This window comes from Somniosus microcephalus, chromosome 3, assembly GCF_052327205.1.
Source record: "Somniosus microcephalus isolate GS21.2 chromosome 3, FLI_Smic_1.0, whole genome shotgun sequence".
NCBI classification, from domain to species: domain Eukaryota; kingdom Metazoa; phylum Chordata; class Chondrichthyes; order Squaliformes; family Somniosidae; genus Somniosus; species Somniosus microcephalus.
This window is the reverse complement of record NC_140989.1, coordinates 32175956-32320134: the sequence shown is the minus strand read 5'-3', so window position 1 is coordinate 32320134 and position 144179 is coordinate 32175956. Positions and strand designations below refer to the sequence as shown.

The 144179-nt window shown below is 47.9% G+C and overlaps 1 protein-coding gene across 1 annotated transcript; it reads left to right on the top strand.

Moving 5' to 3' along the window:
* Positions 1-55405: 55405 nt before the first annotated feature.
* Positions 55406-126209, top strand: LOC147120955 (3-oxo-5-alpha-steroid 4-dehydrogenase 2-like). The gene is made up of 5 exons (XM_085979807.1): positions 55406-55835; positions 104712-104875; positions 122047-122148; positions 124430-124580; positions 125198-126209. The coding sequence occupies exons 1-5, from the start codon at positions 55564-55566 to the stop codon at positions 125262-125264; spliced, it is 756 nt and encodes a 251-aa protein (XP_085835933.1). The 5' UTR covers positions 55406-55563; the 3' UTR covers positions 125265-126209.
* The last annotated feature ends 17970 nt before the right edge of the window (positions 126210-144179 follow it).

The window sequence follows — 144179 nt, the reverse complement described above, 5'->3', positions numbered from 1 at the left end:
GCCGATTACCCCTGTGGTAGCTTGTCCTGAGCTCTGTATTGATAAGCCAATTACCCCTGCGGTAGCTTGTCCTGAGCTCTGTATTGATAAGCCGATTACCCCTGTGGTAGCTTGTCTTGAGCTCTGTATTGATAAGCCGATTACCCCTGTGGTAGCTTGTCTTGAGTCTTATCTCAGCAAGCTGATTACCCCTGTGGTAGCTTGTCTCGAGCTCAGTCTGGACAAATGGGTTGCCTCATGGAAGCTTGCCCTGAGTTCCTATCTTGACTAGCCGTTTGATAGCTTGTCCTGAGCTCTATATTGATAAGCCGATTACCCCTGTGGTAGCTTGTCTTGAGCCTTATCTCAGCAAGCCGGTTGCCTAGGTGGTAGCTTGTCGCGAGCTCAGTCAGGACAAGTGGGTTTCCTCATGGAAGTTTGTCCTGAGTTCCTATCTTAACTAGCTGTTTGGTAGTTCGTCTTGCTCTCTTATGTTTGTTATTGTTTTCCTTGTGTGAATCTAGTTATGTGTGAATCTAGTAAAGTAATGTTTAAAGTTCAAATAAAGTACTGTTACTTATGACTGTATACCTGCTTCTTGTCTGTCTGCATTTGGGTCCAGAACCAGCCTCGCCCGGACAGCACGGCCCCGTGACTCCCACCCCGTGACAAGATGGTACATAGATTTCTGAGGTCTTGATTACACTGAAGCTATCGTCATTGGCCTCCCATCCTCCATAAGAACATAAGGATTAGGAGCAGGAGTGGCCCATACGGCCCTTCGAGCCTGCTCCACCATTCAATAAGATCATGGCTGATCTTCGACCTCAACTCCACTTTCCTGCACTATCTCCATATCCCTTAATTCCTCTGGAGTCCAAAAAACTATCAATCTCAGCCTTGAACATACTCAACGATGAAGCATCCACAGCGCTTTGGGGTAGAGAATTCCAAAGATTCACAACCCTCTGAGTGAAGAAATTCCTCCTCATCTCAGTCTTAAAAGGCTGACCCCTTATCCTGAGCTCTAGACTCTCCAGCCAGGGGAAACAATCTCTCAGCATCTACCCTGTCAATCCCCCTCAGAATCTTATATGTTTCCATGAGATCACTTCTCATTCTTCTAAACTCCAGAGTGTATAGGCCCAATCTACTCAATAAGACAGCCCTCTCATCCCAGGACAACCCTCTCATCCCAGGGATCGATCTAGTGATCCTATGTTGCACCGCCTCCAAGGCAAGTATATCCTTCCTCAGAGAAGGAGACCAAAACGGTGCACAGTACTCCAGGTACAGTCTCACCAAAACCCTGTACAATTGTAGCAAGACTTCTAGGGGGAAAAATTCAGTATCGTCCCGTTTGGGGCGCCATTATCGGCCGTGCGCAAAGTTTAGCACCTGGCGATAATTATCGCCTCCGACAGCAAACTTGGCTTTTATCGCCCTTGCAGGTGATTGGAGCGCTAAATCAGGTACTTCATACCTGCCTTAAGGCGCAAAGGCCGAGGAGCGAGGCGCTACCTCAGAGCGCTGGCGAAGCAAGGAAGGGCAAGTCAAAATAAACCTGCAAAGTGCTGCTCAGTACTCAAAACTCCTTCACACAGCATTGAATCTCTCCAGAAGTCTCTCTCTCAGAATGCGTGGTGCAAAAATGTCACAGACAAAAAAAGGCAGGAAGTGGTCGCTTTTAAATAGCGCTCCCCCAGTCCCTTTCTGACAGCATAGCGCTCCCCTCAACCTGTCGTTGCTAGCGGCAGGCGGTAAGGCAGGGGGCGCCACTCAATATCCGGTCCGGGGCGCTACCAGGGCGTTGCGCGCTCGACTGACGTCACAATCTGCCGGCGCAGGAGATCGTGGCGGTAGTGTTTAGCGCCACCGCAAAATGTCTAGTTAATTTCGCGAGCGGCGCAAACATCGCCGCGCCCGGGCGCTAGTTGCTTTGCGCCCCTCTTATACTCCCAACCCTCTAGCAATAAAGGCCAACATGCCATTTGCCTTCCTAATTGCTTGCTGTACCTGCAGGCTAACTCTGTGTTTCCTGAACAAGGACACCTAAATCTCTCTGAACACCAACATTTAATAGTTTCTCACCATTTAAAAAATATTCCGCTTTTCTATTCTTCCTACCAAAGTGAATAACCTCACATTTCCTCACATTATACTCCATCTGCCACCTTATTGTCCACTCACTTAACCTGTCTTTATCGCTTTGCAGGCTCTTTGCATCCTCCTCACATCTTACTTTTCCACCTAGCTTTGTATCATCAGCAAACTTGGATACATTGCACTCGGTCCCTTCATCGAAGTCATTAATATAGATTGTAAATAGCTGAGGCCCAAGCACTGATCCTTGTGGCACCCCACTAGTTACAACCCGCCAATCTGAAAATGACCCATTTATCCCTGTTTCCTGTCTGTTCACTAATCCGATGCTAACACCTTACACCCAAACCCCATGTTCCCTTATCTTGCTTAACAACCTTTTACGTGGCACTTTCTTGAATGCCTTTTGGAATTCCAAATAGACTACATCCACTGGTTCCCCTTTATCTACCCTGTTAGTTACATCCTCAAAAAACTCTAATAAATTTGTCAAACACGATTTACCTTTCATAAAACCATGTTGACACAGCCTATTCATATTATGATTTTCTAAGTATCCTATTACCACTTCCTTAATAATGGATTCCAGCATTTTCCCGATGACTAATGTCAGGCTAACAGGCCTGTAGATCCTGGTTTTCTCTCTCCCTCCTTTCTTGAATAGCGGGGTTACATTTGCTACCTTCCAATCCACTGGGATCTTTCCTGAATCTAGGGAATTTTGGAATATCACAACCAATGCATCCACTATCTCTGCAGCCACCTCTTTTAGAACCCTAGGATGTAGGCCATCAGGTCCCGGGGATTTGTTGGCTTTTAGTCCCATTAGTTTCTCAACTACTTTTTCTCTACTGATATTAATTACTTTAAGTTCCTCGCCCTCGTTAGCCCCTTGGTTCCCCACTATTTTTGGTGTACTTTTTGTGTCTTCTAATGTGAAGAGAGGTACAGAAGTGGGGTGCCACAAGGACCAGTGCTCAGGCCTCAGCTATTTACAATATATATTTATGACTTAGATGAAGGGACTGAGTGCAATGTACCTCTATGTGCTATGTCGGGGAACAAAGAGTCTAATGAGAGGGAGGAATTGAATGAAATCAGTATTTGTAGGGAAATGGTGTTAGGGAAATTGACAGGATTGAAGGCCGATAAATCCCCAGGGCCTGATAATCTACATCCTAGGGTACTTAAGGAAGTGGCCCTAGAAATAGTAGATGCATTGCTGGTCATCTTCCAAAATTCGATAGACTCTGGAACAGTTCCCATGGATTGGAGGGTAGCTAATGTAACCCCGCTATTTAAAAAAGGTGGTAGAGAGAAAACGGGGAATTACAGACCGGTAAGCCTGACATCGGTAGTGGGGAAAATGCTAGCGTCCATTATAAAAGATGTAATAGCAGAGCACTTGGAAAACAGTGACAGGATCGGACAAAGTCAACATGGATTTACAAAAGGTAAATCATGTTTGACTAATCTACTGGAATTTTTTGAGGATGTAACTGGTAGAATAGATAAGGGAGAACCAGTGGGTGTGGTGTAGTTGGACTTTCAGAAGGCTTTCGATAAGGTCCCGCATAAGAGATTAGCGTGAAAAGTTAAAGCACACGGGATTGGGGGTAAGGTACTGACTTGGATAGTTGGCAGACAGGAAGCAAAGAGTTGGAATAAACGGGTCTTTTTCCGAGTGGCAGGCAGTGACTAGTGGGGTACCGCAGGGATCGGTGCTAGGACCCCAGCTATTTACAATATATATAAATGATCTAGACGAGGGAACTAGATGTAATATCTCAAGGTTTGCAGATGACACAAAGCTGGGTGGGTGTGTGTGCTGTGAGGAGGATGCAGAGAAACTCCAGTTTGATTTGGACAGGTTGGGTGATTGGGCAGATGCATGGCAAATGCAGTATAATGTGGATAAATGCGAGGTTATCCACTTCGGTGGCAAAAACAGGAAGACAGATTATTATCTGAACGGCAATAGATTGGGAAAAGGGGAAGTGCAACGAGACCTGGGTGTCCTTGTTCACCAGTCGCTGAAGGTAAGCATGCGGTTAAGAAGGCAAATGGTATGTTGGCCTTCATAGCGAGAGGATTCGAGTACAGGAGCAATGATGTCTTGCTGCAGTTGTGCAGGGCCTTGGTGAGACCACACCTCGAGTATTGTGTGCAGTTTTGGTCACCTTATCTGAGGAAGGATGTTCTTGCTATGGAGAGAGTGCAGCGAAGATTCACCAGACTGATACCTGGGATGGCAGGATTGACGTATGAGGAGAGATTGGGTCGATTGGGCTTATATTCGCTAGAGTTTAGAAGAATAAGAGGGGATCTCATTGAAACTTATAAAATTCTAACAGGACTAGACAGGCTGGATGCAGGAAGGATGTTCCCGATGGCGGGGGAGTCCAGAACCAGGGGTCACAGTCTAAAGATAAGGGTTAAGCCATTTAGGACTGAGATGAGGAGGAATTTCTTCACCCAGAGAGTGGTGAACCTGTGGAATTTTCTACCACACAAGGCAGTTGAGGCCAATTCATTAAATATATTCAAGAAGGAGTTAGATATATTTCTTAAGGCTAAAGGGATCAAGGGATATGGAGAGAAAGCAGGGACAGGGTACTGAATTTGGATGATCAGCCATGATCTCATTAAAAGGTGGAACAGGCTCGAGGGGCCGAATGGCCTACTCCTGCTCCTATCTTCTATGTTTCTGTTTCTGAAATATTCATTTAAAGCCTCTGCCATTTCCTTGTTCCCCAATATAATTTCTCCTATCTCAGCCTCTGAACGTTACTCTCTTCCTTTTTACATACTTGTAGAAGTTCTTACAATCTCTTTTTATATTTCTTGCTAATTTACTCGTATATTCTATTTTCCCCTTTTTGGTCATCCTTTGCTAGTTTCTAAAGCTCTTCCAATCCTCAAGTTTACTACTATTCCATGCAACATTATGAAGCCTCTTCTTTTAATCTACTACTATCCTTAACTTCTTTAGTTAGCCACGGATGGTTCACTTTTCCCGTGGCGATTTTATTTCTCAATAGAACGTATATTCGTTGAGAATTTTGGCATATTTCTTTAAATGATTGCCACTGCTTATCTACTGTCATACTTTTTGATCTAATTTCCCAATCTACCTTAGCCAACTCACCCCCCATACCTCTGTAATTGGCTTTATTTAAGTTTAATACTCTAGTTTCGGACTTAAGAATGTCACTTTTCAATGTGAAATTCTATCATATTATGATCACTCTTTCCTAGAGGATCCTTTACTATAAGCTTACTAATTAACCCTGTCTCATTACACAAAACAAGATCTAAAATAGCCTGTTCCCTGGTTGGTTCAATTATGTATTGTTCTAGGAAACTGTCTTGAATACATTTCATGAACACCTCCTTCAGACTACCCTTGCCAATTTGATTTGCCCGATCTATATGCAGATTAAAGTCCCCCATGATTATTGCATTACCTTTGTTACAAGCTCCTATTATTTCTTGATTTAATACACTGTACAATGGTATAGCTACTGTTAGGGGGCCTATAAACTACTCCCACCACTGTTTTCTGCCCCTTTTTATTTCTTATACCCATACTGATTCTACTTCTTGATCATCAGAGCCAAGATCCTTTCTCACTACTGTCCTTATGTCATTCTTAATTATCAGGGCTACCCCCCGCCCTGTTCCAGTTTGCTGGTCTTTTCGATAAGTCAAGTACCATGGAATATTTTGTTCCCAACCCTGGTCACTTTGCAACCATGTTACTGTAATGGCTATTAGATCAAACCCATTTATCACTATTTGTGCCACTAATTTGTCTACCTTGTTACGAATGCTTCATGCATTCAGGTAAAGAGCCTTTCGTTTTAACCATTTACCATTATTCCCTGCTTTCATCTTATTTGCTGATGCACAATTACAACAACAACAACAACTTGTATTTATGTAGCGCCTTTAACATAGTAAAATGTCCCAAGGCGCTTCACAGGAGTATTATAAGACAAAAAATTTGATTCCGAGCCACAAAAGGAGAAATTCGTGCAGGTGACCAAAAGCTTGGTCAAAGAGGTAGGTTTTAAGGAGCGTCGTAGAGGAAAGAGAGGTACAGAGGTGGAGAGGTTTAGGCAGGGAATTCCAGAGCTTAGGTCCTAGGCAACTGAAGGCACAGCCACCAATGGTTGAGCGATTATAATCAGGGATGCTCAAATGGACAGAATTAGAGGAGCGCAGATATCTCGGGGGGTTGTGGGGCTGAAGGAGATTACAGAGATAGGGAGGGGCGAGGCCATGGAGGGATTTGAAAAGAAGGATGTGAATTTTGAAATTGAGTCGTTACTTAACTGGGAGCCAATGTAGGTCAGCGAACACAGGGGTGATGGGTAAACGTGACTTGGTGCGAGTTAGGACACGGGCAGCCGAGTTTTGGATAACCTCAAGTTTATGTAGGGTGGAATGTGGGAGGCCAGCCAAGAGTGCGTTGGAATAGTCAAGTCTAGAGGTAACAAAGGCATGGATAAGAGTTTCAGCAGCGGATTAGCTGAGGCAAGGGTGGATACGGGCAATGTTACGGAGGTGGAAATTGGCGGACTTGGCTATGCCGCGGATATGTGGTCGGAAGCTCACTTCAGGGTCAAATATGACACCAAGGTTGCGAATAGTCTGGTTCAGCCTCAGACAGATGTTAGGGCGAGGGAATAGAGTCAGTGGCTAGAGAACGGAGTTTGTGGCAGGGACCAAAAACAATGGCTTCGGTCTTCCCAATATTTAATTGGAGAAAATTTCTGCTCATCCAGAACTGGATGTCGGACAAGCAGTCTGACAATTTAGAGACTGTAGAGGGGTCAAGAGAAGTGGTGGTGAGGAAGAGCTGGGTGTCATCAGCGTACATGTGGAAACTGACGCTGTGTTTTTGGATGATGTCACCAAGGGGCAGCAAGTAGGTGAGAAATAGAAGGGGGCCAAGGATAGATCCTTGGGGGACACCAGAGCGGGAAGAGAAGCCGTTTCAGGTGATTCTCTGGCTATGATTAGATAGCTAAGAATGGAACCAGGCAAGTGCAGTCCCACCCAGCTGGACGACGGTGGAGAGGCGTTGGAGAAAGATGGAGTGGTCAACCATGTCAAAGGCTGCAGACAAGTCAAGAAGAACGAGGAGGGATAGTTTACCTTTGTCACAGTCAGAAAGGATGTCATTTGTGACTTTAATGAGAGTCATTTCGGTGCTGTGGCGGGGCAGAAACCTGATTGGAGGGATTCAAACATGGAGTTGCGGGAAAGATGGGCACGAATTCGGGAGGCGACAACATGTTTAAGGACTGGAGAGGAAAGGGAGGTTGGAGATGGGGCGGTAGTTTTCAAGGACGGTGGGGTCAAGGGTTTTTTTTTTGAGGAGAGGGGTGATGATGGCAGATTTGAGGGAGGGGGGACAGTCCCTGAGGAGAGAGAACCGTTAACAATGTCAGCTAACATGGGAGCCAGAAAAGGAAGTTAGGTGGTCAGCAGTTTGGTGGGAATAGGGTCGAGGGAGCAGGAAGTGGGTCTCATGGACAAGATGAGCGCAGAGAGGTCATGAGGGGAGATTGGACAGAAACTGGAGAAAGATGTGAGTTCAGGGCTAGGGCAGGAGGGAACCTTAGAGGAAGTTTGGCCCAGCGGGCAAGGGGAAGGAAGGGAAGTGGCAGAAGCAGCTGAACAGATGGTCTCAATCTTAGAGACAAAGAAGTCCATGAGCTCCTCACACTTGTTGTCGGAGGTGAGGGCGGAGGAGACAGGAGAGAGGGGTTTAAGAAGACGGCTAGTAGTGGAGAATAGAAGCTGGGGTTTTTCTTTGCATTCCAGAATGATTCTGGAATAGTGAGCAATTTTGGCAGACGAGAGCAGGACCCAATAATGCTTTATGTGGTCCAGCCAGATCTGGCAGTGAATGGCTAAACCCGTTGTCCACCATAGCCATTCAAGTCTGCGTCCCTTAGATTTAAGGGAGCAAAGATGAGGGCTATACCAGGGGGAATGACCAGGGTGAGAGAGAGTAATTGTTTTAATAAGGTCTAGGGCATCAAAGGTGGTGGTGAGGGTGTGGTTGAGCAGATCGGTAGCTGCAGAAACGTCATGGTGAATGGAGGGCCAACGGCTGGACAGTTGGGATTTCGTAAGTGCAGTTGTAAGAGAGTTAGGAGACAGTTTTTTCCAGGGGCAGACACAGAAGGAAGTAGGGTTGGGGGGTACGTGGAAGGGGAATGTGAGTGGAGAACGATATGAGGAAGTGATCAGAGATGGCCTTATCTGCGATTGATATGATGGGAGTAGCGAGGCCACGAGAGATGGCAAGGTCAAGGGGGCGGCCGTGAATATGGGTTGGGGCGTTTACATGGAGGGAGAGATTAAGGGAGGATAGGAGGCTAGTGAACTCAGAGGAGAGAGAGCATGATGAATTGAGATGGAGGTTGAAATCACCGAGGATGGGAAGTTGTTCGGTGCAGAGGCTGAGGGAGGAAAGCAGTGAAGATATCTCAGTAATAAAATTTTTATGGTATTTGGGTGGGCGGTAGAGAACGAGAATTTTAAATGAGAGGTGCGAGGGGTGGAATAAGGTGAGATGCTCAAAGGGAGGAGAAAGTGCCGGAGGAGTAGGGGGACAGACCAAGGTGTGATTTGATGCATCTTATTCGCATCTGATTCATCTTATTCGCTGATGCATGATTACCTTTAAACTCTCTGTCACTTCCTGTCACACACTGCTTATCTTTACCCAAATCGCGACACTGCTCCATTGCCCTGACTCTTTTCTCTTTAGATTTCTAAATTTCCCCTCACCTGACCCCTCCCCCCCGCCGCCACCCCACCTCCCCCCCCACCCCCCTGGCCCGGTTTTTAGTTTAAAGCCCAATCTACTGCCCTAGTTATTCAATTCACCAGGACACTGGTCCCAGCCCAGTTTAAGTGGAGACCGTCCCAACGGAACAGCTCCCTCTTTCCCCAGTACCGGTACCAGTGCCGCATGAATCAAAACCCCTTCCACCCAAACCACCCGCTGAGCCACGCATTTAACTCTCTGATCTGCTTGTCCCTATGCTAATTTGCACGTGGCTCAGGTAACAATCCAGAAATCATTACCTTTGAGGTTCTGCTTTTTAATTTGGACCCTAGCTCCTCAAACTCCCTCAGCAGATCCTCATTCCTAGTTCTACCTATATCGTTGGTTCCTACGTGGACCATGACAACTGGATTCTTCCCCTCCCACTCCAGATTCTTCTCTAGCCACAAGGAAATATCCTTAACCCTGGCACCGGGCAGGCAGCACAGCCTTTGGAACTCCCGATCGTGGCTGCAAAGAACAGTCCCTCTGACTATACTGTCCCCTACCACTGCAACCTTCCTTTTCACTCCCCCCACTTGAATGGCCTCCTGTACCATGTGCCGTGGTGAGTTTGCTCGTCCACCCTGCAGACTTTGCCCTCATCCACATAGTCAGCAAGAATCTCGTATGTGTTGGCTAAGGGCAAAGGCTGAGGCTCCTCCAGCATGACACTTGGGGTCCCCTTACCTGCCTGAGTTGCAGCCACACCCTCCTGTCCCTGACCACTAACCAGACCTGTACTACTACAGGAAACTCTTTTTTATCCGGAACCGACGGGACCAGTGTGGTGCTGGTTTATCAAAAAGTCCGGATTACAGAGAGGTATAGTTAAAAGGTACGAGAGCTCCGTACACAGCAACAAATCCAGGCTTCCCTGTTGCTTAGCAACAGGTGCAGGACTCCGGCCACAGACCAAGCATCCCTGTTGCTTAAGTGCAGGAACCCCGTTACACAGCCACAGATCCAGGAACGGCCACTAATATGAAGTAAAACTTACCTGAACCTACTCTTGCATTTTGCCGGTTAACAGAGGTTTCCGGTTATTTAGGTGCCGGTAAATCGAGAGTTTCCTGTACCTAACCTAAGGGGTGTGACTACCTCCTGGATCAAAGTTTCCAGATAACTCTCCCCCTCCCTGATTCACCTTGGACTCCAGCTTAACAACTCTGAGCTAAAGTTCCTTGAGTTGCAGACATTTACTGCAGATGTAGTCTCAATGCTCTCCACAAACTCCCACATGCTGCAGTTGCGGCACACCGCCTGCACTGCAATTCCTTTATAACCTTGTTTTAATTATGTAGTTAATTAAAGTTTATGTATTTAATTAACTTAACTTACAGTTTAGTTGTTAACTAATTGCCAGATCTAGTTTAAGTTCTAGGTAGATGAAATTAAATATTTACCTGTAACACAAAGCACTCCAAGTATTGGAGGCAAAAAGCAGCACCTCCTTCCCCCTCTGCTCCGAATTCCCACTCTCTTCAAATTCCCAAGTTTCAACACTCTGGGCTGGATTTTGTCAGCCCCGAGGAGGCGGGTATGGAGGCGGGACTGCTGGTAAAGTTGCCCTTTTGCCAGGAGGCGGTAGGCCCTCCTGCCCCGGGTCCCGTCTCCTCGAGGCGGGAAAGGAATTAAATTCTTTTAACTGCCTGTAAACATGTAGTCAACAGGCAGAAAAAAGGATTAGTCCTATTTTACCTTTTCAAGTGCAGGCTTCCCGACCTCGGAGAACCCCGCTGGGACGGAGGAGATGTGAAGGAGGTCTGCGGCGGTCGGAGGGGTCTGAAAGTGAGATGTAGAGGTGAGTGATGGGTGCAAGTGTGGAGTGGTAAGTATGTAAGGTGAGTGCTAAGTGTTATAATATGTTCACTTACCTTTGTTTCTGCCTATAGCCTTCAGCCGCGGTGGATCCGGAGTCCTGACATCTTCATTGTAAATTTCACAGACTGGCTGTTGGATCCTCCAAACCAACAGCCAGGTGATTACTGCAAAGTTGAAAGGTTTGATGAGTCCTGAACACAAGGGCTCATCAAACTACACAGAATGTCAGTGTTTGACAGCTTCACAGAGCTGTCAAATGCTGACATTTCTTCTTTTAAGAAATCTTGACAGATGGCACGTCAGACGTTAACGTGCCCTGTCAGTGACTTCCCCCTAATTGGCCTGCTGAGCCTGCTGGGCGGGCTTAACAAGGTCAATCAGGGGAAAATCCCGCTGGTTGGCCAGAGGCTGATGGAGGCGGGACATAGACCCGGCAAGCAGCAGTCCCACCTCCATCAAGAAAATCCAGCCCTCTGTTTAAGTGCACTCCATTTAAGACACACTGGCCTAGAAATTCAGTATAGCCACTTTTGGGGCGGTAAAGTCGGGCGGCCGCTAAAGTTTGCGCCCGGCGCAAAGTTGAGCCCCCTTCGCCGATATTCAGTTGCATCGCCCTAAGAGGTTGCTGCTGCGCTAAAACAGGCGATGCACGACTATCATTAGGCGCTAAGCCGGCAGGCCGGGGCGCTAACACCGGAAGTTGGGCGCAGGGCAGGTGCGGCGAGCTGTTGATTGCCGGCAGACACGAGCTCTTAAAGGGGGAGGGTGGATTTGTTTTTTTGACAGGCCGAGACTAGTGTATTTGTGTTTCTGGGGAGGGCTTCTCTCCATCACTTTCTCCTCCTTCCTCCTCCTCCTCCTCCTCCTCCTCCTCCTCCTCCTCCTCAAGAAGGAGTGTTGCAAAATGGCTGCCTTTTCTACTGCAGGAGTGCCCTTTAATTTGCGCTCCCCGCGGCCCGCCTCGGCTGTGTACCATTCCACTTCACAGTCGTTCGGGCCGCCCGGCGCACAATGGGGCGGCACGAGTGAAGTTCCGGTTCCGGGCGCACAAAGGGCGTTGCATGACGAAATGACGTCATGATCTGCGCGCGCAGATGAGCGCGCGCAATGACTTTGCGCCGGCGCTAAATGTCTACTGAAGTTGGGGCGAGGCACAGATCGCGCTGCGCCCGGGCGCTAAGCGCCTAGCGCTCGAGATCTACTCCTCCTAAGGCGCTAACGGCTGGCGCAGCCAACTGAATTTCTAGGCCACTGTGCTGACCAATCCATCCTCCACAAATTACAACCTGTGCATATCCCTGCCACACACATCCTGTCCCACACGGTGGAGGAGAAATTCATCTTGCCTTCACCTGTTTTCCAGGCATAAAATGGTCACTTGGCCTGCAAAATTAGGTTGACAACCTCCTGTGCCTGATCTGCGCTGCATGTAAGCAGGTCACTATTTTGGGAGCGGGCACCTTTCAGGTGTCCAGGATGCCCGCTTGAAACAGGTGCTTAGCACCTTGCATATACAAGTCGGGGTCCTAACACTAGTTGTAGGACCTCAATGCAAAATTCGAGTACAAGTGAGCCGCATTTGCGTCGTGCAAGCTCCACCTATTTCTACTGGGTCTTGAGCAGCCTAACCCGCGATCCTTAAAGAGACCGCTGGAGGCCGCTCAAAAATTGGCCACCAAATTTAGTAAATAATCCATTTCTGTGGATCCAGGAGGAGTAGGAGTGCAGATCCTGGCTTGCTTGTCCCCACCCCCCGCCCCGCCTCACATCCCTTCCCCTCCCCGAGGACTTATCCGTGAGCCACCTTGACGTTGGAAGCAGCAGAAATTCCTCAGGACCCAACCAGTGAGCTGCGGCAGGATGTCTGATTGGTGTCCACGGCTCGCCTGTTTCAGTACAAGTGAGACCTAATGCCGAATTTGGCTCCAACCTCTCGCCGCATCATTGGACATATGTTCGGAATTTCTCCCCTTACATCCTCATTGCCCACCACCCCCTCCTCACTGACATGCATTGGTTCCCTGTCCCCAGTGCATTCAATTTAAAATCCTCCGCCTCATCTTGCAATCCCTCCATAGCCTTGTCCCACCATTGTCCCCTTCAGCTTCTTCACATCTCTCGCCTCCATTAAGATCTTCCTTAAAACCTACCTCTTTGCCCAAGCTTTTGGTCACCTGTCTTAATGAAGGGATAATTACTAGTCCTAGCCCCTTTAGGGCTACCCCAGATCAGGCATATTCCTCAGACGTTCACTTTCAACTAAAGTTTGAGGTAGCCGAATCCTAAAGACGCTTAATTGGGTTTAAAGGTCCGGACTATCTCTCCCTAAAGGAAAGGAACCTGAAAATGTTACCGTCCTCCAGATAGCACTTTTAATAAGTTTAGCTAGACTGTAACTTCCGGATATTATGAGGGTCCGGAAAACTCCCCCTGAATTCTGCAACTCCTCACCAAAGAGTTTACAGCGATTGAGTTTGCGAGTTTGATACAGAAGTCTTATCACAGAATCACAGAATCACAGAAACCCCACAGATAGAGGCCATTTCGGCCCATCGAGCCTGCACCGACACATATCCCACCCAATCACCGTAACCCCTACACCAACACATATCCCACCCTATCCCCGTAACCCCACGTATTTAATCCCCCTAACACTAAGGGTCCATTTATCATAGCCAATCAACCTAACCCGCACATCTTTGGACTGTGGGAGGAAACCGGAGCACCCGGAGGAAACCCACGCAAACACGGGGAGAACGTGCAAACTCCACACAGACAGTCGCCCGAGGCCGGATTCGAACCCGGGTCCCTGGTGCTGTGAGGCAACAGTGCTAACCACTATGCCACCGTGTGAGACAATTTAAAAAATATATAGATTTATTAAAGAACCAACATATAATTTACAGTTAGTGAGTCAATTGCAACATTAACAATTCCAAAAAGAGAAAGCTTACAATTCTATTATCAGAGAACCTACTCTCAAATCTTAACTTCGCTACAGTTTTACAGTTCTTAGTGTTCTACAGGATATCCACCAAAATCCCTGAGGTACAAAGAGTTGGAAACTTACAGAGCCGCCTCTGAAGCTGAGAATCGCTTTGCCCGATTAAAGCGAGTCTACTATCCCATTTGAGAGTTCAATATTTATACCCTTTTCCAGTGGTATTTCCTTTAAGGTTTTCTGCTGATGCAAGCTCATTATCTCTAGTCATTTTTCTGCTGACCCCTGCAATTCTTACAGTCACCTCAGCTGGTAGCATTACACAATTATGTCTCCTCTCTAGGTGTTCTAAGTTTACCACAAAAAACGGTGTGACGGCAGGTGTGTTTTACTTGATGTCATCTTTACGAGGGCAGATGTTCCTTACTTTATGTGCTTCTTTACGAAGTGTAAATTAGAACACCTTATCCATGGTGAACCATTGTTTCGTTCTGAAAACTTCAGCCTGTCGGAGCCCTTAACCTTCTGCTTCAATAAGGTTATTTATTCAGGGTCAACAACTACCTTATCTCAATAGACAGAATTCTTTCACAGCTATTTCCTAGTTAGGTTTCTAGATTTCCAAACCCAGTTTGTCATGTTTTAATAAGGCCAGGATTCTTTCATAGGATAGTGTATTTTTCTGAATAGGTTATATGGCTTATTCCTTCACACTAATATCTCTTTGTGTGGCTCGGTATCAAATCTTTGTTTGAAAGTGCCCATTCCTGTGAAGTGCCTTGGGACATTTTACCGCATCAAAGGCACTACACAAATGCAATTTGTTGTTGATTGTGCCTCTGCGATGGGGTGTTTTTCTACATTAAAGATGCTATATTTCACAGAATTACTTAGAAATTACAGCACAGAAACAGGCCATTCAGCCCAACTGGTGTTTATGCACCACACGAGCCTCCTCCCCCTACAAATAGAATTTTTTAATTCATTTATTGCCCATCCCTAATTTCCCTGCAGAAGGTGGTGTTGAGCTGCCTTCTTGAACCTCTGCAGTCCATGTGGTGAAGGTTTTCCAAGCGGTTTGGTACAACCGAGTGGCTTGCTAGGTCAGTTCCGAGGGCAGTTAAGAGTCAACCACCTTGCTGTGGGTCTGGAGTCACATATAGGCTAAGGGTAGCAGAGTCCTTCCCTAAAAGGACATTAGTGAACCAGATGGGTTTTTACAACAATCTCATAGTTTCATGTTCACCATTACTGATGCTAGCTTTTTATTCCAGATTTATTTACATTAACTGAATTTAAATTCCCCAGGTGCCGTGGTGGGATTATGAACTCCTGTCTACCTGGGTCATTAGTCCAGGCCTCTCAGATTACTAGTCCAGTAACATAACCACTATGCTACTGTTCCTGGTAAATAAAAATACAGGAAGCAAATAACTTCAGTCACAACACTGTAAAAAGCAAAGCGTAATAAAGTAACATACAATTAGTAATAAGGAATGAGCAGAGTGAAGTAACAAAGTGGCAGAATCTAAAAGAAACACCATTTGTGCATGAGTAGTTCGCCAGCAAATCCTGAACTCTTAGTCCTGTATCATCTGCATAAAAATACAGATTCTTAGCCCGGGGATGTCAATCACCTGCTCTATTCATCATCCAACCCTATCTGTCCTGTTGCTGATGGTTACATTCTACACTCATCAACTTCCTTTACACTGCATCCCAGCTGCGTGCTCAACATTCATTCCTCACAAAGCGCTCAACGGGTGATTTTCACCATTCCCAAGTGAAGTCGGCATGGAACGAACATGAGATTTGATGGTTTACACTCACCTTTTGAATCGGCGGCCTTCAATTAGCGTGGGACCTATGTGCTGAGAGACGTAAGAAAACTACTAGGCACTTGGTCTGAGTATTAAACAAGGCTTTAGTCAACTGTTTTTCAACATGGAGATCTAGTTGTGTCCTTCACTAGTTCCTGTTAAAGAACGTCCTGAGCAAGCTGGCCCCATGCCTGAGTATTTATACTCTCCCTGGACAGCGCCACCAGCAGGCCACCCAGTATTATTTCATAAGTCATTTCCCATGAATGACAAGGTTCATGTCAATGAGTGTTAGTAATTTTCACGCTGGCCTGCTGCCAATGGAACATGGCAGTCAAGATCACTTATTACATCAGTTCAATGCAGTTTTGAAGCAAAAACATATTGAAGCAATCCTGGGGACAGAAACAATGAATTGAAGGAACCCTGCATATTTAGATTTTTTTAAATGATGGAAAGTCACATTTAGACCAGGATCTAATGCTACTGACAGAATTAAGCCAACATGTCTCAAGTTATGGTTTTCTTTTTTAAAAACGAACTGAATTTGCAATCCAAAATTACGTTAAGTAGGTTAACAGTTGTGTGTAAATAGTACACGCATTAATGGAGCGACAGTGTGTTATGAGTCCGTACAGGGTCGTTCTACCCTCAGCTTCATATGTGGCCAATGGATGAGTACAGAACTGGCTTCCTGTAAACACATTCCTGATCCAAGTGTAGAATTCCAGTGTATCAGTCACACACATCACACACACAAGCATAAGACTGAAATATAAAATCTGGACCCAAACAAAGCGTTTACCCAGTTTTAGAAGGAGCATTGTCTTCACTTGGGCAAATCCTTTTTTTTTTGGTTGAGACGAGGTAGATGTCAATTTTCTAATGATGCAAAAATAACGAGGCGATTCATTTTCAATGCAATTTATACAACACTGCATTTAAGGAACAGTTGAATTCTGCAATGTGGGGTTGGGAAGAACTTGGGATCTTTCTGGATGGATGAGCTAAGGTGGGCCTTCCCCCTTCGTAATTATCTTGTCATCTCAGTTGTGGCAGCAAACTGATGCAAATGACCTTGTCGCCTCTGGGTTAGTGTGAGGAAAAGCATCAGCTAGGAATCCAAGTCATGATCACCGATCCTGGGGAGACCTTTGCAGAAGGAGCTGGTGACAGGGAAGTGAAAGGATCCACGTTGTGCTAGAAGCACATGAGCAAAGCACCATGGTGAATATTAACAGTAGTGATGTAATGGTTCCTTGATTGATATGTCTGCACTAATAAATGTGGCATCCTATTTATATGCCGAAATGGTGGCAATTTCTGACTGTGATTGGCTCATCATCTCTCTGAGGTGGAATGGTGAAGCAGTGGGTCATGCAGATGAGGTTCTCATATTTATTTTTAACTTAATGAAGGTATTTTTGAGATGTTATGCATGGGCTTTATTGCATGTAACCCGTCTCACCAGTTGAACTGACCCTGGATTAGATTATTTCTAATGATTCTGGCAACTGAAGTAGGATGGCCAGCTTCCTGATTATCACCTACAGCATCTCTTCTTGATACTCTTGAATGTCTATCCCACTTGCTAGTGCCACATTATGGAGAATGCAGCAACACCACACTATCCTGCAGACCCTAGAAGTGGAATACCGGAAGGCTCCTCCTGGCTGGTCCAGGCACCTGAAGCGTGATTTCAGAATCCTTATGGTGCGGTCAATTATGCCTCCAGTCAATGAATGAGCTTTGTTGTTAATCTCCCTAACATTGCCCCTTGTTAAGTGCACAGGGGTTAATCAACCATCATAGTAGGAGAGGGTAGTCTTGGGCCACCAAGAACTAGTCAGATGTATAGTCAGGATCCTGAAATATGGCTGTCACTCTCAACTGCTTTAGACTGAAGGCATCATGGGCGCTCCCATGGTAATGGGCATTGACACACATGATGTGGTGCTGGTGGTCACAGACAAGTTGAATATTGAGGGAGTGGATATGAAGCCGTATCAGTGAATAGGCTCTTAAAGCAAAGTGGATTCCATTGATGGCGTGCTGTACTCTGGGAAAGCCAGTTATCTATAGAAGCCTTTTCACATTATGATTGTAAGTCCATTGTCATCTATATATATAAATCGGTCGTTCTGTCTGTCCTTCTGTCTGTCTGTCCTTCTGTCTGTCCTTCTGTCTGTCTGCAGGTGTCCGTCTGGGCGGCTATGCGCTCGAAATTTACAGGGCGTACCTACGCGTGCATTACATCGAAAGAAAGCTTACCTTTCCAAAACGGTTTTAAGCGTATTTACATTTCGGCCGGGCTAAAATCGCGCCCGCGGTATCCGAATAACCTTAACATTCCGCTCATTAGCATCTCATTATCCGCTCATTAGCGACAGAGTGACCTCGAGCTCGACCAATCGTACGCCGGCTTGCTGCCGTGTGCGGCCGGGCCCTCCTACGGTCGAGTGACGGGACGATTGACCAATCCTACGCTTTGGTGACCTGACGGTCGACCAATCGGTGCGTATGTGGGCGGGCCTTATTGTTCTGAACCGAGGTGAGTAGCCGCCATCTTGCTTCCGTTCTTTTTCCTGCTTTCTGCGTCTTTCTTTTCAAATATACATTTCCAGCAAAATAAAATTGAATTTATTAAATTGTTTTAAAATAAATCACTCATTTGTAAATATTTTATCTAACCTGAAGATTCTTTTTTCTACCTTTCCCCGTTTTTTTCTTAGGCCTGAAAGCCTGGGCCTTTCTTGCCCAGCCAGGCCCGAGCTAAGTAATTGGGCTGCTGCTAAGCTCCTCACCCACCCCCCCCCCCCCGGTGTCACGTTACCTGGGGCAACTGCGTCAGCCACGAGGGTCAGGGTGCGCGCGCAGCAGGAGAAGGTGAGACGCGGCGTCTCTCTCTGTTCCGCGCTCGGCTCGGGCGGGGGGGGGCGGGGCTCTCGCGAGTGCGGATCTCGGCCTGAGAGGGGCTTCAAGCCGGCTCGGCCGGGGGGGGCGGGGCTCGGAGAGCGGGGCTCTCAGGAGTGCGGGGCGGGGCGGCTGGGGCTTCGAGAGCGGGTCTCTCGGGAGTGCAGGACGGGGCGGCACGGCAGGGTTACCCCGGCAACCGGTCGTGGCCGTGGCCGTCTCTCAGCCTCAAGCCCTCCCTTCCTCCCTCCCCCCTTCCCCCCTTCCCCTCCCCCTCCCCCCTCCCCTCCCCCTCCTTCCCCTCCCCCTCCCTCCCTCCCTTCCCCCGCCCTCCCTTCCCCCCCTCCCTTCCCCCCCTCCCTTCCCCCCTCCCTTCCCCCCTCCCCTCCCCTCCCCCCCACCCTCCCTTCCCCCCTCCCGCCCTCCCTTCCCCCCCGCCCTCCCTTCCCACCCCCCGCCCTCCCTTCCCCCCCCGCACCCCCCCTTCCCCCCCACACCCTCCCTTCCCCCCCACCCTCCCTTCCCCCACCCGCCCTCCCCCCCGCCCTCCCTTCCCCCCACCCTCCCCCCCGCCCTCCCTTCCCTGCCCTCTCTTTCCCCCACCCGCTCTCTCTCTCCCCCCCCCCAGTCGCTCTCTCTCTCTCTCTTCCAACAACAACATGCCCTCGAAAAAGCCTCGGCACCGCCGGGCACTTCAGCTAGACTATCTATCTATCTATATATATATAAATCGGTCGCTCTGTCTGTCTGTCCGTCTGTCTGTCATCGAGTGTGCGTCTGTCGGGTTATGTGCTCGAAAGTTACAGGGCGTACCTACGCGCGCGTTACCTCCAAAGAAAGCTTATGCTTCCGAGACGGTTTTAAGCGTATTTACATTTCAGCCGGGCTAAAATCGCGCCCGCGGTATCCCAAAAACCTTCAACATTCCGCTCATTAGCATCTCATTATCCGCTCATTAGCGACAGAGTGACCTCGAGGTCGACCAATCGTACGGCGGCTTGCTGCCACGTGCGGCCGGGCCCTCCTACGGTCGAGTGACAGGACGATTGACCAATCCTACGCTTTGGTGACCTGACGGTCGACCAATCGGTGCGTGTGTGGGCGGGCCTTATCGTTCTGAACCGAGGTGAGTAGCCGCCATCTTGCTTCCATTCTTTTTCCTGCTTTCTGCGTCTTTCTTTTCAAATATACATTTCCAGCAAAATAAAATTCAATTTATTAAATTCTTTTAAAATAAATCACTCATTTGTAAATATTTTATCTAACCTGAACATTCCTTTTCCTACCTTTGCCCGTTTTTTTCTTAGGCCTGAAAGCCTGGGCCTTTCTTGCCCAGCCAGGCCCGAGCTAGGTAACTGGGCTGCTGCTAAGCTCCTCACCCCCCCACCCCGGTGTCACGTTACCCGGGGCAACGGCGTCAGCCACGAGGGTCAGGGTGCGCGCGCAGCAGGAGCAGGTGAGACTCTGTTCCGCGCTCGGCTCGGGCTGGGGGGGGCGGGGCTCTCGAGAGTGCGGATCTCGGCATTGGTGAGCGGAAAGGGTTACCCCGGCAACCGGGCGTGGCCGTGGCCGTCTCTCAGCCTCAAGCCCTCCCTTCCTCCCTCCCTCCCCCCCACGCCCTTCCCCTCCCCTCCCCCCCTCCCCCCTTCCCCCCTCCCTTCCCCCCTCCCCCTCCCTTCCCCGCCTCCCCCTCCCCCTCCCCCCTCCCACTTCTTCCCCTCGCCCCTCCCCCCCTTCCCCTTCCTCCCCCCCCGCCCTCCCTGGAGTTTCTCGGCATCCTCCTCACAGCACACACGTCCACCCAGCTTTGTGTCGTCTGCAAACTTGCGGATATTACATCTAGTTCCCTCGTCCAGATCATTAATATATATTGTGAATAGCTGGGGTCCAAGGACCGATCCCTGCGGTACCCCACTAGTCATTGCCTGCCACTTGGAAAAAGCCGTTTATTCCAACTCTTTGCTTTCTGTCTGCCAACCAGTTCTCTATCCAAGTCAATACCTTGCCCCCAATCCCATGTGCCTTAATTTTACACGCTAATCTCTTATGCAGGACCTTATCGAAAGCCTTTTGAAAATCCAAATACACCACATCCACTGGTTCTCCCTTATCTATTTTACCAGTTATATCCTCAAAAAATTCCAGTAGATTAGTCAAGCACGATTTACCTTTTGTAAAGTCATGTTGACTTTGTCCGATCCGGTCACTTTTTTCCAAGTGCTCTGCTATTACATCCTTTATAATGGACTCCAGCATTTTCCCCACTACCGATGTCAGGCTTACCAGTCTGTAATTCCCCATTTTCTCTCTTCCACCCTTTTTGAACAGTGGGGTAACATTAGCTACCCGCCAATCCATGGGTACTGTTCCAGAGTCTATCAAATTTTGGAAGATGACCAGCAATGCATCTACTATTTCTAGGGCCACTTCCTTAAGTACCCTAGGATGTAGATTATCAGGCCCTGGGGATTTATCGGCCCTCAAGCCCATCAATTTCCCTAACACCATTTCCCTACAAATATTGATTTCTATCAGTTCCTCCCTTTCATTAGACCCTATTTTCCCTGACCTCTTTGGGAGGTTATTTGTGTCCTCCTTTGTGAAGACAGAACCAAAGTATGTATTTAATTGGTCTGCCATTTCTTTGTTCCCCATTATAAATTCCCCTGATTCTGACTGCAAGGGACCTACACTTGACTTCACCAATCTTTTTCTCTTCACATATCTATAAAAGCTTTTACAATCAGTTTTTATGTTCCCTGAAAGCTTACTCTCCTAATCTATTTTCCCCCTCTTAATTAATCCCTTTGTCCTCCTTTGTTGAATCCTAAACTGCTCCCAATCCTCAGGTTTACTGCTTTTTCTGGCCAATTTATATGTCCTCTCCTTGGATCTTATGCTATCCCTAATTTCCCTTGTTAGCTACGGTTGAGTCACCTTTTTTGTTTTATTTTTATGCCAAACAGGGATGAACAAATTCTGTAGTTCATCCATGCAATCTTTGAATGTTTGCCATTGCCCATCCACCGTCAACCCTTTGAGTGACATTCCCCAATCAATCCTACCCAACTCGCACCTCATACCATCGTAGTCTCCTTTATTTAAATTTAGGACCCTAGTCTCTGAGTCAACTATTTCACTCTCCATCTTAATGAAGAATTCTATCATACCATGATCGCTCCGACCCAAGGGGCCTCGCACAACAAGATTGCTAATTAATCCTTTCTCATTACATAATACCCAGTCTAAGATGGCCTGATCTCTAGTTGGTTCCTCGACATATTGGTCCAGGAAACCATCCCGTATACACTCCAGGAATTCCTCCTCCACAGTATTGTTACTAATTTGGTTAGCCCAATCTATATGTAGATTAAAGTCAGCCATGATAACTGCTGTGCCCTTATTGCACGCTTCTCTAATTTCCCATTTAATGCCATCCCCAACCTCCGCATTACTGTTTGGAGGTCTATATACCACTCCCACTAACGTTTTCTGCCCCTTGGTATTTCTCAGTTCTACCCATGCAGATTCCACATCATCAGAGCCAATATCCTTCCTTTCAATTGTGCTAATCCCCTCTTTAACCAGCAATGCTACCCCACCTCCTTTTCCTTTCTGCCTATCTTTCCTGAATATTGAATACCCCTGGATGTTGAGTTCCCAGCCTTGGCCACCCTGGAGCCATGTTTCCGTAATCCCAATGATATCATATTCGTTTACCTCTATTTGCGCAGCTAATTCATCCACCTTATTACGAATGCTCCTCGCATTAAGACACAAAGCCTTCAGGCTTGTTTTTTTAACGCTCTTAGACCTATTAGAATTATTATTTACTGTGACCATGTTTGATTTAAGCCCTTGATTTCTCTGCCTGTCACTTTTGTTTTTCTCCTTCCTGTCTTTTGCTTTTATCTTTGTTTCCCTTTCCTCTGTTTCCCGCTCAGGTTCCCAACCTCCTGCCATTTTAGTTTAAACCCTTCCCCAGAGCACTAGCAAACACTCCCCCTAGGACATCGGTCCCGGCCCTGCCCAGGTGCAAACCGTCCGGTTTGAACTGGTCCCACCTCCCCCAGAACCGGTTCCAATGTCCCAGGAATTTGAATCCCTCCCCCTTGCACCATTCCTCTAGCCACGTATTCATCTGAAATATCCTTCTATTTCTACTCTGACTAGGATGGCTTTTAGGCAGTTTTTGGTGGGAGGATGGGAAATTAGGGGTGGGGGTGAGGGGTCAGAAAAAATAAGACTGTTTGGAGCTGAGATAATAAAACCACATCCGAAAGATAACAGAGCTGGACATTAATAACAGGAAAATAATGATTAAGAAACAACAATGTAGACACAAAAATAGTACAGTGGGTTACTTTTGAAATGCAGTCACTGTTGTGTAGGCAACACGACATGCAATTTGCACACAGCAATGAGATAAATGACCAGTTAAGCTGTTTTGGTGTTTGAGAGGTGCATATTAGTCAGGACTCCTGAGAACTCCTCAGCTCTTATTTGAATGGAATATTTTACGTCAACTTGAACAGGCAAACAGGGCCTCAGTTTGACATCTGATCCGAGAGATGGTACATCTGACAATGCAGTACTAGATGTAGTATCTCCAAGTTTGCAGACGACACAAAGCTGGGTGGGCGTGTGTGCTGCGAGGAGGATACCGAGAAACTCCAGGATGATTTGGACAGGTTGGGTGAATGGGCAGAAGCGTGGCAGATGCAATATAACGTGGATAAATGCGAGGTTATCCACTTTGGTGTCAAAAACAGAAAGGCAGACTATTATCTGAATGGCAATAGATTGGGAGAAGGGGAAGTGCAACGAGACCTGGGTGTCCTTGTGCACCAGTCACTGAAGGTAAGCATGCAGGTGCAGCAGGCGGTGAAGAAGGCAAATGGTATGTTGGCCTTCATAGCGAAAGGGTTTGAGTACAGGAGCAAGGATGTCCTGCTGCAGTTGTACAGGGCCTTGGTGAGACCACACCTTGAGTACTGTGTGCAGTTTTGGTCGCCTTATCTGAGGAAGGATGTTCTTGCCATGGAAGGAGTTCAGCGAAGATTCACAAGGCTGATCCCTGGGATGGCAGGAATGACGTATGAGGAGAGATTGGGTCGATTGGGATTATACTCGCTGGAGTTTAGAAGAATGAGAGGGGATCTCATCAAAACTTATTAAATTCTGACAGGTCTGGACAAACTAGATGCAGGTAGAATGTTCCCGATGGTCAGAGAGTCTAAGGATAAGGGGTAAGCCATTTAGGACAGAAATGAGGAGGAATTTCTTCACCCAGAGAGTGGTGAACCTGTGGAATTCTCTACCACAGAAGGCGGTTGAGGCCAAGTCTTTAAATATATTCAAGAAGGAGTTAGATATATTTCTTAGAGCTAAAGGTATCAAGGGATATGGGGAGAAAGCAGGGGCCGGGTACTGAATTTGGATGATCAGCCATGATCTCATTGAATGGCGGAGCAGGCTCGAGGGGCCGAATGGCCTACTCCTGCTCCTATCTTCTATGTTTCTATTCTTCACCAGACAATGTATGTTAGCAGGGTCTTCTATTGTGAGCGGGTGGTGTGAGTGGGGGCACGGGGGTGGGCATGGGGTTATCACAGCCAAGACTGATCCTATCCTCACCTAATAACCATGCACAAGCACTTTCCAGCAGGGGACATTGGGTGGCAATAAGGAGGCAGGAAGATGGGCTGATCTTCCCAAATTCTGAATGCCCAGTTCCACCAAGTATTCACAAGGGAAGAGATGCGAAACCTTCCCTCTTCAAACAAAGGAATCCCAAGTATTATCAATTACTTCATTATAAATGATAGAAGTGCTAAACAGGTTAAATGAGCTGAAAACAAATAAATCACCAGGGATAGAGGATAAGTACCCCCAAGGTACTGGGAGATTCTAGGGAGAAGATCTGTGAGGCACTGACCATCATTAGTGGGAGTCAATGGCCAGTGGGGAGGTACCAGTAGATTGGAAACAGGCTAATATGGTGCTCATCTTCAAAAAGGGTGAGAAAACAGGCACAGGCAACTACAGACCTGATAACTGTACTTCCATTCCATATCAAATAATGGACTTGATTTTTAGGAGCAAGCATGAGGAATATCTCTACAACTTAATCTAATTAACAGCAGTCAGAATGCATTCAGAAGGGGAATGGATAAGAAACTGGCTGAAGGGCAGGAAGTATTCATTACAGGGATTATGTCGGTGTGGGGCGACGTACTGAGTGGGGTGTTTCAGGGTCCGGTGTTTGGACCACTAAGTTACATAAATGACCTGGAATCAGAATATGAGAAGTGGTCAAATTATCAGATAACACCAAGCTGGGAGGCGCAGTACAATCAGAAGAGGCAGCTCAGAAATGAGTGGACAAGATTTTAAGAGAAGAGAACAAATGTGAATGAAATGTAATCCCTCTACCAATAGCTGGCCTCCCTTCAAATCAATTGCCCCCTCCCCCCCCTCTACTGGTCACCACATCCCTCTCGGTCACCTCTCCCCCCACCTCCTCCTAAGAGCTACCCGAGGACCACTGCCAGCGACACAGCAACCCGCAATTGAAATAAGAACATAAGAAACAGGAGCAGGAGTCGGCCATTCAGCCCCTCGAGCCTGTTCTGCCATTCAATAAGATCATGGCTGATCTTCTACCTCAACTCCACTTTCCTGCTCGATCCCCATATCCCTTGACTCCCTTAATATCCAAAAGACATTTTCATAGGCGAGTTGCCAGGGGATACTCAGCAGATGATAAGGTCCCACATGGTAGACTGGTCATGAAAGTAAAAGCCCATAGGATACAAGGCAAAGTGGCAAGTTGGATCCAAAATTGGCTCAGAAGTGGGAAGCAAAGGGTTATGTTCGATGGGTGTTTTTGTGACTGGAAGGCTGTTTCCAGTGGGGTTCCTCAGGGCTTAGTACTGGGTCCTTTGCTTTTTGTGATATATATCAATGATTTAGACTTGAATGTAGGAGATAGTGCGTGCGAGTCAGCAGAGAGTGCTGTGAGTTTGGGTAAGTGTGAGAGTTCTTTAATTGTTATTTCTCTTTAAATCATTCTTGATAAGATTACTTAAGCAGTTTAAGTAAAGGGGAAAAGTTAAATATTTGGGATTCTGTTGGTTTAAGAAGAGTAAAACAAGGTTACACTGCAGTAGGAGTAAATTGGCACAGCAGGCAGTGGAAACCAGTTTTCTAACCAATCAGCAGGGGTGACTCATTTGGCTGTAAACAAACAAACAGTATAAAAAGACCAGGCTAGTGCGAGCAAGCACTGAGTGCGAGTCAGCAGAGAGTGCTGTGAGTTTGGGTAAGTGTGAGAGAGGGTAAGTGGGGTGTTAAGTGCTCTTTTCAAATTTTAACTCTGTGGGTTGTAGTTAATAAGGCCTTTCTGGTGCAGAGTGACTGTTGGTAAACCATTTAACTGGTGTAATTAGAGGGATTGATTTAATTTAAATCCAATTAATTAAAGGGGATACTAGCATCTAAAATCGGGCAGAGGGTGTCCATAACTAACAATAAAAAATTTAATTAATTACATAGAATGGAGCAGGTGATGTGTTACTGTTGCGAGATGTGGGAGCCGGTGGACCCCATTGAGGCTCACGGTGATTATGTCTGTGACAAGTGTCTGCTGCTACAGGAACTCCAGCTCCATGTTGATGAGCTGGAGTCTGAGCTTCAGACACTGCGACACATCAGGGAGGGGGAGAAGTACCTGGACTCTGTGTATCAGGAGGTGGTCACACCTATGAAGTTAATTAATTCAGATGTAGCTCATGGTCAGGGACAGGATGGTGTGACTACGAGTGAGGCAGGTACAGGGATCCAGGAGGTAGAGCTGGAGGAGCCGCAGCCCTTGCTCTTGTCCAACAGGTTCAAGGTTCTTACTCCCTGTGGGGACAGGAGCAGGGACTGCAGGGAGGATGAGCAACCTGGCCACAGCAGCGTGGAACAGGGGGCCATTCAAGAGGGGGGAGTAAATAGAAATGTTGTAGTGGTAGGGGATAGTATTATTAGCGGGATAGATAGAGTTCTCTGCAGCCGAGAGCGAGAGTCCCGAAGGCTGTGTTGCCTACCCGGTGCCAGGGTTAAGGACATCTCCTCTGGGCTGGAAAGAAACTTGCAGTGGGAGGGGGTGGATCCAGTTGTCGTGGTCCATGTTGGTACAAACGACGTAGATAGGACTAGGAAGCCGGTTCTGTTAAAGGAGTATGAGCAGCTAGGGGTCAAATTAAAAAACAGAACCTCAAGGGTAATAATCTCTTACCTGAGCCACGAGCGAATTTGGCTGGGACAAATAAAATTAGAGAGTTAAATGCGTGGCTCAAAGACTGGTGTGGGAGAAATGGGTTTTGCTTCCTGGGACACTGGCACCAGTACTGGGGCAGGTGGGAGCTGTTCTGTTGGGACGGGCTTCACTTGGCCAGTGCTGGGACTAGAGTCCTGGCGGATCATATAACTAGGGCTGTAGAGAAGGCTTTAAACTAACGAGTGGGGGGGAGGTTCCTAGAGAGCAAATAATAAAAATGACAACAGAGAAGGTCATAGACTTAGGTAGCAGTGGGGAAATGAAAAACCAGAGCATGTCAGGAAGGGGCAGAAGGTATGGAGTAAAAGGTAAAGTAATAAAAAGGGCAAAAGCAGGAACTAAGTGTCACAAAACATCTTTGAAAGTTCTCTATCTGAATGCACGTAGCATTCGTAACAAAATAGACGAGTTAATGGCACAAATAACTACATATGGGTATGATCTTGTGGCCATTACAGAAACATGGCTGCAGGGTGACAATGCCTGGGAATTAAACATACCAGGTTATTTAACGATCAGGAAGGACAGGCAGGAAGGAAGGGGAGGTGGGGTGGCTATGTTAATAAAGGAAGGAATCACTGTAATACAGAGAAATGATATTGGGTCAAAAGATCAGGATAATGAAACAGTTTGGGTGGAGATAAGGAATAATAAGGGGAAAAAAACACTAGTGGGCGTAGTCTATAGGCCTCCAAACAGTTGCAACTCTGTTGGACGGAGTATCAATCAGGAAATAGTTGAGGCTTGTAATAAGGGAACATCTATAATTATGGGGGATTTTAACTATCATATTAATTGGACAAATCAAATTGGGCAGGGCTGCCTTGAGGATGAGTTCATTGAGTGTATTAGGGATGGGTTTCTTGAGCAGTATGTAACTGAACCGACCAGGGGGCAAGCAACCTTAGATCTGGTCCTGTGTAACGAGACAGGATTAATTAAAAATGTCCTAGTAAAGGATCCCCTTGGAATGAGTGACCATAACATGGTTGAATTCCATATTCAATTAGAGGGTGAGAAGGTTGGATCTCAAACAAGCGTGCTAAGCTTGAATAAAGGAGACTATGAAGGTATGAGAGCGGAATTGAGTAGAGTGGATTGGGAAAATAGATTAAAGGGTAAGACGATACATGATCAGTGGTGTGCATTTAAGGAGTTATTTTACAACTTCCAAAAAATATATATTCCACTGAAAAGAAAAGGGTGTAAAAGAAAAGACAGCCATCCATGGCAAAGTAAAGAAGTTAAGGATAGTATTCGACTAAAAACAAGGGCATATAAGGTAGCCAAATCTAGTGGGAGGATAGAGGATTGGGAAAACTTTAAAAGACAGCAAAAAATAACAAAAAGATTGATTAAGAAAGGGAAGATAGATTATGAAAGTAAATTAGCAAAAAATATAAAAACAGATAGTAAGAGTTTTTATAGTTATATAAAAAGAAAAAGGGTGGCTAAAGTAAATGTTGGTCCCTTAGAGGATGAGACCAGGAAATTAATGGTGGGAAATATCGAGATGGCAAAAACACTGAATGAATATTTTGTATCAGTCTTTATAGTAGAAGACACTAAGAATATCCCAACACTGGACAAACAGGGGGCTATGGGGGGGAGGAGCTAAACACGATCAAAATCACTAAGGAAGTGGTACTCGGTAAAATAATGGGACTCAAGGCGAATAAATCACCTGGACCTGATGGCTTGCATCCTAGGGTCTTGAGGGAAGTGGCAGTAGGGATTGTGGATGCATTAGTAATAATTTTCCAGAACTCCCTGGACTCAGCAAAGGTCCCGGCAGACTGGAAAACAGCTAATATAACACCCTTACTTAAAAAGGGCAGTAGACAGAAGGCTGGAAACTATAGACCGGTTAGCCTAACATCTGTGGTAGGTAAAATTTTGGAGTCCATTATTAAGGAGACAGTAACAGGACATTTGGATAATCATAATTTAATAGGACAAAGTCAGCATGGTTTTATGAAGGGGAAGTCATGTTTGACAAATTTGCTGGAGTTCTTTGAGGAAGTAACATATAGGGTGGATAAAGGGGAACCAGTGGACGTAGTGTATTTAGACTTCCAAAAGGCATTTGACAAGGTGCCACACAAAAGATTATTGCTTAAGATAAAAAATCACGGGATTGGGGGTAATATTCTGGCATGGATAGAGGATTGGCTATCTAACAGAAGGCAGAGAGTTGGGATAAATGGTTCATTCTCAGACTGGCAATCAGTAACTAGTGGTGTTCCGCAGGGGTCAGTGCTGGGTCCCCAACTCTTTACAATCTATATTAACGATTTGGAGGAGGGGACCGAGTGTAACATATCAAAGTTTGCAGATGATACTAAGATGGGAGGGAAAGTAATGAGTGAGGAGGACATAAAAATCCTGCAAGGGGACATAGACAGGCTAAGTAAGTGGGCAGAGATTTGGCAGATGGAATACAATACTGGAAAGTGTGAGGTTATGCACTTTGGCAGGAAAAATCGTAGAGCAAGTTATTATCTTAATGGCAAGAAACTGGAAAGTACTGAAGTACAAAGGGATCTGGGGGTCCTGGTGCACGAAACTCAAAAGGTTAGTATGCAGGTGCAGCAAGTGATTAAGAAGGCCAATGGAATGTTGGCTTTCATTGCTAGGGGGATAGAATATAAAAATAGGGAGGCATTGCTTCAGTTGTACAAGGTATTGGTGAGACCGCACCTGGAATACTGCATACAGTTTTGGTGTCCATACTTAAGAAAAGACACACTTGCTCTCGAGTCAGTGCAAAGAAGGTTCACTCGGTTAATCCCGGGGATGAGGGGATGGACATATGAGGAGAGGTTGAGTAGATTGGGACTCTACTCATTGGAGCTCAGAAGAATGAGAGGCGATCTTATTGAAACATATAAGATTGTGAAGGGGTCGGATCGGGTGGATGCGGGGAGGATGTTCCCGATGATGGGTGAAACTAGAACTAGGGGGCATAGTCTTAGAATAAGGGGCTGCTCTTTCAAAACTGAGGTGAGGAGGAACTACTTCACTCAGAGGGTGGTAGGTCCATGGAATATGCTGCCCCAAAAAGCTGTAGAAGCTACATCATTACATAAATTTAAAACAGAAATAGACAGTTTCCTAGAAGTAAAGGGAATTAAGGGTTACGGGGAGCGGGCAGGAATTTGGACATGAGTCTAGGTTCGGATCGGACATGGCCCTGTGGGTAGCGGAGCGGGCCCAGGGGCCGTGTAGCCTGATCCTGCTCCTATTTCATGTGTCTAATTCTGTTAGATTCAGGAGATGGTTCTGTGATGGTAGATTGGCGGTTAGGATCAGATCAGCCATGATCTTATTGAATGGCAGAGCAGGCTCGAGGGGCCGATTGGCCTACTCCTGCTCCTATTTCTTATGTTCTTATGTTCTTATATGATTAAGAAGTTTGCAGATGATACAAAAATTGGCCGTGCGGTGGATAATGAAGAAGAAAGTTGCAGACTGCAGGAAGATATCAATGGACTGGTCAGGTGGGCAGAACAGTAGCAAATGGAATTCAATCTGGACAAGTGCGAGGTAATGCATTTGAGGAGGGCTAACAAGGCAAGGGAATGCACAATAAATGGTAGGACACTGAGAAGTGCAGAGGGACCGTGGAGTGCATGTCCACAGATCCCTGAAGGTAGCAAGACAGGTAGATAAGGTGGTCAAGAAGGCATACGGGATATTTGCCTTTATTAGCCGAGGCGTAGAATATAAGAGCAGGGAGGTTATGCTTGTTAGGCCTCAGCTAGAGTACTGCGTGCTGTTCTGGTCACCACATTACAGGACAGATTTGATTGCACTGGAGAGGGTGCAGAGGTGATTTACGAGGATGTTGCCTGGGCTGGGGAATTTTAGCTATGAGGAAAGATTGGAGAGGCTGGGGTTATTTTCTTTGGAACAGAGGAGGCTGAGGTCTATAAAATTATGAGGGGCCTGGATAGAGTAGATAGAAAGGAACTATTTCCCTTGGCAGAAGGGTCAATAACCAGGAGGCACAGATTTAAAGTAATTGGTCGGAAGTTTAGAGGGGATTTGAGGAGAAATGTTTTCACCCAGAGGGGGGGCGGGGGCGGGGAGGGTCTGGAACTCACTACCTGAAAGGGTGGTGGAGGCAGACACCCTCATCACATTTAAAACCTGCAAAGTGACATAGACAGGCTAAGTAAGTGGGCAGAGATTTGGCAGATGGAATACAATACTGGAAAGTGTGAGGTTATGCACTTTGGCAGGAAAAATCATAGAGCAAGTTATTATCTTAATGGCAAGAAACTGGAAAGTACTGTAGTACAAAGGGATCTGGGGGTCCTGGTGCACGAAACTCAAAATGTTAGTATGCAGGTGCAGCAAGTGACCAAGAAGGCCAATGGAATGTTGGCTTTTATTGCTAGGGGGATAGAATATAAAAACAGGGAGGTATTGCTGCAGGTATACAAGGTATTAGTGAGACCGCATCTGGAATACTGCATACAGTTTTGGTGTCCATACTTAAGAAAAGACATACTTGCTCTCGAGTCAGTACAAAGAAGGTTCACTCGGTTAATCCCAGGGATGAGGGGGTGGTCATATGAGGAGAGGTTGAGTAGATTGGGACTCTACTCATTGGAGTTCAGAAGAATGAGAGGCGATCTTATTGAAACATATAAGATTGTGAAGGGGCTTGATCGGGTGGATGCGGTGAGGATGTTCCCAATGATGGGTGAAACTAGAACTAGGGGGCATAATCTTAGAATAAGGGGCTGCTCTTTCAAAACTGAGATGAGGAGAAACTTCTTCACTCAGAGGGTGGTAGGTTTGTGGAATTTGCTGACCCAGAAAGCTGTGGAAGCTACATCATTAAATAAATTTAAAACAGAAATAGACAGTTTCCTAGAAGTAAAGGGAATTAAGGGTTACGGGGAGCGTGCAGGAAATTGGACATGAGTCTAGGTTCGGAATGGTCATGGCCCTGTGGGTAGTGGAGCGGGTCCAGGGGCTGTGTAGCCTGGTTCTGCTCCTACTTCTTGTGTTCTAATTCTGTGTTAGATTTCAGGAGATGGTTTTATTCCTGTTCCTGGCTGGGGTGGAGATCGCCTTTACAGAAGGTAAGTACTGTAGAAGATATAGGGACAGAGTGATCTCCTGGACGAGTTTCGATCGCCTAGATGGGTCGGAGAGGAATTTCCCAGATTTTTTCTCCCAAGTTGGCCATTGGGTTTTTTATCTGGTTTTTCGCCTCTCCCGGGAGATCACATGGGTTCGGGTGGGATGGAGAGTGATAGAAGATTTGAGGTTAGGATCAGATCAGCCATGATCTTATTGAATGGTGGAGCAGGCTCGAGGGGCCGATTGGCCTACTCCTGCTCCTATTTCTTATGTTCTTATGTTCTTATGCCGTAACCTACAAGGCTACAGACCAAGTGTTGGAAAGTGGGATTAGGGTGGATAGTACTTTGTCGGCAGGCACAGACAAGATGGGCCGAATGGCCTCCTTCTGTGCTGTAAATTTCTATGATTCTATGGGAGTCTGCAGCTCGCCAGTCTTATGTAAATGAGGTCTGAGACCCGCTATCGGACGGGCCTTGGGCCGACCCATTCCAATGCAGGAATTGTTCCCTGTACCCAGCTCGGAACCAATTTCTAGAGCATGTTTTCTTTCCTCGGCCCTATAAACTAATTGAAATCAAGCCAGCTGGTTGTAAAGTTGCTTTTTTTCTCACATCACCACTCAACTATTTATGGCTCACCACACTGACTGACTTCCGGTGATTAATGTAAGCTCGCACTAAACTGAGTTTTACTCACATTTAAACCAATGTTATCACCTATTTACTGCCAACACCGGTGAGGTGCCTCCGTATCTTTTGGACAATCAGCACCGGACTGCACTTTCAGCTTTCAATTAGGCCTGGTGCGGCTGAAATGCTGGACATTGACTCAAACAAGTCCCCATTTCGCAGCAGATAACAAAGTTAATCGGCCATTCTGCACTTTTTTGGCGGGGGAGGGGAGGGGGGAGGGGAGGGGAGAGAGGAAGGTGCAATGCTAAACACAAATGCTGTGAGACAGGCCTGACCGACAGTGGAACTTTCATTATCCACACTCCTGTTCACCCTCCTGACTATACACTAACATTTTTTTTTGCGGGGTTAACGGTTTACATATCCTCGACACAGCGCATAAAATTACATGTTCAGCCCACGGAGGGGAAATCCTGCGGCTTTTTTCATGTCCGGATTCCCCATATACCCTCCTTGGTGCGCGAAGCTCAGTGGCGGGAGCGCGAGTTCGGACAATCTAACCTCATGTTACTTTTGTTATATGCTTTATATACTTGCCTTCGTGCCCATGCCTGGGATATCACGGTACGGAGTATGTAAGATCAGAGGGGCCTATTTTAACTCCGGGCCCGCTCGCCCGCCCACCTCACCACAGCGGTTCTAACGCCTCATTACCGCGCCGCTGGGCCCCTCACGAAAGTCGCCCGGCTCATGGCTACCAAGCGGTAACTGTGGGGAGAAGGGGGTTCTGGGAGGGTCTTGAGAGAGGGAATGCGGGGAGAGTAAGAGGGAAGGCATGAACTTTCCTTGGACGGTCTAGATGGGCACTCCTGATGAGCCACCTTATGCTTCCAATCTTCTTCCGAATGAAAAACCCGCAGTGGCTTCCCCACTCAGACCCGAGTTAAGATACTGTCGTGGTCCAATTGACAGCACCAGAAAAAAAAAGACCTGCTATAGTAATCTGGGATGTTATGATTAAGGTTATCCACCAGGTGGTGCTGTAGCCAATGCTGCTGCTAAGGTCAGGGGTTTGCTTCCTGTTAAGGTCAGGGGTTTGCTTCCTCTTAGGTCAGCAAAGGTGGAATGCCAGGATGCTGGATGCAGGCCTGCCTGTGTGTGTTTCCCAGTTGTTAATAAAGTACTCGTGTTAATTCTTGTCGTAACCTGGGAGGTTATGAGTAACCTGATCCACCAGGTGGTGCTGTGGCAATTGGTCTCTGTTATATCCGTGTATCTTAATGTTGTGTCCTTCAATAATCAGACAAAGACTGCAGGGAACGATCAACAGGTGTTTACTGAATGAGGGTTCAAACTGCAACTGACTGTACAGATCACTACTCAGGGTTTATATACAGGTGTGGTCACTGCCGGTACTACAGGATACAGGAGCTGTAAAAAGTAGTTCTCCCCCTTAAAAGGTACATACATTACAATTCCTCCCCTTTTAGATTAACAGTACCATAACACTCATTTAACAATTAAATATCAACTTATTACAATTAACACTTTTAACATGCAACATTAACTGAAAATAGTCTATTTATAAATTCAGTCTTTGGGGAGGCATCCTGATTCATTCGGGATAATGCCTTTCCCGAGTGTCTCGCTCTTGGTGCGGAGGCGATTCTAACACCCTGTTGTCAGTTGATTCATCAGCTTCCAATGCTATTGTTTCTGAGGTAGATGCGACCTGTACGTCGGGTTCCTCACCAGGTACGTATGGCCGAGACATGGGGTTGACTCGTTCCTGTGACTCTAGGATCTGGTCAGCATGGCGTCTCACAATGTTCTCCCCAACATCCACTGTGTACATTAGTGGCCCCTGCCGTGTGCATATCGTTCCTGGTTGCCATTTCTCTGTTCGATAGTCGCGGGCCAAGACTGGTTGCCCTACATTGAAGCTCCTTGTCGGCTTCTCATTGATGTGCTGGAATTGCTTACTCTCAACATCTCTTCGTACATTTGGTCTGAGCAAATCCAGACAAGATCTCAACCTTCGGTTAAAGAACATCATGGCCGGGGCCTGGTTGGTGACTGCATGTGTCGCATTTCTGTAGGCTAACAGGAAATTGTCCACCTTATGCTGCAGTGGAATGTCGTCATCGCACATGGCCTTTACTGCTTTTTTAAAGGTTTGTACGAACCTCTCAGCCAATCCATTTGTGGCTGGATGATACGGGGCGGATGTGTAATGCCTTACCCCATTCCTTTTCATAAATCTTCGAAACTCTTCGGACACAAACTGTGGTCCGTTATCAGAGCAAATCTGCTCTGGCAAGCTGTTCCTGGCAAAAATGGTCCGTAGGATTGCAATAGTTTTCTCCGTGGTGGTGGAGGACATTTTGATCACCTCAGGCCATTTCGAGTGCGCATCCACGGCTATTAAAAACATTGAGTCCATGAATGAACCAGCAAAATCAATATGCACCCGTTGCCATGGAGATGAGGGCCACTCCCATGGGTGTAGAGGGCATGTGGTGGTGTATTTTGGACCTTCTGGCATCCTGAGCAGCTCTTTGTCAGGTCCTCGATTTGCTGATCGATCCCCGGCCACCACACATAAGCCCTAGCAAGGCTTTTCATTTTCGCCCCTCCCAGATGACCTTCGTGAAGCTCATTGAACACTCTCTCCCTTAACTTGGGTGGAATTACCACTCGGGATCCACACATCAAGGTCCCCTGGCATACTGACAGCTGTTCTCTTCTGGATGAGAATGCTGGCAACAGTGAGTCGCCATGTGCTGGCCATCCCTTCACCGTCAAATCATATACCCAAGACAGTGTCAGGTCATTTCGGGTCTCCTTCTCTATACCAGTGTTAGTTACTGGCAAGCATTCAATTATAGTCGAATGAAATATTTCGACAGGATCCACTGCTGGTGCTTCCTCCGCAGTAGGCAGTGGCAGGCGTAATAGCCCATCAGCGTTTCCATGCTGTTTCATGCCCTTATACTCGATTTCATATTGGTGCGCCCCTAGAAAAAGGGACCATCTTTGTAGCCGTTGCGCAGTCATCACCGGAACGTCCTTCTTTGGATTAAAGATGGAGACAAGTGGTTGGTGGTCAGTCAGCAAGGTGAACTTCTGCCCGTGCAGATAGTGATTGAACTTTTTCACTCCCCACACTAGGCTGAGGGCCTCCCTGTCAATCTGGGCATAGTTACGCTCGGCTGAGGTTAGTGACCAAGACGCAAAGGCTACTGGCCTCTCCGAGCCGTCCGGGAATTTGTGCGACAGCACCGCTCCAATGCCATAGGGTGATGCATCACACGCCAACTGAATTGGTAGTGCTGGGTTGAAATGAGCCAACACCTCTTTTGATGTGATCAATGCTTTGCTCTTCTGGAAAGCTTGTTTACATTCGTCACTCCACTTCCATGGTACCCTGATGCGCTATCAATTACTCATAAAAGACTGAGAGTTAGAAGAGTAACTAAAGGCTTTTATTAACAACAGAATGGAGGTCTGCCTCGAGTGGTCGACCGGTCCAGGATACCAAGGGCTGGGGAGCAGTCACCTTTATACTAGGACCTGTGGGAGGAGTCAGCCGAGGCATATCCAGGCATGTACACAGTGGAATACAAACAGGACAAACAGGAATACAAACAGTGGTTTACCACATTCACCCCTTGTTTAAAATTGAGTCCGGCGGGGTGAAGTGTATTAAAAGTTAGTGTATTGGAGTCTCTCCGGAGGTCTTGTCTGCCGCTGTGATCGGCGTGGCGACGGCAGGGGTAGTGAAGCTTCCGGCGTCGGGTCCAGCGTAGGCTGTGGCACAGGCGTGTCGTCCTCGTAGATGTCGAGCGGGTCGCGGGGCCCAGGCCTACCGTCTGCTGGGGCTGGATATCGGATCGTGGGGGGGGGTGGTAGTGGGTAGTGGGTTACTGTGGTCCCCGAGGGTGCAAGGTCTCTTATGGAGACTGTGTCCTCCCGCCCGTCCGGGTATGCGATGTAAGCATACTGGGGGTTGGCGTGGAGGAGGTCGACCCTCTCGACCGGGGGTCCGTTTTATGGGTCCTCACGTGTCTTCTCAGTAGGACCGGCCCTGGGGACGTCAGCCATGGCGGTAGCGATGTCCCTGATGTGGACTTCCTTGGGAAGACGAACATTTTCTCATGAGGGGTGGCGTTAGTGGCAGTGCAGAGCAGTGACCGAATAGAGTGGAGCGCATCGGGAAGCACATCCTGCCAGCGGGAGGTTGGAAGGCCCCTAGACTTTAAGGCTAGCAGGACGGCCTTCCAAACTGTCGCATTTTCTCTTTCCACCTGTCCGTTCCCCCGGGGGTTGTAACTGGTGGTCCTGCTTGTGGCAATACCCCTAGTTAGCAGGTACTGACGGAGTTCGTCGCTCATAAACGATGAGCCCCGGTCGCTATGGATATAGCTGGGGAAGCCGAACAGGGTGAAGAGGTTGTTCAGACATTTAATGACCGTGGCACTGGTCATGTCCGGGCAGGGGAAGGCGAACGGGAAACGGGAGTACTCATCAATAATATTGAGGAAGTACACATTGCGGTCGGAGGAGGGGAGAGGCCCTTTAAAATCAACGCTCAGGCGCTCGAAGGGGCGAGTGGCTTTTATCAGGTGGGCCCTGTCTGGTCTATAAAAGTGTGGTTTGCACTCAGCGCAGACTTGGCAGTTCCTGGTCATGGTCCTGACCTCCTCAATAGAGTAAGGCAGGTTGCGGGCCTTGATGAGGTGGAAGAACCTGGTGACCCCCGGGTGGCAGAGGTCATTGTGGAGGACCCGTAGTCTATCGATCTGCGCGCTGGCGCAGGTGCCACGCGATAGCGCATCCGGGGGTTCATTTAGCTTCCCGGGCCGGTACAAGATCTCGTAGTTGTAGGTGGAAAGTTCGATTCTCCACCTCAAGATCTTGTCATTTTTGATTTTGCCCCTCTGTTGTTAAACATAAAAGCAACTGAACGCTGGTCAGTGAGCAGGGTAAATCGTTTTCCGGCCAGGTAGTGCCTCCAATGACGCACAGCCTCCACAATCGCCTGGGCCTCCTTCTCAACAGCGGAGTGTCTGGTCTCCGGGCCTTGGAGGGTTCGTGAAAAGAAGGCCACGGGTCTCCCCGCCTGATTGAGGGTAGCGGCCAGGGCAAAGTCGGACGCGTCGCTTTCCACCTGGAAGGGGATGGATTCGTCCACTGCGTGCATGGTGGCTTTGGCAATGTCCTCCTTGATACGGTGGAAGGCTAAGCGGGCCTCTGCCGTCAAGGGAAAAGAGGTGGACTTGATCAGCGGACGGGCCTTGTCCGCATAGTAGGGGACCCACTGGGCGTAATAGGAGAAAAACCCTAGGCACCTCTTCAGGGCCTTGAGGCAGTGGGGCAGTGGAAGTTCCATAAGGGGACGCATCCGGTCGGGGTCGGGGCCGATGACTCCGTGTTCCACAACACAGCCAAGGATGGCGAGGCGGTTTGTGCGGAATATGCACTTCTCCTTGTTATATGTCAGGTTTAGGAGTTGGGCGGTGCGGAGGAATTTTTCGAGGTTTGCGTCATGGTCCTGCAAGTCACGGCCGCAGATGGTCACATTGTCCAGATATGGGAAAGTGGCCTGCAACGCATTTTGATCTACCATCCGGTCCATCTCCCTTTGGAAGATGGAGACCCCGTTGGTGACGCCAAAGGGAACCCTAAGGAAGTGATAGAGGCGGCCGTTTGCCTCAAAGGCAGTGTACTGGCGGTCCTCAGGGCGGATGGGAAGCTGGTGGTACGCTGATTTCAGGTCAATGGTCGAGAAGACGCGGTACTGCGCGATCTGGTTGACCATATCAGCTATACGGGGGAGTGGGTAGGCGTCCAGCAGGGTGTAGCGATTTATTGTCTGGCTGTAGTCGATGACCAGGCGCTGCTTCTCGCTGGTCTTAACGACCACAACCTGGGCTCGCCAGGGGCTGGTGCTGCCCTCAATAATCCCTTCTTTCAAGAGCCGCTCCACTTCGGTTTTAATGAAAACCCTGTCCCCGGCACTGTATCGCCTGCTCTTTGTGGCGATGGGCTTACAGTTGGGGGTGAGGTTAGCAAACAGTGGTGGGGGGGTGACTCTGAGTGTGGAGGGGTTGCACCTGGTGCGCGGCGGGCAATTTGGAAGCTGCTGGCTGCGGACTGTGAGTGGGGGTAGGGGTCCACCATACGCCATCGTAACACTTTTAAGGTGGCACTGAAAATCTAACCCCAGCAGGACGGCAGCGCAGAGGTCAGGCAGGACCAGAAGTTTAAAATGATCATACACGGTCCCGTCTACTACGAGTGTCACCACGCAGTAGCCGCCGATGTCCGCCGACTGGGACTCGGAGGCCATAGAAATCCACTGTTGCGCAGGCAGGACTGGGAGAGAGCAACGCCGCACCGTGTCGGGGTGGATGAAGCTCTCCGTGCTCCCAGAGTCAAAAAGGCAGATTGTATCGTGACCATTTACCTTAATGTCCATTGTGGAACTGGCCAGTTGGTGCGGTCTCGCTTGGTCCAGTGTAACGGATGCCAGCGTAGGGGTCGGTGTGTCGCTGCGGGTATCAGATGAGGCGGTGTCGGGGGCCTGCTGCATCCCGGCTGTCGTCCAAGATGGCGGCGTCCATGATCCCCATGTGGCTGGAGGCGTCCAAAATGGATGCTGTACCGGTGATTCGCACACGGCCGGGGAGGTCCAAAATGGCGGCCCGCATGGCCCACACGCGGCGCTGCTGGGGTTCGGGGTGGCTTTGGCCCTGCAGATGCTAGCGTAGTGTCCCTTCTTCCCGCAGCCCGAGCAGATCGCGTTTTTCGCCAGGCAGCGCGCTCTGGGGTGTTTTGCCTGGCCACAGAAGTAGCATTTCTGGCCTTGGGGCACTGCTGTCTGGCCTTGGGACACTGCTGCGGTAGTTGGGCCATTGTTGGGGTGTGGCTGGGGTGGCACGGCGCTATGAGGCGGTCCTACCGTGTCCCAGGCTGTCATTCCCCGCGGCGTCCACGGTGCAGAGGAGTAGGCATCCATGCCCTGGTAGGCTGCATCCAACGATAGTGCGAGTTCAGAGGCCTTGTTGAGGTCGAGGTTACTCTGCTCCAACAGTCGCTGTCGTGTGTAATTGGATCTGTGGCCCGCTACAAAAGCGTCCCGGATAAGTTCCTCTGTGTACACGGCGGCCTTTACATCCTTACAACCACAGGCCCGGCCAAGCACAGACAGTGCCTGAAGGTATTCCACGGTCGATTCCCCAGGTTGTTGTTTACGACTCCCCAGGAGGTGCCTGGCGTACACTTCGTTCACTGGGCGCGTGTACTGGTCCTTGAGGAGCTTGATAGCATCCGCGTACGAGGTCGCGTCTTGGATGACCGAGTACACTCGGTGGTTCACTTTGGAGGTCAGGACATCCAGTTTGTCCCCGTCCGATTTGATTCCTTCGGAGGCGGTCAGGAATTTTTCGAAACACTTAAGCCAGTGAGTAAACTTGGTGGATGAGTCCGCCTCCCGATGATCTAAGTCCAGGCATGCTGGTGTGAGGATCTTCTCCATTATAAAAATGTTGTTAATAAAATTGATGCGCTATCAATTACTCATAAAAGACTGAGAGTTAGAAGAGTAACTAAAGGCTTTTATTAACAACAGAATGGAGGTCTGCCTCGAGTGGTCGACCGGTCCAGGATACCAAGGGCTGGGGAGCAGTCACCTTTATACTAGGACCTGTGGGAGGAGTCAGCCGAGGCATGTCCAGGCATGTACACAGTGGAATACAAACAGGACAAACAGGAATACTCGATTTCATATTGGTGCGCCCCTAGAAAAAGGGACCATCTTTGTAGCCGTTGCGCAGTCATCACCGGAACGTCCTTCTTTGGATTAAAGATGGAGACAAGTGGTTGGTGGTCAGCCAGTAAGGTGAACTTCTGCCCGTGCAGATAGTGATTGAACTTTTTCACTCCCCACACTAGGCTGAGGGCCTCCCTGTCAATCTGGGCATAGTTACGCTCGGCTGAGGTTAGTGACCAAGACGCAAAGGCTACTGGCCTCTCCGAGCCGTCCGGGAATTTGTGCGACAGCACCGCTCCAATGCCATAGGGTGATGCATCACACGCCAACTGAATTGGTAGTGCTGGGTTGAAATGAGCCAACACCTCTTTTGATGTGATCAATGCTTTGCTCTTCTGGAAAGCTTGTTTACATTCGTCACTCCACTTCCATGGTACCCCCGTTTGCAGTAGGGTGTTCAGTGGGCGTAGTACGGTAGAAAAATTCAGCAACAACTTATGGTAGTAGTTCACCAGCCCGAGGAACGACCTCAGTTGTGACACATTTTCCGGTGCTGGAGCCTTGACTACTGCCTCAATCTTTTCAGGGGACTTATGTAACCCCTCTTTATCAATAACGTGGCCACAATACGAGATCTGCTTCTGGAAAAACTCGCATTTGTGGCGATTAGCTCGGAGCCCATATTCCTTCAATCTAGTGAGCACCTGCTCCAGGTTGGCGAGGTGATCACTGTCATTTTCGCCCGTGACCAGGATGTCGTCCAAATAACACTGGGTCCCTGGAATCCCTTGCAGGACTTGTTCCATTGCCCTTTGCCAAATAGCCGGAGCTGATGCTACCCCGAACACCAGCCGGTTGTCTTGGTAGAGACCTTTATGAGTGTTGATCGTGAGGTACTGTTTCGAGGCTTCTTCTACCTCCATTTGCAGGTACGCCTGGGCCAGATCAATCTTAGTGAAGCGTTTCCCTCCAGATAGCGAGGCGAAAATATCTTCAATCCACGGAAGCGGATATTGTACAGTGTGAAGGACTGGGTTCACTGTCACCTTAAAGTCCCCACAGATGCGAACCTTCTTTGGTTCCCCAGGCGTATTACTCAACGACCTCTTCATTACAGGAACGATGGGTGTAGCCCACTCGCTCCAGTCCACTTTGGACAGTACTCCTGAACGTTCCAAACCTTCCAGCTCTGCTTCGACGGCTGGGCGGATCGCATAAGGTACCAGTCTGGCCTTAAAAAACTTTGGGCTTGCATTTTCCTCTATTTTGATCATCGCTGTTATGCCTTTTAGTGTTCCGAGTCCCTGCTGGAACACTTCTTGTGTGTCAGTTAGCATTTTTGACAGTCGTCCAGGTGTGACGTCGTCATCCTTTTTGGCATTTACAGTCAGTGCTTGTATGGAATGCCAATCTAGCTGTATCTTCCGGATCCATTCACGTCCTAGTAGTGGTGGTCCTCCATCTGGCAATACATATAGGTCCATTTTTGGTGTTTCCTTGCCGTTATATATAACGTTCACCCTTATTTTTCCTTTGGGGTAGACTTTTTGCCCTGTGTACGTCTTCAAGACAATCTTTGTATCTCTCAAGGGTATATGCGAGAATAGCCGCCTGTAGTCCCTTCGGTTTATGACTGTTCGGGCTGATCCTGTGTCCAATTCCATTTTCACTTGAGCGTGACCCAGATAGTTTGGTGATCCTCCGTTTTGATCACATTATGTAGTTTCAGACAACCCAGCTCCTTGCTTCCAGAGTCTGTATCACTCTTCTGTTCGTCTGAACTACTCTCCGTCACCTTATGTACCTTCTTGTACTTCTCCTGTGGAGATTTCTTGCTGCTGGTTTTCTTTCCCGACCTGCAGACTCTTGCTATGTGTCCTACTTTTCCACACTGTCTGCACACTTTGTCCTTGAACCAGCAATCATTATGATCGTGAGTTGTTCTGCCGCAGCGATAGCACTTCACTGTTCCGTATGACATTTCATTTGTGCCATATTCTTGCGGTCTCCGTTGTATCTCTGCAGCGCCCCGTGCTGCTGCTTCGTGTGATACTGCAATGCTGAAAGCCTTGTCCAGCGTAAGATCCTTTTCTGATAGAAGCCGTTTCTGGGTTCCTTCACTTTGAAGCCCACACACAAACTTGTCCCTTAAAGTATCTGCTAGTCCCGTTCCAAACTGGCAGTGTTTCGATAGCTTGCGCAGTTCCGTTAAATACTCAGCATTACTTTCATCTTTATGCTGGTTCCTTTTGTGGAACTTAAATCTTTCTGCTATCAGCAGCGGTGTGGGGTTTAAGTGGTCCTGTAGGATTGACACTATGTTTTCAAAATCCTTTTCTACTGGCTTCTCTGGGGTTACTAGGTTTCGTAGTAAGCCATACGTTTTTGCACCCATTGAATTCAACAATACCAGCGCTTTCTTGTCATCTGACACTTCATTCGCCTTGCAGTATACTTCTATGCGTTCGACATATGTCGTCCAATCTTCGACTTCATTGTCGAACGCTGTGATACTGCCACTCTTCGGCATTTTTGGGTGTGGTTAGACTGGCTTAAAATGGCGTCTCCCGCCCTTTCCTTTCTTCCCCGCTGCGGCTTAAAATGGCGTCTCCCGCGCTTTCCTTTCTTCCCCGCTGCGGCTTAAAATGGCGTCTCCCACGCTGCTGCCAACGCCGCTCTCGGCGGTCCTCATGGCAAATGGCGACACCCTGTGGGTTTCGTGCGCTGCTCCTGCGCTGCTGCCAATGCCGCTCTCTGCGGTCCTCGTGGCAATGGCAGCGCCTCGCGTTTTCCTGCGTGCCTCTCTCCCCCGTTGACGCTGCTTGGCCCTTGAACACCGGCTGCGCTCTGCTCTCTCTCATCTCTCTCCCCGTTGACGCCGCTCGGTCCTGAACACTGGCTGCGCCCTGTGCGCTCTGCCCTCTCTCTCTCCCCCGTCGACGCTGCTCGGCCTTTTTCTGTGCTGCTCGGTCGGCTCTAGCCGCCGCTGTCCGGGAAGGGTCTGCGCAGTACCTGTTGGCAGCCCATTTCGCTGGACCACCGTGACTGGAAAGCCAAGCCTGGCTCTCGACAGCCTCCCCTGCGATGCTCAAATCTCCGCTGGATGACTGGGCAGTTGCCCGTGGTCGACGCCCGTGCTTCTGGACTCGACCTGCTTCCACTGTTCTCCAGGAGCGAATCCCTGGGAGGTGATGCAGAGTTGCAGGTAGGTTCGAATCTGCATCGTCGCCAATGTTATATCCGTGTATCTTAATGTTGTGTCCTTCAATAATCAGACAAAGACTGCAGGGAATGATCAACAGGTGTTTACTGAATGAGGGTTCAAACTGCAACTGACTGTACAGATCACTACTCAGGGTTTATATACAGGTGTGGTCACTGCCGGTACTACAGGATACAGGAGCTGTAAAAAGTAGTTCTCCCCCTTAAAAGGTACATACATTGCAGTCTCCTGAGTTAAGTCTGGTCTGTACTGGTTGTACTCTTTGTTTTTGCTGCCTCATGGCAGAAGCTTTTATGTGCAAGTGTTGATTAAACCATGTTACGGAGTTAACCTGTGTCCGTCTCCATCTATGGCCACCTCAAGATACCACATATGGCGACGAGAATAAAGGACGGAAAAGTTTTGGTGGATCAGTCATAGTTATGGAGTATTCGGAAGAGGCGCTCGGGTTGGTTAGCAAACTAGTCGGAAAAGCACGAGGCTAGGCCGCGGGAGTCGAAACAGAGTTTGATTTTTTGGCTGAAGTGACCGGACTCCAAGGATGGCAGGAACGGTAGGCTCCGTGGCACCTTTTGACAGCAAGTCGCAGTCTTGGGAGGAGTATTGTGAAATACTGAGCCATTTCTTTATGGCAAACGAGGTGGACAGTGCTGAAAAGAAAAGGGCCATTTTACTGAGTTGTGTGGGAGCGCAAACCTATACACGGATGAGGAATCTGCTGAGCCCGGAGCGGCCAGGAGAAAAATCTTTTGACGAGTTGGTGAGTCTACTAAAGAATCATTTCAATCCGAAACCTAGTGAAATAGTACAGAGATGGAAATTCAATTCGAGGATTAGGAGGCCGGAAGAAAGTGTTACTGAGTATGTGGAAGAGCTTTGGAAGCTCGCACAGGACTGTAATTTTGGAAATACGCTCACAGTCATGTTAAGGGACAGACTAGTATGCGGAGTTAACGACGACAGTATACAGCAAAGGTTGCTGTCAGAAGAAGGATTAACGTTTGAGACGGCACTTAAAAAAGCACAAGCCATGGAGACGGCTAACAAGGACATTAAGGACTTAAACAGTATGAGCAAGGAGAAATGGAGTAAACCAGTGGGAGGAGCTGTTTTCAAGATGGAAGCTGGCGCGAAAAGTCCACCAGTCGGGGTTGGGGATTGCTACCGATGTGGCGGGACGAGCCATTATGCAAAGGACTGCAGGTTTGCAAAGGCAAAGTGCCACAATTGTGGAAAAATAGGGCACTTAAAGAAAGTCTGTAAAAGGGCAGTGAGTGAGAGAAGCAGTGCTAAAGGGGCAAAGCATGCTAAAGGGGGGAGGGAGAAGTACACAAAGTGGGCAACTTACATACAAGAGGAGGAAGAGTCTAGTGAGTCTAGTGAGGAGGTTTTCACTATATACAGTATAGACACTTCAAGGCCCAACGTACCCCCTCTCACTCAGTATTTGATAGTGAATGGAGGTCAAGTAAAGTTTGAGATTGACACTGGATGTAGTGTAACCATAATGTCGCAGACTGAGTACGCCAAGCTATGGGGGGAAGCAAAAGTACCAGAGCTAGGTACATGCCCCATTAGTCTCAAAACCTACACAGGACAGAAGGTGGACATTTTGGGGGCGGCCGAAGTACAAGTGGAACACAAAGGAGTCACCAAAGAGCTTACGGTGGTAGTGGTAGCAGGGTCAGGGCCAAACCTGTTAGGGCGAGGGTGGATCAGTGAGTTGAGTGTGGACTGGCAGGCAATGAATAAAATGGAGGACAGTACAGAGGCACTGCAAGAAGTGTTGATGAAGCATGAGTTAGTGTTCAAGGACGAACTGGGCACCTTAAGGGGAGCCACAGCCAAGATTCATGTAGCCAGTGATGCCACGCCTCATTTCTTTAAACCAAGGTCGGTACCTTTTGCAATGAAAACCAAGGTTGAGGCGGAACTAGATCGCCTGCTAAAGGACAAAGTAATAGAACCAGTGAAATTTTCAGACTGGGCGGCACCAATAGTCCCGGTATTGAAGCCCGACGGTAACGTAAGGGTGTGTGGTGACTATAAGTTAACAGTGAACAAAGTATCATCACTGGAACAGTACCCCATTCCGAGAATGGAGGACATGTTAACATTGCTCGCTGGGGGAGAAAGATTCAGCAAACTGGACATGAGTCATGCGTATCAGCAGATATTGCTAGATGAAGAATCAAAAAAGTTTGTCACGGTGAACACGCACAAGGGGCTGTTCATGTATGCCAGGTTACCATTTGGTGTCAGTTCTAGCCCAGCAATATTCCAACGGACTATGGAGGGCATTCTGCAGGGCATTCCAAAGGTGGCCGTGTACTTTGATGATATTCTGCTAACAGGAAGTGACGATCAGGATCACGTAAAAACACTGGACAAAGTGCTACAGCGGCTGGAAGAGGCGGGGCTATGCCTGAAACGGAGTAAGTGTAGTTTCATGGAGAAGGAAGTTACATTCCTGGGACATCAGGTGGATGCCACAGGCCTCCATCCATTACCAGGGAAAGTGCGGGCAGTGCAGGATGCACCTGCACCCACCTCAGTGACTGAACTGAAAGCCTATCTAGGGCTCCTGAATTATTATAACCGGTTTCTTCCAAACTTATCGATGCTGCTGGCACCCCTGCACAAGCTGCTGAGAAAGGAGAAGCCATGGCGTTGGGGGCCAGAGCAAGCGAAAGCGTTTCAGCAGTCAAAGGAGCTACTTCAGTCCAGCAGGGTGTTGGTGCATTACGACGAGAAGAAGGAGCTGATAATGTCCTGCGACGCATCACCCTATGGAGTGGGGGCTGTGTTGGCCCACCGCATGCCAGATGGAGCGGAAAGGCTCATCGGGTTTGTTTCACACATGCTCACAGCTGCAGAAAAGAACTATTCACAGCTTGATAAAGAGGGGTTAGCCATTATATTTGGAGTAAAGAAATTCCATAAGTACATATATGGGAGGAAGTTTGTAATCAGTACTGACCACAAGCCTCTTATTAGCTTACTGAATGAGATGAAAGCGGTGCCTCAAATGGCATCACAGAGAATAATGAGATGGGCAGTAATACTAAGAGCCTATGAATATGTGATCACGTACAGAGCCGGCAAGGAAAACGGGAACGCTGATGCTCTCAGCCGCCTGCCCCTCTCAAAATCTCCTCACAGTACTTCCCCTGAGGAGCACGTCCTGATGCTGGATCAGGGGATCAGTCCCCTGATGACTTCAGCGCAAATCCAGGGCTGGACAGCCAAGGACCCCGTTCTGTCAAGGGTCCGTGAGTATGTGTTGAAAGTCTGGCCAGATCACCGCGAGGGACCGGAGTTCGCACCATACAGACAGAGACAGCACGAGCTCAGTGTCCAAGATGGATGTGTGCTATGGGGAGCATGCATCATAGTCCCAGAGCGGGGACGCTCTACTTTGATGGAACAGTTGCATCAATCGCACCCAGGAATGACTAGAATGAAAGGACTGGCTAGGAGCTACCTGTGGTGGCCTAACTTGGATGCTGAAATTGAGTCAAAGGTAAAGTCATGCACTTATATGTCAGGAACAGAGGAAAGCACCTGCTGGGGCACCACTCCATCCCTGGGAGTGGCCCAGCAAACCCTGGAGGAGAATTCACATAGACTATGCGGGACCTTTTGTGGGCAAAATGTTTTTGGTGCTGGTAGACGCTCACTCAAAGTGGATCGACGTTTATCCAGTGAGCTCTGCAATGACTGATGCCACACTGGATTGTCTCAGGAACAGCTTCAGCACGCATGGTATTCCAGAAATGATTGTATCCGACAATGCACAGTGTTTTGTTAGTGAAGGGAGCAAAGAATTCATGGTAAGGAATGGAATCACACATGTCACCTCGGCTCCATATCACCCAGCCTCAAATGGGTTAGCCGAGCGAGCTGTGCAGACTTTTAAGGAGCTCATGAGGAAGAGCTCAGGTGACACCCTGGAGACCAAGCTCAATAGAGCCTTGTTTAGTTATCGTATAACACCCCAAGCTACCACGGGGCTTTCTCCGGCTGAGTTGATGATGGTGAGAAAGTTGCGGTGCATGTTAGACCTGATACACCCAGATCTCAAAAGCAAGGTTGAGACAAAACAAACAAACCAAAAAGCGTACCATGACAAACATACTAAAGCTTGCCATTTCGCCATAGGGGACTCTGTGTACACCCAGAACTTCGGCTATGGACCTAAATGGATACCAGGACTAATCCAGGACATTACAGGACCTGTGTCGTACTCCGTGTTACTAGGGGATGGTTGAGGGGTTTGTCGGCATGTGGATCAGCTTTTCAGCCGGCAGCAGGGGGAACTGCCTCAGATGGAACAAAAGGGCAGTAGAGGAGGCTGTTCCAGGACCCAGCACGGCTTATAAGGTGCCAGTGGACACTGGTACTGCCAGTCCACAGTGGGACAGAGTAAAACCAACATCAGAGACTACTCCAATCTCAAGTGCAAGTGAATCTGAGAATCCACCACAAGTGGAATTAAGACGTTCACAAAGGATTCACAAGCAACCAGAAAGACTTATACAAACCTGTTAAATTAGTCAGGGGTTAACCATGGTTAGAGCATACTGGTTAATTAAAACGTAGTACCTAGTAAGGGTTATTGTTTAAGAATTGCATACGGCAATCTTAAGGGGGGAGGAGTGTAGTAACCTGGGAGGTTATGAGTAACCTGATCCACCAGGTGGTGCTGTGGCAATTGGTCTCCTGAGTTAAGTCTGGTCTGTACTGGTTGTACTCTTTGTTTTTGCTGCCTCATGGCAGAAGCTTTTATGTGCAAGTGTTGATTAAACCATGTTACGGAGTTAACCTGTGTCTGTCTCCATCTATGGCCACCTCAAGATACCACAATTCTACTACCTCGCCTCTTCGAGTCCTTGTTCCACTTCATGGATTTATCACACCTGCATTTATATAGCACCATTCACAACCTCAGGACGTCCCAAAGTGCAGTACAGCCAATGAAGTACTTTTTAAAAAACTGTATTCTCTGTTGTAATGTAGGAAATGCGGCAGCCAATTTGCAAACAGCAAGCTCCTGCAAACAGCAGTGTAATAATGACCAGGTTATCTGTTCTAAGTGATGTTAGTTGAGGGATAAATATTGGCCAGGACAACACCTGCTCTTCTTCGAATAGTACCATGGAATATTTTATGTTCACCTGAGAGGGCAGACGGGACCTCGATTTCATTTCGCATCTGAAAGACGGCACCTCCAACAGTGCAGCACTCCCTCAGTACTGCACTGGAGTGTCAGTCTAGATTTTGTGCTTAAGTCTCTGGAGTGGGACTTGAACCCACATCCTTCTGACTCAGAGGTGATTAGCATGTTTCCAAATGTCTAACATTGATGCTATGTACTGCTGCATTTAATCAGGATGCCTGGTCTTCAGTTTCGCAGTGAAGTCCTGAAAAGCCAATTCTATCAAGAAAGTTACCTGGCGTTCCAGGATTTTGACTCAGCTACAATGAAGGAACGATGATATATGTCTAAGGCAGAATGGTGTTTGACTTGGAGGGGAACTTGGAGGTGCTGGTGTTCCTTGGCACCTGAAGCCCTTGTCCTTCTAGGTGGTGGAGGTCCCGAATTTGGGAGTTGCTGCCAAAGCAGCCTTGGCAACTTGCTGCAGTGCATCCTGTAGATAGTACACACTGCAGCCATGGTACTCCACCGGTGGAGGGAGTGAATGTTTAAGGTGGTGGATGGGGTGCTGATCAAGCAGGCTGCTTTGTCCTGGATGGTGTTGAGCTTTTAGAGAGTTGTAGCTGCAACCAGGCAAGTGGAGAGTATTCCATCACACTCCTGACTTGTGCCTTGTCGGTGGTAGAGAGGCTTTGAGGAGTCAGGATGTGAGCCACTCATCGCAGAATACCCAAATTCAGACCTGCTCCAGTAGCCACAGCATTTATGTGGCTGGTTCAGTTCAGTTTCTGGTCAGTGGTGACCCGCAGGATATTAATGATGAGGGACTTGGCGATGGTAATACCATTGAATGTCAAGGGGAGGTCATTTGATGGCGGGAAGGTCATTGATGAAGCAGCTGAAGATATTTCTGCATAGGATACTGCTTCCTTCTTGAGGAACACCTGCAGCGATGTCCTGGGGCTGAGATGATTGACCTCCAACAACCGCAACCATCTTCCTTTGTGCCAGGTATGGCTCCAGCTATTGGAGAGTTTTCCCCCTTGGTGACACACTGCCTTGATATGCTGCCTTGATATCAAGGGCAGTCACTCTCACCTTACCTCTGGAATTCAGCTCTTGTATCCATGTTTGAACCAGGTCTATAACGAGGTCTGGAGCTACGTAGTCCTGGCGGAACCCAAATTGAGCATTGCTGAGCAGATTATTGGTGAGTAAGAGACATTTGATAGCATTGTCAACGACCTTCTAATCTGTATATCTCAGTTCCACATTCAGAAATCTAGCAGTTTGTATTCTTTGGCCATCCAGCAGATGGAATGTACCTCTGTCAACTCTTGGCCTTGGAAGGCTTGCGCGCTGGTCTCGGAACATGTTTCGGTTTGAATGTTATACCAAGTAGCAGCAATGCCAAAATGAGCATAAATGTCTCCTTCTGTTGAACCTTTAAGCGCTAAGTGCTGCTCCAAGCCACAAAAATGTTGTCTAAAAACTAGGGCCTTTATTCAGACTGTTGACAATTTATCTTCCCAATTACCATTGAAGTAGAAAATCTAATTTTCATATTTTACTGGTTAATCAAGAATAAGCGAATGTCCGATATAGAACAAAGAAACATAGAAGATAGGAGCAGGAGTAGGCCATTCGGCCCCTCGAGCCTGTTCCGCCATTTAAGGAGATCATGGCTGATCATTCAAATTCAGTACCCTGTCCCTGCTTTCTCCCCATATCCCTTGATCCCTTTAGCCTTAAGAAATATATCTAACTCCTTCTTGAATATATTTAATGAATTGGCCTCAATTGCCTTGTGTGGTAGAGAATTCCACAGGTTCACCACTCTCTGGGTGAAGAAATTCCTCCTCATCTCTGTCCTAAATGACTTACCCCTTATCCTTAGACTGTGACCCCTGGTTCTGGACTCCCCGGCCATCGGGAACATCCTTCCTGCATCTAGTCTGTCCAGTCCTGTTAGAATTTTATAAGTTTCAATGAGATCCCCTCTCATTCTTCTAAACTCTAGTGAATATAAGCCTAATTAACCCAATCTCTCCTCATACGTCATTCCTGCCTTCCCAGGTATCAGTCTGGTGAATCTTCGCTGCACTCTCTCCATGGCAAGAACATCCTTCCTCAGATAAGGTGACCAAAACTGCACACAATACTCAAGGTGTGGTCTCACCAAGGCCCTGTACAACTGCAGCAAGACATCCTTGCTCCTGTACTCGAATCCTCTCGCTATGAGGGCCAACATACCATTTGCCTTCTTAGCCGCCTGTATGCTTACCTTCAGCGACTGGTGCACAAGGACACCCAGGTCTCGTTCCACTTCCCCTTTTCCCAATCTATTGCCATTCAGATAATAATCTGCCTTCCTGTTTTTGCCACCAAAGTGGATAACCTCGCATTTATCCACATTATACTGCATTTGCCATGCATCTGCCCAATCACCCAACCTGTCCAAATCATACTGGAGTTTCTCTGCATCCTCCTCACAGCACACATGCCCACCCAGCTTTGTGTCATCTGCAAACTTGGAGATATTACATCTAATTCCCTCGTCTAGATCATTTATATATATTGTGAATAGCTGGGGTCCTAGCACCGATCCCTGCGGTACCCCACTAGTCACTGCCTGCCACTCAGAAAAAGACCCGTTTATTCCAACTCTTTGCTTCCTGTCTGCTAACCAGTTCTCTATCCAAGACAGTACCTTACCCCCAATCCCGTGTGCTTTAACTTTGCACGCTAATCTCTTATGCGGGACCTTATCGAAAGCCTTCTGAAAGTCCAACTACACCACATCCACTGGTTCTCCCTTATCTATTCAACCAGTTACATCCTCAAAAAATTCCAGTAGATTAGTCAAACATGATTTACCTTTTGTAAATCCATGTTGACTTTGTCCGATCCTGTCACTGTTTTCCAAGTGCTCTGCTATTACATCTTTTATAATGGACGCTAGCATTTTCCCCACTACCGATGTCAGACTTACCCGTCTATAATTCCCTGTTTTCTCTCTACCACCTTTTTTAAATAGTGGGGTTACATTAGCTACCCTCCAATCCATGGGAACTGTTCCAGAGTCTATCGAATTTTGGAAGATGACCAGCAATTCATCTACTATTTCTAAGGCCACTTCCTTAAGTACCCTAGGATGTAGATTATCAGGCCCTGGGGATCTATCGGCCTTCAATCCCATCAATTTCCCTAACACAGAAGGAGCCCATTCAGCCCCTCGAGCCTGTTCCACCATTCAATTCGGTCATGGTTGATCTGTATCTTAAATCAATTTACCCGCCTTGGTTCCATAACCAAGAAATTTGGAGGTATGGTATCGAAATTTGGAGATGGTGTCAAATTTAGCGGGCATAGCTAATAATGTGGAGGACTGCACCAGAGTACAGGAAGACATCAACAAGCTGGCAGAGTTATAGCAAAGCGTGAGGTGGTTAATTTTAGTAGGCAATATAAAGAGGCCACTTATTTTTTGGAAAGTAAGAAACTAATTCGGGTAGAGGAGCAAAGAGATCTGGGAATAGAGATACATAAATTGTTAAAAGTAGCAACACAAGTTGATAAGGCCATAAAGAGTGCAAACAAAGAACTGGGGTTCATTTCTCGTGAAATAGAAGGAGGTAATGTGAAATTTATATAGAACCTCGAATAGACCACAATCTTTTTAATTTATTCATTCATGTGAGCGTCGCTGATAAGGCCAGCATTTATTGCCCATCCCTAATTGCCCTTGAGAAGGTGAGCCACTATTTCAGAGAGTAGTTAAGAGTCAACCACAGTGCTGTGAGTCTGGAGTCACATATAGGCCAGACCGGGTAAGGACGACAGATTTCCTTCCCTAAAGGGCATTGGTGAACCAGATGGGTTTTTACAACAATCCGGTAGTTTCATGGTCACCATTATGGATACTAACTTTTTTTTAAATTCCCGATTTATTTAATTAACTGAATTTAAATTCCCCAGCTGCCGTGGCGAGATTTGAACTCCCGATCGTTAGTCCAGGCCTCTGTATTATTAGTCCAGTAACATTCCCACTATACCACTGTTCCCTTGAATTGGAGTATTATGCGCAGTTCTGGGGGGGTAGGCATTCGTCGGCATGTTGGCGATGCAAACTCAACACACGCCCAAACCAGGAGGTTGACCGGAAATTGGGTTTCAGGCGTCATCTAACCAAACTGTGCAAGCTAGCGGCACCTGTTGCCACTGCAGGGAGCTCGCTCTTCTGCAGGGTGGAATTTGGGGGCTGAGTTGCACCTCTGGAACCTTGTGGTGCTTGCAACCAAATGCCCGCCCTAGTGCCAGCAGATCAGCTGGGACCAGACTGCACCCCCCCCCCCCGCCCCCGCGACGAGCCGCCTATTTCCGATCGTCCGATGGGGAGAGGTGATGAACTCGTTTGCTTCATGCAAACATGATATTAGCTGACATGAATCAGTCATTCATGAAAGAAAGACTTATGAAATAATACTGAGCGGCCTGCGGGTGGCGCTGTCCAGGGAGAGTATAAATACTCGGGCACGGGCCCAGCTTGCGCAGGACATTCTTAACAGGGACTAGTGAAGGACACAACTAGACCTCCATGTTGTAAAGCAGTTGATTAAAGCTTTGTTTAACACTTAGACCAAGTGCCTAGTACAGGGAACTCTCTTTTAACCGGCACCTAAATAACCGGAAATTTCTGTTAACCGGCAAAATTCAGGAGTAGGTTCAGGTAAGTTTTACTTCATATTACTTCATGGCAGTTCCTGGATCTGTGGCTGTGTAACTGGGTTTTGTGCACTTGTTGCTAAGCAACAGGGACGCTTGGTCTGTGGCCGGAGTTCCTGCACATGTTGCTAAGCAACAGGGAAGCCTGGATTTGTTGCTGTGTACGGAGCTCTCGTACCTTTTAAACTATACCTCTCTGTAATCCGGACTTTTTGATAAACCGGCACCACGCCGGTCCCGTTGGTGCCGGATAATAAAGAGTTTCCTGTAGTTTTCTTACGTCATTAGTCACCTGCTTCAGCCAAGCGTGAACTGCAGACTGACCCCTCTTGCTGATAACCCCTGCTGCAGCCCGGAAAGGGGCAGAGGCAAAGAGGTGACTTGAGGGCTGTTGCAACTTTGGCTGCAACAAGTCAATGCTGTGCCAGCCAGCCGGGGCAAGGGGGTTGCAGGAGATGACACAGGTTGGTGACAGCGGCCCAAGAGAAGTGACCAGTAGGACTAATTGGTACAGCTCTTTCAAAGAGCAAAGCAGAGGCATGATGGGCCCCTATCTGCGCTGTATGATTCTATGAATGGTGCTTGGGAGATTTGGCAAGTGTTGCAGCTTGAGAGTGTGCTCTCCAACACAGTGTAGAAATTTAAAGCATGAGGTTTAATTTTATTCAATTTCGTCAACAGACCGTGTAGGTTTGCAACAAACTCTCTTTCCTCAGACACGATTGGTCAAATCCGCACATTTTTATACATAGGTGTAGCTGATAATGTGATTTTGATTAACGTTAGTTTCCTGTTCCTGCATTTACCAAGTGAAAGAAAGAAAGACATGTATTTCTATAGCGCCTTTCATGACCACCGGACGTCTCAAAGCGCTTTAGAGCCAATGAGGTACTTTTGAAGTAACAACAGAAAATGCTGGAAAAACTCAGCAGGCCAGGCAACATCCGTGGAGAGAGAAATAGAGTCAATGTTTCAGGTCGAAACCCTTCGTCAGGACTGAAAAAGCACAGGAAATGAAACAGATTAAAAGGCCAGTTTGGGGGCTGGGAAATGGGGATGAAAGAACAAAAGAGAAGTGAAGAGACACTAGGAGGTATTCAAAACCAGACGAGATGGTGATAGGACTAGTGGAGAGACAAAAGACAGCTCTAGATTAGGTGTGAAATGCGCTGGCAGAATGGGAGACAGCTGCCATGTGGGAGAGGAAAAAAATGGGGAAGGGCACAAAACAAAGGTGTGGATAAAAAATATATATAAAAATGTAATAGGGGCCGAGGTTATGATCTGAAATTGTTGAACTCGATATTGAGTCCGGAAGGCTGTAAAGTGCCTAATCGGAAGATGAGGTGCTGTTCCTCGAGCTTACGCTGGGTTTCCGTGGAACAATGCAAGAGCCCGAGTACAGTGAGGTCTGAGTGGGAATGGGGTGGGGAATTAAAATGACAGGCGACCGGAAGCTCAGGGTCACCCTTACGGACTGAACGGAGGTGTTCCGCAAAGCGGTCACCCAATCTGCGTTTGGTCTCCCCAATGTAGAGGAGACCACATCGTGAGCAGCGAATACAGTATACTAGATTGCAAGAAGTATTTTTGAAGTGTGGTTACTGATGTAATGTAGGAAATGCAGCAGCCAATTTGCACACAGCAAGCTCCCACAAACAGCAATGTGATATTGACCAGATAATCTGTTTTCACCTAGAGACACCAGGAAGAACTCCCCTGCTCTTATTCGAAATAGTGCCATGGGATCTTTTATGAGGGCAGGGGGTTGGTTTAACTTCTCATCCGAATGATGACACCTCAGACAGTGCGGCACTCCCTCAGCACTGCACTGGAGTGTCAGCCTAGATTTTTGTGCTCAAGTCTCCTGGGGTGGGACTATGAACCCACAACCTTCTGACTCTAGAGGCAAGTGTGCAACCCACTGAGTCACGGCTGACACAAGTGGGAAGGAAATGAATGGGAGGAGTCATTTGACCGCTATAACAATTGCCAAAAGCGAAAGTGTTTTAAAGGCTGCAACGTGAAGTCTGTAAGTGGGTAATGCTGCTGCCGAGAGCAGAACGTCAGAAGTCCCGGAGGATTGAGAATTATTTATCTTTCAAAAGTTCAGCCTCGAAAGTTCATCGCGATTCGACACATCGGTGGAGGGACTGTAGATTTAGCGAGGATATTGCTGCCCAGTCTTCTGAGCGATGGACTCGCACTGCAGTGGGAATGCCGTGCTTTTCCTTTCCAGTACCCTCATCCTAATAGGATTTGCCTGCTGGAAGAGGCATCAGACCATCCTTTACGGGAGGTACAGGCTGGATGACCCTGGAGCCCTGATCCCGGCTAAAGTGGCCTGGATTGTTCAGGAGTTGCCGTCGTTGGCTGTGCCCATGCTGTTAATTTACCAGTCGGGCAGCCTGGATAACCTGGGGAGCAAACTCCTGCTGTTCCTGTTCTGTGGACACTACTTTCACAGGTAAATTCACTCTGATAAACATTGATTGGGATTGTCCTTGTTGAGGGAGTATAAACTGCCCCCCCCCCTCCCCTGGCACGTGTTACTGAATCATTAGAATAACGCAGCACAGAAGGAGGCCATTCGGCCCATCGTGCCTTTGCCGCTCTTTGGGAGAGCTATCCAGTTAATCCCACTCCCCCCTGCTCTTTCCCCAGAGCCCTGTATTTTTTCCCCCTTCAAGTATTTATCCAATTCTCTTTTAAATGTTACTATTGAATCTACTGCCACCACCCTTTCAGGCAGTGTATTCCAGATCACAACAACTGGCTGCGTTTAAAAAAAAAGTTTCCTTTTGTGGCCTCTGGTTCTTTTGCCAATCACCTTAAACCTGTGTCCTCTGGTTACCGACCCTTCTGCCACTGGAAATAGATTTGCTTTTGTTACTTGACCTTTGTGATTTTGAGCATCTCTTAGCAAATCTCTTACTCTTCTCTGCTCTGAGAAGAACAACCCCAGCTTCTCCAGTCTTTCCATCTGACGATCTCATCCTTGGTACCATTCCAGTAAATCTCTTGACACCCTTTCAAAAGTGTGGTGCCCAGAAGTGTTATCGGAACTTGGCGACTAGGGCTGGTGTCCATAGCATACAGTTGGATTCCATAAGTGGGTCCAGTCTATTATGGGCACAAACCTGCTTCTTTATACATGGGTGTTTGACAGTATTTTCAGAATTAACTAACGCTCTTTTTGTTGTGAGTTCCCACTGTGTTCTATGACGGGCCTTGGGTCTTTTTCCTATGTTTAGAGGTACAATACAAATGCTTCTTGTTGTTCCGTGTGCACCTTCTGAGAGGACTCTGTCAAAAGTTGTTCAACATGAGTAGGCCATTAAACCCCTCAAGCCTGTTCTGCCATTCTTTTAAAGAAAAAAAACCTTCCATTTATATAGCGTCTTTCATGACCTCAGGATGTCCCTAAAGCGCTTTACAGCAACAAAGTACTTTTTGAAGTGTAGTCACTGTTGAAATGTAGGAAACGTGGCAGCCAATTTGCGCACAGCAAGCTCCCACAAACAGCAATGTGATAATGACCAGATAATCTGTGTTTTTTAGTGATGTTGATTGAGGAATAAATATCAGTCAGGACACTGGGGAAAACTCACCTGCTCTTCCTCGAAATAGTGCCATGAGATCTTTTACGCCCATCTGAGAGAGCAGATGGAGTCATGGCTGATCTGTATCTTAACATTTATCTGCTTTTGTTCCGTATCCCTTAATACCATTGCTTAGCAAAAATCTATCAATCTTAGTTTTGAAATTTTCAATTGACCTAACCTGAACTGCCTTTTGAGGGAGAGAGTTCCAGATTTCCACTACCCTTTGTGCGAAGAAGTGCTCCCTGACATCACCACTGAATAGCCTGGCTCTAATTGTAAGGCTATGCCCGTTTGTTCTGGACGCCCCCATCAGAGGAAATAGTTTCTCTCTATCTACCCAATCAAATCCTTTAATCATCTTAAACACTTCAATTATATTTCCTCCCTCCCCCCCCCCCTTTACTTTAGGGAATACAAGCCTTGTCTATGCAACCTGTCCTCATAATATAACCGTTTTTGCCTCAGTATCATTCTGGTGAATCTGCGCTGCACTCCCTCCAGGGCCAATATATCCTTCCTGTGTCATCTAATTTAGTGTCCAGTACATACAAGCTATAAATAATAGACGTGATAACAGGCCACATAAGACAAGATAATTATGAATGGAAAAAGGCTATTTGGCCCAACTTAGTTAATTCATTCAGAAATATCCTCAATTTTTCCCCTACTAAAGCATCCAGTTGGCTCTTGAATGATTCCAAGATGTTGCCTCTCTTACTCCTATCTGGGAATCCATTCTGAGTATTGATCACCTTTTTTTGTTATTCTTTGGATGTGGGGGATGTTGATAAAGCAATAGTTATTGCTCAACCCGACTTGCTCGAGGCATTTAAGAGTAAACCACGTAATATAGGACTGGCGTCTCACGTAGACCAGATTGGTATGTCAAGAACAACGCCCTATTAGTCCTAAATTGACTTTTTACTAGATTCAACCCTGTGTCTCCTTGTCATGCAAGTTACTTTTGAAGTCAATACATGATTTAGTAAGACCCAGAAAGTCACTGAAAGTACAAAGATAGATGGCCTTTTTAGAACATAAGAAATAGGAGCAGGAGTAGGCCATTCGGCCCTTCGGCCATTCAATACGATCATGGCTGATCTTCTGCCTCAACTCCATTCACCGGCCCTATCGCCATATCCCTTGATGCCCTTACTAGTCAGAAATCTATCAACTTCTGTTTTGAATATACCCAATGACTGAGCCTCCACCGCCCTCTGGGGTAGAGAATTCCAAAGATTCAGCACCCTCTGTGTGAAGAAATTTCTTCTCATCTCAGTCCTGAGTGGCCGACCCCTTATTCTGAGGCTGTGGCCCCTGGTTCTAGACTCCCCAGCCAAGAGAAACATTCCCCCAGCATCCACCCTATCAAGCCCTGTAATAATGTTGTATGCTTCAATGAGATCCCCTCTCATTCTTCTGAATTCAAGAGAATGTCATATCTTGTATAGTTTGACAAGTGCCGGGTTTTTTGTAGACCTCTTTTGTGGTGCAAAGTTGTACATGGATAGTATGACTTTCTAACCCACAGGAGGCATTAAAGCTGAGTAACTAGAAGTGCATTTTTTTTAATTTCATGGAGCTACTTCTAAGTTACAGCTATGCCCTTTCTGAAGTAGGCTCTCATCTTGAGGTACGGTAGCATAGTGGTTATGTCACTGGGCTATCATTAGTGACCACGAAACTACCGGATTGTCGTAAAAACCCATCTGGTTCACTAATGTCCTTTAGGGGAGGAAATCTGCTGTCCTTACCCGGTCTGGCCTATATGTGACTCCAGACCCACAGCAATGGGTCTGGAGTCTTAACTGCCCTTTGAAATGGCCTAGCAAGCCGCTCAGTTGCATAAGGTCGCTCACCACCACCTTCTCTAGGGCAATTAGGAATGGGCAATAAATGCCGGCGACGCCCTCATCCCGTGAACGAATAAATTGACAAGAATGAACCATTTTTGTTTAGTTTTGACTTGATGGCTGGATTTAGAAGAAGGACACTTGTGCTATTTAAGGAGTTAAATTCAAAGTCAAATTTGATAGATATTGAGAGGACAATTCCTATTAGTTTTTGTGCTATAGGTTGAGAGGAGGAGCCAAGCCATACTCAAACCAATTCATACTGTGTATAATCACTTATTGTTGAATCTTGATGTCGGGTTATTGAAATCCACAACTGTTTGGGAGGGAGGGAAGATTTGTGTACCTTTGTTTAGCAAATCTGTTTGGAACTTTCAAGTCAGGTTAGTTCAACTTCGGTAGTGATGAGAAATGAACGAAAATATTCAAAAGAATAGTAAATTAAAATGGGGATTATGAGCTTTTAATGTTCCTTTTTCATGGAGCTGGTATTTGTTCTTCACTAAATTCACTTCATAGTTTAATCCTAAAGTGGGGTCTGATGTGCTACTCCAGTGCTCGTTAAAGACAGAAGATGAATCATTTTGAAGGCATAGGTTAATTCCAGTAGCTAAAATAAGTATTGGGTTTTTGGTTCATACTGGGCACATTACATACTGGGCACATAGGATATACGGCACAGAAACAGGCCATTCCCATTTGGCCCAACCAGTCCATGCCGGCGTTTATGGGCCATTCGAGCCTCCTCCCGTCTTTCCTCATCTAAATCTATCAGCATAACCCTCTATTCCCTTCTCCCTCATATGCTTGCCTAGCCTCCCCTTAAATGCATCTATACTATTCGCCTCAACCACTCCCTGTGGTAGCAAAATAACAACAGAAAATGCTGGAAAAACTCAGCAGGCCAGGCAACATCCGTGGAGAGAGAAATAGTCAACGTTTCAGGTCGAAACCCTTCGTCAGGACTGAAAAAACACAGGAAATGAAACAGATTAAACGTTGACTCTATTTCCTGACGAAGGGTTTCGACCTGAAACGTTGACTCTATTTCTCTCTCCACGGATGTTGCCTGGCCTGCTGAGTTTTTCCAGCATTTTATTTCCAGCATCCGCAGTATTTTGCTATCGCCCTGTGGTAGCGAGTTCCACATTCTCACCCCTCTTTGGGTAAAGAAGTTTCTTTTGAATTCCCTATTGGATTTCTTGGTGACTATCTTATATTGATGGCCTCTAGTTATGCTCTTCCCCACAAGTGAAAACATTCTGTATCCACTCTATCAAAACCTTTCATAATTTTATAGACCTCTATTAGGTCACCCCTCAGCCTTTTTTTCCAAAAGAGACCCAGCCTGTTCATCCTTTCCTGATATGTATACCCTCGCATTTCTGGTATCATCCTTGTAAATCTTCTCTGCACCCTCTCCAGTGCCTCTCTATCCTTTTTATAATATGGCGACCAGAACTGCATGCCAAGTGTGGTCTAGCCAAGGTTCGATACAGGTTTAGCATAACTTCCCTACTTTTCAATTCTATCCCTCTAGAAATAAACCCAGGTGCTTGGTTTGCTTTGTTTATGGCCTTGCTAACCTGTGTCGCAACTTTTAGTGATTTGTGTATTTGTACTCCGAGATCCCTTTGTTCCTCTACCCCACCCAGACTCGCACCCTCCAAGTGATAAGTGACCTCCCTATTCTTCCTACCAAAATGTAATACTTCATTTGTCTGTGTTGAACTTTATTTGCCAATTATTTGCCCATTCTGCAAATTTATTCATGTCCTCTTGTAATTTGTTACAGTCCTCCTCATTATTGACTATCCACCCCGCCCCCCCCCCCCCAATTTAGCTTCATCTGCAAATTTAGAAATTGTGTTTTTGATTCCAAAGTCTAAATCGATAATGTAAACATTACTCAAAGCTTGCCTAGATAACAAGGCTAGTGAAGATATTCTGTGACGTTATAGCGAGTTGGGACTTCACTTTGGTCTAAAATACAGAAACTGTAAATTCTAGTGAAGGGTAGAAAAGACTCGAGCATAATTGGGTGTTAAAGTTGCATTTGTACTATCACTTGTTGCATGATTGCAAATTGGTTTTGAGTACACATCAGAGTAGCAGTATAACTCCAGAAAATGCTGGAAAAACTCAGCAGGTCAGGCAACATCCGTGGAGAGAAATTTGAGTTGACGTTTCGGGTCGAACCCTTCTTCAAAACTGGAAAGAAAAGAAAATAGATCGAAGGCAGGGCTGCGATCGGACAAAAGAAGTGAAAGAAACAAAAGAAGTAAAAGAGACAATAAAAGGTATTCGAAGCTAGACGAGATGGTAATAGGCTGAGATTAGGTGTGAAGTGTACTGGCAGGGCAAGAGATAGCTGCCAGGTGTGAGAGAGAAACAAAAGGAAAGTGGGGGGGGGGGGGCGGGGGGAAAGGAGTGGAAAAATTACAAGAAATCCCCCCCCCCCTTTCCTTTTGTTTCTCTCTCACACCTGGCAGCTATCTCTTGCCCTGCCAGTACACTTCACACCTAATCTCAGCCTATTACCATCTCGTCTAGCTTCGAATACCTTTTATTGTCTCTTTTACTTCTTTTGTCTCTTTCACTTCTTTTGTCCGATCGCAGCCCTGCCTTCGATCTATTTTCTTTTCTTTCCAGTTTTGAAGAAGGGTTCGACCCGAAACGTCAACTCAAATTTCTCTCCACGGATGTTGCCTGACCTGCTGAGTTTTTCCAGCATTTTCTGTTGTTATTTCGGATTTCCAACATCTGCAGTATTTTGCTATCGTAGCAGTATAACGCAACTGCTGATGGTACTAACACCTTTAGGCGTGCCCTCCAGGAAGTTATCTAGCACTTGTTCAAGTTCCCAAAGAGTGCAATATACATCAGCCTAAATACAAATCTCACTGCAAACACCTTGCTTAATGATTAAGTAATGAGTAACCAAATCCACCTGTTTTCCCCGTGTGTTAATTTGCATATCACAGAATCACAGAAACCCCACAGTGCAGATAGAGGCCATTTCGGCCCATCGAGCCTGCACCAACACAAATCCCACCCGATCCCCGTAACCCCTACACCAACACGTAACCCCACGTATTTAATCCCCCTAACACTAAGGGTCAATTTATCATAGCCAATCAACCTAACCCGCACATCTTTGGACTGTGGGAGGAAACCGGAGCACCCAGAGGAAACCCACGCAAACACGGGGAGAATGTGCAAACTCCACACAGACAGTCACCCGAGGCCGGATTCGAACCCGGGTCCCTGGCGCTGTGAAGCAACAGTGCTAACCACTATGCCACCGTGCCGCCAAAGATATGTTAATCTTTGTCTGCTGTTTCCCACATTACAACAATGATTACACTCCAAAAATACTTCATTGGTTGTAAAGCGCTTTGAGATGACCAGTGGTTGTGAAAGGCGCTGTATAAATGCAAGTCTTTCTTTCTTTTCTCTCGGCTTTCTGCAGTATTTAGCTCTCGGTATCTGGCATAAGCGTCCATTTTTTGTCTTATAGGACCATGTAGGCCCCTTGACATCCAGGGGGCTCTAGATTTGGGAGTCCCACCCTTTTTCTTTGCGGGAACATGTCTGAACTGAACCCTCACTCTTCTTCTTCTTAGGCAGTCCCTCGGAACTGAGGATGACTTGCTTCCACGTTAAAAATGAGTTTGCAGGTAACTGATGAGTCCAATGCAGGACCTGCAGTCTCTGTCACAGGTGGGGCAGACGGTGGTTGAAGGGGCGGGTGGGTGGGGTGCTTGGGTTGACGTGCACTCCTTCCGCTGTTTGTGCTTGGCTTCCACTTGCTCCCGGCGAAGAGACTCGAGGTGTTTGGCGCCTTCCCGGATGCTTCTCCTCCACTTTGTGCGGTCTTGGGCCAGGGATTCCCAGGTGTTGGTGGGGATGTTGCACTTTTTCAAGTAGGCTTTGAGGGTGTCCTTGAAGCGTTTCCTCTGCCCACCTGGGGCTCTCTTGCCGTGCCGGAGTTCCAAGTAGAGCGCTTGTTTTGGGAGTCTCGTGTGGACGATGTGACCTGTCCATCGGAGCTGATCGAGCATGGTCAAAGCTTCGATGCTGGGGATGTTGGCCTGAGCGAGAACACTGACGGTGTGCCTATCCTGCCAATGGATTTGCAGGATCTTGCGGAGGCAGCGTTGGTGGTACCTCTCCAGTGCTTTGAGGTGCCTGCTGTACATTGTCCATGTCTCTGAGGCATACAGCAGGGCGGGTATCATTGCTGCTTTGTAGACCATGAGCTTAGTGCCGGGTTTGAGGTCCTGGTCTTCAAACACTCTCTTCCTCAGGTAACTGAAGGCTGCACTGGCACACTGAAGGCAGTGTTGGACTTCGACATCGACGTCTGCCCTTGTTGACAGTAGGCTCCCGAGATATGGAAAGTGGTCCACGTTGTCCAGGGCCTTGTCATGGATTTTGATAATCGGGGGGCAGTACTGTGTGGCGGGGGCAGGTTGGTAGAGGACCTTTGTCTTACGGATGTTTAGTGTAAGGCCCATGCTCTCGCACGCTTCGGTGAAGGTGTTGACAATGGTTTGGAGTTCGACCTCCGAGCGAGCGCAGACACAAGTGTCGTCTGCATACTGTAATTCGACGACAGAGGATGGGACGACCTTGGATCTGGACTGGAGGCGACGGAGGTTGAAAAGTTTCCCGTTTGTTCTGTAAATTAGCACCACTCCAGCGGGGAGCTTACTGAGGGTGAGATGGAGCATTGCAGCAAGGAAGATCAAGAGGAGCGTTGGTGCGATGACACAGCCTTGCTTGACCCCGGTCCGTACGTGAATTGGGTCTGTGGTGGAACCATTGGTCAGGATCGCGGCTTGCATGTCATCGTGAAGCAGGCGGAGGATAGTGACAAACTTTTGAGGGCAGCCAAATTTGAGGAGGACACTCCATAATCCCTCATGGTTGACAGTGTCGAAGGCCTTTGTGAGGTCAAAGAACGCCATGTACAGCGGTTGGTGCTGTTCCCTGCATTTCTCTTGTAATTGACGTGTGGTGAAGATCATGTCCATTGTGCCCCTTAGTGGGCGGAATCCGCATTGCGACTCTGGGAGGAGCTCTTCGGCCACTGGGAGAAGGCGAGTGAGGAGGATTCTTGCGATGACTTTCCCTGTGGCTGACAGCAGGGAAACTCTTCTGCAATTACCGCAATTGGACTTGTCACCTTTCTTGAAGATGGTCACAATTACGGCATCTCTGAGATCCCCAGGCATGCTCTCCTCCTTCCAGATAAGAGAAATTAGTTCATGAATTCACGCCAGTAGTGCTTCTCCGCCATGCTTTAGTGCCTCAGCAGGGATTCCATCTGCTCCTGAGGCCTTGTTGTTCTTCAGTTGTCAGATGGCTTTTTCAACCTCATGCCGGGCTGGGGTTGTGCTGAGATGGTGGCAGGTAGCTTGCTGCGGGATGGAGTTGAGGATATTCGCGTCGAAGACAGAGTCTCGGTTAAGGAGATCTTCGAAGTGCTCCTTCCAGCGGGCACTGACTGCCTCTCTGTCCTTGATGAGTACCTCTCCATTCTTGGCATGCAGTGGGGTCGGACCTTGGGTGCTTGGGCCATAGATAGTCTTGACTGCGCTAAAGAATCCACGCAAATCGTGGTTGTCGGCTAGCTGCTGGATCTCCTGTGCTTTCTCCACCCACCATCTGTTCTTTAGGTCACGAGTTTTCACTATCTCCTCCGTGAATGCCTCCTACTGCTGTGACACTGATTTAACTTCAAGTAGCTGTTTCCAGTCGACTTTTGCTAAATCACATCTTGGCTTAGAAAAATTGGCCTTTCCCCAATTGAGAACTTTTACTCCTGGTCTATCTTTGGCCTCATCCATAACTATGCTAAATCTAACTGAATTATGATCGCTACCACCAACATGCTCTCCCACTGATTCCCCTTCCACCTGCCCAGCTTCATTCTCTAAAACCAGAACTGCCCCTTCTCTTGTTGGGCTTGCTGCATACTGGCTAAAAAAGTTCTCCTGGATGCATTTTAGGAATTCTGCACCCTCTGTGCCTTTTGCCTGGTTCTATCCCAGTTAATGTTGGGGTAGTTGAAATCCCCCACTATTACTGCCATATTGTTTTTGCACTTCTGAGATTTGCCTGCACGGTTGTTCTTCTGTCTCCCTCAGACTGTTTGGGGGTCTATAGTGCATTCCCAGAGGTGTGATTGCCCATTTTTTGTTCTTCAGTTCAACCCATATGGCTTCATATGATGATCCTTCTAACATATCATCCCTCCTCACAGCTGTAATTGTTTCTTTGGCCAGTGTTGCGACATCCCCCCCCCTTCTTTTTTATACCCCTCTCTGTCTCGTCTGGGGACCTTGTAACTAGGAATGTTGAGCTGCCATTCCTGCCCTTTAGCCATGTTTCAGTAATAGCTATGATATCACACTTCCACGTGCTTATCTGTGCCTTCAGCTCAACTGCCTTATTCACTAGATACCTTGCACTGAAGTATATACCATAATGATGAGGCACTGCCAAACCCCTTTGTTGTCTATTTTCTAGCCTTCACTTCCTCTGCCTTCCAAAATCACTTACTAATTTTCTGCCTTCCATTTGCAGCTTTTCTTCTCTCCCTTCTGAATCTAGGCTGATGTTCCCATCCCCCTGTCCAGCTAGCTTAAACCCTGCCCAACAGCACTAGCAACCCTCCGCTGCAAGGATATTGGTCCTTTCCCTGTCGGGGTGCAACCAGTCTGGCTTGTACAGGTCCCACCTCCCCCCAGAACTGGTCCCAATGCCTCAGGAATCTAAAGCCCTCCCTCCTGCACCACCTATCCAGCCACGCATTCAACTGCTCTATCCTCCTATTTCTGTACTCACTAGTGCGTAGCACTGGGAGTAATCCGGAGATGACTACCTTTTTGAGGTCCTGCTTATTAAAGGAGTATAAAAGTAAACCATTCTGCAGAAGTACAGCGTGGACTGCAGAGTGGCATTAAATGGAGTGCATTTAAACCGAGTGTTTTATTTGGGAATTTGGAGAGAGTGGGAGTCTCTGATAAGTATTGAGTGAGTAGTAGCTGTAAAAAGTGAAATTTAGTTTAACATTTTGATTTTTTAACCTAAAACTTTAAAAACTATAGTTAACAGAAGCTGCCTGCCAGTGGCAGTTAACTGTCAGTCAGCCATAAGTGTTTGTCTTGAATAGACGCTAATCACCAGGAGCAGGGGAGCTGAGTCATCACTTGTAAATTGGGTGAGGCTCCTAGAGTATAAAAGTAAACCGTTCTGCAGAAGCACGAAGTGCACTTAAACAAGTGTTTGTTTTATTTGGAAAGAGCGGGAATTTGGAGAAGACGGGGAAGGAGTTGCTGATTTTTGCCTCCACTACTTGTAGTGCTTTGTGTTACAGGGAGATATTTAATTTCATTTACTCATAACTAAATCTAGATCAAATAAGTAGTTAAAAAACTAAACTGTACACTAAGTTACTTAAATACAAATGTAATTAAATAAAACAAGGCCATACAGGGATGGCAGTGCAGGTGGGAGTTTGTGGAGAGCATTGTGATCTCTGACAACCACGTTTGCAGTAAGTACCTGCATCTTGAACCTCAGCTCAGAGCTGTTGAGCTGGTGTGAGGTGCAGACATTGCGAGGCATTAGGGAGGGGGAGTTACCTGGACATTTTGATCCAGGAGAGAATCAGACCCCTTAGGTTGATTAGTGGTCAGGGACAGGAGGGTGTGACTGTAACTCAGGCAAGTAAGGGGACCCCAGGTGCAGTGCTGGAGGAGACTCGGCCTTTTCCTTTCTCCAACAGGTATGAGCTTTTTGCTACCTATGTGGATGAGGGAAAAGCCTGCAGGATGGATGAGCAAGTTGACCATGGCACCATGGTGCAGGAGACCATTCAAGTGGAGGGAGTGAAAGGGAATGTAGTTGTGGTAGGGGACAGTATAGTCAGAGGGATAGATACTGTGCTCTACAGCCGAGACTGGGAGTTCCGAAGGTTGTGTTGCCTGCCCGGTGCCAGGGTTAAAGACATCTCCTCGCTGCTGCAGGAGAACTTGGAGTAGGAGGGGGAGGATCCAGTTGTCGTGTCCATGTAGGAACCAACGGCATAGGTAGACCTAGCAATGAGCTTCTGCTGAGAGAATGTGAGGAGTTGGGGTCCAAATTAAAAAGCAGAACCTCAAAGGTAATAATCTCTGGATTGTTACCTGAGCCATGCGCCAATTGGCATAGGGATAAGCAGATAAGAAGGTTAAGTGCGTGGCCCAAAGAGTGGTACATAGATACATAGATACATAGAAGATAGGAGCAGGAGTAGGCCATTCGGCCCTTCGTGCCTGCTCCGCCATTCAATGAGATCATGGCTGATCCTTTAATTCAGTATCCCGTCCCCGCCTTCTCTCCGTAACCCTTAACCCCTTTTGCCCGTAGAAATATATCTAATTCCCTCTTAAATATATTTAATGAGCTGGCGTACACTGCCCTCTGTGGCAATGAGTTCCACAGGTTCACCACTCTCTGAGTGAAGAAATTCCCCCTCATCTCTGTCCTAAATGGTTTAGCCCTTATCCTTAAATTATGTCCTCTAGTTCTGTTTTCACCCGCCAAGGGAAACATTCCTTCTGCATCCAGTCTGTCTAGACCTGTCAGAATTTTATACACTTCTATGAGGTCCCCTCTCAATCTTCTAAACTCCAGTGTGTACATCCCTAAACTACATAGTCTCTCCTCATAGGTCATTCCCGCCATTCCTGGTATCAGCCTGGTGAATCGCCGCTGCACCCCCTCCATGGCAAGAACATCCTTCCTCAGATGAGGCGACCAAAACTGTACACAGTACTTGAGGTGTGGTCTCACCAGTGCCCTGTACAGCTGCAGCAAGGTATCCCTGTTCCTGTATTCTAACCCTTTTGCTATGAAGGCCAGCATACCGTTTGCCTTCTTGACCGCCTGTTGCACCTGCATGCTCGCCTTCAGTGACTGGTGTACAAGAACACCCAGGTCTCTCTGTACTTCCCCCTCTCCCAATCTATTGCCATTTAAATAATAATTTGCCCTCCCGTTCCTGCACCCAAGGTGGATAACTTCGCACTTGTCCACATTATAGTGCATCTGCCATTTATCCGCCCAATCGCCCAGTCTGTCCAAATCGCTCTGGAGCTTCCTGGTCTCTTCCTCTGAGCCCACCCCACCTCCTAGTTTAGTGTCGTCTGCAAATTTGGAAATGCTGCATCCGACTCCCTGATCCAGGTCATTAACGTAAATTGTGAACAGCTGGGGGCCCAGGACAGATCCCTGTGGTACCCCACTTGTTACTGCCTGCCATTCAGAAAATGAGCCGTTTATTCCAACTCTCTGTTTTCTATCTGACAGCCAGTTCCCTATCCACGCCAAAACTTTCCCCTTTATCCCATGAGCCTCAATTTTCCATGCTAATCTTTTATGTGGGACCTTATCGAAGGCCTTTTGGAAGTCCAGGTACACCACATCTACTGGCTCTCCCCCATCTAGTGGGAGGCTGCGGCTTTGCTTCATGGGACACTGGCACCAGTACTGGGGAAAGAGGGAGTTGTTCCGTTGGGACGGGCTCCACTTAAACTGGGCTGGAACCAGTGTCCTGGCAAATCGAATAACTAGAGCAGTAGACAGGGCTTTAAACTAATGAATTGTCGGGGGCGGGGGGGGGGAGGATTCAGGAAAGAGTAAATTTAAAAGCAGCAAGAGAAATGTCAAGGCTCTAGAGCAGAGCAGAGCTTTGGGTAAAAATAAGCAGAGTGGGTCAGGAAGGGACAGAGAGAGTAACAAAGGTAATAGGGCATCAGTGACTAAGGTGACATCAGGGAAAAATAGAAATAAGTCAAAGCTAAAGGCACTATATCTGAATTTGTGAAGCATTCGCAACAAAATAGATGAATTAATAGTGCAGATAGAAATTAATAGGTAGATCTAATAGCCATTACAGAGATGTGATTGCAAAGTGACCAAGGTTGGCAACTAAATATTCCAGGATACTTAACTTTTAGAAGAGATAGGCAAAATGGAAAAGGAGGAGGGGTAGCCCTGATAGAGGATGGGATAAAGACAGTAGAGAGAAAGGATCTTAGCTCCGAAAATCAAGACGTAGAATCAGTTTGGGTGGAGCTAAGAAACAGCAAGGGGCATAAAAAATTGATGGGAGTTGTTTATAGGCCCCCAAACAGTAGTTGTAATGTAGGGCAGAGTATAAATCAGGAAATTAGAGGTGCATGTAACAAGGGTAATACAGTAATCATGGGGGACTTTAATCTACATATAGACTGGGAAAAATGGGAAACTATAGGCCAGTTAGCCTGACATCAGTAGTAGGCAAATGCTAGAATCTATTATTAGGGATGTGGTAACAGGGAACTTAGAAAATCGTAACATAGAAACATAGAAAAATAGGAGCAGGAGTAGGCCATTTGGTCCTTCGAGCCTGCTCCGCCATTCAATATGATCATGGCTGATCCTCTATCTCAATACCATATTCCCGCTCTCTCCCCATACCCCTTGATGCCTTTTGTGTCTAGAAATCTATCTACTTCTTAAATATATTCAGTGACTTGGCCTCCACAGCCATCTGTGGTAGAGAATTTCACAGGTTTACCACCCTCTGAGTGAAGACATTTCTCATCTCAGTCCTAAATATCCTATCCCGTATCCTGAGACAGTGACCCCTCGTTCTAGACCCCCCAGCCAGGGGAAACATCCTCCCTGCATCCAGCCTGTCTAGTCCTGTCAGAATTTTATACATTTCAATGAGATCCCCTCTCATTCTTCTAAACTCTAGTGAATACAGGCCTAGTCGACCCAATCTCTCCTCATATGACAGTCCTGCCATCCCAGGAATCAATCTGGTGAACCTTCGCTGCACTCCCTCAATGGCAAGTATATCCTTTCTTAGGTAAGGAAACCAAAACTGCACACAGTACTCCAGGTGTGGTCTCACCAAGGCCCTGTATAACTGTAGTAAGAAATCCTTGCTCCTGTACTCAAATCCTCTTGCAATGAAGGCCAACATTCCATTTGCCTTCCTAACTGCTTGCTGCACCTGCATGTTTGCTTTCAGTGACTGGTGTACAAGGACACCCAGGTCCCTTTGTACATCAGCATTTCCCAATCTATCACCATTTAAATAATACTCTACCTTTCTATTTTTCCTACCGAAGTGGATAACTTCACATTTATCCACGTTATACTGCATCTGCCATGTATTTGCCCACCTCACTCAACTTGTCTAAATCGCCTTGAAGCCTCTTTGCATCCTCCTCACAACTCACAATCTCACCTAGTTTCGTGTCGTCAGCAAACTTGGAAATATTACATTTGGTTCCCTCATCCAAATCATTGATATATATTGTGAATAGCTGGGGCAGATTAGGCAGAGTCAACATGGTTTTATGAAAGGGAAGTCGTGTTTGACAAATCTGTAAGAGTTTTTTGAAGATGTAACTAGTAGAATGGATAAGGGGGAACCGGTGGATGTAGTGTATTTGGACTGCAAACAGCATTCGATAAGATGCCACACAAGAGGTAAATTACACAAAATTATGACCTATGGGATTGGGGGTATTATATTGGCATGGATTGGTTAATGGAGAGAAAACAGAGAGTAGGAATAAACGGGACTTTTTCAGGTTGGCAGGCTGTAACTAGCGGGGTACCGCAAGGATCAGTGCTTGGGCCTCCGCTACTTACACTCAGTCCCTTCATCTAAGTCATTAATATAGATTGTAACGTATCCAAGTTTGCTGATGATACAAAGTTAGGTGGGAAAGTAAGCTGTGAGGAGGATGCAAAGAGGCTGCAGAGAGATATAGACAGGTTGACTGAGTGGGCGAGAACATGGCAAATGGAATACAATGTGGGGGAGTGTGAAGTTATCCACTTTGGTAGGAAAAACAAAAAAGCAGAATATTTTTTGAATGGTGAGAGACTGGGAAATGTTTGCACTCAGAGGGACCTGGGTGTCCTTGTACACAAATCACAGAAAGTTAACATGCAGGTACAGCAAGCAAATGGTATGTTAGCTTTTGTTACGAAGGGATTAGAGTATAAGAGTAAAGAAATCTTACAATTAAATACAGTTCTGGTCTCCTTACCTAAGGAAAGACATACTTGCCTTAGAGAGAATGCAATGATGGTTCACTAGACTGGTTCCTGGGATGAGGGGATTGCCCTATGAGGAGAGATTGAGTAGACTAGGCCTATATTCTCCAGAGTTTAGAATAATGAGAGGTGATCTCATTGAAACATATAAAATTCTTAAGGGGCTTGGCCAGGTTAATGCTGAGAAAATGTTTCCCCTGGTTAAGGAATTTAGAATAAGGGGTTGGCCATTTAAGACTGAGATGAGGAGAAATGTCATCACTCAGAGAGTGGTGAATCTTTGGAATTCTCTACCCAGAGGGCTGTGGAGGCTCAGTCGCTGAGTATATTCAAGATCGAGGTCGATAAATTTTTGGGAACTGTTGTGTATGTAATATGTGTGCTACTTTAAACCTATGGACAGGACTGCACTACTTGTAGGGCGTAGTGATACGCAGTACCACTCCTGGCCATAGGGGTATAAATAGTACTGTGGGTACTGATCTCCCCTCAGTTCCCGCCTGTGGGCATGAAGTAAAGACCTACGTATAGTCCCTACCTCCAACCAGTAAAGGCCTGTTTGAGTTATACGTTTAAGTCTTTGTGTTAATTGTTCAATACAATACACATACTTAACACTGGCGACGAGTCAGGTTCTTACCCTGCGGCAGTTGAAGAGAGGTTTCAAACATCACCACCCCACTAGAAGCGACAGGCTTTAGGACTCTGAAGCCTCCATCAGCGACTGAGCACTGGAGTGCAGCAGCCATCCTGACAGCTTCCAGCGACTGACAGAAGTCTTTCTGCAGTTTCCTTGTTCAACCTAGGTGGTGGGGTAAGCCGTGCAGCGTTGGCTGCAAAGACAGGGCTGGGGAAGTTGGAGGAGATAAGGGCCATCGATCGCGATCGGAGATAAGGCCGGGCCGCTTTCAAGTGCGAGGCGCAGCGCGGGCCAGCGATCGGGACCAAAGATAAGGGCCGCACTCGGACTGAAAGGCGCGGCAGCTGCAGAAGCTCAAGGTGCGAGAGCCGCGGTGCACAGCGCGGGTTATCGATCGCACAGAAGATAAGGGCCGAGAGCCGCTTCGGTCGGGAGCCACTTCGCGATCCAGCGATCGCATCCGCTGATAAGGGCCGCACTCGGGCGATCGCGGCGAAGATAAGGGCCGCACTCGGGGGCTGAAGGGAGACGGCGTCGGGGGACGGGTGAAGACCGCCAAGCGCGGGAAAACCGCCATTTTGTGGGCGGAGGACGACGGCAAGAGCGGGAAGCCGCCATCTTTGATAACAAGTAAAGAAAATAAAATCTGAGAAATTGCAAATCTACAATGCCTAAACACGGGAATATTAGTACCTTTGATAGTGACCTCGAAGATTGGGCCATATATGTTGAAAGAGTAAAAAATTATTGTAAGGCCAATAAAATTCGTGACCAAGATAAAGCTCTAACATTATTAAATTTAATGGGTGCGAAGACATACCGGCAATTGAAACACCTGTTATCACCAGATGAACCGGCGGATAAGACGTTCGATGAGATTGTTACTGTCCTGAAAGATCATCTAAACCCCACGCCGCTGATGCTAGCGGAACGATTTAAATTTTACGACAGAAGGCAGCTACAGCATGAAAGCAATGCTGAATATTTGCTGGAATTGCGTAAATTAGCGAAATATTGCCAGTTTGGAACGGGACTGACAGATGCACTACGAGACAAATTTGTGTGTGGTTTATTTAAACAGGATACACAAAAGCGACTGCTCGAGGAGAATGAGCTGACGCTTGAGAAGGCGGTCACTATGGCAGCAGCATACGAAGCCGCAGCGAGAGGCACGGCAGTAATGCAGCTACGGTCACCGGAGCTCAGTGCACACAAATTGGGTGTGAGTTCTGGCAAATGTTATTGTTGTGGAAAGACAACGCATGATCAGAACCAGTGTTGGTTTAAAAACCAAGAATGTAGAACATGTGGTAGGCTTGGACATATAGCTAGAGTATGCAGGTCAGGGAAGAAGACCAGCAACAAGAAGTCACCGCAAGGGAAATACGCAAAGGTACACAAGGTGGCCGAACAGGAGTCCGATTCAGACGCTAGCAGTAGTGAACTGGCTAGCTTAAGGGTACTCAACGTTGGTAAGGGTGCAGACCTCCAGACAATTTGGGTTACTCTGCAGATAGAAGGAGTCCAAGTAAAACTGGAATTGGACACTGGATCGGCATTGACGGTCATAAATAAGAAAGATTATGGAAGGTTATTCCAACATATTCCCCTACAGGATACAGAGCTCATATTGAAAACATACATGGGGCAAAGAGTGTACCCCATCGGGAAAATTGAGGTCACAGTGGTCCACAAGGGCGAAGAAAGTCAAATAATGGACTTATATGTGCTATCTGAAGGAGGTCCTCCACTACTAGGACGGGAGTGGATTAGGAAAATGAATATCGACTGGCATTTCCTACAAACAATAACGAGTGAGAACTCGGTGAACATAATCAACCCAGACTCTGGAACGGATGATGGTAAGACCAACCCGTGTGCAAAAGACAAAGTTTCAGCACAGAATTCCACTGAGATAGAGAATTCTGAGTCTGTCCAGTCTACTGACATGCACATTTCTGAGGGACACCGGGCTCGAACTCAACTCCATTTCAAACTGCAACAGCAATTAGAACAAATGATTCGCCGTTTTGAGCAAGAGATGAATGCGACAAAAGAGTTCTTTGATATAGAGTGGGAATATCTGGAAAGACAACAGAAGCAGCTGCTGGAGCAAATGGAGCAGGAGCACACAAAACGTCTGATGTCAGAGGAGTTAACGGTCAGCCAACTCCTGCATATGCTGAAGGACAGGACTCTGAAATGGGAAAAACTTGAACACGAACTTCAATATTCAAACGAAAGGGGTTCGGAGCTCTCAAAGGTTATTGGAAGAGCTGAGGTGGCAACACAGACTGAGATGACTGCAACAGAGCAGCCCTTGGATGCCAAAAGTACGCTGACTCACGTCAACGTAGAACAACAGACCGCTGAAACAGCTGCTCCGGTAGAGGGATTGAATAGTCCGATCAATCAATCTCCAAAAGAAGTTGAAGTAGTAAAATCTCAAATGAGGTCATTAGTAAACGACTTGCTGAAAGCCCAGAAAAAGCTGGATGAAGAGGTACGCATGAAGAAGTCTCTTCAGGAAAGATGTCTGGACTTGGAACAAAAGCTGGCTAACGCCCAGCTGGGTATGGAGGAAATAGAAGACCCTCTCGCTGGCCTAGATCAGGACGACACCGAATATTACCATGACCTATTGAGTGACACTGAATATTATAGTGACCTGGTCTGCCCAGCTTGTGATGAAAACTCCCAAAGTGCAGAAATCAGGATGAATCACTTAAAGTCTAAGGAACATAGGGAGATGGTGGCGCTACAGCTGGCAGCTGACAGGGGAGCCCAGAGAGTCTCTAAGAAGCAGAAAAGGAAAAGACGAAGCAGAAGATGATAACCATCTGAACCATTATCACCCCTACCAGATCACACACGTGGTCCCTCCGAACGGAGCCAAATCAGTTCGGAAGTTCAAGCTGTTAAATCCATGGAAGGACTATTGAATGAGTCACTCCAGCAACGTGAACCGACTACACCACAGAGATTGAATCTGTGAACTGTTTTCCGCAGAGACTGAATCTGTGATCTGTTTTGACATGAAGTTATCTATGGATCTATGTTATTCTGTTATGTAAACCTGAAGTTATATATGTATATATGTTATTACGTTATGTTAAATGGGGAGATGACTGTAAAGCTAAGAAGGGAGGAATGTTGTGTATGTAATATGTGTGCTACTTTAAACCTATGGACAGGACTGCACTACTTGTAGGGCGTAGTGATACGCAGTACCACTCCTGGCCATAGGGGTATAAATAGTACTGTGGGTACTGATCTCCCCTCAGTTCCCGCCTGTGGGCATGAAGTAAAGACCTACGTATAGTCCCTACCTCCAACCAGTAAAGGCCTGTTTGAGTTATACGTTTAAGTCTTTGTGTTAATTGTTCAATACAATACACATACTTAACAGGAACTAAGGTAATTAAGGGATATGGGGATAGTGCGAGAAGGTGGAGTTGAGGTAGAAGATCAGCCATGATCTTGTTGAATGGCAGAGCAGGCTCGAAGGGCCAAATGGCCGACTCCTGCTCCTATTTCTTATGTTCTTATTAATCTCTTTCCCAGCTCCCTAAAATCTGCCTGCAGGACCTCATCCGTCTTTCTACCTATGTCATTGGTACTGACATGGACCACAACCTCTCCCCTCAGAAGGTCCTGCAGCTGCTCAGTGACATCCTTTAACCTGGCACCAGAGAGGCAACATACCATCCTGGAGTCACGTCTGCAGCTGCAGAATTGCCTGTCTGTTCCCCTAACTATTGAATCCCCTCTCACTATTCCTTTTCTGACCATCCTCCTACCCGCCCCACCCCCCCACCCCGTACAGCTGAGCCACCCATGGTGCTGTGGCCTTGGCCCCATTGTCCACATTAAGTGCCTTTTTCTTCAGTTCACCTTGGACAAGCACAGATGAGTCCCGACCTCTTCACAGAAATCAGAGAAACCCCACAGTGCAGATAGAGGCCACTTTCGGCCCATCGAGCCTGCACCGACACACATCCCACCCGATCCCCGTAACCCCTACACCAACACATATCCCACCCTATCCCCGTAACCCCACGTATTTAATCCCCCCTAACACTAAGGGTCAATTTATCATAGCCAATCAACCTAACCCGCACATCTTTGGACTGTGGGAGGAAACCGGAGCGCCCGGAGAAAACCCACGCAAACACGGGGAGAATGTGCAAACTCCACACAGACAGTCACCCGAGGCCGGATTCGAACCCGGGTCCCTGGCGCTGTTAATGTCCTTGATCATCCATACCCTCATCTGACTTTGCTGAGGTTTGGATTACCAATGGTGATTCTTTCCTCCTCATTGTGGCTGCCCCATTCTCTCTCTCTCTTTCTCTTTTCCCTCTCCCTCCCCACCCCCACCACCCCCCCCCCGGATTTCTTATTCCACTCGCACCCCCTTCCACTGCCCAAACTCTTGTAGGAGTGCATGACTAGCATCTCCAAATTTTATCTTAATTAATCTCCCTATTCTTCCAGCTCGTTCTCTACTTTTGAACATTTCACCCTTTGCCAGCCTTCGAACCTATTGCTGTTAGAGATCCCGCAGACCACTTTCCCATCTCCCTTGTTCTACACTCTGAGAACACATACCTCATTCCTTTTCATTATCCACCTTTAGGGGGGGAAAAAACTACCCCAACTTTCTCATTGGCAGCCTCTGAAATTTCAACCTTCCCCTTCTCTGACCTGTGATGATATTGAAGTCTCTGTTGCTCTTCCCATAACTACCTTGTCTCCACCTTTAACTCCCAGTTAAACACGCCGCCCCACCTCCCCACCCCGGCCTGGATGAGATCAGCATACATATGGAAGCTGTACCCGTGAACCAGACGATGTCACTAAGTGCAACATCTAGACATTAAGGAGGAGGTAGCCCAGTACAGAAGCCTGTGGTGGCCATGCAGAATGAGAGAGGAAGTCATTGGAAGATATGTAGTGTTGTCATTGAGACAAGTATGAATAGAACCAGCAGTGCCTTCAGTAAGGCTTTTGACAAAGTCCCACATGGGAGACTGGTCAAGAAAGTAAGAGCCCATGGGATCCAGGGCAATTTGGCACATTGGATCCAAAATTGGCTTAGTGGCAGGAGGCAGAGGGTGATGGTCGAAGGTTGTTTTTGTGACTGGAAGCCTGTGTCCAGTGGTGTACCACAGGGATCAGTGCTGGGTCCTTTGCTGTTTGTAGTGTACATTAATTTAGATATGAATGTAGGAGGTATGATCAGTAAGTTCGCAGATGACACGAAAATTGGTGGAGTGGTAAATAGCGAGGAGGGAAGCCTCAGGCTACAGGACGATATAGATGGGTTGGTCAGATGGGCAGAACAGTGGCAAATGTAATTTAACCCTGAAAAGTGTGAGGTGATGCATTTTGGGAGGACTAACAAGGCAAGGGAATACACAATGAATGGTAGGACCCTAGGAAGGACAAAGGATCAGAGGAACCTTGGTGTGCATGTACATAGATTCCTGAAGGCAGCAGGACAGGTAGATAAGGTGGTTAAAAAGGCATATGGGATACTTGCCTTCATTAGCCGAGGCATAGAATATAAGAGCAGGGAGGTTATGATGGAGCTGTACAAAACGCTAGTTAGGCCACAGCGGGAATACTGTGTGCAGTTCTGGTTGCCACACTATAGGAAGGATGTGATTGCATTGGAGAGGGTGCAGAAGAGATTCACCAGGATGTTACCTGGGCTGGAGCGCTTCAGCTTTGAAGAGAGACTGAACAGGCTGGGGTTGTTTTCCTTAGAGCAGAGAAAGCTGAGGGGGGACCTGATTGAGGTGTACAAAATTATGAGGGGCATAGATAGGGTAGATAGAAAGGAACTTTTCCCCTTAATAGAGGGGTCAATAACCAGGGGGCATAGTTTCAAGGTAAGGGGCGGGAGGTTTAGAGGGGATTTGAGGAAAAACTTTTTCACCCAGAGGGTGGTTGGAATCTGGAACTCACTGCCTGAAAGGGTGGTAGAGGCAGGAACACTCAAAACATTCAAGAAGCATTTAGATGAGCACTTGAAACGCCACAGCATACAAGGCTTCGGACCAAGTGCTGGAAAATGGGATTAGAATGGACAGGGCTTGATGGCTGGCGTGGACATGATGGGCCGAAGGGCCTCTTTCTGTGCTGTATAACTCTATGACTCTATGCCACAAAGGTGGATTGCCAAGGGAGAAACTGGAAGAGGATGGAATGATCATTGGTGTCAAAGGCAGAAGAAACATTAAGAAGGAGCAGTGAACCACTGTCACAGTCACAGACGATGTCTTTTGTAACTAGAGCGATGTCTGTTCAATGGACAGTTGGAAAACAGATTGCAGTGTTTAAAAACCAGAGTGGTGAGAGAGCTGGCACATTGTTGTGACACAATGGCCTGAATTTTAATGGAGAAGGTGGATTGGGAACGGGAGGGGCTCCGACGCGGTCATGAAACCTGGGAGAACGGGTTTCCCGCAGGCCCTGCCGAATTTAATGACAGGGCCTGATTTGAATGGGAAGCCTCTGTTTCCCACCTGCAGCTAGCCAGATTGAGAGGCTGGCTGGCTGGCTCCGGGGCAGTTAGGCCTGCAGCACTAGGCCGCACCATAAGGGGGAGCCTGAAGAGATTGTGGGTCCGGAGCAGCATGGGGGTTGGGGAGTTCGGGTGAGTATTGGGGGCCAGGAGCAGCATGGGAGGAGGGCCAGAGGGGGGGTGGGGGGAGGGAGGTGGGGCTCTCCGATCATGGTGGGTGGGTTAGGTCGGGACACTGGATCCAGGATTTAAGTGTAAAGGCACTTACCACCTGGATCTAGCACGAGGTGTGCAAAACCTGATCAGCTAAAGTTAAACTCAAAATGGAAGTTAAAGCAGAGGCTTCCAGCCTCCTGGCAGCAGATTGGCTGCCCGTCCCGCCTCCGTTTAAAACCAGAAGAGGGTTGATTGGAGGCGGGTTCAGGTCGGTAATCAGATTTCTAACCCTTTAACTTTCCACACCCCCCCCCCCCCCAATCCACCTGTTGTTCAGATTTAAAATTCCCCCCATTGAGGCATGCCTTGTTACCTCCAGACTCGACTATTCAAATGCTGTCTTGGCAGACCTCCCATCTTCCACCCTCTAAAATTCAGCTCTTCCAGAACTGCTGCCTGTATCCTAACTCACACCCGTTCACCCTTGTGCTTACTGGCCTACATTGACTCCTGGTCCTGCATCGCCTTGAATTCAAATTTAAGAACATAAGAAATAGGAGCAGGAGTAGGCCAATCGGCCCCTCGAGCCTGCTCCGCCATTCAATTAGATCATGGCTGATCTGATCCTAACCGCCAATCCACTATCACAGAACCATCTCCTGAATCTAACAGAATTAGACACACGAAATAGGAGCAGGATCAGGCTACACGGCCCCTGGGCCCGCTCCGCTACCCACAGGGCCATGACCGATCCGAACCTAGACTCATGTCCAAATTCCTGCCCGCTCCCCGTAACCCTTAATTCCCTTTACTTCTAGGAAACTGTCTCATCCATGTGTTCAAATCCCTCCAAGGCCTCGCTCCTCCATATTTCTGTAACCTCCTCCAGCCCTACAACCATCCAAGATCTCTGCGCCCTTCCAATTTTTGCCTCTTGCGCATCCCCAATTTCCATCGCCCCATCTTTGGCGGCCGTGCCTTCAGCTGCCATGGCCCTATGTTCTAGAATTCCCTCCCTAAACCTCTCCGCCTCTCTATCCTCCTTTTAAGATGCCCCTTAAACGTACCTCTTTGACCAAGCTTTTGGTGATCAGTCCTAATATCTCTTCATGTGATTCTGTGATCAATTTTTGTCTGAAAATGCTCCTGTGAAGCGCCTTGGGCCGTTTTACTACTGGAAGGGAAAAAGAGGATTGGGTGTTGGGGAAACCCTGCGCAACGTCTTCTTCACTCACCACGACCATGACTCTCCCCCAGCCCGTGATGGCTGGTGCGGGGCAGAGGGTGTGCAGGCCGGTTCGGCCTCCTCCGATGGCAGCCCTCTGTCTCGAGTTGTGTGCGGCCGCCTTCTACAAAAAATAATGTAGGGCTCGATTTTCCAAGCCCCGAGGAGGCGGGTTTGGAGGCGGGCATGGTGGGAAAATTGCAGAATCGGGGGGCAGGAACCCATCCCGCCTCCGTGCCAATGTCCCAGGAGGCGGGTACCCGACCTGTGCTGGAAGCCACCTCCCTGAGGTGGGAAGGGGATTAGTGCCAATTAACTGCCTGTTAACAGGTAGTTAACAAGCAGTTTTTTGCCTGATCCCTATTTTTAGCCCTGAAGTGTGGGCTGTCCGACGGCTCCGAACCACGCCAAATTAGCGAGGCAGACCGTCGGTCTGCAGGGGTTGGAGGGGTCGAGATGTCCGTTGTGCAGGGAGTGATGGGTGCATGTGTGCAGAGGTAAGTGTGTGAGGTAAGTGTAAAGTGTTTTAATAAGTTTTACTTACCTTTACTTTCTCCTGCAGGCTTCCTTCCTTCAGTTCTCGGGAGTCCCTCAGCTCACCGGCACAGAAAGCAGAATGGCCGCTGAACTGTCAAAAGCTGCAGCCTCTGCTTTCTGGTCTGGAGAGATCTCTAACTGAGTCTGAGTAGAAGGACTCAAGTTAGAAGACAGACTGTCAGTGTTTGACAGCTTCACAGAGCTGGCAAACGCTGATTTTTCATCTGTCAAAAGCTCTTGACAGATGAAATGTCAATCACTGACGTCACCAGTAACCAGGTGTCCCTTAATTGGCCTGCTGAGCCTGCTGGGCGGGCTCAACAAGGTCAATCAAGGGAAAATCGCGTGGGTTGGCCACAAGTCGATGGAGGCGGGACTACAACCCAAAAAGTGGGAGTCCCGCCTCCAAAAGCTTCCCATTGACAAAATCGAGCCCGTAGTGTCTTCTGAGTGTTTAGAGAATGTGCCCGTCATGGTCTAATAGTAGGTATGCAGTGTTTTATAAGATGTGAGGTATGGGGAAGGGTGAAATAGTGGTGAGTGTGAAGATAAGGAGGTGTGGTTCTGTGATTGTAGGAGAGTGAAAGGAAGTGGGTGGGTGGGGGAATATTATAAGTAGTGAGATTGGAGATGGTGTAGAGAGAGCATTGTTGTTACCTTGACAACTCGGGTGAGGTCATTGAACTTTTTTGCAGCATTATAGCCATATCCTTGGAGCTGAGCTCCTGGCATTTACGTCCTCTGTGACGTCTTCCCACTGGTTGTGAAGGTTTTACCTGGAGGGCTTTCTGCCTCCTGGGAGAATAGGATCTCTTCCCCCCACCCCCTTCCTCCTGTCACTGCCTACACCAGGGCCTCCAACACGGTATCGGACAACATCGGTGCCCTGTCTAGACCTCTTTCAGCTATTTTTCTCTTCAGAAGCTTTCCCTGCTGTCTACAGACAAAGTGCCCCTCCCCTTTTAAGCAGAGCTGGCTGCTTTTAAATTGCGTCAGGGACACCCGCCTTATGGTTCCGCCCCCCCCTCCCGCCCCCCCCGCCCCCAAAAAGCACACAGCCGATGAATAGCACGGATAGTGCTCGTTGCACGATTGAATCATTATAATGAGCTGCCAGCACCAATTTCAAGTGGTCCCTGTGATCATGTGTACAGGTACTTTATGCGAACACGCGTCTGTTTTCAGCTGTGATTGAATTTCTAGGCCTTGATATTTGATTCCATCTCTGACTGAATTGTTTAGATTTGCATAAATTACTCTATATCCTCTGAAACTATCTATCGGTTAAGATCTGGACACCATATATATACTTCAGCCCAAATGTGTTACTGCTTCAAATCAATATTGAATAATGGTAATGGAAGTTTTTTTTGCTAAAGTCAGTGCCCTGCAGGATCTCCGTATTTGAGATCTGTTGGCAGAGACATCATTACTAGAAAGATTGAGAGCTGGTATTGTGGCCACATTCTGTGTTTAAAAAAAAAAGAACCTGTTTTATACAAGTGTAAGTCTGTGGTCCATCACTGTTTTACTTAGTAAGCCATGTACAATAGATGACTCACCAACTCGCTCGTGGAAAACAGGCTTAGTCTTCTCGGGAAAAGCACCCACAGTACTCGTGCATCCCTTGCAGTCACGATTATTAGTGCTATATTTCTGTTATGGACAGTTGGGATTTGATTTTCTGTCCAGCCCTGTTCATGTTGTTCATGCCCCTGCATGTTCCAGAACACTGGACTATGTTTCAGTGTAAAATTCAAACAATGACCTCACTGTACAACCTTGTCATTCCAGTGTGGCGTACCGACCACAGAAAGGACACAATCCGCTTTTCGGTCCGTAGACTATAAATCAGGCGTCATGCCTTTAAGAAGGATCACACCTTTAAGAAACTCGATCTGCAACATAGTTAAGCCCAGAGCGGGGGAGGAGCAGTCGAAGCTGTGGACTGATGAAAAGCAGTCGGACTTGATGTAGGCTCTGACGCCATTTTGTGTTCAACATGCAGTCTCAAGAATTAAACCTTTTCTGTTGAACCTCTCCGAGTTCAGTATTTTTTGCTAGGAGTACGTAGACTCCTACATTGGTGACCCCGACGCTCAGGACGACTCCTAAGCGTAACCATGGCTGACACAAACGCAGTTTCTGTGAAGCTGCCGGAGTTCTGGGGGGACCTAGCCACCGCCTGGTTCCTTCAAGCCGAATCGCAATTCCGACTCCGCGGCATCACCGCCGACGCAACAATGTACGACTACCTCCTCGCCTCCCTGGGCAGCTCCACAATCACGAAAGTCTGGACAACACTACAAAACCCTTCGGAGGAAGGCAAGTACGCACATCTCAAGGCCGCACTCCTTAAAAAATTCACAGCCTCCCAATTTTTGCGCAACTGCCACCTCCTCGACCTCCCGGGCCTCGGTGACTCCACGCCATCAGACTTGCTCTCACACATGCTTGCTCTGACCGATGAGAAACTGCCCGGCTCCCTCTTCCGCACGCTCTTTATCCGCCAACTACCTCCCAGCATCCGCCCGGCGATCGTGGCGTCCAGCCTCACGGACCTCGAGGTCCTGGCCGACGAAGCTGATAAGCTCCTGTCCGCTGGCTCCAACCACGCCGTCACCCCTGACCTGGCCTCCACAGCGTCGGCGCGCGCTCCACCCTCTATCGCGCGGCCACACAGCTCGGCCACGAGGCCCCCCAGGCCCCCACGTCCCCCAAGCCCTCTGACCTAGGGCTACTGCTACTTCCATACCCGGTTCGGCGCACGAGCACGCCGCTGCAGCCACCCCTGCATGTTTCCAACCGCCCCCACACCGGCCTACACGATGGCCGTGGGGCAAGCAGGTACGTGAGGCAAGTACGTTACGGACAGCGCCTCCGGACGCCGTTTCCTATGCGACACGGGCGCGCAGCACAGCATCATCCCCGCGTCCGCCCTCGAGATCCAGCGAGGCGGCCGCAGCCCTGCGCTGGCTGCCGCCAACGGCACCGACATCCGGACGTACGGCACCCGCACCGTCATCATCGACCTCGCAGGCCGCCGCTACCACTGGGAGTTTATCACCGCCAAGGTGCTCTCCCCGCTCCTCGGTGCGGATTTCCTGTGCGCCCACGGCCTGTTGGTCGACATGCCTCGGCGCCGCCTCGTGGACATGAACACCATGTCACCTATCCCGGGCGCCATGGCCCCCCCCCCAACCCGCCGAAATGGCATGGCAGTGCCGCGCCCGCTCAACGGACGACTACTCAGCACTCCTGGCTGAGTTCCCAGCCCTCACCAACCCGACCTTCTCCGCGAAAGTTGCTAAGCATGGGGTAGAACACTTCATCCCCACCACAGGCCCACCGGTGTATGCCCACACCCGCAGGCTGGACCCGGCCAAGCTGGAGATCGCGCGGGCTGAGTTCGCCACAATGGAACAGCTCGGCATCATCCGCCGCTCCAACAGCCCCTGGGCCTCCCCACTCCACATCGTCACCAAACCCGACGGGGGATGACGCCCCTGCGGGGACTACCGGTGCCTAAACGACGCCACCACGCCGGATCGGTATCCCATACCGCACATTCAAGACTTCTCGGCTAGACTGGCCGGCCGCTCAGTCTTCTCCAAAGTCGACCTGGTGCGCGGTTACCATCAGGTGCCAGTCCACCCCACGGACGTTCCCAAGACGGCCATAATCACCCTTTTTGGGCTATTCGAGTTCCTCCGAATGCCCTTCGGCCTCAAACGCGGCCCAGCCTTCCAGCGGCTCATGGACTCGGTCCTCCGGGACCTGAAGTTCCTCTTTGTCTACCTGGATGACATCCTGGTAGCTAGTTCCTCCAAGCAGGAACACATCGAGCACCTCCGCACCCTGTTCCAGCGGCTCAGTGAGCACGGGCTGATCATCAGCCCAGCCAAGTGCCAATTCGGCCTCAGCAGGGTCGAATTCCTTGGCCACCACATCACGCAGGACGGAGCCATTCCCCTGCCCGCCAAGGTGCAAGCCGTCCAGCAGTTCCCCCGGCCTACCACCATCAAAGGCCTCCAGGAGTTCTTGGGGATGATCAACTTTTACAACCGCTTCATTCCCGGAGCGGCCTCCCTCATGCGGCCCCTATACGAAGCCCTCCGGGGTAAGAAAGACAGAATGGCGATCGAGTGGTCGGCGGACATGTTGACCGCTTTCGACTCGACCAAAAAGGCGCTCGCCGATGCCACCATGCTCGCTCACCCACAGCCCAACGCCAGGGTGGCCCTCACCACGGACGCCTCCGACCACGAGGTCGGCGCCATGTACGAACAGTGGGTCGACGGGGCCTGGCAACCGCTGGCCTTTTTCAGCCCCCAACTGCGCCTCCCGGAGGCCAAATACAGCGCCTTTGACCGCGAGCTCCTTGCTCTGTACCTGGCAGTCCGCCATTTTAGATTTCTTCTGGAGGGCCACCCCTTCACCGCGTTTGTCGACCACAAACCCCTGACATTCACGATGGCGAAATCTGCGGACCCGTGGTCAGCCAGGCAACAACGCCAGCTCGCCGCGGTGTCCGAATTCACCACGGACATCCGGCACGTCTCCGGTCGAGACAACGTGGTGGCCGACTGCCTATCCCGCCCCGCCGTCCACGGCGCCCACCTGGCAGTGGACTATGCTGAACTGGCAGTGGAGCAACGCACCGACCCCGATCTGCTCTCCGCGCCCACAACTCTCCCAGGGCTGCGACTGACCGACGTCGCCTGCGGCCCGTCCGCCGTCACAGTCAAATGCGACACCTCCTTGGCGCAACCCCGCCCCGTAGTCCCGGCGTCCTGGCGAAAACGGGTGTTCGATATCGTCCACGGCCTCTCTCATCCCGGCACCCGCGCGTCCATTAGACTGGTGGCCAACCGATTTGTCTGGCGCGGCCTGCGCAAAGATGTGCGCGTCTGGTCCAGATCCTGCATAGCTTGCCAGCGTGCCAAAATCCACCAGCACGTCAAAGCCCCACTCGAGGAGTTCACCGTGCCAGAAAGAAGGTTTGACCACGTCCACATCGACCTCGTCGGCCCCCTGCCGCCATCACAAGGTCACACGCACCTGCTGACAATCGTGGACCGTACCACCCGCTGGCCCGAGGCCATTCCACTGACGTCCACCACCACCGCCGACATCGCGAGGGCGTTCATCGGTACCTGGGTCGCTCAGTTCGGCGTCCCCTCCGACATGACGTCGGATAGAGGCCCGCAGTTCACCTCTGATCTGTGGGCCGCCATCGCCCGAAACCTCGGGGTGACCGTTCACCGCACCACAGCTTACCACCCCCAAGCCAACGGACTGTGCGAGCGATTCCACAGGTCCATGAAGGCGTCCCTCCGCGCCAGCCTCGAGGACGAGGCTTGGATCAACCGCCTCCCGTGGGTGCTACTTGGCCTACGCTCCGCGGTCAAGGAAGACCTGCAAGCCTCGGCGGCGGAACTTGTGTACGGCCAGCCACTGCGCGTACCCGGAGAGTTCCTGCCCACCGCCACGACCCCCTGGTCGGCTGACCAGCAACGCCGCGCTTTCGCCAACCGAGCACATCAGTTCGCTCCGGTACCCACCGGCCGGCATGGCGAACCAGCAACCCGCGTACCACCTAGCCTGCACATGGCCAAATTTGTTTTCGTGCACCATGACGCCCACCGAGGACCTCTACGGCCCCCATACGACGGACCCTACAAGGTACTCCAGACGGGGAACAAGTTCTTCCTCCTCGAAGTGGGCGGCAGAACTGACAAGGTGTCAGTCGACCTGCTCAAGCTGGCGCACCTAGAGCCCGACGAACCCGTTCAAGTGGGCCAACCCCCACCGCGGGGCAGACCGCCTAAGAGCCCGATGCGTCCGACCGCCCCGCTCCCGACACCAACCGCGAAGAGCCGTTCCGGCCGTGCCATCAAGCCGCCCCGCCGGTTTGTACACTCCCTACTAGCGGATTCTGGGGGGAGCTGTGTGGCGTACCGACCACAGAAAGGACACAATCCGCTTTTCGGTCCGTAGACTATAAATCAGGCGTCATGCCTTTAAGAAGGATCACACCTTTAAGAAACTCGATCTGCAACATAGTTAAGCCCAGAGCAGGGGAGGAGCAGTCGAAGCTGTGGACTGATGAAAAGCAGTCGGACTTGATGTAGGCTCTGATGCCATTTTGTGTTCAACATGCAGTCTCAAGAATTAAACCTTTTCTGTTGAACCTCTCCGAGTTCAGTATTTTTTGCTAGGAGTACGTAGACTCCTACACCAGTATAGAATGTACTGATCCTGTGGCAGAATTAAATAATTAGAGCTAAAATTATGATTTTACTCATGGCCTTCATGTATGGTCTAATGAGGCTGATGCATTAATGTCAATAGTTGATTGATTGAACCATTGTGTTTCCACCTGATGCAGTGAGCTTGCAATTTACTGCCGCGCTCAGGAAGGCTTCCACTACAACTGAGTCATCATTTCGATGCACTCATTGACAACAAAATGATTCATGCCGTCAACAAAGCTATATTCCCCAAAAATTCCATACTAAAATTTTTCTCAGTGGATTAAATGAATTCCAATACAGGCTAAGCGTCCTGAATCCGGCAACATAGAAACATAGAAGATAGGAGCAGGAGTAGGCCATTCGGCCCTTCGAGCCTGCTCCGCCATTTAATGAGATCATGGCTGATCATCCAAGTTCAGTACCCTGTCCCTGCCTTCTCCCCATATCCCTTCATCCCTTTAGCCTTAAGAAATATATCCAACTCTTGAATATATTTAATGAACTGGCCTCCACCGCCCTCTGTGGCAGAGAATTCCACAGGTTCACCACTCTCTGGGTGAAGAAATTCCTCCTCATTTCAGTCCTAAATGGCTTACCTCTTATCCTTAGACTATGACCCCTGGTTCTGGACTCCCCGGCCATCAGAAGCATCCTTCCTGCATCTAGCCTGTCCAGACCTGACAGAATTTTATAGGTTTCGATGAGATCCCCTCTCAATCTTCTAAACTCCAGTGAGTATAAGCCCAATCGACACAATCTCTCCTCATATGTCATTCCTGCCATCCCAGGTATCAGCCTGGTGAATCTTCGCTGCACTCCTTCCATGGCAAGAACGTCCTTCCTCAGGTAAGGCGACCAAAACTGCACACAGTACTCAAGGTGCAGGCTCACCAAGGCCCTGTACAACTGCAGCAAGACATCCTTGTTCCTGTACTCAAACCCTCTTGCTACGAAGGCCAACATACCATTTGCCTTCTTAACCGCCTGCTGCACCTGCATGCTTACCTTCAGAGACTGGTGCACAAGAACACCCAGGTCTCTTTGCACTTCCCCTTCTCCCAATCTATTGCCATTCAAATAATAATCTGCCTTCCTGTTTTTGCCACCAAAGTGGATAACCTCACATTTATCCACATTATAGTGCATTTGCCATTTTTCTGCCCAATCACCCAACCTGTCCAAATCGTACTGGAGTTTCACGACATCCTCCTCACAGCTTACCCTCCCACCCAGCTTTGTGTCGTCTGCAAATTTGGAGATATTACATCCAATTCCCTCGTCCAGATCATTAATATATATTGTGAACAGCTGGGGTCCTAGGACCGATCCTTGCGGTACCCCACTAGTCACTCCCTGCCACTCGGAAAACGACCCGTTTATTCCAACTCTTTGCTTTCTGTCCGCCAACCAGTTCTCTATCCAAGTCAATACCTTGCCCCCAATCCCATGTGCCTTAATTTTGCACGCTAATCTCTTATGTGGGACCTTATCGAAAGCCTTCTGAAAGTCCAAATACACCACATCCACTGGTTCTCCCTTATCTATTTTACCAGTTACATCCTCAAAAAATTCCAGTAGATTAGTCAAGCATGATTTACCTTTTGTAAATCCATGTTGACTTTGTCCGATCCTGTCACTGCTTTCCAAGTGCTCTGCTATTACATCTTTTATAATAGACTCTAGCATTTTCCCTACTACCGATGTCAGGCTTACCGGTCTATGGCCTAGAAATTCAGTATAGCCACTTTTGGGGCGGTAAAGTCGGGCGGCCGCTAAAGTTTGCGCCCGGCGCAAAGTCGCGCCCCGTTCGCCGATATTCAGTCGCATCGCCCCAAGAGGCTGCTGCTGCGCAAAAACAGGCGATGCACGACTATCTTTAGGCGCTAAGCCGGCGGTGCTGAGCGATACCCCCGAGGCCGGGCGCAGCGCAGGTGCGGCGAGTTCTTGATTGACGGCAGACACTCTGGCGCCAGTCATCTCTTAAAGGGGGAGGGTGGATTTGTTTGCCTGCCACACCCTGCACACTGAAGCCCTCAACCTAGGCCTGACCACTTCAGCTTCACCTGTACAACGCCCAGGACTATGGAGAAGGCCAGGGAGAGAGCGCAGCGCTTCAGTGATGGTGACCTAAGGCTGCTGGTTGGCGCAGTGGAGCGCAGGCGCCATGTTTTGTACCCAGAAGGTGGCAAGAGGCCGCTGCCCAGCGCCTACCGGAAAGCCTGGAGGGAGGTGTCCAACAGGGTGTCTTCCAACAGCGTAGTTGCCAGGACTCCTGCACAATGCCGGAAGAAGTTCAACGACCTCACTCGGATTGTCAGGGTGAGTACCCTTTCCAGTGTCCTCCTCATCCTTGCATGTGCACCTCACATTATGGGCAAAGGGACCTGAAAGCCCTAATGGCCAGCCCTCATCCAGCAGCTATGGGCCTGGCATGAAAATCAATTGCACATTTAGCACTTTACACTCTGTCCAAGCTATTCGACCATGGGAGGCATTGCAGACAAGATCAGGGCTACACACTGTCCAAGCTATTCGACCATGGGAGGCAGTGCAGACAAGATCAGGGCTACACACTGTCCAAGCTATTCGACCATGGGAGGCAGTGCAGACAAGATCAGGGCTACACACTGTCCAAGCTATTCGACCATGGGAGGCAGTGCAGACAAGACCAGGGCTACACACTGTACTTAGAGGCCGTCCTTTCTCTTGCAGGCCAAGGTTGCGCACAACCGGCGCAACCAAACTGAGACCGGGGGAGGCCGCCCTGACCTCAAAGAGCTCTCCGACCTCGACCAGCGTGTGGAGCGCATTATGGGAGGCCGGCTGATTGGCCCCGTCGCCACTGGAGATGCCGACCCTGTTCTGGGCACCAATGGTAAGGGCATCACCTTTTGGACCTCTCTCGTTCCACTTGCGCATCACATCAGCATCCTTTGCCACTGTCCGACCAATGCGGTGAATGGCACCACTCATGCCTCCCTCGCTGCCGCCCTGTCCTCACTCTAAAGCTACTCTTGTGCCTTCCTACTTTCAGATGGTGAATCGCCAGGTGAGGAGGCGGGCCCTCAAGCTGCCACTGTCAGCCCTTCGGAAGACGAGGAGGAGGAAGAGGAAGCCGGCCCATCAGTGCCACCCTCAGCCGTGCCAGCCCATGGCGATGTAGGGGACACGTCTTCCCTGGAGGGGAGCCGGGGGGAAGGGTCGGAGGAGAGTGAAGCTCCGGGGCCCAGCGGCCTGCAGCAACGCGGGAGGGGTGGGAAAGCTCGGCGGACTTCTCCCCAGAGGGTGAGTGCGGCCTCCAGTCCTGCGACGGTGAGCGCAGAGGAGGTGCGCCTCCTAGAGGAAATGGCCGTCCAGGCTGAGCGCAGGCACACTGAGCTCATGGCTGCAGTGGGAAGGATGCCTGACTCCATAGAGTCACTGGCAAGGAGTGTCCAGGAATTCGGGGCAGCACAGGCCAGGAGTCTGCAACAATTCAGTGCAGCACAGGCCAGGAGTCTGGAACAGTTCAATGCAGCACAGGCCAGGAGTCTGCAGGACATCAATGCAGCACAGGCCAGCAGTCTGCAGGACATCGCGGCAGCACAGTCGGCTTCTAGCCAAGTGCTCAGTCGTGCTGTCCATTCACTGGCTGGTGTGATGCGGACACAGACCAGGGCCACACGGGCACTAACTGCTGCCACCTTCGCTGGATCAGCCAGGCATCGCCAGGGCACTCGCTGCGCAGCAGCAGCCCAGCAGTCTGTCCTTCAGCTGTTTGCTGCGCATGCTGCAGTGCTGGCCCGTGCGAGTGCCAATGTGTCAGGCGACCAGCGAGCACCTGCGATCTGCCAGGTTGCCACAATTCCTGCAGCCGACACTGCCACTCCGCCATTGCAGCTGCCAGGAGCTGCTGGACAGACTGCTGCCGCCCAGCCAGAGTTGGAGCAGTCAGCAGCCGGCCACTCCAAGGCCAGAGCTGGTGCAGGCCGACCCCCAAGGGCATCTGCCGTCTCGCCATCTGCCCCTCAGCAGCCTTCCCCCCCTCAGCAGCCTTCCCCCAGCCTTGCTGCAGCCGCTGGGGTCCCATTGAGGAGGAGCTGCAGGGCAGGAAGGGGCCACTCGCGGAAGCGAGGTGGATCACCCTCGCAGGAGAAAAAGTAGAAGGTGTAGCCATGTGTTTTTTTTATATATGAGGCCGAGAAGGTTTTTTGATATATGAAGGCCGAGGCTGGTGTCTATCTTTTTTTGTGTAAGGCCGAGACTGGTGTCTTTCTTTATTTGTGTAAGGCCGAGACTGGTGTCTTTCTTTATTTGTGTAAGGCCGAGACTGGTGTCCTTCTTTCTTTTTGTAAGGCCGAGACTGGTGTCCTTCTTTCTTTTTGTAAGGCCGAGACTGGTGTCCTTCTTTCTTTTTGTAAGGCCGAGACTGGTAGTTTTGTGTTTTTGGAGGGGGCTTCTCCACATGAGCATGTAATGTGGGAAGGGCAGAGGTGTTCAATAAATTTTTGTTGTTAAATTGCAGTGTGCATGGTTTTTTGGTTAAGTCCTGGTTGCCCTGCTCGGCTGAGGGCTTGTGGAGCGGCTACATTCATCTGCTGACATTGGCACAAGCCAGTCCCTGGGAGGGGGCCTAGAACCGACGTTCAATAAGCCGGCGACGGGCGGCCCTTGCACTTTGTGCCTCCCTCCTGTGCTGGTCCTCCTCCTCCTCCTCCTGCTCCTCCTCCTGAGGTGGTCCTCCAATCTGTGGTGGCAGTGGCTGAGTCCTGCGGATAGCCAGGTTGTGCAGCATGCAGCAAACGACCACGAAATGGGAGACTCGCTCCGGAGAATACTGCAGGGCTCCACCGGAACGATCGAGACAGCGGAACCGTTGCTTCAGGACGCCGATTGTTTGTTCGATGATGTTCCTGGTCGCTTGATGGCTCTCGTTGTATCACTCTTCAGCAGGGGTGCTGGGCGCACGGAGCGGGGTCATCAGCCAGGTACACAAAGGATAGCCTTTGTCCCCGATAAGCCATCCTCGTGGGCGAGGCTGTGCCTGGAACATGTCTGCCACAGAAGTCTGTCGCAGGATGAAGGCATCGTGGCTGCTGCCTGGAAATCGGGCATTGACAGCTAGGATGAGCTGCCTGTGGTCACACACCAGCTGTACGTTCAGCGAATGGTAGCCCTTCCGGTTGCGGTAATCCTCGGCATTCTCCAGAGGTGCCCGCAAAGCCACATGCGTGCAGTCAATGGCGCCCTGCACCATGGGGAAGCCCGCGAATGCTGCAAAGCCCATTGCACGCTGTTGCTGCTTGTCAAGGGCCATGGAGAAGGAGATGAACTGACGTCTCCTTTTGAAAAGGGCATTGGTCACCTGGCGGATGCAGCAATGCACGGCGAACTGGGAGATGTTGGCAATGTCCCCAGTAGCGGATTGGAAGGAGCCGGTGGCATAAATTTGAGAGCCACCGTCACCTTCACTGCCACCTACAGAGACATCCTGCTCCTCAGCTGTGGCTGCAGATCAACGGCAAGCAGCTGGCAGATCTCTGTGACCACCTCCCTTCTGAATCGCAGCCTCCGAACACACTGCTCCTCAGACATCTGGAGATAGGAGAACTGCTGGCGGTATACTCTGGGTGGGTAAGGCCTCCTTTGCCGACGCCTTTTGCCCCCTCTCCGTCTAACCAGGGCTGCCACTCTCTCATGGCGTCTGTGAGCCCTTTGGATGTAATTGAGAAAGCCTGCGTTGACACCCATTGCAGCCCCCATAATATGCTGGCAAACAATGAGATGTCAATGAAGGCAAAAACTTTTTGAAAGCTGCGGCCTGAAGCCTAGAAGTACCTGTCCGAGTGTTGGGCCAAAGCAGAAAGCTATCTACCTTGGTCTCTCTCCAAAGATCCGTTTCGCAAGAAGGTGTGCTGCAAAATGGCAGCCTTTTATATTGCAGGATGAGTGCCCTTTAATTTGCGCCCCCCGCGCCCCGCATCGGCTGAGCACCGTTCCACTTCACAGTCGCTAGGGGCGCCAGGCACACAATGGGGCGGCGCGACTGAAGTTCCGGTTGGGGGCGCACAAAGGGCGTTGCACGAGGAAATGACGTCATGATCTGCGCGCGCAGCTGAGCGCGCGCAAAGACTTTGCGCCGGCGCTAAATCTCTAATGAAGTTGGGGCGAGGCGCAGTTCGCGCTGCGCCCAGGTGCAACCCGCCTAGCGCCCGACATCTACTCCTCCTAAGGCGCTAACAGCTGGCGCAGCCAACTGAATTTCTAGGCCTATAATTCCCCGTTTTTTCTCTACCACCTTTTTTGAATAGTGGGGTAACATTAGCTACCCTCCAATCCATGGGCACTGTTCCAGAGTCTATCGAGTTCTGGAAGATGACCAGCAATGCATCTTCTATTTCTAGGGCCACTTCCTTAAGTACCCTGGGATGTAGATTATCAGGCCCTGGGGATTTATCGGCCTTCAGTCCCATCAATTTTCCTAACACCATTTCCCTACAAATACTGATTTCTTTCAGTTCCACCCTTTCATCAGACCCTATGTTCCCCGGCATCTCTGCGAGGTTATTTGTGTCCTCCTTTGTGAAGACAGAACCAAAGTATGAATTTAGTTGGTCTGCCATTTCTTTGTTTCCCATTATAAATTCCCCTGATTCTGACTGCAAGGGACCTACGCTTGACTTCACCAATCTTTTTCTCTTCACATATCTATAAAAGCTTTTACAGTCAGTTTTATGTTCCCTGCAAGCTTACTCTCATATTCTATTTTCTCTTTCTTAATCAATCCCTTTGTCCTCCTTTGTTGAATCCTAAACTGCTCCCAGTCGTCAGGATTATTGCTTTTTCTGGCCAATTTATATGTCGTCTCCTTGGATCTTATGCTATCCCTAATTTCCCTTGTTAGCCACGGTTGAGTCACCTTTTTTGTTTTATTTTTATGCCAAACTGGGATGAACAAATTCTGTAGCTCATCCATTCGGTCTTTGAATGTTTGCCATTGCCTATCCACCGTCAACCCTTTGCGTGCCATTCCTCAATCAATCCTACCCAACTCGCTCCTCAGACCATCGTAGTTTCCTTTATTTAAATTGAGGACCCTTGTCTCTGAGTCAACTACTTCATTCTCCATCTTAATGAAGAATTCGATCATATTATGATCGCTCCGACCCAAGGGGGCCTCGTACAACAAGATTGCTAATTAATCCTTTCTCGTTACATAATACCCAGTCTAAGATGGCCTGATCTCTGGTTGGTTCCTCGACATATTGGTCCAGGAAACCATCCCGTAAACACTCCAGGAATTCCTCCTCCACAGTATTGTTACTAATTTGGTTGGCCCAATCTATATGTAGATTAAAGTCACCCATGATGACTGCTGTGCCCTTATTGCACGCTTCTTTAATTTCCCTTTTAATGCAATCCCCTACCTCCGCCTTACTGTTGGGAGGTCTATATACCACTCCCATTAATGTTTTTTCCCCCTTAATATTTCTCAATTCTACCCATACAGATTCCACATCATCAGAGCTAATATCCTTCATTACAATTGTATTAATCCCTTCTTTAACCAGTAATGCTACCCAACCTCCCTTTCCTTTTTGCCTATCTTTCCTGAATATCGAATACCCCTGGATGTTGAGTTCCCAGTCTTGGCCATCCTTGAGCCACGCTTCTGTAATCCCAACCAAATCATATTCATTTACCTCTATTTGCGCAGCCAATTCGTCCACCTTATTACAAATATTCCTCGCATTAAAACACAAAGCCTTCAGGCTTGTTTTTTTTATGCTCTTAGACCTATTAGAATTATTATTTACTGTGGCCAACGTTTGATTTAAACCGTTGATTTCTCTGACTGCCACTTTTGTTTTTCTCCTTCCTATCTTTTGCTTTTATCCCTGTTTCCCTTTCCTCTGTCTCCCTGCTCAGGTTCCCAACCCCCTGCCATTTTAGTTTAAACCCTCCCGAACAGTGCTAGCAAACCTCCCCGCAAGGATATTTGTCCCGTTCTGGTTCAGGTGCAACCCGTCCGACTTGTACAAGTCCCACCTTCCCCAGAAGCAGGCCCAGTGATCCAGGAAACTAAAGCCCTCCCTCCTGCACCAACTCTTTAGCCACGCATTCATCTGCTCTATCCTCCTATTCCTATACTCACTAGCACGTGGCACCGGGAGTAATCCAGAGATTACAACCTTTGAGGTCCTGCTCTTTAATCTACAACCTAGCACCCTAAATTCTTGCTGCAGGACCTCGTCCCTCTTCCTACCCATGTCATTGGTCCCAATGTGAACCACGACCTCTGACTGTTCACCCTCCCCCTTCAGAATGCCCTGCAGCCGTTCAGTGACATCCTTGACCCTGGCACCAGGGAGGCAACATACCATCCTGGAGTCACGTCTACGGCCACAGAAACGCCTATCTGTTCTCCTTACGATGGAATCCCCTACCACTATTGCTCTCCCACTCTTTTTCCTCCCTTCCTGAGCAGCAGAAGCACCCCTGGTGCCAGGAAGTTGGCTGCTGCTGCCTTCCTCTGGTAAGTCATCCCCCTCAACAGTATCTTAATCGGTATACCTGTTTGAGAGGGGGATGGCCACAGGGGTCCCCTGCACTACCTGCCTGCCTCTACTGCTCTGCCTGATGGTCACCCATTTCCCTTCCAACCTCGGGACCAAGGCCGAGTGGGTTTTCGTGTTTTTCCAGACTTCAGAACATGTTTCTGATGTCCGAAGTCCGGAAATATCGCGACCTGGGCTCGGGCGTTTCCGGACTTCGGACATCAGAAACACGTTCCGAGTCCGGAAATGCCTGGGCCACTCCGCGTAGCTCCACCCCTGATAAAGGGGAGGGACTCTGCGAGCTCGGCAGAGCATCCGGTGGCCCACACTAGGCCACCAGGGTGGCGTGGTGCCGTGGCCGCAGCCTGGCAGAAACACTTAGTGGAGCTGTGCAGATTAAGGAGGATAAAACACAACACTAAAGTTTTATTGCATCACTCGCATTTTTCATAGGATTTTTAAAAAAGAGACAACAAAAGTTAATGGCTTTTTGAAGTACAGGTTGAGCGTCCAAAATCCGGAGTTCCGGATTTCAGAACATTTTACAGATTCCGGGCGACTGCCACCATTCGTCCCGGAGTCCGGATTCTGGAACATTCTGGATTTTGGACGCTCAACCTGTATTAAATGTCACGGTTGCAAAACTAGAGGCCATCAATATAAGATAGTCACCAAGAAATCAAATGGGGAATTCAGAAGAAACTTCTTTACCCAGAGAATGGTGAGAATGTGGAACTCGCTACCACAAGGAGTGGTTGAGGCGAATAGTATAGATGCATTTAAGGGGCAGCTAGACAAGCATATGAGGGAGAAGGGAACATAAGAAATAGGAGCAGGAGTCAGCCATTTGGCCCTTCGAGCCTGCTCTGCCATTCAATAAGATCATGGCTGATCTTCTACCTCATCTCCACTTTCCTGCCCGATCCCCATATCCATTGACTCCCTTAATATTCAAAGATCTCTGTCTTGAATATACTCAACGACTAAGAATCCACAGTTTCAATGAGATCGCCTCTCATTCTTCTAATGAATAGAGGGTTATGCTGATTAGTTAGATGAGGAAAGATGGGAGGAGGCTCGAGTGGAGCATGGACTGGTTGGGCCGAATGGCCTGTTTCTGTGCCGTATATCCTATGTAATGTAACCCACCAGCAAGTAATTTAGCAGTTTGCAGTCAGCGTTTGCTTTGTCACACTCTGGGATTACTGCTGCTGCCTTAAGAATGGAGCTGGAAGAGGTACATTAGTTTCCCGTCTCACTTCAGGCAGTGGTGTAAAAATCAAGGATAAATACAGCATAGTGATTTTGATTTTAAACAACCAAACTGGTCCATTACTACTGTGTAAGAGATAGGAGACCGTGAATAGAGCTCCATTCATTTACGTCACTGGAGATTCAAAGGGAGATGGCCTATATGATAACCAGCACTGGTGACATCTGACAGCTGGCTAGACTGACAAAGGTACAGAGAGATTTTTTTTTTTTTAAAAGGAAGTAGAGAAAGAAAGGCAAAAAGAAAATAAAGAAGCAAGAAAGAAAAAAAAATGAAACAGAATGGACCGAGAAAGAAAACAAGTGAGAGAAAGAGACGAAGAAAAAGGAGAAAGGTTAGACAGAGCCTGAAACAGCAAGGAGAAAGAGCTCAGCAGAGAAACAATGCTTGATCAGTCTTCATCTGGCAATCTCCTTTTCCACCCCCCTTGTTTTCTGATGCATGTGACGCACCTTTTCCATCTGAAAGATTTCTCCAGCCTCTACTGCTGGGCTCATGTGAATGACTTGGGTGTGTGACATTCTCTCTTATTTTTCCCTTCCTGAAAGCAAGAGCCTAGTCTCCCCTTAGAAAAATAGTTGTTACATAGTTCTTCATGTTGAAGCATTTTAGAAGAGTGGCCATTGAGCAAAACATGCTTAACAGTGTGGTCCTCAACTGACTGTTTTATTTGTTCATGGAATGTGGGCATCGCTGGCAAGGCCAGCATTTATTGCCCATCCTTAGTTGCCCTTGAGAAGGTGGTGGTGAGCCGCCTTCTTGAACCGCTGCAGTCCGTGTGGTGAAAGTACTCCCACATTGCTGTTAGGGAGGGAGTTCCAGGATTTTGACCCAGCGACGATGAAGGATTGACGATATACTTCTAAGTCAGGATGGTGTGTGACTTGGAGGGGAACTTGGAGGTGGTGGTGTTCCCATACGCCTGCTGCCCTCGTCCTTCTAGGTGGAAGAGGTCGCGGGTTTGGGAGGTGCTGCCGAAGAAGCCTTGGCGAGTTGCTGCAGTGCATCTTGTAGATGGTACACACTGCAGCCACGGTACGCCGGTGGTGGAGGGAGTGAATGTTTAAGGTGGTGGATGGGGTGCCAACCAAGTGGGCTGCTTTGTCCTGGATGGTGTCGAGCTTCTTGAGTGTTGTTGGAGCTGCACTCATCCAAGCAAGTGGGGAGTATTCCATCACACACCTGACTTGTGCCTTGTAGATGGTGGAAAGGCTTTGGGGAGTCAGGAGGTGAGACACTCGCCGCAGAATACCTAGCCTCTGACCTGCTCTTGTTGGCACAGTATTTATGTGGCTGGTCCAGTTAAGTTTCTGGTCAATGGTGACCCCCAGGATGTTGATGGTGGGGGACTCGGTGATGGTAATGCCGTTGAATGTCAAGGGGAGGTGGTTAGACTCTCACTTGTTGGAGATAGTCATTGCCTGGCACTTCTGTGGCGCAAATGTTACCTGCCACTTATCAGCCCAAGCCTGAACATCACCCAGGTCTTAATAAAACAAGGCAGAATCAGGCTGAATGTAAAAAGTACAGAGAAGTGAAAAAGGAAATTAGAGGGGCAAAGATAGTACGAGAATAGATTGGTGGCCAACAGAAAAGGGAATCCAAAGGTCTTCTATTGGCATAGTAACAGTTAAAGGGTTGTCAGAAGAGTGGTGGGGCCGATTAGGGGCTAAAATGGAGATCTATTGGTGGAGGCAGAAGGCATGGCTAAGGTACTAAATGAGTACTTTGCATTGGTGTTTACCAAGGAAGAGGACCTAGCCAAAACTATGGTAAACAAGGAGGTTGGGATACTGGATGAGATTTTAAAAATAGATAGGAGGTACTAGAAAGACTGGCAGTACTAGAAGTGGATAAGTCACCCGGTCTGGATGGATGCATCCTAGGTTACTGAGGGAAGAAGGGTAGAAATTGCAGAGGTGCTGGCCACAATCTTCCAATCCTCCTCGGATACAGGGATGGTGCCAGAGGACTGAAGGATTGCATGTGTTGCACCAAAAGCTCAAAAAAGGGGAGAAATATAAACCTCGCAATTATAGGCCAGTCAGTTTAACGTTGGTGGTAGGGAAGCTTTTAGAAACAATAATCCGATTAAACAGGCACTTGGACAAGTATGGAATAATAAAGGAGAGCCAGCAGCAGCGGCGGCGGCAGTGTGAACCTGGGTGGAGCGGCGAGGCGGCGGCGGCGATATAAAGAGAGCCCGAGGAGCAGGTAGGCCCCACAGCAGCAGCAGCGGCGGCGGCAGTGCGGACCTGGGAGGAGCGGCGAGGCGGCGGCGGTGATACCAACTCAGCACCGGCAGAATTTTCAAAGAGTGACATCAGAAGTCAAAAGTGACGTCAGCACAAGGGGAGGGAGCTGATTGAGGCCAGTGTCGGGAGCGGAGAGAGCGGCGGTACAAGGCTTACCAATCTCACAGACCGGCGGCGGCGTTCTGGAGCCATGTGACGATTCAAAAAGTGACGCGGGCAAGAGGAAGAAGCTGATTGGGTAAGTACGGCCAGGTGAGTATTTATACTACTCTAAAGTTTGACAGTTAAGATTAATAGTTTATAAAGTTTAGACGGTCTTAATTTTTGTGGTTATAGTTTCTAAGGTCCCTGTTGTGTATCGGGGAGTGCTAGTAACCAAGGGCCCTTGAGTATATCATTTAATTGTAGTGTAATTAGTGGTATTGATTTGATTTAAATTAATTAAAGGGTAAGTCATGACAGGACAGCTCGGCCCCGTGGCATGCTTCTCCTGCGCTATGTGGGAAATCAGGGACACTTCCTGTGTCCCTGACGACCATGTGTGCAGGAAGTGTATCCAGCTGCAGCTACTGACAGACCACATTGCAGCGCTGGAGCTGCGAATGGATACATACTGGAGCATTCGCGATGCTGAGGACATCGTGGATAGCACATTTAGGGAGTTGGTCACACCGCAGGTAAAGGCTGCACAGGCAGGAAGGGAATGGGTGACCACCAGGCAGAGTAGCAGGCACAGGCAGGTAGTGCAGGGGTCCCCTGTGCCTATCCCCCTCTCAAACAGATATACCAATTTGGATATTGTTGAGGGAGATGGCTTATCGGGGGAAGGCAGCAGCAGCCAACTTCCTGACACCGTGCGTGGTTCTGCTGCACAGGACGGGAGGAAAAAGAGTGGGAGAGCTATAGTGATAGGGGATTCTATTGTAAGGGGAATAGATAGGCGTTTCTGCGTCCGCAAACGAGACTCCAGGATGGTATGTTGCCTCCCTGGTGCAAGGGTCAAGGATGTCTCGGAGCGGCTGCAGGGCATTCTGGAGGGGGAGGGTGAACAGCCAGGTGTCGTGGTGCATATAGGTACCAACGATACAGGTAAAAACCGGGATGAGGTCCTAAAAGCTGACTATAGGGAGTTAGGAGGTAAATTTAAAAATAGGACCTCAAAAGTAGTAATCTCAGGATTGCTACCAGTGCCACGTGCTAGTCAGAGTAGAAATAGAAGGATATTTCAGTTGAATACATGGCTAGAGGAATGGTGCAAGGGGGAGGGATTCAAATTCCTGGGACATTGGAACCGGTTCTGGGGGAGGTGGGACCAATACAAACTGGACGGTTTGCACCTGGGCAGGACCGGGACCGATGTCCTAGGGGGAGTGTTTGCTAGTGCTGTTGGGGAGGGTTTAAACTAAAATGGCAGGGGGTTGGGAACCTGTGCAGGGAGACAGAGGAAAGGGAAGCAAGGATAGAAGCAAAAGACAGGAAGGAGAAAAGCAAAAGTGGCAGTCAGAGAAATCGAGGGTTTAAATCAAACAATAATAATTCTAAAAGGTCTAAGAGTGTTAAAAAAGCAAGCCTGAAGGCTTTGTGTCTTAATGCGAGGAGCATTCATAATAAGGTGGATGAATTAGCTGCGCAAATAGATGTAAACGGATATGATATCATTGGGATTACGGAGACATGGCTCCAGGGTGACCAAAGCTGGGAATTCAACATCCAGGGGTATTCAATATTCAGGAAAGACAGGCAAAAAGGAAAAGGAGGTGGGGTAGCATTGCTAGTTAAAGAGGAGATTAACACAATAGTAAGGAAGGATATTAGCTCTGATGATGTGGAATCTGTATGGGTAGAGCTGAGCAATACCATGGGGCAGAAAACGTTAGTGGGAGTTGTATACAGACCCTCAAACAGTAATGCTGAGGTTGGGGATGGCATTAAACGGGAAATTAGAGACGCGTGCAATAAGGGCACAGCAGTTATCATGGCTGACTTTAATCTATATATAGATTGGGCTAACCAAATTAGTAACAATACTGTGGAGGAGGAATTCCTGGAGTATATATGCAATGGTTTCCTGGACCAATATGTCGAGGAACCAACTAGAGATCAGGCCATCTTAGACTGGGTATTATGTAATGAGAAAGGATTAATTAGCAATCTTATTGTGCGAGGCCCCCTTGGGGCAGAGCGATCATAATATGATAGCATTCTTCATTAAGATGGAGAGTGAAGTATTTGACTCAGAGACTAGGGTCCTGAATTTAAATAAAGGAAACTACGATAGTATGAGGTGCGAGTTGGCTAGGATGGATTGGGAAACATTACTTAAAGGGTTGACGGTGGATAGGCAATGGCAAACATTCAAAGATCGCATGAATGAACTACAGAATTTGTTCATCCCTGTTTGGCATAAAAATAAAACAAAGTGATTCAACTGTGGCTAACAAGGGAAATTAGGGATAGAATAAGATCCAAGGAGAGGACATATAAATTGGCCAGAAAAAGCAGCAAACCTGAGGATTGGGAGCAGTTTAGGATTCAGTAAAGGAGGACAAAGGGATTAATTAAGAGGGGGAAAATAGAGTATGAGAGTAAGCTTGCGGGGAACATAAAAACTGACTGTAAAAGCTTCTATAGATATGTGAAGAGAAAAAGATTGGTGAAGTCAAGCGTAGGTCCCTTGCAGTCAGAATCAGGGTAATTTATAATGGGGAACAAAGAAATGGCTGACCAATTAAATACATACTTTGGTTCTGTCTTCACAAAGGAGGACAAAAATAACCTCCCAGAGATGTCGGGGAACATAGGGTCTAATGAGAGGGAGGAACTGAATGAAATCAGTATTTGTAGGGAAATGGTGTTAGGGAAATTGATGGGATTGAAGGCCGATAAATCCCCAGGGCCTGATAATCTACATCCTAGGGTACTTAAGGAAGTGGCCCTAGAAATAGTAGATGCATTGCTGGTCATCTTCCCAAATTCTATAGATTCTGGAACAGTTCCCATGGATTGGAGGGTAGCTAATGTAACACCACCATTCAAAAAAGGTGGTAGAGAGAAAACGGGGAATTATAGACTGGTAAGCCTGACATCGGTAGTGGGGAAAATGCTAGAGTCCATTATAAAAGATGTAATAGCAGAGCACTTGGAAAACAGTGACAGGATCGGACAAAGTCAACATGGATTTACAAAAGGTAAATCGTGCTTGACTAATCTACTGGAATTTTTTGAGGATGTAACTGGTAGAATAGATAAGGGAGAACCAGTGGATGTGGTGTAGTTGGACTTTCAGAAGGCTTTCGATAAGGTCCCGCATAAGAGATTAGCGTGTAAAGTTAAAGCACATGGGATTGGGGGTAAGGTATTGACTTGGATAGAGAACTGGTTGGCAGACAGGAAGCAAAGAGTTAGAATAAACAGGTCTTTTTCTGAGTGGCAGGCAGTGACTAGTGGGGTACCGCAGGGATCGGTGCTAGGACCCCAGCTATTCACAATATATATTCATGATCTAGACGAGGGAACTAGATGTAATATCTCCAAGTTTGCAGATGACACAAAGCTGGGTGGGCGTGTGTGCTGTGAGAACTCCAGTATGATTTGGACAGGTTGGGTGATTGGGCAGATGCATGGCAGATGCAGTATAATGTGGATAAATGCGAGGTGATCCACTTTGGTGGCAAAAACAGGAAGGCAGATTATTATCTGAACGACAATAGTTTGGGAGAAGAGGAAATGCAACGAGACCTGGGTGTCCTTGTGCACCAGTCGCTGAAGGTAAGCATGCAGGTACAACAGGCAGTTAAGAAGGCAAATGGTATGTTGGCCTTCATAGCGAGAGGATTCGAGTACAGGAGCAAGGATGTCTTGCTGCAGTTGTACAGGGCCTTGGTGAGACCACACCTTGAGTATTGTGTGCAGTTTTGGCCGCCTTATCCGAGGAAGGATATTCTTGCCATGGAGGGAGTGCAGCGAAGTTTCACCAGACTGATACCTGGGATGGCAGGAATGACGTATGAGGAGAGATTGGGTCGATTGGGTTTATACTCGCTGGAGTTTAGAAGAATGAGAGGGGATCTCATTGAAACTTATAAAATTCTAACAGGACTAGACAGACTAGTTCCCGATGGCGGGGGAGTCCAGAACCAGGGGTCACAGTCTAAAGATATGGGGTAAGCCATTTAGGACAGAGATTTGGAGGAATTTCTTCACCCAGAGAGTGGTGAACCTGTGGAATTCTCTACCGCAGAAGGCAGTTGAGGCCAATTCATTAAATATATTCAAGAAGGAGTTGGATATATTTCTTAAGGCTAAAGGGATCAAGGGATATGGGGAGAAGGCAGGGACCGGGTACTGAATTTGGATGATCAGCCTTGATCTCATTGAATGGCGGAGCAGGCTCGAGGGGCCAAATGGCCTACTCCTGCTCCTATCTTCTATGTTTCTATGTAAACCACTCCATGCGGTAGCACGACCCACTCTCTAGATAAAGATGTTTAGGGCGAACACCACTAACAGTAGTTGGGAGAAATTTACATGAACATATTTGCAATTAAAGCTCCACTTTGCAATGTAAAGAACATTCTGACGACTAACTTTTAGATTGGTGTACTCCTGGAAGTATTAAACCCTTGAAGATGTGTGCATTCAAAGAAAAATGTACTGATGTGTTTTGCTCAGGTTACATGTATGAATATTATTTACTTTTTTAATTGTATGTGTCCCTCATTCTAAAGCTCTCTCTCCAAAACTCGGGCACCTCCTGCTAACAGTTCCAGCTTACTGGTATTTTCAATACTCCTCAGTTTAAATGTTTCTTTCAGTACCAAAAAAAGTTGTTTGCCTTCCAGACCGTACTTCTGTGCAACATTTTTTTGTTATCAGGATTGCTCATGAGCCCTGGGATCCCTGCTGCAATAGATAAATAGCAGCAAATCTGTTGGTTCACTCACCCACACCTGACTCTGCCTCAAAAAACTTGTTAAAGTTCTTTTTTGCCGAGTTCTGCAGCTCTTTTTTTTTGTCCCTGCATCGGAATCCTCATGAGCCCTTGGGTACCTGTGATATTTAGAGGGACTAGGTAAATAGCCCTCCTTTTTTAAAAACTTCGCATCCTGAAAAATTACCTTATTCCACAGTGCTTTGCACCTTTTCTGGCAAGTTTATTTTGTCTTGTTTGGATTCATATCGCTGCTTGTTTGGCATTAACTTAAATTGAGAAATAAATTAATAATGCCATCCGCATTCACGGGTTTTTGATGTTTAAAGGAAAAAACGAAAACTTGTATTTTACCTCTTCCAAAGCAACCAAACTCCCTATCTTGACAAAGGTTTCACCCGAAACGTTGACTCTATTTTCTCTCCACGGATGTTGCCTGGCCTGCTGAGTTTTTCCAGAATTTTCTGTTGTTATTTCGGATTTCCAGCATCTGCAGTATTTTGCTATCGAACTCCCTATTCTACCCACCACCCCCCCGCCTGCCCCCAAGAACCTGACCACAGACCCATGCTAGTTCTGCCTGGAGATGATTGTTCTCCCTGCACCTGGCTTGCACCCTCAACCCAAAGAGAGGAGATGCCCACGGCTTTGCTATCTGTGAAGTTGATTACTCTGTCATGGTGGCGTTGGAAATTCCCCTGGTCTGCTCACGCTTTGCTGGCATTGCTGTTACTTTGCCAGAGGTGTGGTAGAAGCAGTTTCCTACATTACAACAGTGACTACACTTCAATAAGTACTTCATTGGCTGTAAAGTGCTTTGGGACGTCCTGAGGACGTGAAAGGCGCTATATAAATGCAAGTCTTGTTTAACGTTGAACCAAAGGAAATTATATTAAACATTTTCTCATCATCCTGGGCACATTACCAAAACTTGTCTACACGAAGAAACACTCGTGTGGTGCTAAGAGCTCTCCTTTGTCTTTTGGATGAGACGTTCAACCGAGAGCCCTATCTGCTCTCTCGGGTGGACATAAAAGATCCAGTGGCACTACATTGAAGAAGAGCAGGGGTTATCCCCAGTGTCCTGATTAATATTTATTGCTCAGTCAACAGCACTAACAACAGATTATCTGGTCATTATCACATTGCTGTTTGTGGGAGCTTGCTGTGCACAAATTGGCTGCCGCGTTTCCCACATTACAACAGTGACTACACTTCAAAAAGGTACTTCATTGGCTGTAAAGCGCTTTGGGACGTCCTGTGGTTGTGAAAGCCACTATGTAAATGCAAATCTGTCTTTTTTTTTCTCTCTCTCTCCCCCTCTTTCTCCTTTTTCTTTCTTAAAATATAAAAGTTGAAGCTTTTAAAATAAGGACAGCAAAGTGCCAAAACTGCAATCGTAACTTTCAATCTTTCTGTATTTTAGGACATTGATTTACGGATATTTCACCAGAGGACGAGCGGTTAAAATCTCGTTCGTTTTGAAATGTTTTATATTTTGCACCTGGAATGGGTACCTTCAAGGACACAACCTGATCTACTGTACTAAGTATGATGATAGCTGGACCACTGACTTCAGATTTTTGTTTGGTGAGTCGCCATGATAATGGATCCTGCATAAAAGCTTTTGAAGCACCATTCGTACAGGCGGTCTGTCATTTTAATTCCCGCCTCGCCCAACGGGTTTGTCTTTCCTTTTGCTGTATTGTCGCACGCTTTACATTTATTGCCTATGAATTCAATTTATTTAAACTTGATTTGAGCGTATTGCTGATAGAAAGTTGCTTTTGTGTTTGTAATAAGGGGACACGTATTTTGACAGACTTGTACTGGAGGAGGCAAGACAGATATTGCGGGGAGGGGAGGAGGAAGGGGAGGCATTAATATAGGCCACCAGCTTTTTGGATTGATTGGTCCGTGATGTAACTGATGTTTGGATGGTATTTTAAAACTGGAATAAGCAGCCAACCCATGTAATGGCAATTCTATAACTCAAATCTTGCTCTCTCTCCTCCCCTTGTCTCATATGAACAAAGGACAGATTGCTTGTCCACTGACCTCTCATCCAGCATTTCTTCTGCTTCCATACCCACCACATATAAGATTGCAGTCTGCTCTGTGTAGATTCAGCTGTTGTCTTGCCCTTCCCTCAACTTTCTCTACTGAAGGTGCTGCCTATTCCTGATTGAACAGTTCACACAATGGCAACCCTCTGGTGCTATCTCTCCTTGGGTGGCGTTCTACCGATGGACGGGTCACATTGTCCGCATGCCCGATACGAGACTCCCAAAACAAGCGCTCTACTCGGAGCTCCGGCACGGCAAGAGAGGCCCAGGTGGGCGGAGGAAACGCTTCAAGGACACCCTCAAAGCCTCCTTGAAAAAGTGTAACATCCCCACCGACACCTGGGAATCCCTGGCCCAAGACCGCACAAAGTGGAGGAGAAGCATCCGGGAAGGCGCCGAACACCTCGAGTCTCTTTGCCGGGAGCAAGCGGAAGCCAAGCGCAGGCAGCGCAAGGAGCGCACGTCAACCCAAGCACCCCACCCACCCGCCCCTTCAACCACTGCCTGCCCCACCTGTGACAGAGACTGTAGGTCCCGCATTGGACTCATCAGTCACCTGAGAACTCATTTTTAATGTGGAAGCAAGTCATCCTCGGTTCCCGAGGGACTGCCGAAGAAGAAGACTGTCAGTTCTTCATGTTGGCGCAGAGTGAGTCGGGCAAAGGAGTGATCTGTCACAATTCAAAACATAAAGCTTACTGATCTTTTGAGATATGTTTGGTCACTTCAAATGTGGTTATTGCTAGCTTGAGTTAAAACCAGGTTAGAAAGGATATGTACTATTGTCTGGATGCAAAATATCACTTCAAATGTGGTAGTCTTATGTAAATATTTTTAGACAGCAAAGCAAATAGAAACCACTAACACACGCTCATTGCTTTGTCTTGAAACGTGTCAAATTTAGTTGGCTCTTAGTAATGCGTGCAAAAGGGTTGGCATCAATGTTCCCTGGAAGCTGTGCTTTGTTCTGCGCAGCCTGTTTCTTTTTTTTTAATTTGTTTTTTATGGGATTTGGGCGTCACTGGCAAGGGCAGCATTTATTGCCCATCCCTAATTGCCTTTGAGAAGGTGGTGGTGAGCCGCCTTCTTGAACCGCTGCAGTCCATGTGGTGAAGGTGCTCCCACAGCGCTGTTAGGGAGGGAGTTCCAGGATTTTGACCCAGCGACGATGAAGGATGGTGTGTGACTTGGAGGGGAACTTGGAGGTGGTGGTGTTCCCATGCGCCTGCTGCCCTTGTCTTTCTAGGTGGAAGAGGTCACGGGTTTGGGAGGTGCTGCTGAAGAAGCCTTGGCGAGTTGCTGCAGTGAATCTTGTAGATGGTGCACACTGCAGCCACGGTATTTCTTTTAATGTGTGGTCCCTTTAAACTTCTGCGCATGCCCGGTATTTACAATGTAAAAGCCGGTGAGCGGCCTGCGCGGGACCTTGCAGTTTACTGCGCAGCTTAGAGGGAACATTGGTTGGCGTGTTGCTTTTTGTTTGGGAGGGGGAGGAGAAAATAACAGCAAGAGTTTAGGAAACTATGGACCCCCAAGTTGGGCCCCACACCCAGCATCTCTGAGGCTGGTATGCCTCTTTCTTCTTGGCTCGCCTACCCTTGAAGATCTGCCAAGCCTCTGAGCTTCCAGCCTAGGGGAACCCCATCATCGGTTGCATTGTTTTTGAAGCGGATGGAACCCCTACCAGCCTGAAAAGCCACATGGATCCCCAACGAATGTGCCACAAGGGCTGTGGAATTGTGGTCCTAGTAACAGAAGTTTCTGTTTGGATCTTCAGGCTCCACTCTACCCTACCTAGATATTGGGTACATAAAAAGTAGGGAGTAAGGGTGTGCTTATGGAATGGATATTGGCACAGCCAATGAGAAATATGAATGGATGATGGAGTTGATTTCCTGTTATAAACCCCTCCCCATCACAGTCACTCACCCAAAATAAGGACAGGTACCCTCTTGGTACTTTAAAAATTATAATCATTCACACAAATTAATAATGTAGACAGCTTTTTACATTTTTAGGTTCTCCAGGTGCATGTTTCAAGCACACTCTCTCAATTTCCTTCGCAGTTCGTGGATTACAATGGGGAAATGGGCATTTTGCTTTTCTTTAGATTTAGAGAAGAATCTATTGGCCCCCCAGTTGCTAACAAGACATTTGAGGGTTCCTGGCTAAGCAAACTGTATAAAAGATATGTGCCTCTACAATCTGGACTCCAAAATAATCATGGAGAATGTACTGCAAATATTTGGGGACTATTTAACTGGCTGCCTGCAAGGCAAATGCTATTAAATGCATAATTATGTACGCTAAGTGTTTGTTTGGGTTTTGTAAATTGCCAATCTACCAGGGGCTAACAGACAACTTTAGCAGGTTAATTAGTCTGATGCTTTTCATTAACTATCCACTTGTTGGGACCAAATATGTAATTGGAATAATTATGACTTGTCTGCAGGCACCAGCCAGATGTTTATCTATACTGAGTCATTCACAGCAGATTAAGAGGGCCACTATTCTTGCTGTTTTCTTGAAGTGCATGTTTTGAGATAGTTGTCCTGTTTCTTTATTTTTTTGTTGTTGTTCTCTTTCCCCCCACCCCACTCTAAAAGACCAGAGCAGAGCAGAGGAAGAGAACCCTTGTAGCTTAGTAACTTCATCCACATTTTTAATATTCACCCAAACGCAACCTGTTGAAATTCAGAAAAATAATACAGAACGGGATATCTCTAAAGGTGTGGGGAAAGTCCAAAGTCATCCGCTATTACAGTTTAGAAAAAGGAAAAGTGTGGGTTTGACCATTAGAAACTAGTTATCATCACCTTTCAGTGACCACACAAGCAAAACAGCTACCCACAGTAGCATAGGGACCTGCTGAAGTCAAGTGAAGAGCTTGGTGCCATCTGCCAAAGATACTTGTGCAATAACTGTACAAACTAGAATGACTTCTGGCCTTCATCCTGAAGCAACAATAGGACAGCAGGGATACCTTCACTATAAGACTTCCCAGTGCCATCCAATAATGGCATCAATGCTGTTTTTAAATCACAGGCAGGCAGAAAAACTAAAGATGTTAATGAGATCCTTTCTTTAAAAAAAAACTGATAATTGCCGATGTTTTTTTAAAATGTATTCATTCATGGGATGTGGGCGTCGCTGGCAAGGCCGGCATTTATTGCCCATCCCTAATTGCCCTTGAGAAGATGGTGGTGAGCCGCCACCTTGAATTGCTGCAGTCTGTGCTGAAGGTGCTCCCATGGTGCTGACTTTGTCGCAGCGGTTTGGTACAACTGAGTGGCTGGCTAGGCCATTTCAGAGAGCAGCTAAGAGTCAACCACATTGCTGTGGGTCTGGAGTCACATATAGGCCAGACCGGGTAAAGACGGCAGATTTCCTTCCCTAAAGGACATTAGTGAACCAGATGGGTTTTTAACGACAATCCAGTAGTTTCATGGTCACCATTACTGATACTAGCTTTATAAATTCCAGATTTATTTAATTAACTGAATTTAAACTCGTGTCTCCGGATTATTAGTTCAGGCCTCTGGATTACTAGTCCAGTATAATTACCACTATGCTACCGTACCCTGATGGTGGCATGAACCCTTAATGTATTGGTTTAATATCATTGTAGGAAAGCTGGACATTCTAAATCACGCTACAGAAATTCAGTAAAAACAAAGGGTTAATACTTGAATCGTGCAAAAAAAATTCAAAAATGACTCATCCTGGTTGTTATCAGACAGTCAGTGGTGATGGTGCCTGTTTGGCTTGGACTAAATGAGAACTCTCTGGTTATGGTATTGTGATCTTGGTAATGCACTATGTGCCTCTAAACAAACAACAAGAAAAGCCTTGGAATAATTGGTCAGAACCTTAGCATCCTGGTCATGAACTGAGCCCCAGCAAAGAGAAGTGTAGCATCTTGCTTCGTCAAACTGGTTGACATCTGGCAATCATAGTTTCTGACACATGCCTATCCAGTTAAAAGACATATTGGGAAGGTTCATTTGGCAGAGTTAATCCTCTTGATTTTGGCCATTAATATTTCGGTCCTGTAAATGGGCTTGGTTTTTCCCCATCCCAATAAACATAGAAACATAGAAGATAGGAGCAGGAGTAGGCCATTCGGCCCTCGAGCCTGCTCCGCCATTCAATGCGATCATGGCTGATCATCCAAATTCAGTACCCTGTCCCTGCTTTCTCCCCATATCCCTTGATCCCTTTAGCCTTAAGAAATATATCCAACTCCTTCTTGAATATATTTAATGAATTGGCCTCTGCTGCCTTCTGTGGTAGAGAATTCCACAGGTTCGCCACTCTCTGGGTGAAGAAATTTCTCCTCATTTCTGTCCTAAATGGCTTACCCCTTATCCTTAGACTGTGACCCCTGGTTCTGTACTCCCTGACCATTGGGAACATCCTTCCTGCATCTAGTCTGTCCAGTCATGTCAGAATTTTATAAGTTTCAATGAGATCCCCTCTCATTCTTCTAAACTCCAGCGAGTATAAGCCCAATCAACCCAACCTCTCATACGTCATTCCTGCCATCCCAGGTATCAGCCTGGTGAATCTTCGCTGCACTCCTTCCATGGCAAGAACATCCTTCCTCAGATAAGGCGACCAAAACTGCACACAATACTCAAGATGTGGTCTCACCAAGGCCCTGTACAACTGCAGCAAGACATCCTTGTTCCTGTACTCGAACCCTCTCACTACAAAGGCCAGCATACTATTTGCCTTCTTAACCGCCTGCTGCGCCTGCATGCTTACCTTCAGCGACTGGTGCACAAGGACACCCAGGTCTCGTTGCACTTCCCCTTCTCCCAATCTATTGCCATTCAGATAATAATCTGCCTTCCTGTTTTTGACACCAAAGTGGATAACCTCGCATTTATCCACGTTATATTGCATCTGCCATGCTTCTGCCCAATCACCCAACCTGTCCAAATCATACTGGAAACTTTCGAAGAAAGTATTAAAAAGCCTTCTAGGGAGGGCGGCTTTTAAAAAGAAGCTGTAAGAACATAAGAAATAGCAGCAGGAGTCGGTCATACGGCCCCTCGAGCCTGCTCCGCCATTCAATAAGATCATGGCTGATCTTCTACCTCAACTCCACTTTCCTGCACGATCCCCATATCCCTTGATTCGCTTAATATCCAAAAATCTATTGATCTCTGCCTTGAATATATGCAACGACTGAGCCCTCTGGGGTAGAGAATTCCAAAGATTCACCACCCTCTGAATGAAGAAATTTCTCCTCATCAGTCCTAAATGGCTGACCCCTTATTCTGAGACTGTGACCCCTGGTTCTAGACTTCCCAGCCAGGGGAAACATCCTCCCTGCATCTACCCTATCATGCCCCTTAAGAATTTTGTATGTTTCAATGAGATCACCTCTCATTCTTCTAAACTCTAGAGAATATAGGCCTAGTCTACTCAATCTCCCCTCATTAGGACAACCCCCCCCCCCCCCCCCCGATCCCAGGAATCAGTCTGGTGAACCTTCATTGCACTCCCTCTATAGCAAGTATATCCTTCCTTAGGTAAGGAGACCAAAACTCTGCACAATACTCCAAGTGTAGTTTCACCAAGGCCCTGTATAATTGCAGTAAGACGTCTTTACTCTTGCACTCAAATCCTTTTGTAATAAAGGCCAACATACCATTGCTTTACTAATTGCTTGCTGTACCTGCATATTAACTTTCAGCGATTCGTATACAAGGACACCCAGGTCCCTCTGAACACCAACATTTCCCAATCTCTCATCATTAAAGAAAAATACTGATTTTCTATTTTTCCTATCAAAGTTGGTAACTTCACATTTCTCCACATTATATTCCGTTTGCCATGTTCTTGCCCACTCACTTAACCTGTTTATATCCCCTTGCAGCCTCTTTGCATCCTCCTCACAACTTACATTCTCACCTAGCTTTGTATCATCAGCAAACTTGGATATATTACATTTGGTCCCCTCATTCAAATCATTGATATCGATTGTAAATAGCTGAGGCCCAAGCACTGATCCACTAGTTACAGCCTGCCAACCCGAAAATGACCCGTTTATTCCTACTCTCTGTTTTCTGTCCGTTAACCAATCCTCAATCCATGCTAGTATATTACCCCCAATCCCATGAGCCCTAATTTTGTTTAATAACCTCTTGTGTGGCACCTTATCAAATGCCTTCTGAAAATCCAAATACACCACATCCACTGGTGCCCCCTTATCTATCCTGCTGGTTACAACCTCAAAACAGATTTGTCAAACATGGTTTCCCTTTCATAAATCTGTGACTCTGTTCAATCCTATTATTACTTTCTAAGTGCCCTGTTACCACATCCTTAATAATAGATTCTAGCATTTTCCCTACGACTGATGTCAGGCTAACTGGTCTGTAGTTCCCCGTTTTCTCTCGCCCTCCTTTCTTAAATAGTGGGGTTACATTTGCTACCTTCCAATTCGCGGGAACTGTTCCAGAATCTATGGAATTTTGGAAGATGACAACCAATGCATCCACTATCTCTATAGCCACCTCTTTTAAAACCCTAGGATGTAGGCCATCAGGTCCAGGGGATTTAATCGGCTTTCAGTCCCATTATTTCTCTAGTCCTATTTCCTTACTAATACTAATTTCTTTCAGTTCCTTATTCTCACTAGACCCTTGGTTCTCCACTATTTCTGGAATGTTTTTTGCGTCGTCTTCTGTGGAGACAGACACAAAGGGCTGGATTTTGCTACGGGGGCGGGTTGGAGGTGGGAAACCCACATTCGGGCTTGTTGTCCCGCCTCCATGGAGATGTGGCCAACCCACTGGATTTTCCTCTGATTGACCTTGTTGAGCCCGCCCTGTGGGCTCAGCAGGCCAATTAAGGGCCACCCGGCAACAGGTGACGTCAGAGATTGACATTTCATCTGTCAAAAGCTTTTGGCACATGAAATATCAGTGTTTAACAGCTGTTTGAAGCTGTCAAGCACTGAAAAACTGCTAATTCAGCCTCAGTCCTTTCTCAGGATAACTTTAAAATCATTTTGCTGTAGAAACAAAGAAGCTGATTTTTTTTTTTTAATTCGGAGCTTCTGTGGTTCTTGCAGCCGACTCCCGACACCGGAATGCAGGACTCCTGTAAAGGTAAGTAAAAGTAAGTTAAACTTATTTAAACACTTGCAAAACACTTACCTTTGCACTCCTGCACCCCTCGCTCACCTGAACACTGGGCATCTGGACCCCTCCAAGACCTCAGACCCACGTCCCGCCTCAAACTTTTCGTGGTTTGGAGCTGTCAGGAAGCCCACAAACCTGCAATAAAAATCGCGAAGAGGCAAAAAACTACCTGTTAACTACCTGTTAACAGGCAGTTTAATTGCCTTTAATCCCTTCCCGCCTCTGGGAGTCGGGTTCCAGCACTTGTCGGGAACCCGACTCCTATGAAATTGACATGGAGGCGGGATGGGGTCGGGACCCCCGGATCTCCGATTTTTATCGCCCGCACGCTTCCAACCCGACTCCAGGGGCTTAGGAAAATCCAGCCCAAAGTATTTGTTTAATTTATCCTGTCTCAGCCTGTAATGGACCCACGTTTACTTTTGCTAATCTTTTCCTTTTTATATACCTATAGAAGCTTTTACAGCCTGTTTTATGTCTCTCACTAGTTTACTCTAATTTTCTATTTTCCCTTTCTTTATCAATTTTTTGGTCCTCCTTTGCTGAATTCTAAAATCCTCCCAATCCTCAGGCTTACTACTTTTTTTGGCAACGTTATAGACCTCTTTCTTTAATCTAATACTATCTTTAATTTCTCTTGTTAGCCACGGGTGGAGCATTTTTCCCATGGTGTTTTTATTCCTTAAGGGAAAGTATATTCGTTGCAAATTATGAATTATTTTTTTAAATATTTGCCATTGCTTTTCTATTGTCATATCTTTTAAGCTATTTTCCCAACCTACCTTAGCCAACTTGCCTCTCATACCTACATAGTTTTGCTTTGTTCTGATTTAGGACACTAGTTTCAGACTTAACTAAATCACTCTCAAACGTAACATAAAATTCATCATATTATGATCACTGCTCCCCAGAGGCTCCTTTATTACAAGGTTATCAATTAACCCTGTCTCATTGCACAATACTAGATCTAAAATAGCCAATTCCCTAGTAGGTTCCTCAACATGCTGATCTAGAAAACGATCTTGAATGCATTCCATGAACTCTTCCTTTGTACTATTACTGCAAATTACGTAGATTAAAGTCCCCTGTGGCAAAACTACTAAGAGACTCTTACAGTGACTTACATAATTGTCTGTAACCAATGTTATTACCTCTAGCATTAATTGTCTGTAACCAATGTTATTACCTTTCAAGCTGGCTCTGGTTAAACAGAGCTAGATCGACAACATCGCGATCTGACGCGATGATGTCCCCTTCGGCGGGAAACGTCATGACGTCAGAGGTAGAGGGCGGGGCCAGCCAGTCCTCGTGTGGATTGAAAGAGAAAAGACCTGTTTTGAGCTTCTCCTGTAGTTTCTTGTTTTGTAAAGTTCTTAGACAATAAATTCAGTTTGTTAACTTCCAGTAAGTTATAGATTCTTTGTTAGGAGTGCAGAGACTCCTACATTGGTGACCCCGATTCCTCGTGATCGTTTTTCGCGGTGAACGCCGAACACAGGCCAGTGATGGAGGCCAATGCAGTGGCCTTGAAGCTCCCCCAATGCTGGGAACAACAGGCAGCCTCTTGGTTTGTGCAAGCCGAGGCGCAATTTGAGCTCCGCAACATCGTTCAGGATCAGACCAGATATCTCCACGTGGTCTCCGCCCTCGAGAGCTCGACGGCGTCGAGAATCATCAGCCTGCTGGAGAGTCCTCCGACTGCTGACAAGTATGTCGCCATCAAGACACGATTGCTGCAGGTATTTGGTCTCACCAAAGCAGAGCGCGCTCGCCGTTTACTGGCTCTACCAGGGTTAGGAGACGCCAAACCCTCGGAAATGATGAGTCATATGCTGACTCTCCTGGGGTCCGAGCCCCAGTGCTTTCTGTTTCGCGAACTGTTCCTTACTCAACTTCCTGAGCAAGTACAGGCGTCCCTCGCCCGAGCAGAAACCGCAGACTGCGTCGCGCGCGCCGAAGAGGCGGATAAGATTTACGTGGTCCGGCAACAATACTGCGCCCTCGCGCAATGCCCCGCCACGAAGAGCCCGGCCCCGGCTCCGACAAAGGCGCCTCCGACGACCGGTTTCTGCTACTACCACGCCCGTTTCGGCCCGAAGGCCCGCTGCTGCTGCTCGCCATGCAGTTTTGTTACCAGACCGTCAAACAGACCGCCGCGAGTGAAGCACGCCGGTCCCGGTACTTCCCCCGCAGCCGCGATGGCGATCGGTGCTTCCGGGAATTTCGGAGTCGGTCCAACAGACTTGTCCGACCTCCTCAGCGATTGACTCTTTTCGTTAAAGACAATTCTGGGGGGGCGTATGTGGCAAAACCACTAAGAGACTCTTACAGTGACTTACATAATTGTCTGTAACCAATGTTATTACCTCTAGCATTAATTGTCTGTAACCAATGTTATTAGCTTTCAAGTTGGCTCTGGTTAAACAGAGCTAGATCGACAACATCGCGATCTGACGCGATGACGTCATCACGTGGGTCACGTGACGTCCCCTTCAGCGGGAAACGTCAAGATGTCAGAGGTAGAGGGCCGGGCCAGCCAGTCCTCGTGTGGATTGAAAGAGAAAAGACCTGTTTTGAGCTTCTCCTGGAGTTTCTTGTTTTGTAAAGTTCTTAGACAATAAATTCAGTTTGTTAACTTCCAGTAAGTTATAGATTCTTTGTTAGGAGTGCAGAGACTCCTACACCCCCATAATTACTGTATTGCTCCAGTTACATGCATCTCTAATTTCCTGATTTATACTCTGCCCAACACTACAACTACTGTTCGGGGGCCTATAAACTACTCCCACTAGTATTTCTCTGTCCCTTGATGTTTCTTCGCTCCACCCAAACTGATTCTACATTTTTTGTTTTTCCGAGCCAAGATCCTTTCTCTCTACTGTCTTTATCCCCTCCTTTATTATCAGGGTTACCCCCCCCCCCCCACCTCCTCCTTTTCCATTCTGTCTGTCTCTTCCAAAAGTCAAATATCCTGGAATATTTAGTTCCCAACCTTGGTCATTCTGCAACCACGTCTCTGTAATAGCTATTAAATCAAACCCATTTATTTCTACCTGTGCTATTAATTCATCTATTTTGTTGTGAACGCTTTGTGCATTCAGATATAGTGTCTTTAGCTTTAACTTTTTTCTATTTCTCCCTGGTGTCACTTTAGTCACTGGTGCCCTATTACCTTTATTAATCTCTCTGTCCCTTCCTGACCAATTCTGCTTATCTTTACCCCGATCACTACTCTGCTCTACAGCCTTAACATTTCTCTTACTGCTTTTGAATTTACCCTTTTTAAAATTCTCCCACCCCCCTTCATTAGTTTAAAGCCCTATCTACCACCCTAGTTATTCGATTCGCCAGGACACTGGTCCCAGCCCAGTTTAAGTGGAGCCCGTCCCAACGGAACAGCTCCCTCTTTACCCAGTACTGATGGCAGTGTCGCATCAATCGAAACCCCTTCTTTCCACACCACTCATTGAGCCACGCATTTAACTCTCTGATCTATCTGTCCCTATGCCAATTTGCACGTGGCTCAGGTAACAATCTAGAAATTATTACCTTTGAGGTTCTGCATGTTAATTTGGAACCTAGCTGCTCAAACTCCCCCAGCAGAACCTCATTCCTAGTTCTGTCCATGTTGTTGGTTCCTAAATGGACCACGACCACTGGATCCTTCCCCCTCCAAATTCCTCAGGCAATGCTCTTCTGTTTAAATCAAAATGGGCAGCTGTATTACAGAAGTTTGTGTTCCAACCTTTCTTTTTCCACCCTCCCAACACCTCTCCCGCATCTCTCTTGAAGACATACACCTGTAACATTCCAACAGTGCCCAAATAGCCATTCATTGCTTGTGAGCCACAACAGCAAGTGACAGCAGCCACTCCACTGTGATATTCATAACAAATGATCCCAATTCAAACATCACCTAATAATCTAGTCTCACACCTTCAAGCAGGTGTCACTGGATAGCCAACCGAACACTAGCTGGTTTTCTCTCTCCCTCCGCCAAGAATTCTCGCTAATACTTCCTCACCTGTATTTATGAAAGTAACTAACTATTGTAAGTTCAAGCAGTTCTGTGAAAAGTATCGAGATTAAAAGTTGGAAGATTTAAGAAATGTTGAGTTTCTTTGAACAGACTTGTAAAGTGCACCACAGCTTTTACTAGTAGATTATTCTCTCTCTCTGGGTTCAGAGACATAAAGTAGCTATACAGTGCAAAGGGATAATGTGTAAATGAAAGATTAGTTAAGCTAGAATGAGAAAGCGACCAAAGAAGGTAGGCAGTGACGGGCCATGGGTGACTATCTTCTCGGGCAGATACTGAGTGATGTGCCTCAATAATTCCGAGACTCGAAGTTAGCAGAACAAAACAAGGCTTTTATTAACTTAGAACGTAACACGTAAGAGAGAGAGATGTCTTCCTTCTGGAGACTGAGGCCAGACTGAGTTAGCTTACAAACGGGGCCAGGTATGGGCGGAGCCCTACACACAGCACATTCCAGCACATTCCAGTATACAATACAGCACATTCCAGTACACAATACAATGAGGTCTGGGGGAAGGGAAATGACACTGAAACCGATCTCAGTCACAGGCAGTGATGAATGGAAATATTTCATCACATTCACCCCTTCTATAGATTTAGTCTGTTCGCGGGTTTGATAGTCCTCTGCGACCGACGTGGCTGTTGCGGTGCCGCGGGTGTCGGCTGGGTGTCCCCGGTAGCCTCCTGGGTCTCTGCCGGGGGTGCCGCCAGGGTTGTTGAAGGGGTAGTTGGTGGGGGTGCCGTTGGTCGGTGTTCTTCCGGGGGTGATGAAAGAGTAGTGGGTGGGTAAGAGTTGCTGTGATCGTCGTTGCCGCTATTGCCGTGGTTGTTGTCGATGCCGGCTGGGGCGACGTCTTTTATGGACACGGTGTCCTCCCTTCCGTCGGCGTGCCGGACAGATGCGTATTGGGGGTTGGCGTGGAGTAGGTGTACTGGCTCCACGAGAGGGTCCGTCTTGTGGCCCCTCACATGCCTTCGCACGAGTACCGGACCTGGGTTGGAGAGCCATGACGGCATGGATACGCCTGAGGTGGATTTCCGGGGAAAGACAAACATTCGTTCATGAGGCGTGGTATTAGTGGCCGTACACAATAGCGACCGTATCGAATGGAGCACATCCGAGAGGACTTCCTGCCAGCGGGAGATAGGGAGGCCCTTGGTCCTTAGAGCTAGAGTGACTGCTTTCCATACTGTCCCGTTCTCTCGCTCCACTTGGCCGTTACCCCGGGGGTTGTAGCTGGTGGTACGGCTTGTGGCAATCCCCCTGGACAGCATGTACTGGCGTAGCTCTTCACTCATGAAGGACGCCCCCCTATCCGTATGGATGTAGCTCGGCATACCGAACAGGCTGTTGAGGCATTTAATGACCGTGGCGCTGGTCATGTCTGGGCAGGGGAAGGCGAATGGGAACCGGGAGTATTCGTCCACAATGTTCAGGAAGTAAACATTGCGGTCGACGGACGGGAGGGGGCCCTTGAAATCTAAGCTGAGCCGCTCAAAGGGCCGTGTAGCTTTGATTAAGTGGGCTCTATCTGGGCGGTAGAACCGAGGCTTGCACTCAGCGCAAGTGCGGCAGTTCCTGGTCAGGGACCGAACTTCCTCAATCGAGTAGGGTAAGTTACGGGACTTTATGAAGTGGAACAGCCGCGTGACCCCTGGGTGGCAGAGGTCGTTGTGGAGGGTCTGTAGCCGATCCCCGGTGGTGCTGGCGCACATCCCTCGTGAGAGGGCGTCAGGGGATTCGTTAAGGGCCCCTGGCCGGTAAATGATGTCGTACTCGAAGGTGGAGAGCTCGATCCGCCACCTAAGAATCTTATCATTTTTAATCTTCCCCCTCTGTTTATTATTGAACATAAACGCTACCGACCGCTGGTCGGTAAGTAGGGTGAAGCGTTTGCCGGCTAGGTAGTGGCGCCAGTGGCGCACTGCCTCCACGATGGCTTGGGCCTCCTTTTCCACGGAGGAGTGTCTGATCTCGGGCCCTTGGAGGGTCCTCGAGAAGAAAGCTACGGGCCGCCCCACCTGGTTGAGGGTGGCCGCCAAGGCGAAGTCAGACGCATCACTTTCCACTTGAAATGGAGTGTTCTCGTCCACTGCCTGTAGCGTGGCCCGCTCAATATCCTGCTTAATGCTTTTGAAGGCGGCGTGGGCCTCAGCAGAGAGCGGGAAAGAGGATGCTTTCAAGAGGGGGCGGGCTTTGTCGGAGTAGTTGGGGACCCATTGGGAATAATAAGAAAATAACCCCAGGCACCTTTTCAGGGCTTTGGGAGTGTTGGGCAGGGGCAGCTCCCGTAGGGGGCGCAATCGGTCGGGGTCTGGTCCGATTTCCCCATTCTCCACCACGCTGCCTAGTATGCAGAGGCGCGTGGTGTTGTAAATGCACTTGTCCTCGTTGTAGGTGAGGTTGAGTTTTTGTGCGGTTTTCAGGAACCTCTCGAGGTTCGAGTCGTGATCCTGCTGGTTGTGACCGCAGATGGTGACGTTGTCGAGGTAGGGGAAGGTTGCCTGCAAGTGGTGGTCATCGACCATGCGGTCCATCTCCCTCTGGAAGACCGAGACCCCATTCGTCACCCCAAAGGGGACTCTGAGGAATTGGTAGAGGCGTCCGTTCGCCTCGAAGGCGGTGTACGGGCGGTCCTCTGGTCTGATAGGGAGCTGGTGGTACGCTGACTTGAGGTCGATGGTGGAGAACACCCGGTATTGGGCGATTTGGTTCACCATTTCTGATATGCGGGGTAGCGGGTAGGCGTCTAGTAGGGTGTACCTGTTGATCGTTTGACTATAGTCGATCACCATCCGTTTCTTCTCGCTACCCCTTACCGCCACCACTTGGGCGCGCCACGGGCTATTGCTGCGTTCAGTAATGCGCTCTTTCAGGAGCCTGTCTACCTCGGTCGCGATAAACCGCCTGTCCTCCCAGCTGTACCTCCTGCTTTTGGTCGCTATTGGCCGGCAGTTAGGGGTAAGGTTCGCGAATAGCGAAGGCGGCTTTACCTTCAGGGTAGCCAGACCGCACACTGTGAGGGGCGGCTGGGACCCACCGTACTTGAGCGTGATGCTTTGGTGGTTGCACTGGAAATCCAGGCCCAAGATCACGCTCGCACATAGGTTCTTCATGATTAATACTTTAAAATTATCATATACAGTTCCGTTAACGCACAATTGTACCGTGCAGTAACCCAGAATGGTCGATGTCTGGGTTTTGTCAGCCATAGAGATGGTACCCTGAGTAGGGACCACCTTTAGGGAGAGTTGTTGTGCCAGTTCTGGGTGGATAAAGCTCTCCGTGCTTCCACTGTCAATTAAGCATTTAACCCGGCACCCGTTTACCTCGATGTCCACCATTGATCTGGATAGCGGGTGCGGCCTGGTCTGGTCCACTGTGACCGATGCCACTGTAGGGCCCTGATCGATACAAGATGGCGTCCACGCTGTCTGCTCACAAGATGGCGGACCCCACGAGGTCGGGCAAGATGGCGTCCAAGATGGCCGCTCCCACGGCGCACACGCGGCGGTGGCGGGTTTTCCGGCGGTTGGTTTTCCGGCGGGGTTCCCTCTGCACACCTTCCCGAAGTGCCCCTTCTTACCGCACTTAAAGCAGGTGGTGCCTTTCGCCGGGCACAGGTTTCTGGTGTGCTTTGGCTGCCCGCAGAAGTAGCAGTTGGGTCCCTGACGCATCGCGGCTGTCGTAGGGCTTCCGGGGGGAGAGCGGGGCCCAGCCGGTGTCGGGCTGTCGGGCGGGGAAGATGCCTTCCAAGATGGCGGCGCCCTCGGTGCACACGTGGCGGCGTGGACGGCGCGGGCTGAAGAGTAGGCGCCCGAGTTTCTCTGGGCCACATCCAGGGATCGCGCGGTGTCCGCAGCCTGTTTCAGGTCCAACCCCGTTTTTTCCAGCAGTCTTTGCCGGATGTAAGTGGAGCTGAGGCCTGTGATGAAGGCATCGCGAACAAGCTCGTCAGTGTACACTGCGGCTTTTACATCTCGGCACTTGCAGTCTTTGCCAAGCATTTTCAGGGTGCTTAGGAACTCCTCCACCGATTCCCCAGGTCGCTGTGCGCGGGTGGCGAGCAGGTGCCTAGCATACACCTCATTCGTAGGCTGCTGGTAATGCGCCTTTAAGATGTCGCAGGTGGCCAGGTACGTCTCGGCGTCTTGGATGAGGGGGTAAACCCGGTGGCTTACCCAATTCCGCAGAATTCCGAGTCTCATCCTCGCAGCGTCCGTAGCGTCTTTGACGGCTGCGGAATTGTCCAGGAAGAATTCCATACACTCAAACCAGTGTCCGAAGCGTGCTGATGCGTCCGGAGCATGTTGATCCAAATCCAAACGTTCGGGTTTCAGGAGTTGATCCATAGTGTTGAAAAATAAGTTAATAAAATTGATGTGCCTCAATAATTCCGAGACTCGAAGTTAGCAGAACAAAACAAGGCTTTTATTAACTTAGAACGTAACACGTAAGAGAGAGAGATGTCTTCCTTCTGGAGACTGAGGCCAGACTGAGTTAGCTTACAAACGGGGCCAGGTATGGGCGGAGCCCTACACACAGCACATTCCAGCACATTCCAGTATACAATACAGCACATTCTAGTACACAATACAATGAGGTCTGGGGGAAGGGAAATGACACTGAAACCGATCTCAGTCACAGGCAGTGATGAATGGAAATATTTCATCACACTGAGCCTCCCCCAGATGAAGCCGATGCGATAGCAGCCAGCCTATTAAAAGGAAGAGGTTGTATGCTTTATGTTCCTGTTTCAGAGGGAATGCTGAAACTTGTCAGTGACTCATTGAAAATGAACTGTTTAACTTAGCCTTAGCTTCTCCTCAGTTTTGGACATTGAACGTAGTTCTACCATACTTTTATTAAGTAAACCTCAGTATTTGGACTGGATGCCAATTATTTTAGACTCTGCGTCAAATGATGTGGGGAAAAATGCTTATTGCAATTCTTCAACCTTGTGCTATTAGTTGTTCTAGATGTTATAAATACAATTGTTAGTTAACACACCTGTCTGACTTCAACTCTGATTTTACATTTAGTAGTGTTGCACTGAGTTCCAGTAGTGATGGGCATGTATAACCTAATACAATTGTGACTGGGTTAGGAGCGAGTTAGCATCTTGCCAATCTTGGATGTGAATGGTAAATCTTCATTCCAATCCTTGCGTGAATATGTGGTTAAAAAGGGAAGGGAGTTGAAGATTCATCTGATGCCCTTGGGTAAATTTGGGAACATCAACACCATTCACTTATTTTGGGCTCCTGCCACTCCCTTGAGAAATATGGGTGCGCCAAGGTCTGTAGCGCTGGACACAAGTTGAAAAGGGTAGAAGAGAAGACCAGGTAAATTAGATAATGCCATACTGGAGTCTTAAGATTATGGACTTTAGAAGTGAAGACTGATGCAGCACTGAAGTGGTGGACAGAACATTGTTCAGAGCTGAGTGTGTTTTTCCGATTGTGCGCAAAGAAATGAAGAATCTTTCTATATTGTAGGGCTGATGCTATTCTTACTGGGAATGGCCTTCAATGTCCATAGTGATCATTTATTGCGGAAGTTGAGAACACCTGGAGATGCAACTTACAAAATTCCTACAGGTAACTTTTTTTATTTTCCACCCTCCATCTTTTATCTTTCCTTAGACCAGTAATTCAGTCTTGCATTTAGCATCTATCCACAGCATAGCCATCAATTGCAACTCTCTTTTTCAGCTCCTGTCCATATGCTAAAAGTTAATGACTGGTCATTTACTAATGTTTGTTTCCTAATTTTTTTTTTGTCACCACTCTGAAATGCAAGTACCAGGAAAAGCACAGTATAGTTTATTACATTTTAGCTAAATTCCACCAGCAAATGTTGTGGAAGTGCTAGTATTTATTGTAAAAGTGCAGTTGGTACAGTTGTTGTGAATTAAATTGTCTTTTTTAACCCAATGCCATAGTCAAAGGTTCCGTAGAAAAATAGGAGCAGGAGTCGGCCCTTCGAGCCTGCTCCGCCATTCAATATGATCATGGCTGATCCTCTATCTCGATACCATATTCCCACTCTCTCCCCATACCCCTTGATGCCTTTTGTGTCTAGAAATCTATCTATCTCCATCTTAAATATATTCAGGGACTTGGCCTCCACAGCCTTCTGTGGTAGAGAATTCCACAGGTTCACCACCCTGAGTGAAGAAATTTCTCCTCATCTCAGTCCTAAATGTCCCGTATCCTGAGACTGTGACCCTCGTTCTAGACCCCATCGAAACTTTCCTCTTGAAGTTGTGTAAAAGAAAATCACGAACATTTTTTTTATTGCACTTCAGTTTCTCTGTACAGGTGATTTATGATTTGGAAACACTTGTCATTTTAATACTTAAGTGGATAAATGTTGTAAATGTGCTATTCTGTCATGGAGGTTAGATGAAATAACCTTAATTGATCATGCTGGTACTTCTGGGTAAGACTTGCACTTCTGTTCTTAAAACCTATGCGATTATAGTTGCTTTCTCTTCAATAACAATTTCAGTCAGCTGACTTGGTAAACCTCCAATATTACTCATCGATTAACATCGTGCAATTCTCTCTTCAATTAAACTGCAGGTCCAGACCCATGTTGACGCTACTGCCCCCTGACTTCAAATTTACTGAGACTTTAACCATATGAAGTTGCCATTTTCAAATCTCCCTCTGATGAACAGGATCTTAAATCAGGAAAAAACTATGAAACTTGAAGACCTTTTGCTCACTTGAACAGAGTCTCCGTGCTAAATCCAGAAAGTTGGCAACTCGAACCAAAGGAGTTTTACGCTTGGCTTAGCATAATGACTGTAGCATCTAACATTTTAGATGCTTTCGCCTACAGTCTGGCAACTTTTGTTTTTATAAAGTGAGCATATTGTCCTTTTTGTCTCTGGTACCGGGTTTGAATCCAACTCTGGCTCAGATTACAGACCAGTCTACAAGGGGCCCACAGGAAGTGAGTTTCAATCCCGTTCCTGATACAAAATCTCCCATAATTTGGCACTAAATTTTTAAGAGGTGCGAAAGGTTGGCTACTGTGGGAAGTGAAAAACTTTCACAATGGTGCAGTAGGAGGTGCTCTTTAAGTTGGGTTAAATTACACACTGGTAACAAGTCCATGTGTATAAAATTCTGTTGCTATTTCTGGATTTAGCTCAGAGACTCTGTTTAAGTGAGCTAAAGGTCTTCAAGTTTCATTGTTTTTCTTCATTTAAGAACCATTAACCTGTTTTCATTAATGTAGCGGCCAAGAGAAATTTATTTAACACGCTAATGGTGTGGCTTAATTTCACCACAATTCCTTCTGGCAGAGTTTAGGGAACTTGGCAGCTGCCTGTGCTGTATTTGGCCCGGGAGCGCCTGATGCTGATTTTTTTTTAAATGGGATGTGAGAGAGGCGGAGAAAGGAGAGGAAAAGAGAAACTGCTTTAGTACTAATCACTCGTCTTTTCTTTCAAACACCGAGACTGTGATGGTTTTCAATTTAGTCAGCCTAACTGATTTTGCAGCAACAGCTTCAAAGTGAACCCAGACAATCAGCAGCGAATGGAGCAGTGATAAGTGCCTTGTTTGTTGCACCAACCTACTTGGTACCACTTTTTTATTTTATTTATTATGTGCATATGTATGTATATTGAAATGAAAGTTGGCACTTTAAGCATCTCCCACCATAGAAATGAAGGCAAACTTTTGTTTTTGTTTTTGCTGTGCATAATAACTAAGGCATCCGACTCTTCTGACACTAATTGATTTGCACCATTAGCCATGCCCTGTAATATTCAGTGACGGTAGAAATTACATAGGAAGTTGCACTTCCTGTTTCTACAATCGTAAACTGCTAAAACCTTCCTGGCAATTTTTTCTTTTGTTTCAGGAGGATTATTTGAATATGTCTCCGTGGCAAACTACTTTGGTGAGATCGTGGAGTGGTTTGGTTATTCCATAGCAACTTGGACCTTCCCAGCCTTTGCTTTTGCCATTTTCTCAGCCCTTTGTTTAGGAACTCGTGCTTTGCAACATCACAGGTAATTTTGAGGAGCTAAACCACAACTTTTCTTTTGCATTTTTTACAGTGATGGCCTCCTCTGGTGCTGTACTATTCTATGATTCTGAACTTTGTCTAACTCTTGGTGAAATTACATGTAGGCTATTTTTCTTTTGAACAAAGTCTCGATCTGTTCTGTCTGGAGTAGGCAGTCAGAATGGCTCGAATTACACTTTGTAGAACAACTGATTACGTAGGTAGGGAGGATCGAATTACACATTCCAGAGAAACTGCTGGGTGTGTCTGGTCCTCCAAGGGGACCAATCAGAGCTTTTGGTGTTGCGAATAAACACGTCCATAAATGTAAGTTCTTTTGTTCTCTTAATAAAATTCCTGTGGCCAGTACAGCCAACTTGCCTCTTACTTTTAAATCCAAAGATGTTCACAAAAGACTGAATTCAACATGAATTGAGTGTACACAGCACAGGTCTTGCAGTATTGAAATAACTATTTGCAGCTTGCATCATTTCAACAATGGTTCAAAATTGTGTTCGATATTTTCTGGAAGGGAAAAGTATCAATGCATTGATCGTGAAGGTTTACTGGACAACTGTTGTGGTTTTTCTTTAATTTCTATTTGTTTTCTTGCTTTTCCAGGTTTTATCTAGAGAAGTTTGAGGACTACCCAAAATCTAGAAAGGCTTTAATTCCTTTTTTACTTTGAAATAATAATTGAAAGCTCTAACTTTGATTCATTGCATTTGTCAATGTTGAAATATTCTGCGGCAGATTGCCAAAATTATTTTGTATGCTTAGATCAGCTTTTAGATGATCATGCTTTTAAATCTATTTGATTTAAGAGCCGTCCTAAAAAAAAGCATTGTATAGCATCTTTGCTAATGATCTAATTTAAACTGTTTACTTTTTATATTAAGGGACTATTCAACTGAACAAGCAAATGTTAAAGAAGAAAAAATGACTTGATTGTTGTACAGTAAACTTCGCGATATCCGGCACTGACGGGACCGGCGTGATGCCGATCTATGAAAACTTCCGGACAGACCAGCGCTAATGTTGAAGGATACGGAGGTTTTCATCTCCATATCTGACAACAAACACTGTTGCTTAGCAACAGCTTGTAAACAGTCGGCCCGTACCTTGGAAGCGTCTCTGTAGCTTAGCAACAGCTTCAGAGAGGCTTTCCAGAGACTGACTGTTTAAAAAAAAATGCTAGGAGAAGAAAAAAAAACTAACAAAACAGCTGCGATTTCTGCCGTTAGATCGAGGTTTCCGGACATACAACCTCCAGATAAACCAAAGTTTCCTGTAGCAAGGTTCTTGATGATAAATAGTACAACAACTGAATAATCATTTCAGTCCAACTTTTTATGCATTAGAATAGGATTTGAAGGGAGAAAGGGTAGTGTAAAGTCTGTAGGTTGTGCAGTAAATAACTTCAGAGACTTTAGAAGTACAAACAAAACAGGTCTTTACTATTCAGAGGTCTGGGCGATTTCTGCCCTAGTTAACGTATTCCAACCCTTATATACTGGTGTGGTCACTATCGGTATTACAGTATACATGAGCCAATAAATAGTGCCACCCTAAAGTAGTGCTCTTAAAGGCGAACGGTTACATTCTATAGTTCCCTTAAAGGTAAACGGTTACATACACAACACTCCTCCCTTTCTAGCTTATTACTTACAGAATCCCGTTAAACATACAATCTTCAACTTATATAGACAGTTTGCAGATATACTCTCGATGGAGTCAACGTCATATAACTTCATGTTTAACATAACATAATAACATATATAACTTCATGTCAAAACAGATCACAGATTCAGTCTCCGTAGGAACAGTTGCAACATACTCTTAGTGGAAACAGTTTACAGGTTCAGTCTCTGTGGAGGTTTCCGGATTCTGTCCGGATAACGCCGCAGTGGTGTCGTCATTCCCAGCGGTCCAGTAGGTGTCTCTGGTAAAGTCGATTCAGCTGGAACAACAGTGTCAGGTTTATCTGATTCTAGTATTACTAGATCAGAAGTAGGTGTTCTGGGTACTTCAGTTTCAACATTACTCGGGTAAGGTGGTGAAGTCGGCTGCTCATTTGTGGCGGACCCTATGATCTGGTCAACATGGCGCCTTATTACCTTGTCCCCAATGTCCACCGTGTACATCAACGGTCCTAGCCTTTTTTTAATAGTTCCAGGCTGCCATTTCTCCGTACGGTAGTCCCGGGCCAAAACTTGTTGCCCCATCTGGAAAGATCTGGTGGCCCTTTCATTCATGCCCTGGAATTGCCGGTTCTCTACGTCCCTTCTTACGTTTGGTTTGAGCAAATCCAGCCGGCATCTTAGGCGTCTATTGCAAAACATCATTGCGGGAGTTTGATTCGTGACCGCATGTGTTGCATTTCGATAGGCCAACAAAAAGCTATCCACCTTATGCTGTAAACTTATGTCTTCATTACTCATGGCCTTTATGGCCTTCTTGAAGGTCTGGACAAATCTTTCAGCCAGTCCATTGGAGGCGGGATGGTATGGGGCTGATGTGTAATGTTTAACCCCATTGCTTTTTAGAAATTTCTTAAATTCCTCAGACACAAATTGCGGCCCATTATCGGAACAGACCTGTTCTGGCAGACCATTCCGCGCAAACATTGTCCTTAGCACCGTAATGGTTTTTTCCGTCGTGGTGGTGGTCATCTTAATTACTTCCGGCCACTTGGAGTGGGCATCTACCGCTATTAAGAACATCGAGTCCATGAAAGGCCCCGCAAAGTCGATGTGTACTCTTTGCCAGGGAGATGAGGGCCACTCCCATGGGTGCAGAGGAGCCTGTGGTGGCGCGTTCTGAACCCTCTGACATCCTAGGCAATTCTTCGTTATCTCCTCTATGTCCCCATCGATGCCTGGCCACCACACAAACGCCCTAGCTAGGTTCTTCATCTTTACGCCCCCCAGGTGTCCTTCGTGCAGCTCCTTGAGTATTTTCTTTTGGAGTTTGGGTGGAATCACCACTCTAGACCCACACATCAGGGTTCCTCGACACACAGACAGTTGTGCTTTCCTCTGTGCGAATGCTTGCAGTGTTGGTTCGCACTGCGCTGGCCATCCCTCCACCGTTAAGTCATAGACTCGTGAAAGAGTCGGGTCATTCCTTGTCTCATTTTCGATCATTGAGTTCGTGATCGGCAAACACTCCACTATTGATGAGTGGAACAACTCTACTGGGTCTACTGTCCTCGCTTCTTCTACCATTGGCAATGGTAAGCGTGATAGCCCATCAGCGTTTCCATGTTGCTTGGACCGTTTGTATTCAATATCATACTGGTGTGCCCCAAGTAAGACTGACCATCTTTGTAGCCTTTGTGCTGTCATGTTGGACACGGCCTTGTTCGGGTTAAATATGGACACCAACGGCTGGTGGTCTGTCAGCAATGTGAACCTCTTACATTGCAAGTAATGGTTGAATTTCTTCACGCCCCACACAAGACTGAGGGCCTCCCTGTCTATCTGGGCGTAATTTCGCTCCGCGGGTGTCAAAGATCGGGACGCAAAAGCCACTGGCCTTTCCGAGCCATTTGGTAGCCTGTGCGAAAGTACTGCTCCAATTCCGTACGGTGAAGCATCACACGCCAGCCGAAGGGGTAATGCTGGGTTGAAATGAGCCAACACTTCTTCAGAGGTAATCAACTCCTTGCTTCTGCGAAAAGCCTTTTTGCACTCCTCACTCCACTTCCATGGTGTCTCCTTTCGCAACAGCTCATTCAGTGGATGCAGCACCGTGGACAAATTTGGTAGGAACTTGTGGTAGTAATTGATTAACCCCAAGAATGATCGTAACTGTGACACGTTCCCTGGAGCGGGAGCCTTCACGACTGCTTCTATCTTCTCCGGTGATTTATGTAGTCCCTCGCGGTCAATGATATGACCGCAGTATGAGATTCGTTTTTGGAAAAACTCACACTTATTGCGGTTAACCCTAAGGCCATACTCCTTTAACCTGGTGAGTACCAGTTTCAAATTCGTGAGGTGTTCCTCTTCATCCATTCCCGTGATTAGGATATCATCCAAATAGCACTGCGTGCTTGGAATTCCTTGTAACACCTGTTCCATGGCCCTCTGCCAAATTGCTGGTGCCGAAGCCACTCCAAAGACCAGTCTGTTATAACGGTACAACCCTCTGTGGGTATTGATAGTTAGGTATTGGCGTGACTCTTCCTCAACCTCCATCTGTAAATATGCCTGAGCTAGGTCTATCTTCGTGAAGTGTTTTCCTCCAGCCAACGAAGCGAAAATATCTTCAATCCTTGGCAGCGGGTATTGTACCGACTGAAGCACCGGGTTCACTGTGATCTTGAAATCCCCGCAGATACGGACCTTCCCCGGTCCCCCTGGCTTACTACTTGGTGAGGATTTCATGACGGGTACAATGGCCGTGGCCCACTCACTGTGGTCTACTTTTGACAGAACCCCTGATCGTTCAAGTTCTTCTAGTTCTGCCTCCACTACTGGTCGTATTGCATACGGTACCGACCTGGCCTTACAAAACTTTGGGCTTGCATGTTCTGCAATCTTGACCTTTGCTTTAATACCTCGTAGCTTTCCCAGTCCTTGCTGGAATACCTCTTTAGCTTCGTCTAATATTCTGGCCAACCGTTCAGGTTTGACGTCCTCTTTTTCGGGCTCCACCGTCATGGTGTTTAGTGCATGCCAATCCATCTTTATTTTCCGGATCCACTCCCGTCCCAGAAGTGGTGGGCCTCCCTCAGACAACACATACAGCTCCAACCGGTGGTGAACTTTATCTTTGTATTTCACCTTGACCTCTATCTTCCCGATGGGGAATACTTTTTGCCCCGTGTATGTCTTCAGTATCAGATCCGCATCCCGTAGTGGAATATGCTTGAAAAACTTTTGATAGTCATGCTTATTCATGACCGTCAACGCCGATCCGGTGTCCACTTCCATTTTTACTGGGACCTTTTCAATCGGTAGCGTTATCCAAATAGTTTGACGGTCGGCTTCATTGCTCACGTTGTGAATTCTTAGACCGTCCAGTCCTCTGCCTTTGGCGTGTGTGTCCGACTTCTGTTCCTTCAGACTCTTCCTATTTGCGTCATGTACCTTTCTGTCCCATTTTTGTGAGGACTCATTATTGTTGCACGTCGTTCCTGACCGGCACACTTTAGCTATGTGCCCGATCTTGCCACATTTCCAGCATTCCTGGTTTTTACCCCAGCATTGCTTTTGGTCGTGTGTTGACTTCCCACAACGATAGCATTTGGTGATATTACCTCGTTTAGGCATCTTCTCTTCTCGAGAACAACACAAGTATTTCTTTACTTATTATTAATTTTTTTTTTTTTTTCTCTCTTCTTGAGAACACACCAGCCTTTCTGAAAAATCTTATTACTTTTCTGAAATTCTTAATAATTTCCAAGATGGCGGTTTCCCGCTTCTTCCTTCTTCTTCAGCGGTTTTCCCCGAAAAATGGCGGCTTTCCCGCGCTTCTCGCTCTCCCCGCCCACTTCAATGGCGGTTTTCCCGCGCTTGGCGGTCTTCACCCGGTCCCCCGACGCCGTCTGTCAGCCCGAGTGCGGCCCTTATCTATAATGCGATCGCTGGATCGCGAAGCGGCTGCCGGCCCTTATCTGTAGATCCGATCGCTCTCGCGGCTCTCGGCCCTTATCTGGAGATGCGATCGCTGGCTTGCAACGCCTCCCGCTCGGCTCTGGCTCCCCCGCTCGCGCGGCTCTCGGCTCTGACACTCCCGCGCCTACTCGCAGGCTCAGCGCTTCGTGGCAGCGGTTGCTGCACGGCTTCTCACATTGCCCGCGGTCCGGCTGTCACCCGACGCCGTTGGACCCGAATGCTTTGCCCTTCTCCTCCAAATACTTCTACCCCGTTTTTTTTTTTTTTATTTGTTTTAACTACTCACAGTCTCTTCGGCCGCCTTGTTTTAGGCTGATTGGCTCGCTCAAGATGTGGTAGCAGGGTAATCTGTGCCTGTTGCTGCCGCAGCTTTGCTGTTAATCTTCCAGCTTCCAGTAAGTACTATACTTTTAGTAGACGGAGCCTCGTGTTTTCTTTTTGAAGCTCTCTGCTACTGGTTAGTCTTGCCGCAGGGTACGATCGGACTCGTCGCCACTGTAAAGTCTGTAGGTTGTGCAGTAAATAACTTCAGAGACTTTAGAAGTACAAACAAAACAGGTCTTTACTATTCAGAGGTCTGGGCGATTTCTGCCCTAGTTAACGTATTCCAACCCTTATATACTGGTGTGGTCACTATCGGTATTACAGTATACATGAGCCAAGAAATAGTGCCACCCTAAAGTAGTGCTCTTAAAGGCGAACGGTTACATTCTATAGTTCCCTTAAAGGTAAACGGTTACATACACAACAGGTAGTTTTGATTTGAGAGCTTTATAACTGAATTAATATAAAAATAAGTTGTATTTCTATTTTTTTTAAATGAAAGTAAATAGATATTTAATTCACACATATGTTGGAAACACAAACTAGCCTTTGGTTTGGAAATAGATTTATTGCTGCTGATTCTTTACTTAGAAGGAGTGATCACAATAAACAGCTAAGTTATCTGACTATGGAATATTAGGTGTGGCTTGACTGGAACTGGTAATCTAAAATAAAATGCCCATCTTGCACATCAAAAACTACAATTTCCAGCTACCACAGCAAATGGCGGTAAGCTAACTATTAGCTCTTAAACCAGATCTAATGTTCTTGAAAGGGGTAGTACGTCATATGCAGAGCTTGTTCATTCTTCAGACCTTTCGAGTTCTCTACGTGTTTCAGAGCAGTTTAGTGTGTGAATTAAATATTGTAATGATGATTATTACTTTCTGTAATTGTGTTACCTGTGTAATTTTATTCCTTGCAAATAAATTCAACTGTTGGCGTCACTATGAAGATGTGGTCTTTTCTGACTTTTAGAATAAATCTGATACAAAATACTAAAGTAAAAGCGGTATTGTTAGTCCTTCAGCACGCTGTTCGCATTCACATCATGCAAAACAAGTTTCAGTTCATTTGGAGTCGTGGGTTTGCTTATGGACATTGCCTTTTTATTTTTAACCATAAGCCCAAGTTTACAGTGTTGAGCGAGACCGAACTGCAACATGGAAAGTCAATACACGGAATCCACAAACTTCAATGAGGTATCACATGGTAGGCATGTAGAGTCAAGCAACTCTTCTTCTTCTTCTTAGGCAGTCCCTCGGAACCGAGGATGACTTGCTTCCACATTAAAAATGAGTTCGCAGGTGACTGATGAGTCCAATGCGGGACCAACAGTCTCGGTCACAGGAGGGGCAGACGGTGGGTGGGGTGCTTGGGTTGGCGTGCGCTCCTTGCACTGCCTGCGCTTGGCTTCCACTTGCTCCCGGCGAAGAGACTCGAGATGTTCGGCGCCTTCCCGGCTGCTTCTCCTCCACTTTGTGCGGTCTTGGGCCAGGGATTCCCAGGTGTCGGTGGGGATGTTACACTTTTTCAAGGAGGCTTTGAGGCTGTCCTTGAAGCGTTTCCTCTGCCCACCTGGGGCTCTCTTGCCGTGCCGGAGCTCCGAGTAGAGCGCTTGTTTTGGGAGTCTCGTATCGGGCATGCGGACGATGTGGCCCGTCCATCGGAGCTGATCGAGCGTGGTCAAAGCTTCGATGCTGGGGATGTTGGCCTGAGCAAGAACACTGACGTTGGCGCGCCTATCCTGCCAATGGATTTGCAGGATCTTGTGGAGGCAGCGTTGGTGGTACCTTTCCAGTGCTTTGAGGTGCCTGCTGTACATGGTTCATGTCTCTGACGCATACAGCAGGGCGGGATATATCTGAATGGATAGCAAATTGGCTAGACAATAGCAGAGAGTAGGGGTAAAGGGTAGTTACTCAGATTAGAAACATAGAAGGAAAAATTCAGTTGGTAGCGCCACCTGTTAGCGCCATAAGAGGGCGCTAAGTGGGGCGCAAACCAACTAGCGCCCGGGCGCGGCGATATCTGCGCCTCTCGCGAAATTGACCGGACATTTTGCAGCGGTGCTAAACACTACCGCCACGATCTCCTGCGCCGGCAGATCGTGACGTCAGTCGAGTGCGCAACGCCCCGGTAGCGCCCCGGACAGGAAATTGAGTGGCGCCCCCTGCCTTAACGCCTGCCGCTAGCAACAACAGGTTGAGGGGAGCGTTTTGCAGTCGGGAAGGGACTGGGGAGTGCTATTTAAAGGCGACCGCTTCCTGCCTTTTTTTGTTGGTGACATTTTTGCACGATGCATTCAGAGAGAGAGAGAGAGACTTCTGGAGAGATTCTACGCTGTGTGAAGGAGTTTTGGGTACTGAGCAGCACTTTGCAGGTTCATTTTGATTTGCCCTTCCTTGTATCTATTTAGAAGAGACTGTGGGGGCTGCACTCTGAGCTCTTTCCCTGGGCCTCTCCATTGTTCTTTCCAGCAGATTTGATGTACAGGTCTCTCCAGGCCGAGACTCAAGGCTGCACTGAACAGGATGTGGATGGAGACCAAGATAAACCCTCCCCTTTAAGATAAAAACAGAAAATGCTGGAGAAACTCAGCAGGTCAAGCAGCATCTGTGAAGAGAGAAACAGAGTTAACGTTTCACGTCAATGACCATTCATCAGAACTCCCCTTTAAGAATTGGCCGGTGCCAGTGTGTCTGTGTTCCATTGCTGACTGACATCACATGAGCTTCGCCAGCGCTGTGAGTTAGCGCCTCGCTCCTTGGTCTTTGCGCCTTAGAACAGATGTGAAACACCTGATTTAGCACTCCAATCACCGCCAGGGGCGATAAAAGCCAAGTTTGAAATCGGAGGCGATAGCACCAGGCGCTAATCTTTGCGCCCGGCTGATAATTGCACCCCAAAAGGGGCGATACCGAATTTCTCCCCCATAGGAACATAGAAGATAGGAGCAGGAGTAGGCCATTCGGCCCCTTGAGCCTGCTCCGCCATTCAATGAGATCATGGCTGATCATCCAAATTCACTACCCTGTTCCTGCCTTCTCTCCATATCCCTTCTTGAATATATTTAATGAATTGGCCTCCACTGCCTTCTGTGGTAGAGAATTCCACAGGTTCACCACTCTCTGGGTGAAGAAATTCCTCCTCATCTCTGTCCTAAATGGCTTACCCCTTATCCTTAGACTGTGATCCCTGGTTCTGGACTCCCCGACCATCGGGAACATCTAGTCTGTCTAGTCCTGTTAGAATTTTATAAGTTTCAATGAGATCCCCTCTCATTCGTCTAAACTCCAGCAAGTATAAGCCCAATCGACCCAATCTCTCCTCATACGTCATTCCTGCCATCCCAGGTATCAGCCTGGTGAATCTTCGCTGCACTCCCTCCATGGCAATAACATCCTTCCTCAGATAAGGCGACCAAAACTGCACACAATACTCAAGGTGCGGTCTCACCAAGGCCCTGTACAACTGCAGCAAGACATCCTTGTTCCTGTACTCAAACCCTCTCGCTACGAAGGCCAACATACCATTTGCCTTCTTAACCGCCTGCTGCACCTGCATGCTTACCTTCAGCGACTGGTGCACAAGGACACCTAGGTCTCGTTGCACTTCCCCTTCTCCCAATCTATTGCCATTCAGATAATAATCTGCCTTCCTGTTTTTGACACCAAAGTGGATAACCTCGCATTTATCCACATTATATTGCACCTGCCATGCATCTGCCCAATCACCCAACCTGTCCAAATCATACTGGAGTTTCTCTGCATCCTCCTCACAGCACACACGCCCCCCCAGCTTTGTGTCGTCTGCAAACTTGGAGATATTACATCTAGTTCCCTCGTCTAGATCATTAATATGTATTGTGAATAGCTGGGGTCCAAGGACCGATCCTTGCGGTACCCCACTAGTCACTGCCTGCCACTCGGAAAAAGACCCGTTTATTCCAACTCTTTGCTTTCTGTCTGCCAACCAGTTTTCTATCCAAGTCAATACCTTGCCCCCAATCCCATGTGCCTTAACTTTACACGCTAATCTCTTATGCGGGACCTTATCGAAAGCCTTTTGAAAGTCCAAATACACCACATCCACTGGTTCTCCCATATCTATTTTATCAGTTACATCCTCAAAATATTCCAATAGATTAGTCAAGCACGATTTACCTTTTGTAAATCCATGTTGACCTTGTCCGATCCTGTCACTGTTTTCCAAGTGCTCTGCTATTACATCTTTTATAATGGACTCTAGCATTTTCCCCACTACCGATGTCAGGCTTACCGGTCTATAATTCCCCGTTTTCTCTCTACCACCTTTTTTGAACAGTGGGGTAACATTAGCTACCCTGCAATCCATGGATACTGTTCCAGAGTCTATCGAATGTTGGAAGATGACCAGCAATGCATCTACTATTTCTAGGGCCACTTCCTTAAGTACCCTAGGATGTAGATTATCAGGCCCTGGGGATTTATCGGCCTTCAATCCCGTCAATTTCCCTAACACCATTTCTCTACAAATACTGATTGGAGGAAGGTAGAAAGTGGTGTTCCACAAGGATCAGTGCTGGGATCACTGTTGTTCATAATTAACATTAATGATTTGGACTTTAAAAACAATTAATTTTAACATAGATAAATGTGAGGTGATGCACTTTGGTAGGGAAATACATAAAACATCATCTACACCTTTTTTCGAAAATAAACTGAATGGGGTAGCAGAACAAAAAGATCTAGGGATACAGGTGAACAAATCATCAAAAGCAGCTTCGCAGGTCAGCAAAGCAATTTTTTAAAATGCTAACAATGCACTGGGATTTATTTCTAGGGGTATCGAATTCAAAAGTAGTGAAGGTATGTTAAACTTGTATAGGACCCTGGTCAGGCCGTACTTGGGAGTACTGTGCATAGTTCTGGTCTCCATACTATAAAAAAGGACATGGAACCACTGGAGACAGTGCAAAAAAGATTGACAAGGATGGTACCAGAACTGTGAGATTACAGCTATCTGGGGGGGAAATGAACAGGTTGGGGCTCTTCTTTAATAAAAAGAGGAGACCTGATCGAAGTCTTTAAAATTATGAATGGGTTGGACAGGGTAGATGTGGGAGAATGTTTCCACTTGTGGGAGAATCCAAATCTAGGAGCCATACATACAAGATAGTTACTAATAAATCCAATAGGGAAACAGGGAGAAATTTCTTTACTCAGTGGTTAAAATGTGGAACACGCTACCACAGGAAATGGTTGCGGTGAATAGCTTGGCTGCTTTCAAAAGGAAAGTGGATGAGTACATGAGAGAAAAGGGGAATAGAAAGATGGGCTGAGATGGAACGGGAGGAGAATCGTGGAATAGTACAGCACAGGAGGAGGCTGTTCGGCCCATCAAGACTGCACCGGTTCTTTCAAAGAGCAATTCAGTCAGTCCCACTCCCCTACTTTTTCCCCATATCCCTGCAGTTTTTTTTCTCCTTCAAGTATTTATCCAATTCCCTTTTTGAAGGCTACTATTGAATCTGTATCCATTACTCTATCGGGCAATGCATTCCAAATCCTAACCACTCATTGTGTTAAAAAGTTTTCCCTCTTGTTGCCTCCGGTTCTCTTGCCAATCACCTTAAATCTGTGCTCTCTGGTTATCGACATTTAAACCACTGGAAACAGTTTTCCTTTATCTACTCTATCTAAACCCTTCATGATTTTAAACACCTCTATCAAATTTCCTCTTGGCCTTCTCTGCTCTAAGGAAAACAACCCCAGCTTCTCTAGTTGATCCACGTAACTCTAATCCCTCGTCCTGGAGCCATTTTAATAAATCTCTTCTGTACCCTCTCCAAAGCCTTCACGTCCTTCTTAAAAAGTGTGGTGTCTAAAATTGGACACTATACTCCAGCTGGGAGAATAAAAACCAGCCGAATGGCCTGTTACGGTGCTGTATGTTCTACGTAAACTAAAGTTGAAACTGCTGCCAAATATTCCTAATCAGGCATCACCACCTCCCCTAAAAAGCAGAGCTTCCTTCAGAGCAGTATGGAAATTCTTATTGGCTTGAGGGTGGGGGGAAGATTAAGGAAACAAATAGTACCTCCATATGTGATTTACCTTGAAAGAAAAAAACTTTCATTGATTTATAGTGGCTTGCATAACCTCAGGATGTGCTTTACAGCCAATGAAGTACTTTATCATAGAAAAGTGTAGTCATTGTAGTAATGTAGGAAATGTGGCAGACAACTTGCGCACAGCCAGATCCCACAAACAGTAATGAGAAGATAATGTTTTAGTGATGCTGGTCGAGACCATGTTACCACAAGGCTTGGCTGTTTCAAGTGATCCAAATGGCACTGAAGCACTTTATCGCAGCTTACATTACATGGTGCCACACACGGTCACTGCATAGCGACTGAAGATAGGAGCCCTGACTGATTTTCATCTCCCTAATTCAGAAACACGGAGGCCAATTGTAATGCTGCAACTACTCCTATGATTGAGAGCACAAGGTAGATAACAGACGAGGAAGGCTATTCCGTCCATTTTAGCATATTCATCCAGAAAGACTCTGCAATACCCCCATCATAGCATCCAAATCTTTCTTCAACAATTCCAGGGTTTTTGCCTCTACTTTCATATACTAATCTATTCCATAAGTTGATCACTCTTTGGTGAAGTAAAACTTACTGGCATCAGTTCTAAATTTACATTTTAAATTTGTGCCGACTTGTCTTACTAACATTGGAGTTGCTAGATGGAGAAAAAAGACCAAGGTCCATCTAGTTCACCTTCTACCATCCTGGTAGTCGGAGGATACAACGATAATCGAGTTGTTGAACAAACCTAGCACTCAATCTCGATCAATTAGTCTACAACAGACCCAGGCAGGAGGTGAGGAAACCCGGTGGTAAAAAGCTTTCAGAATCCTAGATCCAAAGTCACCTGTTCCTCCCAAGCATGCTACACTTGTCGTAAATTACTCATATACTGTATCTAAGAGATTATTTTCTGAAAAATCTAATTTTCATTTGAATAAATCAATACTCTCTGCTTCCACCATCTCACTAGGGAGCCAGTTCCAATAGGTTGACCACTCACTCACTGAAATAAATAATGTTCCTGCAGATTCGTTTTGAACTTGCCACCCCTTCAAGCGCAGGCCGTGTCCCTTCATTCGACTGTTTTGAACAAGGTCCCTTTAAAATCCTAAAAACAGCAATCGTATCACCTCAACCTTCTCTTTTCCAGTGAGAACATGCCCTTTTTACATGATCGCTCCTCATAACCCATTTCTTCCAACCCCTCAATCATTCTGGTTGCTCTCTTCTGTATCCTTTCAATAGCTGCAATATATTGTTTTTGTACTGTGGTGACTAGAACTGTATACAGAATTCGAAGTGCGGTCACACCATGATTCAAAAAGTGGCAGGATTTCCTCACTATTTCGGCTCCATTGCATACACCCCAGCATCTGATTTATTTCACTCATTGTCACGAGCTTTGTTGCGTAAACTTCAATTTGTTATCAACCAGGATCCCCAGATCTCTCTCATTTTCTATGCACATTCTTTCCATTTACGTAATAGTCCCTTCCTGGATTTTTCATCCCCATGTGAAGCACTTTGCATTTCTTTACTTTGAATTTCATCTGCCTCCTGTACCTTATCCAGTTGTGGCCTAACCAGCGCTTTATAAAGTGTAGGATTGTGTGTTATTAATCTGGCTGGTATGGGTGGGACACTGGAAGTTGGATGCTAACCTTTCTGCTGGAACAGCAGGTAACTTCTTCAGGAACTGAGAACTAAATATCAGTATAAAAGTGAGGCTGAAGCTGCCATCACCTGCAATTAGCATGAAATCAAACACGTCACGTAGGACCCAATCAGCCTTTACTCAGAAAGGGGGGTTAGAAAATGCTCAACGAATCATGTTGATCACTGGATTGATGAGGATAAATTAAAGCTATTTACATCACCAATTTGCTAAGTTTTAAAAATAAACCGTGCACTGTTCTCCTCTCACACATTTGAAATTGCGGTGATAAAGCATATAAAGGATATTTTAAGTTAATTAAGGAGAGCCATCACGGATTTGTAAAAGGCAGATTGTGTTTGACTAATCTAATTGAGTTTTTTGATGAAGGGAATGCAATAGATGTTGTCTACATGGATTTTCAGAAGGTGTTTGACAAAGTACCACATAGAAGGCTGGTTAACAAAATTGAGACTCATGGAATAGGTGGCAGCTTGGATAAGGAATTGGTTTAAGGACAGAAACAGCGAGTTGTGGTAAATGGCTGTTTTTCAAACTGCAGGATGGTAGTCAGTGGTCTTCCCCAAGGGTCAGTGCTGGGGCCACTGCTTTTTTTGATATATATAAATGACCTAGATATTGGAATACAGTGTAGAATTTTTAAATTGCCGATGACACCAAACTTGGGGTGTGGCAAACAGTGAGGATGATACCAATTGACTGCATGAGGACATAGAAAGGCTAGCAGAATGGGCAGACAAGTGGCAGATGGAATTTAATACAGAAAAGTGTGAATTGATGCATTTTGGCAGAAGGAACAGGGAGAGGCAATATACACTTAATGGCACAGTTTTAAAGAGTGTACAGGGACAGAGGGACCTGGGAGTTAATGTGCATAGGTCCCTGAATGTGGCAGGACATATTGAGAGAGTAGTTAACAAAGCATATGGGATCTTGGGCTTCATAAATATAGGTATTGAGTACAAAAGTAGGGAAGTTATGCTGAACCTTTATAAAGCGCTGGTTAGGCCACAACTGGAGTATTGCATCCAGTTCTGGTCACCACACTTTAGGAAGGATGTAAAGGCCCTTGAGTGGGTGCAGAGGAGATTTACCAGAATGGTTCCGGGGATGGGGGGATCTTAGCTACAAGGACAGGTTGGAGAAGCTGGATTTGTTTTCATTAGAGCAAAGGAGGTTGAGGGGTGATTTGATAGAAGTGTACAAGATTATGACGTGTTTGGATAGGCTAGATGGGGAAAAGGCTTTTCCCACTAGTTCATGGTACAAGGACTAGGGGACACAGATTTAAGGATTTGGGCAAGAGATACAGGGGGGGATGTGAGAAAAAACATTTTTTACACAGCGAGTGGTGAGGACCTGGAATTCACTGCCGACGAAAGTGGTGGAAGCGGAGACACTCAGGCCTAGAAATTCAGTTGGTTGCGCCAGCAGTTAGCGCCTTAAGAGAAGTGAATTTCGGGCGCTATGCGTGTAGCGCCCGGGCGCAGCGCAGTTTGCGCCTCGCCCCAAATTAAGTTGACCCTTAGCGCCGGTGCAAAGTTTAGCGCCCGCCCGGCTGCACGCGCAGAAAATGACGTCACATCCTCGTGCAACGCCCTTTGCGCGCCCCGATTCCAAACTTCAGTCGGACCGCCCCATTGTGCGGCTGGCGGCCAGAGCGTTTGTAAAATGGAACGCAACACAGCCGACGCGGGCCCCGGGGAGCGCAAATTAAAGGGCACGTACCCTGCAGTATAAAGGGCAGCCATTTTGCAGCAAACACTCTTGTGCAACGGATTTCTGGACACACAACAAGGAGGAGAGCTAACTGGTTTCGTGCAGCAATAGCTCAGGTATTTTTGGACTCAGGCCAAAGCGCTGCAAGTGCCCTGTTGGAAATTTGACTGTTTGCCAGCATTTGATGGGGGCTGCATGGGGTGCCAACGCGCAGTTTCAGCGCCATGTGCGTAGGGCTCGCAGACGCGGGGTCAGAGGGGCAGCCCTGGCTAGAGGCAGAGGGGGTAACAGGCATCAGCAACATAGGCCTTACCCAGCCAGGGTATACCGCCAGCAGCGCTCCTACCTCACCATGAGTGGCGCACGATGTGTAAGAAGGCTGAGATTCCGAAAGGAGGTGGTTGCAGAGATCTGCCACCTGCTTCGCAGAGATCTGCGTCCAAAGCTCAGGTGCAGGACGTCTCTGTCGGTGGAAGTGAAGGTGACGGTGGCATTGAACTTCTATGCCACCGGCTCCTTCCAATCCGCTGCTGGGGACATAGCTAACATATCCCAGTTCGGCGTGCATCGCTGCATCCGCCAGGTGACCGATGCCCTTTTCAGAAGGAGACGCCAATTCATCTCCTTCCCCATGGCCCTGGAGAGCCAGCATCAGCGTGCAGTGGGATTTGCAAGACTCGCGGCCTTCCCCTTGGTGCAGGGCGCCATTGACTGTACGCATGTGGCTTTGCGGGCACCTCTGGAGCATGGCGAGCAGTATCGCAACCGGAAGGGCTACCATTCTCTCAATGTGCAGCTGGTGTGTGACCACAAGCAGCGCATCCTGGCTGTCAATGCCCGCTTTCCAGGCAGCTGCCACGATGCCTTTATCCTGCGGCAGAGTACTGTGCATGACATGTTCGAGGCACAGCCTCCCCCAAGAGGATGGCTACTCGGGGACAAAGGCTATCCTTTGTGTACCTGGCTCATGACCCCGCTCCACGCGCCCAGGACCGCTGCTGAAGAGGCATACAACGAGAGCCATCAAACGAGCAGAAACATCATCGAGCAAACTATTGGGGTCCTCAAGCAGCGGTTCCGCTGCCTTGATCGTTCCGGCGGATCTCTGCAGTATTCGCCGCACCGGGTCTCCCAATTTGTCGTAGTTTGCTGCATGCTACACAACCTGGCTCTCCGCAGGATTCAGGTACTGCCACCTGACGTTGGACCACCACCTCAGGAGGAGGAGCAGGAGGAGGAGGAGGAGGAGGAGTACGTTCCCAGGAGGGAGCGACAAGGTCCAAGGGCCGTCCGTCGCCAGCTTATTGAACGTAACTTCTAAGCCCCCTGTCAGGGAATGCCTTGTGGCCATGAAGGAAGATGAATGCAGCCGCTCCGCAAGCCCTCAGCCGGCGAAGGCAACAAAGACTAACAAGAACAACCATGGACACTGTCTGAATAAAGATAAATTTTTATTTGACAAAAATGAAACCCCTTCCCACATGAATCCCAAAAACAATCAACGGCCCCCACATAAAGTGCAACAAACGACTCACTCCCACAACCTGGGGAGGAGTAACTCCACATTTGAACAAACCAGGCCTCAACCTCGGCCTTAACGCAAAAAACATACCCATAAACAAAACAACCATGGGCAAAATAAAGATGTCCACCACCATATAAAATGAAAGCTGGCCACACCCTCTACTTAGTGGCCCGCGAGGGCGAGACCTTGTCCAGCCTTTTGGCGCCCCTGCCCGGCCTGCTGCTCCTCCGCAAGCTCTGCCCAGTGGCTGCTGCGAGGCTGGGGGAAGGCGCCTGAGGGTCAGATGTCCTTCCGCCAGATGGCCTTGGGGGGCGGCCTACACGGGCTTTGGGCCTCGAGGGGCCGGCTGTTGATTGGCGCACATGTGCATGCCCACCATCAGCTCCAGCCGCTTGCCGTTGACGCTCCACTGGGGGAGTGGCGGCGACGGATGGCGCAATGTGGGCAAGCTGGCGTATTGGAGGTGCTGGCTGGTGATGTCGCACGCTGGCACTCGCCCAGGCACGCACTGCACGATCCGCACCAATCAGCCGAAGGGCGGATCGCTGTGCTGCTGCAGCGCGGCGGGTGTCCTGGCAATGCTTGGCTGAGGCAGCGCGTGTGGCAGCAGTGAGTGCCCCTGTTGCCCTGGTCTGCGCCCGCATCACATCCGCCACTGACTTGACGGCATCAGCCAGCGACTCCATCGCCGGAGGCATCCGTTCCACTACCTCCATCATCATCCGGCCACTCTCGGCATTTGATGCCCCAAACTCCCGCACACTGGTCGCCAGCGACTCGATGGCCTCAGGCATCCGTCCCACCACCTGCATGAGCTCTGTGTGGCGGCGGTCCGAATCCTCGGCCATTTGGTCCAGCTGGCGCACCTCCTCCGAGGTGAAGGTGGCCAGACTGGAGGCGGGACTCTCCCGCTGGGGAGCAGGGGTCCGAGCTAGGCGACCCTTGGCACGTTGCTGGCGCCGAATGTCCGCAGCAACTGCACTCCCCTCCGATCCTTCCCCCCTCTGGGGGGAAAGGCCGCGGCCCACCCGCAGCCCTCCTGGGTGGCTGGATGCCACTGGTCCCAGCAGCTGCACTCCCCTCCGAAAGTTGCTCCAGGCTCTCGTCCAGGGAAGACGTGTCCAACACTTCGCCCGCTGCTGCGGGACCTGAGTCCTCCCCTGATGGTCCGGGTTGCTCTTCCTCCTCCTCCTCCTCCTCCTCCTCCTCCTGTTCGGAGGGGCTGTCACTGGCAGCTTCAGGGAGCTCTTCGTCACCAGCTGAAAGCAGGAAGGCACAAGAGTAGCTTCAGAGTGAGGAGAGGGCGTCAGCGAGGGAGTCATGACTGGTGGCATTCAGCGCATTGGTGGCACAGTGGCAAAGGAGGTAGCTCGGATGCGCAAGTGCAACGAGAGAGGGCCAAAAGGCGAGGTCCTTACCATTGCCGGGCAGCGGAGGGTCGGCTTCTCCGCACGCTCTGGGCACAATCACGCGGCCTCCCATGAGGCCACTCACGCGCTCCTCCAGGGGAGTGAGCTTCTGGAACTTGGCGCGGCCTCCCCCGGTGATGTCGCGGCGCTTGCGATTATTCGCAAGTTTAGCCTGCAAGAGAAAGGACGGGCTCTAAGTACGGTGTGTAGCCGTGACGTAGTGTGCACTGCCTCCCATGGTGGAATAGCTTGGCCAGAGTGTAGCCCTGATCTAGTGTGCACTGCCTCTCATGGTGGAATAGCTTGGCCAGAGTGTAGCCCTGATCTAGTGTGCACTGCCTCTCATGGTGGAATAGCTTAGCCAGTGTGTAAAGTGCAGAATGTGCAATTGATGCTCATGACTGTCCCAAAGCTGCTGGCTGAGGGCTGCCCATTAGGCCTTTCAGGTCCCTTTGCCCATCATGTCAGGTGTACATGCAAGAATGAGGAGGAGAGTGGAAAGGGTGCTCACCCTGACAATCCTGGTCAGGTCATTGTATTTCTTCCGACATTGCACCTTGTCCCTGGGGGCATCGCCGTAGGACGACACCCTGGTGGCGATCTCCCTCCAGGCTTTGGTGTAGACGCGGTGGGTGGGATTCCTGCCATTGTCTGGGAACAAGATCCTGCGCCTCTTCTCCAATGCTGTCAGCATGATATCCAGATCACGCTCTGAGAAGCGCAGGGCACGCTCACGGGCCTTATCATGCGTTGCCATGGCTCCTTGGGCTCAGCAGCAGTGTTGAGGCCTAGTTTGAAAGCTGCAGTGTGCAGGGTGTGGCAGCAGACCAAATCGTCCCTTCCCCCTTTAAGAGCTGGCCGGCGCCACGGGGTCTGCTGTCAATCAAAAAATGACCGCACCCGCGCTGCGCCCCGCCTCGGCGCTATCCCTCTGCACCGCCGGCTTAGCGCCTAAAGATAGTCATGTAACGCCTCTTTTAGCGCTCCAGCAACCTCTTAGGGCGAAGCAACTGAATTTCGGCGAAGGGGGCGCAACTTTGGGGTGGGCGCTAAAGTCGGGCGGGCGCTAACGTTAGCGCCCCAAAACTGGCAAAACTGAATTTCTAGGCCTCAATGTTTTCAAGGGGATCGTGGATAGGCACTTGAGGGGAAGAAACTTGCAAGGCTATGGGGATGGAGTGGGGGAATGGGACTGACTCGATTGCTCTACCTCGAGCTGGCGTGGAGTCGATGGGCCGAATGGCG

Excerpts from the sequence above, each read along its gene's own strand:
- LOC147120955 (XM_085979807.1), top strand. The coding sequence starts at position 55,564 with ATGGACTCGCACTGCAGTGGGAATGCCGTGCTTTTCCTTTCCAGTACC. Across the intron at positions 104,876-122,046 it reads TGACTTCAGATTTTTGTTTG|GGCTGATGCTATTCTTACTG; the intron begins GTGAGTCGCCAT and ends TCTATATTGTAG. Across the intron at positions 124,581-125,197 it reads CGTGCTTTGCAACATCACAG|GTTTTATCTAGAGAAGTTTG; the intron begins GTAATTTTGAGG and ends TTGCTTTTCCAG.